This window comes from Choloepus didactylus, chromosome 11 (genome assembly GCF_015220235.1).
Source record: "Choloepus didactylus isolate mChoDid1 chromosome 11, mChoDid1.pri, whole genome shotgun sequence".
In the NCBI taxonomy this organism is placed as follows: Eukaryota; Metazoa; Chordata; class Mammalia; order Pilosa; family Megalonychidae; genus Choloepus; species Choloepus didactylus.
Genome location: NC_051317.1, coordinates 67,033,609 through 67,152,972, shown reverse-complemented (window position 1 = coordinate 67,152,972; position 119,364 = coordinate 67,033,609). Strand labels below are relative to the sequence as shown.

General features: G+C 37.8%; 2 protein-coding genes and 1 pseudogene across 3 annotated transcripts in view; 2 read left to right on the top strand and 1 right to left on the bottom strand.

Annotated features, from left to right (window-relative positions):
- The first annotated feature begins 12,076 nt into the window (after window positions 1-12,076).
- Window positions 12,077-112,755, top strand: C9 (complement C9). The gene is made up of 12 exons (XM_037799242.1): window positions 12,077-12,226; window positions 33,318-33,420; window positions 33,831-33,975; window positions 34,237-34,384; window positions 42,590-42,728; window positions 54,196-54,441; window positions 59,732-59,972; window positions 62,680-62,805; window positions 65,349-65,527; window positions 88,629-88,857; window positions 109,651-109,691; window positions 111,452-112,755. Exons 1-10 carry the CDS (start codon window positions 12,150-12,152, stop codon window positions 88,854-88,856), a joined length of 1,632 nt encoding a protein of 543 aa, XP_037655170.1. The 5' UTR covers window positions 12,077-12,149; the 3' UTR covers window position 88,857; window positions 109,651-109,691; window positions 111,452-112,755.
- On the bottom strand, window positions 85,902-86,549 carry LOC119506254 (annotated as a pseudogene).
- A 6,424-nt stretch (window positions 112,756-119,179) lies between the features above and the next one.
- FYB1 (FYN binding protein 1) overlaps window positions 119,180-119,364 on the top strand; it is a 203,536-nt gene continuing 203,351 nt past the window's right edge. For both annotated transcript variants that reach the window (XM_037798841.1, XM_037798836.1), the window contains exon 1: window positions 119,180-119,259. In XM_037798841.1, coding sequence (XP_037654769.1) covers window positions 119,257-119,259 — 3 coding nt within the window. In that variant the 5' untranslated portion in view covers window positions 119,180-119,256. The remainder of the gene's footprint in view (window positions 119,260-119,364) is intronic.

The following is a 119,364-nucleotide window of genomic DNA, read 5'->3' as shown; positions in this document are numbered from 1 at the left end:
ACCCCAGCTTTTTTTTTCCCCCCTTCACTGAAACATTTGGTCCTTTTCTGATTTTTCTGATGATACTTAGATAGAATATAGAGGAAACAGACTCCACAGAGAAAAAGCTTCCAGTAGAGCTGAAAGCAAGCCATGGATGAGTCAGAAAAGGCTGCTGATGTGGTTATACAAATTACCTGGCTGATCCAGGTGCCTTCCAGAGTGACTAACCCATTTTTGCCTATGTGCTGTTTTCTTATGGCTTAATCTTTAAGGTCTTGCCAGAGATTAACATCATTTATATGTAAGGGGTTGGGGGAAGCATTCATTTTAGTGCACTATTCACTGCTTACCGAGTTATCCCTATAAAGTGGAAACAGCTATCCTTATGGTCTCTTTAGTAGCTGTGGTATTCACACTTGTGTGCCAGAAGTTCAGCTTTTCACAGTAACCCCCTTATCCCTGGAAGAGAGTTTCATTTAAGTACCGTATATATCTAAGCTAAAAACAACGTAAACTGTGTGCCCCTCAATTTCTCACATGCAAGTAATAAAAAGCAAGGTATTGATTTTCTCTAGATAATCTCGTACGTGTGGAGTGTTTTACCATTTATGGAAAATACCTTCGTTCCACTGATGCCATAATCCTGCTGGGCAGAACCTGTTGCCATTTCATCCCATGTTAGCACATCATCCAGGCGTCATGCTTTAAAAATGGCTGTACTCTGCTCTAACTGGTTTCTGCAGCATTTTATTGTAAAGCCATTTATTATAGTAGAGAGATCTTTTTAGCCAATGACTTCAAACCCCTCCATCAAAACATTAACCATGACATCTAGAGAGAGCTAAACAGGGTGATTCTGTGTCTTTTCAGGGCTCACATCAGGGATGGGGAAAGAGATGGGAGTTAAATAACTTTGGATGACCCTGGTAAACCTATTGCATGAGAACTCTAATCCATATTCCTGGAATATGTTCAATACAAAGTCTATTAGTGCAACATAGGAGCTGCCCCTAAGTCCCTGGTAAATATTTAAGCTATAATCGCTTGAAGAGATTGGTAAATGATAAAAGACCTAATTCTTACCGAGAAATGGTATATTTTAACTAACTCCCTTTGATTAAAAAATAACTGAAATTCATGTTGTAGGTCAACATGCCAAACTTGGACTTGCACAAAGCTGCATACCAGCAGCAGCTCTGTTAGCATGCCCCAATTACAGCACTGCTGATGGAGAAGGGCCACCAATTTGTCATCTTACCTAATGAGTCACCCAGCCCCTTTGTCCTTGCTTCTCTGGAATTAGGTACTTAATTATTAAACCTCTTGCATTTTCTAAGTACAGCACTGAAATCATACAGTTGCCAGTCTTCAAGGTGAGAACTGTGGGCTCTCACACAGTTGACCTTCTGCAGTGATCAGAGATAAGGTTGTTATGTAAAAGAAGAAGAAAAATGACCAACTCTAAATGTCTTTGTGACTAACTTTCCCTCTTGATGTTTTGTGGAGTTTTGTGTCAATTCTCCCTTCCTTTGTTTGACTCCAATCATTATTGCTTTATCTTAATTGTAAGGGGAAATTCCTGTTCTGAAAGTTAGAGGGGACCTAACATTTCAAGCAGGTACATACACTGATCATCACTGATCCTTTTGTTTGGGAGGTGAGAGGAGTGTGCCACATAAAAACTAAAGGAAGGGAGATGAGGAGGAGATAGAAGGGTTAAGATGACACTTGTCTTTCAGTTCCCCTCTCTGGCCTGAGAGGCTGGTTTAGAGCCCTGTGGTGAAAATGGTAGAAGCTGGAGGAGCTATGTTCTTTCAGTGAAAGACCCCTGGCCACCAGCTGGCAGCTCACAGCCATGTGTCAATGGGAAATGAATGGACTACAAGTACTGAAATGAAGAGGCTCAGGATGGCTAAAATTAGTAGGGGTTTATTTTTCTCACAAAAAAAAATGTCTAACCCAGGGGAGTGAATCTCCCTGGCAACGTGGAATATGACTCCCGGGGAGGAATGTAGACCTGGCATCGTGGGATGGAGAACATCTTCTTGACCAAAAGGGGGATGTGAAAGGAAATGAAATAAGCTTCAGTGGCAGAGAGATTCCAAAAGGAGCTGAGAGGTCACTCTGGTGGGCACTCAAGCACAATTTAGACAACCCTTTTTAGGTTCTAAAGAATTGGGGTAGCTGGTGGTGAATACCTGAAACTATCAAACTACAACCCAGAACCCATGAATCTCGAAGACAATTGTATAAAAATGTAGCTTATGAGGGGTGACAATGGGATTGGGAAAGCCATAAGGACCAAACTCCACTTTGTCTAGTTTATGGATGGATGAGTAGAAAAATAGGGGAAGGAAACAAACAGACAAAGGTACCCAGTGTTCTTTTTTACTTCAATTGCTCTTTTTCACTTTAATTATTATTCTTGTTATTTTTGTGTGTGTGCTAATGAAGGTGTCAGGGATTGATTTAGGTGATGAATGTGCAACTATGTAATGGTACTGTGAACAATCGAATGTATGATTTGTTTTCTGTGACTGCGTGGTATGTGAATATATCTCAATAAAATGAAGATAAAAAAATGTCTAGGTTGATGGCTTCTGGTGTTGGTTCAGCATCTTAACAAGGTCCTCAAAGACACAGAATCTTTCTTAGCAAATCATTTCATTTGCATCCTTTTAGCTTTAGCCTAGTCGTCACAGGAGAGAAACAAGGGAAAATGTAGCACCACCAATGTCTGCTCCTCACATCAGGCCTTCCAGTTTTCCCAAGGCTTCCCAATAGACTTTAGCTTACATCTCACTGGCCGGAATTTGGTCACATGGCCACTGCTAGGCCAAGGGAGGCTGGGAAAGCAAGCACTTGGCTTTACCCAATTCTAAGGATGAAGGTCGTTAACGGCTACATAATTTGCAGGACCCAGGGCAAAATAAAAATGTGGGGCTCCTTGTGCAAAAAGCAGGAAAAAACTGCCATTAAAGGCACTAAAATATAAAGCTTTTTCCATTCTCTTGCAATCTCTCTCTCGACTTGTCACAGTGTATTTTATTTGCTATTTAATGTCCTTCTAATTAAAGAATAATTAAAATTTTAAATTATTACCATGGTTTTACCACTAATCTTTAATTCATTTATGGAATCACTAAAATCACAGAATTTGTATTTCACAACTCATATATACATATGGATTTGCATGTATACTTCATTCTTACCAGAACAGTGGAATTGCTGCACAAAACTAACTCAATTATTTTTATTTCATTTCTTAACACATGTACATACTACCAATACTCTACTTTCAGCTCCCTGATGAATAAAGACTGAAAAGAAAAGGAACTACAGGTTGTCCTATCTTTTTCTTTTCTTCTATGTCACTATTTTCAGCAAAAGATTTAGCTAATACAGGGAAGTAATAGTAGTAAGGAAAGGTAGCATAGTATTTCATGGTCATTCGTTTTTTCTTAGAACACCATTGTTTTCCTTCTGTATTAGAAGCAAGTTCTGGTTCAAATGGAAAGTATGGCCTCTTGGGGCTATCAGTGTTTACCCTTAGTCCATTGTAGGCATAACGCACTCACCTTATACTCTCTGTGGGCCCACTTGAGTTCCGTCTCATGGGGCAACACAAATACCATATGTGAATGGGATGCAAGGAACAGGGGAAATATTGTGCCTATCCCCTCTGGTCCTGCAAATGCTCCATCTTCCCATCAACCTTCACTTCCAAAATATAAGCTCAAACACAAAGTTACCGAGTTTCAAGATGGCAACAGCATTAAACCAAGCATAAGATCTTTCTGAATCTGAGTTCCATGCTACTGTACAGGTCCACATGTCATAAAGCTGGCTCTTGGAAGAAGGCCTTGGAAATAGGTGGAGGGTTAGCCAATGGGTCTCCCACATGTCAGGGTGATAGCTTAACCCAAAGTTGGCAAAGCGCAATCCTTCCACCTACACCCAAGTGCAGAAGACAGCAGTCTTTGGCACTATAGCATCTTCAGGCAGGAGAGAAGAATACTAGTAGTCAGTGATTTTCATGTAGGCCTCAGACTGCTCACAGTGAAAGATGGGTTGTAAGAGTCTCCTAATTTCTTCTACATTATAAATAGAAAATCATCTGGCATCTGCTCACAGTCGGAATAGGTGAGTTTGTTACAGAGGCAATGGAGAAGGCTGATCACATATGTACATTGTATACCAGTAATACAGAATGTTGTATAATTTCATCAAAATCAAATATCCAGCAGTATCATGCTCTTAATAAATTAGATCAAAACTATGTGTTAATGGTGCACAATTTATTTTGTACTGTGCTTTTTTATTTCCTCTTCTCTTCCTCAGCTCTTCAGGGTTTATAAAGCCTCTGAATGGTCATGACTTTCTGTGTGAACATTCATCTTTTAATTTGACAACCACAAATCCTTGAACTATAGAGAATGGAAACTGATCAGGTGACCAGAGAGCCAGAGAGGTTCTTGTAGCCCATTAATGATAAGCACAAATCTGTAAAGAAGCAAAAATGAAGGAAATAATGTAGGTCCAGCAGCAGGATTAAGTGCCGGACTTAAATCACATGTAATCATTACCCATCCCAATCCCTAGAGAAAACATGTCTGGAGAAGACAAATGTACTTCTGAAACAGGGTCAAACCATTGCTCACACAACACTTCTGTGAAAAAAAAAGTGTAGCCAGTCTTTTTTTCTTCTTCAATCTGATTTTCCTCACAAATTAGCCCTCTGCTGGGTGAGGCCACCAAAATATGGTTGGGTCCATCCAGTAATTAGAACTTCCTTTCTAGGTCATTCAATCTCTTTTGGATATGTGTCCAGCATTTCAGATTTCTTCCTCTCCTCTTGCTCCTCTACAATATATTAGTTTCCTAGAGATTCCACAACAAATTACCACAAACTTGTGACTTAAAACACAGAAATTTATTTTCTCACTGTTCAGGAGGCCAGAAGTCTGAAGTCAAGGCATTGGCAGAGTTAGTTCCTTCTGGAGGTTTTGGGAGAGAAATCATTCCATACAGCTGTCTCAGCTTCTGGTGGTGCCAGCAATTCTTGGCATTCCTTAGCCTGTAGACACATCAGTCCAGTATCAACTTCTGCCTCCATCTTCCTGAATCCTTCTCTGTGCTTCCATGGATTCTTTTCTGTCTCTTATAAGGACATTCTCATTGGATTTAGGGACTGCCATAATCCAGTATGACCTTCTCCAATCCTTTCCTTAATTATATCTGCAAAGACCCTATTTCCAAGTAGAGTCAAATTCTGAGGTTCCTGGTGGGCACAAATTTTTTTACAGGGGACACACAATTCAATTTGCTATACCAAGATGATGTTTAGTTTTGGGGGGGAGGACAGGGAGGTGTTGAGAAGGGACTTAGATCCTCAGACAGGTCCTTCCATTCTTTACAACAAGTACCTCATCCATCTGGTCACTACCTGATTGGTATCTGTAGCTGAAGCCTTTGGCAAAAAACTTATAGTTCATTCCTTCTCCACAGAGTTGGAGGTCTGGTGATTCTCCCTGTTGCCTTGACCCCTGCTGTGATCCTCACTGACACTGTGAACTGCCAACATTTGACTGTGACTATCTTTCCATCCCTGACTGGCCGTCCTCAGCTATAGGGCCATATTATCTTTGCTGTAGCAAACCTCCCAGTGAGCTGGCCAGCTACCCTCCCCAGCCCTCTCAGGACAAAGGGAATCTTATCCTGTAGCATATGAGAGCCAAAGAAACCTAGAAAGCCAAATTCAGTTAAACCTTCTCTGCCCATCTACACAGCAAAGTCATTTTTATTCTGAGTTGACTTCTCCCCATTGGAAAAACCTGGAAGTTTTTCTCCCAGAGCCCCAAATGTCAAGGACTAAAACCCATCTGTCTTTGACCTCAACCAACCTAATTTGCTGGCTCCATTCTGGAATGTGGCCTGAAAGTATTGCTCAAAATACACATCTCCCAGCCTCCTGCACCTTTAGTCTTCTCCCTCTCACAATTACTCTAGACCAGAGAAACAGATTTCCAGAGCCTCTGCAGGATAGTGTGAGTTGTCCTCTCTACTTTGAGATTCACAGATGATAAATTGCCTCTTTATTCCACTATTTCCTTCTCTGGGTAATAAACCTCAGAGTTTACCTCTTAGTAGTAAAGTGTTAAGAAAACAAAATTTTAAAAGAGAAGATAATAGTTTAAGATCTGCAAAACATTAGCCTCTTTTATATTTAGCTGAATTTACATGTTAATAATTTGGTAAAACCATATGTAGTTTGGTGCTCAAATACTTGATTCTTTTTTTTGCAAAGTCCCAATTTCCAGAAACTAAATATACCTGAAATGACTGAACTCAACTGATCATCCACTAACTATGGAAGCTTCCATTATGAGCCTGCTTAACACTTTGAATTCTGTCAGTAATAATGCAATTAAAAATCAAAGATAACTTCCAAGTTTGGGAACCAGAAAGACAAGGTGGGTGGTAGTTCATTCACGAGAATAAAGAAAATAAGAAGAAGAGCTACCTTGACAGGGACAGGGAAAGAATGATGTGTTCAGTTTTAGAGATGGTAAGTTCGATTTACCAAGGACAAAGCAAAGTTTACCTGAGATTTCTTAGGAGTACTTGAAGACCATTAACCTGGAGCATAACTAATAACTATCGCCTTTTCAGAAAACGATCACTTCCAGGAATCTACACTCACAACAAGAACACAGAAGATTCTGGTAAATGGAATTCCAGAGACCACCCTCTGAAACCTCTGGGTCTGGGTGGTAGGCATGGTCTTAAGAGTGGGTAAGAAAAGAAGGTATAGATTGAAAAAGACAGAGGATAGACTCCTGAGGAACACCAGATTTTATATGCTGGACAAGGAAGAGGAGCTAGTAAAAGAGACAGAAATAGAAAAGCAAGGAGGGGCTATGTCACATGAGTCAAGAGAGAATGGCAAATAGGATCAAATGCCTCTGAAAGACAAAGTTAGGTAAAGACCAAGAAGTATCCATTGTATTTAGCAACAAGGAGGTCTTCAATGAGGCAAAAAGCAGACTACAATAGGCTGAGCATAACCGTGCTGTAAGAAAACTGATACAGACTGTTCTATCAAAATATTTAGCTAACAAGGGTAAGCAGCAATAAGAGGAAATCCAGGAATTAAGCAGAATTCTTTGAAGATAAAAAAAGACTTGTGCATGTTAGCAGACTGAGGAGAAGGAAACTATCAATGGGAGATATAAGGATATGATAAAGAGAAAAAAATAATAGAACAGAAGCCTGGAAAATTAGGGTTTGAATATAGATTTTCTGATTTTCTTAAATAAAAGCAGGACCTCTTCTTCCTCTGAGATTTGACTGAGATGCAGAGAAATGACATAAGAGAGGCAAAAAGGAAATCAAGGAGTTTCTGAGATGGCATAAAAGGTGAAGGGGTAGCTAAGGGAAATAGGAAAATAAGCTGACTGAGGATAAATGAAAAGACTGACAAATGGAGAAGAGTGTCCAAGTAGACAGAGGCAAAGGAATGAAAAACCTAGGTTGAGAGTCTGTAAATGTTAGCAGTTGGGGTAGAAGGGGTATGAGCAAGCCACGGAGCTTGAGAGAGGAATTCATTGATGGCACTGATAGTATGAAAGGATGCGAGGCCAGCAGGAACCTGTTACTCTGGAGGAAAACGGAGGAATCAAGGAGCTAGATGTCTCAATAAAGTCAAAGAAAGGGGATATATGGGAGTGCGGTAGCTGGAAGAATTGCAATAGGGTCAGGGAATAGAAAATAATTTTCAAAGGTAAAGCTCTTTTGAGTGTTGACACCATGATGGATACGGCAGTGGGCTGAATGGATAAACATTGTTAGAGCTGAGGTCAAGAAAGAATGAGGCAGGGTCATGTCCATAAGAATACTGAAATAACTGGAGTAAAGGCAGGAGTTTGAGTGAGAAGATACAAGACAGTGAATGTAGGCAGTCAAGAGTATCAGCCAACCACAGGGTAGGAGAAGACATTGCCAGATTGTGAACTTCAAAGGAGAAGGGGACTATGTGGAAACTTCCCTTAAAATGAAGCACTGCAATGCAAGTAAGTGGGTCCTAGGTAGTTCCATGTGATTGTAAACAGCTCTGAGCTCCAGGAATCCTTATTACTGTAAAGGTATAACCAGGCTTACATCACCCCATTGAGCTTCACAATGAACAAGAACTTTTTAATAGAGAAATTCTTCTTTTAGAGCTCATCTGAAAGTGCTGTAATGAAAATGGCACAGAATCAGAAGTGAAGAAAACTGGGATCTGACACTCCCTCTGCTCCTGGCTGTGTGAATTTAGGGGTGTTATTTCATCTCTCTGGACATCATTTTCCCCACCTGTATTCATTCATTCATCTATTGATGTATATAATTCACAAATATCTATTGAAGCTTCATATGTGCTAAGTACCATGCTAGATGTTAGGGGCGTAGGAGCAAACAAAACCACCTAAAACTAAGGGGTCTGAAATTGATGGTGATCTCCAAGTTTCCCTATCAAATTATCCTAATTATGTCCACTAAGTGCATATGTTGTGAATGAAAGCATTAAAATTTCATTGCAGTTGTTTTAAGACCCCTGGATCATTTGAAATTATGATCAAAGGATGAATGAGACAGTGGTTCCCAATTTGAGAGTCCATGAAATTACTAATGATGGGCTTTCAAAACACTGTTTTTATGACTTCAAAAAAAGCTAACTGGAAATTACCCTCAACACATATATATCACCTCAGTAAGCACTAGGGGTTTTTGCCTGCTGATCAGAAGTACTATTATGTATATAAGTATAACTTCTAATTAGAACTGCTAATCAGAAGCTCTAACTGGAAGTTGGACATATGCAAGCAGATATGTCTCTGTCTTAAAAATGGGAAAAATTATTAACATGTAATAAATATAATTTGATACCACAAAGTTTTCAAACAGATTGGGACCAAGGGAAAATAAATAAATCGAAATTGCTCCTGAGTGTTGAAAATTTTGAGAACCATCAGCAGAGTGGAACACTCTGGAATTAGAGTTTGAAGACATGATTTATTCAAGCTCACTTCTGTCACTCCTATATATGTAGCTTTGGGATTATTTCTCTGATCCTCATCTGTGACACTAGACTAAAGGCTAACCTTTTACATAGTCAAGAAGATTTAGTGAGGAATGAGATAGTAAATTACACTATACACAGCATGACATAATTAAAATAACAATAAAAACAGTACTGATAGTGTGGTGGAAGGAGCCTGACAGACCAGTTGAAATTTCCATTTCATCACTCACTACTGGGAGATGCTGGACAAATTATATAATTTCAGTGTGCCTCAGTTTCCTCTGTAAAGTGGGTTACTTTGAGGATTAAATGAGATTACATGCACCATCCATCCTTCTCTTTGGAAGGTATTATGTGTTATACAAATAAAAATTATTTTTTTTTATTTCTCTGTTCAATACATCATGATGCTTCATTTCTCTAGATACACATTGAAGCTTAGGCCACATTTTAAAATGTATCAGATACATGATGGATGTTAAGGGTAAGGAAGAGTCAAAAAGTAAGACGTATTATATTGTTATAATATGATTATTATTATAATACTTTTCTGTTCCCATTACTTTGCTACATTACATTTAGCCTGGACCATAGCAATTTTTAATAGCCTCCCATTCAAACCAAGAAAAAATCCACCTCCCTTCAGATGGATGTGTCAGTCTCTGATGAGGAAAGTGTTTTTCCATCTCCAGTCACACCTGCTTAGCAAGTCTAATGATCACAGAGTCTAATTAAGCATTAAGTCTAATTAGCATAAAACATCGTCTTACCCTGACTGCTTTCAAGTCCTTATTTCTGTGGATACCCAGGCAGGGTTTGGAGGGACCATTCAAAGTTCCTCAGCATTACAACGTCGTGCTTCACAGATCAGCATTATGCCCACCATCGTTAGCTAAGATTCTGTGTCCAGGGGCCGTAGACTGATTCAGCGACATAGCTACAAGTGTTGTCACACCTGTTCCGCCTTATTTCTTGGCAATTCTGCATGACCTACACTCTGATCTGATCAGTGGTCTCCACAGCAAGCTGAGAAATAGATGAAATCAGCCCACTAGAGACTTCAAGCTTTCTGCATTAAAAGGAGAGGAAACAAGAAAGAGAGATGAGAGTTAGATAATGTTTACTCCAGGTGGAACCATCAGCGGAAAAGGTCAGGCAGCACTGGCAAAATTCGCCGTGTCTTCTTGTCATCCCCAAACTCACCCCCTACTTTATCAGTCTTTGTATGTACTAATGTGTGAAAATTGCCTATTTGTAATTAATAAATATCTATGAATTCCCCTTAAGTCCTTGTGAAAGCAGATTTTATTTTGTTTTGCTTTTAAAGCTAGTATTTCAATGATGTATTGTTGAATTACTTCTCCCCTAGCCTGCAAAACTCCATCTCATTCCTTTCTTCTCAAGGCACATTAAAATGACCTGGGAAGCCTTTAAAAATACTGATGCAGCACCCCACCCCAGATCAATTAAATTAGAATGGAGTAAAGGGCGGGCTGTCACCCATATTTTTAAAAAAAAGCTCTCCTGGTGATTTTGTTCTGCAAACTGTTTTAGAGCAGATATGATACCTACATTCACAGGTATTTTGCAAACACCTTACCTTTTCCACAAATCTTGGAGAACATGAAAACATGAAGGGAAAAAGAAAGTCCTTTTTGATGGGTTGGAGTAAATTTATCCATCTCAGAATCTATTTTGCTGAAATATGTGTTTCTGAGATTAGGAAACCATACATTTCTGGAGGATTTATGAATGCCTTTGCAAGTCATCTTAGTTTTCCAGGGCTGCCATAACAAAAATACCACAACCTTGGTGGTTTAAAAGTAGAGAAATTTAGTCTCTCACAGCTCTAGGGACCAGAAGTCTGAAATCAAGGTGTTGGCAGAGCCATGCTCCCTCTGAAGGCTCTATGGGAGGATCCTTTCTTGTGGTTGCTGGCTGTCCTTGGCATCCCTTGGTTGGCAGCATCACTCTAGTCTCTGACTATCTTCACAGGACATTGTCCTCTCCGCCTGTAAGCATCTGTGTCACTGGGTCCAAATTTCCCTCTTGTAATGACACCAATCATACTGGATGCAAGCCTACCCTAACAAGGTCACATCCACAGGTTCTGGGTAGACATGCACTTTGGGGGAACACTACTTGTCCTAAGTTGCGAGGGCTGCTGTAACAAGATACCACAGACTGGTTGGCTTAAACAACACAAATGTATCATCTCACAATTTTGAAGGCTGGAAGTCCAAAATCAGGGTATGGGCAGGATCATGCTTTCTTCAAAGTCTGTACTGTTCCAGTGGTGACTTGAAGGCAGTCCATAACGCCGTCTCTCCCTCCATCACATGGCCGTCTGTCTCCTTCTGTCTCCTCCTCCTATGTCCAAATTTCCCCTGCTTATGAGGACTCCAGTCATGTTGGATTAACGTCTTCCTTGATTCTGTGTGACCTCACCTTAACTAATAACATCTTCAAAGATCTGATTTGCAAACGAGTTCACTCCCATGGGATGGGGAGTTTGAACTTGAACATGACTTTGTAGAGGACATGCTTCAATTTATGATGCTGTTCAACCCAGTCTAGGAGTTCACTTGGATTTTTCAAAATTATCCACTGCACCCATTAAGAAATGCTGGGTTTTAAAATGCATTTTATGCTTTACTTTTCACATGTGGAAATAACCCACACTGCTCATTTAAAGAATGAAAAAAAGAAAGTTGGAAAATCTATTTTGCCTCCCCTTCCAATTGTGCAGTTTTTTCACTACTGTTGACTTTATGTCTTTATGAGAATCATCCACAGGCCTTTTATCCCCAATTACACTCTTCCTAATCTCACTCCTTGGAGTCTCCCAAGGTGAGAACCGCTATTGTTGTAGTTTAACATAACACTGCTGCTAATCTTGGTCAATTCATCATTAACCAGCTCATTTCCCAAATATGTTGATCAACACAAAAAACCAGCAGGACAAGAATTAGGAAACGCTCTCTTTGAAATCAGCAAAAACCTTGACGCAGCCAGTGATTGCTCCAAGACTTGACCTCTTTGCAAATAAATGCTTTAGGCAACCAACCTCACCATCTCACTCTGGCTGCCTGGGAAGATCAGCATGCTTGCCTGCCAGATTCTTGCCTTTGCAATATGCATTTTAAAAATAAGTGCCCTGACAGCAGGACCTACCCCAAGGTAAGTTGATTGCTCTTCTGTTTGTCTCTGGAATTTCACTGTGGGATTTGGTATTCAAGATCAAGTTCAAGTTCCAGTGAGTTCTTCCATGTCTCTGTGCCTTAAATGTAAAATGGTGATGATGACAGCACCTACCTAACAAGGTTTTATGAACATTAAATTATTGTATGTCACATGCTTGTCACATCTATTCCTGGCACATGGTAAGCACTCAATAAAAGTCAGGTGTTTTTTAAAATAGTCACGTTGCTCTTACTTTCATTTTGATGTCCTTTCTTGTCTAGAGGAGTAAGGGATGAAGTCACAGCTAGTCTTCAGGGGATAGCACTTGGATGCAGACATTTCCTCTTATGCCACATTTACGATGAGCTGTTGCTACCAATGAACTGCTGACTGATGAGCTGGGGGTGGGGGAGGACTTCTAATTTTTGTGAAAATGAGTGTGCCTGGTGAGAATAGGCTATGAGAGGAACATCACATCCCATGCTTCTCCAGGTAGAATAGAAATGTTTAAAACTATTCTGGGAGTAGAATAATAGCCCAGAGCATCATCCTGGAACCAGGCCTCCTGGGTTTGATTCCTGGCTCCACATTTTCCTAGCTATGTAATACTAAGCACGCTCCTTAACTTCCCTAAACCTTAGTTTTCTCACCTGTAACATGGGAATAATAATAATACGACTTGCTGTGAGAAATACTTGAGAAAATCAATGCAGCATGCTCAGTATAGTGTCAGGTAAGCATTAAGTGCTTTATGAGTGCAGCTCTCTTTTTTTTTTCTTTTTAATTTGTAAATAACATTCACATGGTTCAAAGATCAAAATGTATAACAAAATATACACTAAGATGTCTTGCTTTCACATAGGCTTTCTGTGATGATTTGTGTCATTATGTGGACATGTTTAGAACACTCCCCTTCCCTGTCTCACCTACCCCCATAGGCGACCCCCTTTATTCATTTCTCATGTACCGTCCCAGATTTCTTTGCATAGATCAAAACATAAATTCATATACAATCTTCTTCTCCCCGGTTATTTCACAAAAGGTATCACAATATACATACTATTTTGTACTCTGCTCTTTTCTTTTTTACTTAATACATCCTGGAGACCTTTCCATATCAGTATAGACAAAGCTTTCTCTTTCTCCTCATCTCTGATCATTTTTCCACTGTGTGGAAATACAGTTCAGGTAATCAGCCTCTTACTGATGAATATTTGGGTTGTTTCCAAATTTTTGTACTGTAAACAATGTTGCAATGACTATCCGTACTCATATTTCATATTGTAAGTGTATCGTTGTACCTGTAGGATTAATTCCCAGAAGTGACATAGCTGGGTCAAAAGGTAAACTCCTTTGTAACTATGCTAAAATTGCCCAGTGGCTCTCCTTGGCGCTTGTATTATTTTGTACTTTCACTAGAAGGGCAAGAGGTGCTGTTTCCCCACAGACTCCTCAACAGGAGATGTAGAACAGTTTGGGGATATTTACCAATCTCACATGTGAAAAAAAATGGTATCTTGGCATCATTTTAATATGCCTTTCTCTTATGATGAATCAGGTATATTCTTTTCATATGTTTAAAGGCCATATGTATGTTTTGCTTTGTGAATAGTGTATGTCCTTTGCTCATATTTCTTTTATATCACTTGATGTTTTCCTATGGATTTCTAGGAACACTTTATAAATTAGCCCTTTATCTCTGATATTAATTATAAATATATTTTCCCATTTTGTCATTCATCTTTTAACTATATAAATATGGTGTGCTTTTAGTGTAGTTATAATTTTCATATTTATTTTATCTTTGACTTTTCAAATCATTAAGAAAGAGCACTAAACAGGGAGTTTGATGGTCTGAGAGTGGCTGGTTGTGTGGGCTCTGGCAAGAAAATCTCTGCCCTGTAATCTCAACTCTGCCACCAAGCAACTGCTGTGAAACCTCAGGAACATTCCTTCCCATCTCTCTGTCTCATTTTTTGAAATGATGGTGTCGGAAATAAAGTGGTACCTGTAAGGGAATAAACGCTCTCTCGGTTCTGGAGGAGAAAAGAATTTATTTACGATCTTGCAAGATGGGGCGTCCAGCCAAACACGCGGAAGGCTGGCGCGCCAGAGGAAGAGAATGGCGATGTTTAAATCTCCTACTCCTAATTCGCAAGTCCCTCCCCTGTTTCCCCATTGACTGGGTACTACAGAGGTTACAGCCTATCCAAGAACACTAACTAATTCATCTTTTGAAATTTTAATTTGTACAGCCAATCCCAGAGAGCCAACTAGCTCATTATTGAGATTTTGAACTGATTAGCCAATCCCCCCCCAAATTTTTATTTTTTTTGCTGTGAGTTCCCGCCTCTGATACTACCTCATGTCTCTTTACATCAGGCAGATTCTCTCTTCTCTTTGTCTGGGGCTTGTTTAAACTGGTTTTGCCTCCATTTCCCTTATTCCATGCTGTCTCTATGTGAAAACGAAACTTATTCCTTTCTTACAATGGTAGTAGATACCTCATAGAGCTGATGTAAAAATTAAATGAAATAATGAAAATAAAGGCTTAAAAAAGTTTGTGACACAAATTAAACACTCATAAATGCTAGCAATTATTATTCTATTTATTTCAATTAATTTTTTCTCAACATTTGGAAAAATACCCCAAACACCCATTAATCAAAACGCTAGGCTCAACTATTAAACCCTAGATATCCAAAGTGTCATTGTTTTACCTCCCTTTTTGATTGTATTCACCCATTTTTAATATCCATATGAAATACAAAATAACACATATCTATTTATCAACTACCGCTATCAGCCAAATATGGTTGTTCATTTATTCATCCATTTGATACAGCAAATATTGAGTTTGCAACATGGGCCAGGTGCTGTGTCAGAAGATTAAATACAATGCTGTACATGTTACAGAGGGTCCCTGCCCTCAGTGAGCTTACAGCCTAGTGAGGAATATACACAAGTAAAAAACAAGTGCATCTTAGCCCAAGTTCTCTTAGTGAAGCCCATGATGCTAAAGAAGATGTCCTCCGATGAAGTCCACCCTTCCACTTGTGCACTGGCTTCATCTGCTCTTCCCCAATCAAGGACTTTGCTCCATGATTCTGCCTCTTCTTTCTTGCATCATCAATATCACCCTTTGTACCAAAGCATTCCGATCAGCTTACGAACATGTTGCAACATTTCCTTTAAATGTTGGCTCAGTCCTTCTCCATCCAACCCCAGTCAGCATCACTCTTCACCAAATTACTCAAATAAAAGCCTCATCATTCTCACATGCAATCTAATAGCAAGTCCTATTAACACTACTTTCAAAACATATCCCAAATCTGATGACTTCTCATTATCTCCACTGTGGCCTCTCCAGGCCAAGTCATCATCATTTCTTCCTGCATCCACTCTTGTCCACTCCACAGTAGTTAATTCTCTCTCCAACAACCAGAGAAATCTTTTTAAAACATCAAAAACATAAAAACATAAAAATTTATTTTAAAAACCCTCTAATGGATTCCTATCAAGCTCAAAATCAAATCCATGTACCTCACCAGGCCTCCAAGGCCTTTTGTGAACTGCTCCCTGACCATTTCTCCAGCCACATCTTCTGAACTCCCCTATAGCTCACTGTACATGCTACATGCTGTGCCTCAAGCATGCCACCTCAGGGCCTTTGCACTTATTCCCTCATCTTGGAGCACTCTTCTTCCAGATCTTCACATAGTTTCCTCTTAATTCATTCAGGAACCTACACAGATATCATGTCCTGTTCAGGTCAATTTTTGCTATGCAGCAAACCATCCAAAAACCGTAGCTTAAAAGAATAGCAATCACTTATTTTGCTCACAAATCTGGGGGTTTAGTTGATGCTCAGTTAAGCAGTTCTCCCTCATGGTTATAGTCAGAAGGTGGTTGGGATTAGGGTCATTGCAAAGTCTTCTTCATTCATGTGTGTTTATCATCTGGCTGGGAAGACTCAAACAGCTGGGACACTGGAAAAACTGAGTCTCCTTAGGAATCTCTTTCTCTCCCTATGTTCTCTCCACATGGTGGACTCATGGTAGACTCCACACAAAGTGGTAAAGAACTCCAAAAACATATGTCTTAAGATAAAACTCAGATATTTCATGGCCTTTTCTAACCTAGCCTTGAAAGTCATACAGTGCCACTTTCTCTGCATTCTACTCATCAAGGCAGCTTCAAGAGGAGAGCACATATTTACAAAGCAACAAAGTTCTGATGCACGCTACAACATGAAGGAACCCTGAACACATCATGTTGAGTGATATAAGCCACAAAAGCAATAATATTTTATCATCTCATGTATATGAAAAAATTAGAATATGCAAATTAGTAAGATCAGAATCTAGAATACAGTTACTAGGAGCTTGTCGGGGATGGGGAATGGGGAATTAATGCTTAATTGGTAGACTTTCTGTTTGGGGTGATAGAAAAGTTTTGGCAATGCATGGTGGTGATGGTGGCACAATATTGTGAATGTAATTAACACTAACACCAGTAGATTGTGTAATTGAAAGTGGATAATATGGGAAATTTTAGATTGTATATATGTTACCAAAATTAAAAATTAAAAAACTGTAGAACCAAACAACACAAAGAATAGCCCTAATGTAAATTATGAACTATTGTTAGTAGCATAATCAAAATAATACTGTTTCATCAATTGTAACAAAATTACCACCCTAATGCAAAATATTAATAGTAGGGAAAACTGGCAGTGGCAGAGTACCCAAGAACTCTGAGCTATCTGCATGATTTTTCTGTAAACCTGTAACTGCTCCAATAAAAAGAAAAAGAGGAGGGCACATAGATGCCACCTTTTCATGGGAGAGGAGTGTCAGAGAATTTGTAGATACATTTTTAAAGCACTGTACCTCCTTGGAGAGGGCTTCTCTAATTACCCTATATTAGAAACCTCCCACCCCACCCAAACCCTATGTCTTTCTGTCTTCTTACTCTACTGTATTTTCCTTTCTAATTCCTATATCTTAGCTGATATTGCATGCTATATATTTTGGTATACTTATTTTTTTATCTCCCCACTAGAACACAGCCTCTGTGATCTCAGGGATGTTGTCTCTCTTGTGATCCAAGACACTAAAACAGTTTCTGGCACATGGCAGGCTCCCAATAAACATTATAGAATGTTGGCTCATTGGGAGCATGTGAGAAAAGTTCTTAAGTAAAAGAGTTGGGGAATCAGGAAAGGTCCTGAAAAAAATTAGAGTTTTGGATATTTCTGTTATATTTATCTTTCCATCTTGGTAAATTTCAAGACATAAATGGGCAGATCCATGGGTTAAGAATGCAGCCCTAATTAGTTTATATGTCTCCACTGAAATGAGCCATGTTGTCTTATTTATTGACAAAAAGATTTTTTCTTCAAATAGGTGTTTTCCTGCCTGGGTTTACCACCAAGTGTCCCAGAGGGTGCACTGCTTCTTAGGTTTTCTTTCTTTAAAGCTGGATACTTCTCATGGCAGGGTGATCGGACCAAGCAAACATCAAGTGGCCTTCATTTAATGCATTCCTGGCTGGAGTTAGACCTCCTGCTGTACTGATGTACATCACTTTGACCTAAGAAATGACTCTCAAGCTGAGATTGAAACACTTGGAGATGTGATTTACTTTATAAACACATTTCATCTAACAATCTAGAAAGTGCTTTATAAGTCTTCTCCACTCAGCTTAATAGCTAAATAGGTGATAGGTACAAGGCAAGTGTTGTTCATATGCAGCCCTTGAACTATAAAAGATTATCTTCCTATTGAGTAAGGGCTGGAGAGAGGGTGCTGGGCTCAGAGGGTGAAACACAAGAAGGAGTCACCCATGATCACCAAAGATCACCCATCTCCTTTCTTAATACAGTTTAGCACATTCATTTCAAAAGCATATTTGCTCTTCTTTATCTTTTTTTAATGCATTTTTTGAAATACATTCACATACCATACAAACCATCCGAAGTATATATTCATTGGCCCACAGTATCACCATATAGCTGTGCATACATCCTCATGATCAATTTTAGAACATTTTCATAACTCCAGAAAAGAGATAAAAGGAAAAAAGAAAACCCAAATCCTCCCTACTTTTTTGTCCTCCCTATTATTGATTATTGGTGTGGTACATTTGTGACTATTGATGGAAGAATAGTAAAATATTACCGTTAACTATAGTCCATAATTTGCAATAGGTACATTTTTCCTCACATACCCCTCTATTATTAACTCCTTTAACAACATCATACATTTGTTCTAGTTCATTAAAGAACTTTTTAATATTTGTCCAGTTAATCATAGATATTGTCCACCACAAGATTCACTGTGTTATATATTCCCATATTTTAACTTCCGACTTTCCTTCTGGTGACATACATGACTCTAAACTTCCCATTCCCACCACATTCACACACCATTCAATACTGTTAATTATACTCACAATAATGTGCTACTATCACCACTATCCATTTCCAAACATCTAAGCTCAACCTAGTTAAACGTTCTGCACGTATTAAGAAACCACCCCCATTCTTTAGCCTCATTCTATATCCCGGTAACCTGTATTTTATATTTTATGTCTAGGAGTTTATATATTATAGTTAGTTCATATCAGTGATATCATACAATATTTGTCCTTTTGTGTCTGACTTATTCTACTCAACATAATGTCCTCAAGGTTCATAAATGTTATTGCATGCATCATGACTTCATTCCATCTTATAGCTGCATAATATTCCATCGTGTGTGTGTGATACACATATATACCACATTTTGTTTATTCATTCATCTATCAATGGACATTGGACATGAGTTGTTTCAACATTTTGGCATTTGTGAATAATGCCACTTTGAAAATTGGTGTGCAAATATTGACATTGGTGTGCAAATGTCTGTTTACATCCCTGCTTTCAGACCTTCTGGGTGTATGCCAAATAGCAGGCTTGTCGGGTCATAAGGCGACTGTATACTTAGCTTCCTGAGGAACACCAAATTGTCCTCCATGGTGACTGTACCATTTTACATTCCCACAAGCAGTGAATAAGTATCCCAATTTCTCTGCAGCCTCTCCAACCCTTGCAGGTTCCTCTTTGTTTAATAGCTGCCATTCTAGTAGGTGTGAGATGATATCCCATAGTTTTAATTTGCATTTCCCTAATAGCTAGTGAAGGTGAGCATCTTTTCATGTGCTTTTTAGCCATCTGTATTTTCTCTTCATGTCTTTTGCCCATTTTTAAATTAGGTTATTTGTCTTTTATTGTTGAATTGTAGGATTTCTTTATATATTCTGGATAACAAACCCTTATCAGAGATGTGTTACCAAATATTTTCTCCCATTGAGTCTGTTGCCTTTTCACCCTTCTGACAAAGTCCTCTGAAGCACTGAAGTAACCAATTTTGAGGAGTTCCCATTTATCTGTTTTTTTTTTCTTTTGTTAGCTTGTGCTTAAAGTCTAAGAAACTAGCACTTATCACTAGCTCTTGAAGATGTTTCCCTACATAGTCTTCTAGGAGTTTTATGATATTGGTTCTTATATTTAGATCTTTGATCCATTTTGAGTTAATTTTTGTATAGGGTGTGAGATAGGGGTCCACTTTCATTCTTTTGGCTATGGATATCCAGTTCTCCCAGCATCTTTTATTGAAGACACCATTCTGTCACAGTTGAGTGGACTTGGGAGCCTTGTTAAAAATCAATTGACCATTATATAATAATGTAGATTACAAGGGGTGACAGTGTGATTGTGAAAACCTTGTGGATCACACTCCCTTTATCTAGCGTATGGATGGATGAGTAGAAAAATAAGGATAAAAACTAAATGACAAATAGGGTGGGATGTGGGGATGGTTTGGGTGTTCATTTTTCACTTTTATTTTTTATTCTTATTCTGATTCTTTCTGATGTAAGGAAAATGTTCAGAAATAGATTGTGGTGATGAACACATACCTATATGATCATACTGTGAACAGTTGATTGTATACCATGGATGATTGCATAGTATGTGAATGTATTTCAATAAAACTGAATTTAAAAAAAACATCAATCAACCAGCTCAGTGGCAGCAAGATGGTGGTGCAGCAGCAGGAGCTGTCCTCTCTGCCATGTTTTTTCCCTCTGTACATTCTTTTGGGACCTAGACTTGGTACAAAGTCCCCCAGCGGTGCTCCCAATACCTGGCAAAAGGCTGCTAACATGAGGATTGTACAGAGCATCATGGCCATCCTCAGACCATCCAAGGCTCCTGAGTACTCTGCTGAGTGACCTCAACTGCCACGAACCTCTAGCCCAACACAAGATAGAACACCATGGCTGCCAGTGTGTCGGCTCAAACAAAATTCTCAAAACCTTGTCAGTTTTGCATGAGGTTCCAGTATGATGAATATCTTTGATTAACTCAGCATAAAGTTAAGTCAAAACAAAACAAAATAAAAACCACAAAAAAAAATAGCAATGCACATTTTAAGTAAGGACAATGCCCTGTAGTAAATACCCTAAGACTAACATAAAAACAGTTTTAAACATATGCCTAATGACTTAAGGAAAGATGATTCATAAGGAAATAGATGAGAATCAAGAGCAGAAAAAAATGAAGACTAAAATAAAGAAATGAACTACATAGACATTCTAGAAAGGAAAACTAAAATACATCATAATGACAAATTTGCCAGAAGGACTCTTCAGCAGTTCAGAAGCTATGGAAGTAAACATCAGTAAACTTGGAACCACATCAATAAATGTTTTGAAGCTAGGAAGCTAAGGGAAAAACAACAATGACAAAACTGTATTCATAAACAGGTACAGAGCCTACATTGTAGCTGAAATTTTATGAAATTTGGACAAAAACTTCCACTTACATATCTAAGAAATTCTGAACATCCAAAACAACATAATTGCTATATACAAACACCCTCCACACCTCATCCACCAATTCACCATAGAAATACATCATAATCAAGCCACAGTAAATGAAAGATACGAAGAAATTCTTCAAAGCAGCCAGGTGGGGCTGGGAGAACATATAGCTTGCCAAAATTGGGGAGGGAGGGGGGACTTCTGGGAGAGTGGGGAGCAGGGAGCATATCAGTCATGCTAGCTTAACGAAAGAAAAAAGTACGCTAGTAGTAAAAAAGTGTAGAAACTTTGAGAAGGCAAAAAGAAAAATAATTCTATACCTAGTGAAAATACTTATGAAATTCAAGTGTGATATAGAGACATTTTTAGACAAATGAAAGCTCAGAACATTTGTTGCCAAAAGTCCTGTGATTCAAAAAAAGCTAACAGAAATTCTCCAGCATGAAGAAAATGATATCAGAAGAAAAATTAAATCTACAAAAAGAAATGAAGGGTGCAAGGCATGGAGAATATGTAAAATTTTGTAAAAGACAACTGTGTACAAAAAAATAGCATTTTATTTTCCGGACTGTAAGACATGTAGAATTAAACATATGGAAGCAATGGCTGAGATAACAAGAAGCAATTGAAATTAGAAATTTTTAAGGTTCTTGCAATTCTTATGAGAAGATATAATAATATGTGTTTCTTTTTATTGGAAAATTGTAGATTTACAGAAAAATCATGCAGAAAGTAATGAAACCCCATATTCCTAGGATAAAGACAATTTTCTCTATTGTTCACAATTTGTTTCAGTGTGATGCTTTTGTTACAATTATTGAAACAATGTTATTATAAATAAACTGTTAACTGTCTTCCATAGATTACATTAGGCTAGGTACACAGTGGTAATGCCCAGTTCTATAGTTTAAAAAAAAATTATTCTGTAACATATATACAGCCTCCAATTTTGCATTTCAACCACATGAAAATGGTGTTAATATTTACCTTTTTGTGCTACCTTCACCACCATCACTTAGAAAACTTTTCCATCACCATAAAGAGAAACCCTGTAGTGAGTAAGCATTAATTCTGCATTCCCTACCAGCAATCCTGACCCTGGTAAACTATTTTCTAGTATCTGACTCTATGACTTTGTATCTTCTAATTATTTCTTATCAGTGAGAGCATACAATAGTTGTCCATTCTGGTATTGCTTATTTCACTCAAAATGAGGTCTTCAACCTTTTGCATGCTGTTGCATGGATGAGAATGTAATTCCTTTTTTTGGTGGAATAATATTCCTTTTTATATGTATCACACTTTGCTTAGTGCACATTTAGGTAGCTCTCCTCTTTTGGCGATTGTGAAGAGCTCCACTATGGATATTGTTGTGCAAATATGTATTGAAATCCTTGATTTCAACTCTTTGGGGTCTATATCTAGAAAAGTATGGCTGGAAGGTTATATGGTAATTCTATACCAAATCTTCTGAGGAACCTCCAAATTTTTTCCACAACAGCTGCACCAGCATCATTATACATTCCCGCCAACAATGAACAAGTGTTCTCATTTCTTCACATCATCTCTAATACTTGCTCTTTTCTATATTTCGTAGTAGGCATTCTAGTGGGTGTGAAATGGTATACCATTGTACTTTTGATTTGCATTTCCCTACTGGTATTGTTGTTGTGCATCTATTCAGGTGCTTATTGATCATTTATATATTTTCTTTAGAGAAAAATCAATTCCAGTTTTGCCTTTTTTTAAATTGGGTTTTGTCTTTTTGTTGTTGAGTTGTAGGATTTCTTTATATTCTGGAAAATAAACCTGTAAAAATTGTATAATATCCAAATATTTTCTACCATTCTATATTTTTTATACTTTCCCAATAAAGTTATTTGATGCAAAAAAAAAAAAAAAAATCAATTGACCATAGATCTAAGGGCCTATTTCTGAACTCCCAATTCAATTCCATTGACCAATATGTCTATATTTATGCCAGTACCATGTTGTTTTTATATGTAATTTTATAAAGCCACTGTGATTTACAAATGCTTTCAAGTCAGGAAGTATGATACCTCCCACTTCATTCTTCTTTTTTAAGATGTTTTTGGCTGTTCAAGGCCCCTTACTCTTTCAAATAACATTGATAATTAGTTTTTCAATTAATGCAAAGTGGTCTCTTGAATTTTGATTGGTATTGCATTGACAGTGTAGATTAACATGGGTAGAATTGACATCTTTTTTTTTCAGATAGAAGTTTATTTGTTACAAAAAGAATTAACTTTTTTATTCTTTTTTTATTCATTTTATTGAGATATATTCACATACCATGCAGTCATACAAAACAAATCGTACATTTGATTGTTCACAGTACCATTACATAGTTGTACATTCATTACCAAAATCAATCCCCGACACCCTCATTACCACACACACAAAAATAACCAGAATAATAATTAAAGTGAAAAGGAGCAACTAAAGTAAAAAAGAACACTGGGCGCCCTTGTCTGTTTGTTTGTTTGTTTGTTTCCTTCCCCTACCTTTCCACTCATCCATCCACAAACTAGACAAAGGGGAGTGTGGTCCTTATGGCTTTCCCAATCCCACTGTCCCCCCTCATAAGCCACATTTTTATACAATTGTCTTCAAGATTCATGGGTTCTGGGTTATAGTTTGATAGTTTCAGGTATCCACCACCAGCTACCCCAATTCATTAGAACCTAAAAAGGGTTGTTTATATTGTGTGTAAGAGTGCCCACCAGAGTGACCTCTCGGCTCCTTTTGGAATCTCTCTGCCACTGAAGCTTATTTCATTTCCTTTCACATCCCCGTTTTGGTCAAGAAGATGTTCTCCATCCCATGATGCCGGGTCTACATTCCTCCCCAGAAGTCATATTCCACGTTGCCAGGGAGATTCACTCCCCTGTGTGTCAGATCCCACGTAGAGGGGAGGGCAGTGATTTCACCTTTCAAGTTGGCTTAGCTGGAGAGAGAGGGCCACATCTGAGCAACAAAGAGGCATTCGGGAGGAGGCTCTTAGGCACAAGAATTGACATCTTAATGACATTTAGCCTTCCAATCCATGAACAGGGAATGTCTTTCCATTTATTTAGGTCTTCTTTGATTTCTTTTAGCAATGCTTTGTAGTTTTCTGTGTATGAGTCCTTTACATCCTTGGTTAAGTTTATTCTAGATATTTGGTTATTTTAGTTACGACTGTAAATGGAATTTTTTCCTTTATTGCCTCCTGGGATAGCTCATTTCTTTAAGTGCAAAGAAATACCATTGATTTTTGTGTGTTGATCTTATATCCTACCTGTTTTAGTTTTCAAAAGCTACCAAAAAACAATATACCAGACATAGCTTGGCTTTTACAATGGGAATTTATTTGCTTACAAATTTACAGTTCTAAGTCCATGAAAATGTCCACATTAAGACATCAACAGGAACAATACCTTCTCTGAAGAAAGGCTGCTGTCATCTGGTGTTCCTCTGTCATATAGCAAGGCATTTGACCAACTTCTGCTGGTCCTTCGCTCCCAGGTCTCATTGCTTTCAGCTTTTCGTTCCAGTGGCCTCCTTTCTAAGCTTCTGTGTGTCCTCTCTTAGCCTTTCTCTCTGTCAGCTCCTGGCTTCAGTGGCTCTATCAGCTCCTCTGGGGTTTTTCTTTGTAAACTCTCTCCAAACTTCTCTGGGTGTTTCTGTCTCTGAGCTCTCTGGGTGTTTCTCTCTTTTATCCTCATAAAGGACTCCAGTAAAGGATTAAAACCCACCTTGAATTGGGTGGGTCACATCTCAATTGAAACAACCTAATCAAAAAAATCCCACCCACAATAGGTCTACACCCACAAGAATGGATTTAAAGAACATGGCCTTTTCTAAGGTACATAGCCTCAAACAAGCACACTGCCACTTTGCTGAAGTCATTTATTACTCAAGTAACTTTGTTGATGTATTTTCATGGTTTTCTAAATATGGAACATGTCATCTGCAAATAATGACAGCTTTACATCTTCCTTTCCAATTTGGATGCCTTTTATTTCTTTTTCTTGCCTAATTGCTCTAGTTAGAAATTCTAACACAATGTTGAATAGCATGGTGACAGTGGGCATCCTTGCCTTGTTACTGATCTTAGAGGGAAAGCTTTCAGTCTTTCCCCATTGATTATGATGCTAGCTGTGGATTTTTCATATATTCACTTTATCATACTGAGGAAGTTTCCTTCGATTCCTACCTTTTGAATTGTTTTTATCATGAAAGGATGCTGAATTTTTTCAAATTTCTTTTCTACTTCAATCGAGATGACCATGTAATTTTTTCCTTTTGATTTGTTAATGTGTTGTATTACATTGATTGATTTTCTTGTGTTGAACCACCTTGCATAGAATAAAACCCATTTCGTTATGGTGTAAAATTCTTTAAATATGCTGTTGGATTTCATTCGGAAGTATTTGTTGAGGATTTTTGCATTTATATTCATTAGAGAGATTGGTTTGAAGTTTTTTTAAAGTATCTTTATCTGGCTTTGGTATTAGGGTGATGTTGGCTTCACAGAATGAGTTATAGGTAATGTTTCCTCCTCTTCAATTTTTTGGAAGAGTTTGAGTAGGAATGGTGCTAATTCTGTTTGGAACGCTTGGTAAAATTTGTCTGTGAAGGCTTTCAGTCCTGGGCTTTTCTTTTTTGGCAGGTTTTTAATGTCTGATTCAATCTCTTTACTTGAGATTTATTTGTTGAGGTCTTCTATTTCTTTTCAAGTCAGTGTAAGTTGTCTGTGTATTTCTAGGAAGTTGTCCATTTCATCTAAATTTTCTAGTGTTTTGGCATACAGTTTTTCATAGTATCCTCATGATCTTTTTTATATTTCTTCAGTGTCTGGGGTTATGCCCACCCCCCTGCAGTTTCTGATTTTATTTATTTTCAACTTTTCTCTTTTTTGTTAGTCTAGCTAAGGGTTTGTCAATTTTATTGATCTCTCAAAGAACCAGCTTTTGGCTTTATTTTTTCTCTCCATCATTTTTTATTCTCCACTTCATTAATTTCTGCTCTAATCTTTGAAGTTTCTTTCCTTCTGCTTGCTTTAGGATTAATTTGCTATTCTTTCTCCAGTTTCTCCAGTCGTTCAGTTAAGTCACTGGTTTTTTCTTCCTTTTTAATGTAAGCATTTAGGGCTATAAATCTCCCTCTCAGTACTGCCTTCCCTGTTTTGAGACATTGTGTTCTCATTTTCATTTGTCTCAAGAGATTTACTGATTTATCTTGCAATTTCTTCTTTGACCTACTGATGTCTAAGAGTGTGTTGTTCAACCTCCATATATTTGTGTATTTTCCAGTTGTCAATTTGTTATTCATATGCAGCTTCATTCCATTATGATCAGAGAAAGTGCTTTGTATAATTTCAATATTTTTAAATTTATTAAGACCTGTATTGTTCCCTAGTATATGGTCTATCCTGGAGAATGTTCCATGAGCACTTGAGAAGAATGTATGTCCTGCTTTCTTGAGGTGCAATGTTCTATATATGTCTGTTAGGTCTAGCTCATTTATCATATTATTTAGGTTCTCTGTTTCCTTCTTGATCCTCTGCTTAGATGTTCTATCTATTGGAGAGAGTGGTGTGTTGAAGTCTCCCACAGTTATGGTTAATCTGTTACTCCCTTCAATCTTGCCAGTGTTTGCCTCATACTTTGGGGCATCTTGATTAGGAACATAAGTATTTATGATTGTTATTTCTTCTTGGTGAATTGCTCCTTTTATTAATATATAGTATGCTTCTTTATCACGTAACATTTGTACATGTAAAGTCTGTTTTGTCTGTGTTTTGTCTGATATTAGTATAGCTACCCTAGCTTTTTTTTTTTTTTTTGGTTATTGCTTGCACGGAACATCTATTTCACTTGCAAACTATTTTTATCTTTGGCTCTAAAATGTGTCTCTTGTTACTAGCATATGGATGGATTGTATTTTTTAATCCATTGTGCCAATCTGTGTCTTTTGATTGGGGAGTTTAATCCATTAGCATTCAAAGTTATCACTGTAAAGGCAGTTCTTATTTCAGCTATCTTAACCTTTGGTTTTTATTTGTCAGATCTATTTTTTTCTCTCCTTTTATCCTTATTAGTAAGGATATTTGTTATCCTTACTAATACTCTTCAATTCTGTACCCTCCTCCAGACCTCTTTCTCTTGCCTTTTCTTTTCAGCCAGCAGAAATCCCTTTAGTAGTTCTTGTAGGGTCAGTCTCTTATTAATGAAATCTCTCAGCTTCTGTTTATGTGAATATTTTAAATTCTCCCTCATTTTTGAAGGACAGCTTTGCTGGATAGAGAATTATTGGCTGGCAATTTTCTCTTTCAGTATCTTAAATATATCATACCACTGCCTTCTCACCTTCATGGTATCTGATGAGAAATCAGCCCTTAGTCTTATTTGGCTTCCTTTGTATGTGGTGAATCACTTGTCTCTTGCTGCTTTCAAAATTTTCTCTTTCTCTTTGGCATTTGACAGCCTGATCAGCATATATCTTGGAGTGGGTCTATTTGGATTTATTCTGTTCGGAGTATGTTGGGCTTCTTGGATTTGTGTATTTATGTCTTCTATAAGTGTTGGAATTTTTTCAGCCATTATTTCTTCAAATATTCTTCCTAGCCCTTTTCTCTTCTCCTTCTGGGATACCCATGATGAGTATATTTCCATGCTTTGCTTTGTGAGTCATTTCCCCAAGACCCTCCTCAATTTTTTTTCCATTTTTTTCTTCCATTTGTTCTTTTGTCTGTTTGAATTCAGTAGCTCTGTTTTCTAGCTTGCTGATTCTTTCTTCTGCCTCTTCAAATCTGCCATTGTCTGTCTCCATGTATTTTTAATTTCATCTACAATGTCTTTTATTTCCATAACATCTGTTATTTTTTATACATTCTTTAAAATTCTTCTTTATGCTCTTCTAGTGTCTTTTTAATATCCTTTATATCATTGTACACATTTTCTTTCATTTCTTTGAATAGATTCAGAATATTTGTTTGAACATCTTTGATTAGTTGTTCCAGATTCTGTGTCTCATCCAACTTTTTTCATTTGTTCCTTTGATTGAGCCATTTCTTCTTCAGTTTTGGTGTGCCTTGTGATTTTTTTTGCTGATATCTGGTCATCTGATTATCTTAAGTTGTCTATTCTGAAAGTTGGTTTCTCTCTGTTGTCTAGGACTTAGTTGTTGCCTGGGTTTGTATTAAGGCACTACTTTGCCAGTTGTGTTATCCATATTTCTCAGCCCAAACAGGGCCAGGTACCCATACAAGGGGAGTAGACCAGCCCCAGTGGGCTTGGGATAGGGTCTGGAGAGGCTCTGAAAAGCTTTCCCCTGCACTTTCTGGTCTGCCCAGCAGAAGAGACTCTTCAGTTCCTTAATCATCCTCAGAAACTGTTTACCTCCTGGAGCCCCACAGCTTCTGATCAAGTAGATCTAGAACTGTGGGGTTCCTGTGCCTTCACTTTGCCAGCTAAACTCTGGCTCAGTGTTGGGATTTGTCCCCTTCTGTACTTGTGGCAGAGGACTCCCACAGCTGCCCCAGGTTGCAGCCATCCCTAAGGCAAGGATAGGGCTGCCTACTGCTATCTCGCTCAAGATTGGGAGATGGGCACCAGGATCCATAACTGGAATTATAATCACTGTACATGTTTTCTCAGACTCTTCATCCCTTACTGGCCTGGGCCTTGAAATGTCTTCCCCTGCCCTCCAGGTCCCCAAACCGTTGATTTGGGTATTTTCTACCTGGCTACCTGCTGCTTTGGGGGAAGATTTTGCAGTTCCCTCCATAATCTTTCATTTGGAAGCTCTTTCTTACTGCCCTTTTGTATTCTGCCATCCCCAGTGGCTTCAGTACTGCCTTGGGTCTCTGTGGGCTTGGGTCTCTGTGTCTGGATATAGGTGGGGATCTTTCCCACTGCTGTGAGAGATTTTATAATCTGTGTCCTCAGTGGGAGGTGGGAGGGATCCCAACTGCTGCTTCTGGGTACTTCCTGAGCTGCATGAGACCAAATGAGGGGGAGGGGGTCTGGCTGGTCTGGGGCAGAAGTTTCCTACCTAATACTTTTTTTCTTTAATTCGGAATTAAATTAAATTGTGGAACCCTTCTCCAGTCTTTACCTTCCTCCAGAGTTCTGAACCAGTGAGAAATGTCCTTTGTTTCACTAAATCTCTTGGGAGAGGTTTTCAGTAGCTGTTTTATGTAGCCATATTGGTGAACACATTCTCTTTGCATAACCTATTATTCCCTCCTAATAATTTCCATGAATTCTGCCTTTATTGTACCTGGCTCCTGGCCAAACAGCCAGGTGTTAAAACAATTTTGTTTATTTTTCCATAATTTGATATCATTTATGTGGAAGCTTAAAATAGATCCAGGAAAGAACCATTGTGTCCAATTGATGCACATTACCTGGAGCTGCTATATTAAAAAAAAAAAAAAAAAAATCCCTATTAGCTTATTGTATCTCAAAATGTCTAAACATCATGAGGCTATTACATGCAGAAATTACTGAATAAGCCTAGCTAATTTCAAAGAGAAGTCAAGTTGGCAAAAAAAGAGGCAACATGGTAGTGGGGGATTGGGGTGGCAAAAAACAGGCATAGGTGTGTACAAGACCACAAGATTAAGGATTTATTTCTCCTTCATTCACTTTTTTCAGTTCATTATTTACTTATTCATTCAAAAAATACTTACCGAACACCTACTAGGTTCTGGACACTTGATACACAAGCTACACAAGGAAGAATAGTTCTCAACATACAGATAATTTCGCCTACAGCATAAAATTCTATTAGTTTGGGAATCATGGATTTTTAGTTTTTGGGTTTTTGTTTTGTTTTGTTTTGTCTTGTTTTTTGCATATCATTACAGCAAATAGCAACCAATTAATAAATATTTTATGAATGAATAAATGAGTGAGTAAATAAATAAATTGAATGCAGCATGTCATTGCAGAAGTGCTTATGGGATAAGGAAGAACAAGATTCTGTAAAAGCATATATATAGAAAATTAAATTAGACTAGGAGATTAGGGAAAGTTATCAGAAAAGAAAACTATGTCCAAGATGAGGTTAGTGTAGTGAATAGAGAATAGTATAGTTAAAATGACTTGTCTTGGGAATTTACAGTTCAGTGTGGCTGAAGTTTAGATGGAGAAAGGTAAAGTTGGAGAATTAGGGAGGAGTTAGGCCATGTAGATCTCTCTAGGCCATGTGTGTTAGTTTCCCATTGCTGCTGTAACAAATGATCACAAATTTAGAAGCTTAAAATAACACAAATTTATTATCTTACAGTTTTAGAGATCTGAAGTTCAAAATGGGTCCCACAGTGCTAAAATCAAGGTGTAAGCAGAGCTGTGTTCCTTTCTGGGGGTTCTAAGGAAGATTCCCTTTCATTGCCTATTCCAGTTTGCTAAAGCTGCCAGAATGAATATACCAGAAATGTATTGCATTTAAATCCTAAAACCCAGAGGCAATAGGCTCTTCATAAGCATCAATCAGATGTGTCTCCTTTTCCCACAAAGTTAACACCCCTTTTCAACAAGAACAAGTTAGGGTGGTCACTACCTAGATATCCCTGAAGATTGGAACAGTGATTAAGCTAGAGGAAGGGATAGCAACAGACAAGATGGCCTTTAATGAAGGATTATGAGTACTGAATATCTATATAATTTTCTTTTTCTTAGTTGCTAGGTTGTTAGACTAGCTAGAATAAAAGGACTGAAATGGTAACTGTAACCCATAGCATTCTTTGAAATTTGCTCTATAGCTACTTGTTAAATTATAATTTGAAAGTTATCACCTTTTTGTATATATGTTATATTTCACAATAAGGAAATAACTGAAACTATGGTACTGTAATGCATAACATTTTGGAACCATACTTGTTAAATCATACTTTGAAAGTTATTACCTTTTTGCATACGTATTATATTTCACAATAAGGAAATAACTGAAACTGTGGAACTATAATCCATAACAGTCTTTGAAATTTGCGCTCTAACTTCTTGTTAAGTTATACTTGGAAAGTTATCACTTCTTTGTATATATGTTATATTTCACAATAAAAAATATGATTAAAAAAAATTAAGGCATTAACCAGATGATACCTTCTCTGAAGAAAGGCCAATGGCATCTGGGGTTCTTCTATCATATGGGAAGGCAGGTGGCCAGAGTCTGCTGGTCCTCTACTGAGTTTAGCTTCTTGTTTCCATGGCTTTCTCCAAAATGTCTCTGGGCTTCTATCTTGGCTTTCTCAACTCTCTTCAAAATGTTTCTGCCTTTTATCCTCTCATAGAGGAGCCTAGAAAGGGGATTAAGACCCACCCTGAATGGGCAGGGTCACATCTCCAGGGAAACAACCTAATGCAAGGGTGCCACCCACAATAGGTCTGCTCCCACAAGGCTGGATTAAAAGAATGTAGTCTTTTCCAGGGTACATAACAGATCCAAACCAGCACATTGCCCGTCCCAGCTCATTCCTTGGATCGTGGTCCATTCCTCCAACTTCAAAGTCAGCAACAGCCCAGTGCTGGTTTGAAACTGTTATGGACCTGAGAAGAGCCATGATCTTTTAATCCAATCTTGTTGAGTGGAATCTTCTGATTGAAAGTTTCCATGGAGATGTGACTCACTCAACGGTGGGTGAGACCTTTTGGTTAGACCATTTCCATGGAGGTGTGGCCCTGCCCATTCTGGGTGGGTCTTAATTAGATCACTGGAGTCTTTTAAGGGAACTGACGGGGGGAAGGTGTTCAGAGAAGCTGAGAGAGACAGTTTGGAGAAAAGTTAAGAGATGACACAAGCCCAGACGCTTAGAAAGAAATGTCCTGGGAGAACAAGCAGAGATACACAGAAGCTGAGAGAGTGAAGCTAAGAGGACCCCCAGATGCTTAGAGGCACAGGAGCTAAGAGAGACAGAAGGCTAGAGATATTTTTGCAGCAAGCCATTTTGAAACCAGAACCTGGGAGCAAAGGACCAGCAGACACCAGCCATGTGCCTTCTCTGCTGACAGAGGTGTTCCGGATGCCATCAGCCTTTCTTTAGTGCAGGTATTCTCTTGCTGATGCCTTAGTTTGGACACTTTCATGACCTTAGAACTGCAAATCTGTAACCTAAAAAAAGACCTTTATAAAAGACAATCCATTTCTTATATTTTGCACAACGGCAGTATTAGCAAACCAGAACAAGCCCCTTCATACTTCGAATTTCTTCTGCCTCTTCAGTCTTTGCATCTCACTGACCCACACTGCTGCATCCCTCTTCTGCTTTGAAGGTCCATGCAATTAGAATGGATTTGGAATGGGCCTGCCACGATAATCCTCCCTTCATCACATCTTCAAAGTCTCTGTTGCTGTGTACAGTAATCTTTGACAGGTTCTGGGGATTAGATTGTGGACAATTTTGGGAGTGGGGCATTATTCTGCTTTCTACACTATGTTAGTTATTTGGACTTTATCAAAAGAGCACTGGGAAGTTACTGAAAGTTTTTCAGTAGATTCTTGTTGGAGGCGTCTAGGTTTTTTTTGTTGTGGTGGTGGTTTGTGTCATTGATGAGGTAATTATACAAGGTCCCATGGCAACCAGAAGAGATCCAAATGGTTAACAAGGAGAGATAGAAAAGTTCAAAGACAGAAATGTGCTCCCAGGCATTGGATCTGGAGGAGGAGAAGAGGCCACAGTGCCAAAATATATGATGGTAAGTCTCAGAGAGATCAGGAATAAGTGTTAAAGGGGATGTGAAGTGGTAAGGATAGCCAGTTTAGGACATATGGAATACAGGGATGGAAAAGCTTAATTTATGAGGTACTTGCTACAGGAAAGGCTGGAGCACCTGGATTAAATTTGCAAGAGAACCTGGCAACTCAAGGCTTTGCCAGACTCTCTGAGGGATATGAAGAAAGTGAAACAAGGTTTCTAGCTTCAGTGAGTTTATTATCTGGTTGGAAATATAAGTTTAATTGGTGTAAAACACCTAGGAAGATGCTTTGCTAGTTTCCCACATCACTGTTATTATTGTTGTTACATTGAAAGTTAAATAGTACAATACAAGAATTAAATGAAAAGTTGAAGATACACAACAGTATGTGATCAAGTGTGAAATGAGAGTTATAGTAAAAACTAAGTACCCAGCTTTATAGGAGGAAAAAATGGTAAATAAATTAAAATAAAATTTCTTATTTTATTATAAATTGTCGTGTTCTGTTACGTTAGTGATCCAGAGCCAATACAACAGGATGATACTCCATTGCCCACAGACTGCAGGATGAGCCCGTGGAGTGAATGGTCGCAATGTGATCCTTGCCTCAAGGAAATGGTAAGCATTCATTCCCATTCCTTTCTGGCTTCCCCAAACAGAAACTGTATTGTTGGCATCTCCACGGAGATGACTGTGAAGCAGTGACTCCTCCCTGAGGAATTCCCAATCCAGAAAGAGAGATAAACATCCAAAAGGACAGAACTAACCTTGCAGGGCAACCTGAATGTTGCACAGTACAGTAAATGAGTGTCGGAAGAAATCATTTTCTGGATAAGATGACTGCAAATCACCACATGTGAAGTGATACTTTAAGCAACAGTGGTGACTGCTTTCACCTTTTTGCATCTTAAGACCATCGAAAATTTGGGTTTAAAGGCATGCAGTGTTGTGGTGATATGGATGCAGTTTTAAGTCATGATCCTTTCTTGGCATTAGAAATCCTAACCTTTCCAGTTGGTTTTGTGCAGTATCGCTCAAGGAGAATTGAGGCCTTTGGCCAATTTAATGGGAGAAAGTGTACTGAGTCTCTGGGAGACAGAAGACAGTGTGTACCCACTGAGGTCTGTGAAGAAGCTGAAGATGACTGTGGAAATGACTTTCAATGCAATTCAGGTACTCCTGGTGCCCCAGGTATTCATCGTGGGTTTCTGTGTGCATGCATCAGTGAAAAGAAATAATCATGCTAGTAGATATTCATATTTCCAAATGATAGGGTACCACAAAATGGGTCATCTATACATTGTATCCAAAAAATTAAAATGTTTCTGTCTGGTCCTTTGCCTTCAACTTTAAACTGCATTTGATGACTTCAGAAAGAAAGAAAGAGAAAATGTGACGTTAGACACACAACATCTTTCCTGATTTTGGTTGTAGGTAGATGCATAAAAAAGCAACTTCTGTGCAATGGTGACAATGACTGTGGAGACTTTTCCGATGAAGATAACTGTGAAAATGATCCCCTCCGCCCCTGCCGTGACAAAGTGATAGAAGAGTCAGAGCTGGCCCGAACAGCAGGCTATGGGTCTGTATTCCACTTGAATTTTTCTAGATGAAAATGAGGAAAAAGGATCCCCATCTCTGCTGCTTTGATAGAGTGGTACAGAGAGTAGGCAATGGAAATATACTCTGCTTGAATTACTTTAGCACCTGAAAGAGAATAAGCACTAAATAAGTATCTTAGGACCATTTGAACAAACAGCCTGAATAGACTAGACAATTAGGATGTTAGGGGATTACTTCTGAGCCCAGAAGGAGATAAAATACCTCATTTATGAACCTCTGAAAGACCTTAGCAACATCGAAGTGCCATGTGAATACTTGAAATTGAATTGCCCATAATGAATTTGCTGGCAAATTGACTCGGCCAGAGACACAGCTATTCCCACATCCAGCAGTATTTTGACAGAAATGGTACTTGGCTTTATTTCATCAGTTATAATGTAATGTGTCTCTTCATCCTCATGGTCCCCATGCCAAGTATATAGTAGGTGCTCAATAAATACTTGTTGAATGGAGAAATCAATGAATTAATTAAATAATAACCATCTATGAATAAAAGCTTTCTAAAATATTGTCCATCAGCATCAGGTAAGGCTATAACTAGATCTCTGGGAAGAAATTCAGGGACAGGACTCCAGTCCTGAGAATGGGGATAAGGACAAGAAAGATGATGGGTGTGATGGTAACAGCAAGATAGAGGAACTTGGGTAGTGGTTCTTAACTAGAGGTGATTTTGTCCTGCAGGGGACATTTGGCAATGTCTGGAGACAGTTTTGGTTGTCACAACTGAGGGTAGAGACCAGGGGTGCTGATAACCACCCAAGAATGCATAGGACAGCTTGATCCAAAATGTCAGCAGTGCTGACAATGAGAAACCCTGGGCTAAGACACTAGGCAGTTCCCAAGGTACAGTTCTTCTGTATCAGGTTTGGACAAGAATGGAAACGTCTCTTCTCTCTAGGCTGGACAAAACTTCCACTTCTTCAACCTCAATAAGAAAAAAATTCCAGGATATCACAAGTCAAGCACCAGTTAAAGCAGCTCACTCACCCTTTATTCACTTTCACAAACCTTATCCAAGTAGCATTCAAACATTACCCCCAGTGCCTTTTTGACCCTCAGCCTACGGGTAGGAATCTTGCATCAACTGGATGCTCGGGCCCCAGTGGTAGGCAGGCCCTCTCAGCAACTAGCAGTAAATGGTAAAGGTGTTTCCAAAATTTTATAAACAGGTGTACGCATGCTCAAATGAATTCTGATTCTTGATGCTTTCCTCAGGGAGAGATTGTGAGTCCATGGTGAAAGCCCGTTACTAATTTATTTTACTTTATTTGAGATCCAAGAAATAGTTTTCTGTCTAATCTAAACAAAAGGGCTTGAAGCAGAGAATTACATGTGTTATTTATTCTCACTCAATGCAAATTTGCTGCTTGCCTTATACGAAAAGAATACAGAAATCTTGGCCCACTTTACTGAAAACAACTGTTCTTAATCTATTATTCTCCTATTTTGGGGGGAAAAATTGAATAACATTTGTCAGGGAGCTTCATAATGAGGCATCCCAGAGAGCTGGCAGAGACTAAACACCTACTATTTTACCACCATCAGGGTTGGTGTTGGAGAATATCACAGAGCTGAGCCTTAAAGGCTTAGTAAGAGATTGGAGACCCCACTATGAAGAGAGATTAGCTGTCCACATGGGCAATGAGCTAGACACTGATGGGATCAGTCTGTCTACATTTTTAATTAAATTCCTGTTTACCATGAGCAATAACCTACAACAAGCTTTCATATAACCAGTTGTTCTATGATAACTTTCATTGCATAATTCTTTGTACTTTTCAAAATTTCTCTAAATATTTCACCTCTAAAGATTTCCATATTGATCCTGTGAGATTTTTAGGGGAGAAACTATATTCATTTTACAAATAACTGAGTGACATAAATAAGGCCATTTGGCTATTTAGTTTCCAGCAAAACTAAAACTCAAGTTTCTGTATCTTATACACAATTGTACTTTTTCCACATGCTACCTAACCTTCTTCTCCCCCGACCTCACCAAACCCACATCACTTCCCCAATATCATACAAAACCTAAAAGTTCACACCTTTACTCCAAAACAAGCTAACCTTAAAAAAATGAAACTCCTCAAGAAGCCATTTATTACCTGGATAATTGAATTAAGAGTACAGAAAAGTAATATATAAATAAGTAATATAAATGTATCTAAGAGTAGATTTCAAAACAACATGTTTTATTACAGTTTTGCTATTCTTCAGCACAGTTAATATTATATATTTATTTGCTGTAAAACCCCTTTATTGTTATATTGGACTATGGAACTATATGTGAAATAGAGGCAATAGGAATAAACATAATCATAGCAACATGATTATAAACAGCTTTTACATAATTCATCTGGAAAGCCTCCATAAATCTTATCGGCAGTCACATACAGTAAGATTCCTTTACATATGAAAGCCATAAGCTCTCATGGCAATTAAGCGATACTGTCTTTTCATTTGAAGGACTCTCTCATTTGAATTCTTATTCCAGGAGAACTAAGTTGCATGACAAATATTTCAACCTCTTGTCTTCTAGGTATCTGAGATTTTTCAGAAGTTTTTAGGGAAATCCTCCAACCCATCTTGCATTCATTGAAAAACATAAATCCAAGCCAGATGTAAACTATGTACAATATGCAAGGCATTACGTTTTTGTACGTGCTCTAAGCATAACACCACTTTCGTGTAGGGGACTTTCACTTCAGTTCACCTGGTAAACTGGAACTGCCTGTGGTTCTAGGTGCAGGTGTGAAAACAGACATCTCTAAGTGCTGCCAAAGAACACGTATTTTTTTTATTTCCTAAGTGATGACATTCCATCCATGAGAAGTTTTTGTGTTTCTTGGCAGAAGAAATTGGCTCATTCTAGACTAGACTTGCTGTCTCTGTAGTAGTGGAACCAAGTCAAGAGTTTTGAAACATTTCTTCCTTAGTTGCGCTTTGTTCTGTAGATCAGTTTCACTGGAACTTTTCAGATGGATCCAACCAATTGGTCAATTTGTTATTCTGTAAAACAATAACCCTCAAACTGAGCTATGCCTACTATAGGGAACACAGGGTCTTTCCAGAGGGAAATAGTTTCCAAAGGGAATAGTTTTTAAACTACACATGTACTTCCATGTGTACATTTTTTTTCCATGAAACTGACATGAAACTGTCAATTCATTTTTCTTTCTCACGTCTCCTTTTACAACCACCTACCTCCCACTGTCCAAAAGATGAATACACCCTCATCTTACTATAGGGTCTAAAACCTGGAAACAATTCCAAATATTAGCACTCAGCTGGACTCTAATGACGTGTAAGTTAGGTGCTGTGGTCAGCCAATCGTGGTTCCCAAAGACATGTCCATATTCTAATCCCAGGAACCTGTGAATATTACCTTTGACGGTAAAGGGTCTTTGCGGATGTATTTAAATTAAGGATCTGAGATGAGATGGTTCTGGATTATCCAGTGGGCCCTAAATGCTACACGGGTGTCCTTACAAGAGAGAGGCAGGGGAGATTAGACACATGCACAGAAGAGGAGGAGCAGCATGGCCCTGGGGGCAGAGCCTGAGGTGCTGCCCCTGGCAGGCACCAGAAGCTGGAAGAGGCAAGGAATGGGGTCTTCCCTAGAGCTTCCGGAAGGGGCACAGCCCTGCGACCCCTTGATTTGGACTCAGTGAATTTGATTTTGCACTTGTGGTCTCCAGAACTGTGAGAGAGTATACATTCCTATGGTTTTACGCCACCAAGTTTGTGGTAATTTGTTACAGTGGGTACAGAAAGCTCATACAGGTGGTCTCCAATTATTTTTTTCAACAAAATTGGAAGATGTCATAATCAATTTGGCAGATAATTAGCCATGAAAGTAATTTCTGGTGAAAGAACACTTATGTGATTTTCTTTTATATATAATTGAGAGGAAAGTCCGAGACTTGAGTGACATTGCTATAACAAAATTCCTTCCATTTTTATCTACTCACTAAAGTGAATAAAGTTTCTCAGCATTTAGGTTTGTAAAATAAAAATTATGACTAAAATTGATGCTGAATTCAGTCTCTTCCCAGCAATTAGAAATACACAACCATGGATACAAGAACTAACTAATTAACTAAAAGGAGAATTCCATCCATTTTACTGAGGATTCATTTCCAACAAAACTTTATGTATATTTAATAATTATTTTTAAAATTTAAAATTCATGTTGTTTTGATTGATTATATATTACTAATAATGATTGCTCAATCCAGAGGAAAATTTTTAATACTTAGAGCCTATAGTCAAAGGATATTTATTATTTAAAAATTTCAATTAATATCTTTTTAGTACAGAAAAATGTGACAGGGTGATCAATAAAATCTTTCAAGTATAAAAATACATTATATTTGGATTATGGTGATGGAAGCACAACATTGTGAATGTAATTAACAGTACTGAATTACATATTTGAATGTGGTTTAAAGGAAACTTTTAGGTTCTAAAAAGTAAAAATCTAGAATAAAGATTTTAAAAACCCATGGAACTGTACAACACAGTGAACCCTAAGTTAAACCAAGAACTATATTAATAGTACAGTTATTAAAATGTGCTTTTATCAGTTGTAACAAATACACCATATTAATTAATGCAAAGTGTTAATAGTAGGGTGGTATGTAAGAATTCTATATTTTATGCATGATTGCTCCCACAACTTTTCTATAAAAAATTTTTAATTAAAAAATACATCTATTGTGTTAAAATTCCATGGAATAGAATTATAATTCAAGAATAAAAGGGAATACTATAAAAGTTTCTGGTCATTAAAGAAATGCAAATGCTGCAGTGATTTATACCCACCATCACTACAGCATTTATGTTCAATTGGATTAATTTTTAAGTGGTGAAATAGTTATATTTTTAAATATATATATTTACAGCATGCTGGGGAATTACATCCTTTGAAACTATTTAAACTTAAAATGAAAAATTGTAAACATCAGACTAAAAATGTGCAGGGAGGCCTAGTTTATCAGACTCTCCAACAGGGTGTTCAAGCAGAAAACTTGAAGACCACTACCTGAGAGCTCGCTATGTACACTTCCACCTCCGAGCTCTTTTGTCCACTATTCCTCCTGCTCAGAATGTCATCATCACAACCACACCCCATTCTAGCCCATCCCAATTTTACCCACCTTCCAAAGCCCAAATCAAATCCTACTTCTTTCATTGATTTCAATTGCGTTTTCCTGGGCTGAATTCTCATTTTATTTTTTAATTTTTTTAAATTTTTTTTTAATTTTTTAAATTTTATCAAAAAATTAAAAAACAAACAATAAGTAAAATATTTCAAACAAAACAAAACAAAGGAATAAGAAAAACAGCCTAAAATAACTACATTGCTTCTAACATGTTCCTACCCTGCCCCAAGAAAACTAACAAACCTTAACCAAACAAAGGAATAAGAAAAACAAATAACCTAACATAACTACATTGCTTCAAACATGTTCCTACCATACCCCCCAAAAATTAACAAGCCATAGTCATTCCTGAGCATTCCCATAACATTAAGATTACCCTCCATAATTTATCTGTTCTTGTTAGATTATCATTCCCCCTTCACTAGTTGCTGTCTATCGCTAGGTCCCCTACATTGTACAACATAGAACATTTATTTTACATTTTTCATAGAGTTCACATTAGTGATAACATACAATATCTCTCTTTTTGTGTCTGGCTTATTTCACTCAGCGTTATGTCTTCAAGATTCATTCATGTTGCCATATGTTTTACCACCTCATTCCTTCTTACTGCCACATAGTAGTCCATTGTGGTATATACCACATTTTGTTTATCCACTCATCTGTTAAAGGACATTTGGGTTGTTTCCATCTCATGGCAATTGTGAATAATGCCGCTAGGAACATTGGTGTGCAAATATCTGTTCGTGTCACTGTTTTCAGATCTTTCGGGTATATACCAAGACCTACCTCTTCTAAAACTCTTTTGAATGACCCTCCTTTGGTTATCTCTTCCTCTTGGGAACCTGTACAGCACTTTCCTGTACCACTTATCTGGCACAAGCGTATTCTTCCTTGGACTGTTTCTTGAAATTGGTGGTTGCATGTCCAAATCCCTAATTTGAATGTAATTTTCTTGAGAGTAAAAACTGTGTTATTAACTGTTTTAGTATCACTTACTGTTTATTACAAATAACTATACTCTACATAGACATATAGTAGGCATCTAAGAGTTAGTCATCATTATAAACAAAGGTTGATTTCACCATTCACTGATTGTGAAGTGATACAGGTGCTGTGTTAATGCAGATACACAGGTAGATGGAGTTTGCTATTTAATAGAAAGGACGTAGTGGGGTCTTAAGAGGCAAACATAGATTGATCATTTACAATGTTATGTATCTTTGGGTTGGGGTTGCAACAAAACATTAATGATACAAAAATAGACTTTTATTTCTCAGGTGTCTGAAAATGGCTGGGAGTCAGCTGAGTTAGTCTGGGCTGGACTGGTAGGTCTGCCACAAGCTGCAAGACTTCCCTGAGGTCCTGGGGTAGGTTGGGAAAGCCAGACTGAAGGGACAGCAGGTATTCGGCAAAAGCCTTCTCAAGGCAATGGCAGAAGTACGAGCATGCAAAAGGAGGCCCAAGAGGCCTCTTCAAGCCTAGGCTTTGAATTTGTACACTGTCACTCTCAAATGTGTGCCATTGGCCAAAGCAGGTCGCATGGCTTAGCATAAAGCTAGGGAGGAGGGAGGTGCACCTTGCACCATGGAAGGGTGCAGATGAGGGAGGAGTGAAGAATTGGGGCCAAATGTTAATCTACCATGTCATATAAAATGTTTAAGACAGTAAATCAAATACATAATGTATCTTATTGTTTTTCTCTTATTCAAGTTGGGAAGTCTAATTTTTGATCCTATGTTAGAACTTTAGGGCCACAGCATTTTCTAAGGGAGGTATTTTTGATGAGGTGGGGGAGTGAAAGGTAGTTAATTTTAACTACGTTGTCAGTTTTGAAAGATACTCAAGTATTAATTCCTTAACTTGCCTTCCATTAAAGTTGAACCACAAGGTTCATTTTCTAAATTTACTAAATTTTACCCAATTTACTAAAAATGTGCAGTTTATAGAAAGATGTTGCTTTAAACTAACTTCCTGGCAATAGGGTACTCTTTCAATTATTTTTCTTGAATTGGCAATGAGTTTAAGTAAGCCACACCCTTTGACAAATTGCCCTTGCACCCAACATCTGGATATGTAATCCAGCTCACTGGAGTTAAGGATGTGGTCTAGAGCAATGGAAGAGTTTATTGTGCCTTTGTGCCAAACTAAGTTCAAGGTATGCAGATCAGATCTCCGTATTGGCCTCACTGGTCTGGGATCATCCATATTAGGTAGAGCCTACATAGCAACAACTGTGTTTCTCCAATTAACAAAGGTGAACATCACAAAGAACTAACTGCTTCTTGTTTATACATTGCTTTTAAGCTTACAAATCAACACTTAACATTTTAAAAGCTAAACAGGATTTCTATTTTTAAAATAAAGCTTACCAAATAAAAGTAATTGGATGGGAGAAAAAAGTAGAACTTTTGAGAATACTTTGCAGGCACGTTGAAATTTTAGTGTTCCTCTTAGGAGGTATAATAATGTGAGCCCAGGGAGAACAAGGTTCTTGACAAGCAGTGAGATAGCTGGTGGAAAAGGCTGAATTTTAAAGAGAATGAGGGAGAGAGAGGCACCCCAATGTTGGTTCATAGATGAAAAGGTATATGTGTATGTTATGCTCTTCCCCAACCCCCCACTGAGATGCTCTGTTCTCAAATAATTTAAAGAGTTAGTATTACAGCATGAGCTCCTGGTCCACTAGGGGAGGTTAGGTACGAGTTACAACAGTGGAGTTAGGACTCCAGGAACCAGATGGTCCTCTGTGCCCTCCTGACTACATTTATTTCATTGGGCTCTAAACTGTGCCCTAGTTTCTTAAAAGAGTTTGTAAGGCTTTTCCAAGGTATGCTTTCCTGCCAGAGACACTGAGCCGAGGTGAATGGGCTCTTGCTTCTGCTATTAATTATACCGTACCCACACCATGCTGGGTGATGGTGACACGAACCAGCTACTGAGGGCTACCTACTAGCTCATGACATTTCCACACCTGATGCTACTTTGTTCATTCTCAGGATCAACATTTTAGGGATGGATACCCTAAGCACACCTTTTGACAATGAGTTCTACAACGGGCTCTGTGATCGGGTTCGGGACGGAACCACCTTAACATACTACCGCAGACCCTGGAACGTGGCTACTTTGGCTTATGATGTAAGTCTCCTCCCAAGATGACAAAGCTACTCTGCTATTACTAAATGGTTGCTTCAGTATTTTTAATGAGAAATAATGGGAAAAGTTCAGTAGAATATGATCTTAATGTCAATAAAAAGTTTCCTTAGGGAAGAGGAGGTATACCGTGGCTCTCTACAGAAAGTATTTAGCAGTCTACTGTCCTCAGGAACATTCACTTAGTGCTAAAGTTTTGTAAAATACATAGACTCCATAAAAAGAACCATCTAAGATTCTGAGATAGCTGTAAAGTAAATTAGTGCTGATTTAAGTAGTGATTAAATGCTTCCAATGCTATTTAAGTTCATTTTTTTACAAGCCTACCAATGAAAACCAGTATTTACATTAGTTTTCTTTCAATATTTCCCTTTGTAAAGCCTGTTTTACTAACCTGAAGAGCTATTTTCACTCACCTCCAACTCTTGTGAAACTATTTCTAAAAAGTGACTTTTACTCAATACTTTGCCATCCAAAGCTTACCTCATTCCTTAAAGTCGCCATGCTGAAGGATTGATATTTATCACCTTTAGTAATGACATCTTTGGTCTAAGCAAGACAATAATAAATATTAATAATTAGATTATTCTGAACCAGGAGCTACAATAATCTGTTTCTTGAAATGGTCCCATTAATGAATAAGAGCCACATGTCTACTTTATTTGGTTATCACAAAGTTCTTTATTACTATTATCAGTTCCCACTAGTTTGAAATATATACATATTTTTAAACATGCATAGCTAATATTCCTTTTATTTCTAGCAATGTTAAATCAATATCTATCCATTGAAGCCTGAAATGAAGATGCTCTCCCACAAATGCTAAAGATTTTAATGTCTAGGCCATTTTACTGGCATTTTTTCACATGGGACCACATTGTCATATTTCTTATATCTATTAGTCCAGAAATCTCAGGGAACATTCTGGGTGATTTATCAAACAGACTGCCAATGATTTCTTGTGCCTTGTAACTTCCTATGTCCGTATCCATAGCCAATCACATCTCTAGCCATGACCTTGGTCTTCACCAGATCTGTGCTGCCTCTGAAATCTGAAAATCCAATATTTAACACTCTTGCTTCACCACAACCATCTAGCCTGTCATCTCTCACCTTCTCTTTTACCCACTAATCTGTTCTTGTGTCCCATATGTTCTCTAGTTCTCCAGGCTCTTCCCTCACCATCCTGACCTCAGTCTCAGTAGATGGCATTAGTTCCATCTTGGCAGAGAGTAGCAAGACCATCAGGCAAGAATTTCCTCAGTTTTTTCCTCCACTTATGTACAAACTTACTCACTACCTAGTCCATCCATACATCCTTCTGCTTTGTCTCAATAGAAAGATTATTTCCACACCATATCCTCAGGTATTTTGCTAGTCGTTCTTCATTGACCCTCCCCTTCTCTTCCCTCCCATGCTTCCCTCAATACGTAAATAGCGTCAAGGCTTTCATCTTAAAAGGAAAACCTCCCCATCACTACATGTACTTCTTGTCTGTATTCGCTGTCTGAACTTTTGCACTTCCCATTCATTCCCCAACAGTCTGTCGTCTTGTTACCCCACTATTTTCCCCAAAGTCCATCTCCAGTTCCTTTCTAACTCCTTTTGTATGGCACAACCCTTAAATATTGGTGTTCCTAGAGTTCTTGCCTTGCTTCATTGATTTCTCTCTACATACTGTCACTGGGTGATTTCACTCCTCCATTGGCTTTTGCCCTGAGGGCTTACAAATGCTATATTCTATTCCCATGTCTTTCCCCGAACTGGGTATCTGTGTAGCCAATTGTACATGGTCAACACACAGTCATTAACAATGTTTCTGTTTTTCTAATGCAATTTTATTGAGATATATTCACAAACCTACAATCATCCAAAGTGTACAATCATTTACAGTATCATCATAGAGTTGTACATTCATCACCACAATCAATTTTTTTAACATTTTCATTATCCGTAAAATAAAAATAAGAACAAAAATAAAAATAAAAATGAACACCCAAAACATTTCATACTCCTTTTCCCTCCATTATTCATTTACTTTTTGTCCCTCTTTTTTCTACTTATCTGTCCATACACTGGATAAAAGAAGTGTGAGCCACAAGGTTTTCACAATCACACAGTCACAACGTATAAGCTATATAGTTATACGATCATCTTCAAGAACCAAGGATACCGGATTGCAATTCAACAGTTTCAGGTATTTCCTTCTAGCTATTCTACTACACTAAAAACTAAAATGAGATATCTATGTAATGCATAAGAATAATCTCCAGAATGACCTCTCAACTCCATTTGAAACTTTCTCAGCCACCGAAACTTTATTTAGTTTTATTTCTCTTCCCCCTTTTGGTGAGGAAGGTTTTCTCAATCCCACAATGCCAGATCCAGGCTCATCCCCAGGAGTCACATCCCACCTTCCCATGGAGATTTACACCCACTGGAGTCATGTCCCACATAGCGGGGAAGGTAGTGAGTTTACCAGCCAACTGAGCTTAGAGACAGGACACATTTGAGCAACAAAAGAAGTTCTCTGGGGTGGTTCTTAGGTGCCATTATAGGTAGGCTTAGCCTCTCCTTTGTAGTAACAAGCTTCTTAAGGGCAAGCTCCAAGACTGAGGGCTCAGCCTACTACAACGGTAGTCCCCAGTGCTTGCAAGAATATCAGGAACTCCCCAGTTTCCACATTTTCCCCCAGACCCTCAAGAGGGCTTTGCAACTACTTTTTATTCTCTGCCCAAATTACTCTGATATATTGGAGCTTCACACTAACCTGTATAAACCAACCAAATCTCACCCCCTATTCATGATTCCATGTAATTATGGTGTTTGAATAATCTGACCTTACAAGTTAAATTATATAGCATGCTACAGAAAGTATAGATTTTGCACCAAATAAACATCTCTTCCTTTGGTCTCACACAGAAGCTGAAGTTTTAAAACATGGTCAATATCATCCTTTTTCCTTTAGTCTGGTTTACCTTAGTTATAATCAAGTCCATTTCATTCATTTCTCTAATTGAAGTCTGACATCTTTTTCAGCTTTTTTAACATTTGCTGTATGGGGTAATGCCGACATTCATAGCTGCTGAACTCTGGCTCTGAGTCTCAGGTGTCACACAGATATCCAAAGTTACAGGGACCGACAGCTCAGCATCTCAGAATTTAGAGATAACCATTACAACTCACGAATAGATATGACTGCTATAAGAGCTGATAACTTAGGAAACTTTGCCATAAGCCATCCCCTGATAACCTATGCTCTCAGATTCAATTCTCAGAGTTTTCACATTATAGTTAGTCCATATTAGTAAGGCATTATAATGTTTGTCTTTTCCATTCTGGCTCATTTCACTCAACATACTATTCTTAAGGTCCATTCACCTGGGTGCATATCTCACAACTTCATTTCTTCTTGCTGCTGCTTGGTATTCTATTGTATGTATACACCACAGTCCACCATTCTGTTTCTCAGTTGATGTACCCTTAGACCTCCTCCATCTATTGCAAATCATGAATATGGCTGCCATAAACATCAGTGCGCAACGTCCGCTTGTGTCCCTGCTCTCAATTCTTCCAAGAATGTACCCAATTAATGGGGTTGCAGGACTATATGGTAACCCCATAGTTAGCTTCCTGTGGAACTACCACACTGCCCTCCAGCTGGGCTGAGCCATTCTACTTCCCTACCAACAGGGAATAGGTACATCCCTCACTCCACATTTTCTCCAGCACTTGTATCTCTCTGTTTTATTTTTTAACAGTTTTATTCACACACCATACCACCTACCCTAAGTGAAAAATCAGTGATTCCCAGTATAATCACATAATTATGCATTCACCACCACAATATAAATGAGGACATATCCATGTCTTCCCCAAAGAAAAAGGAAAAGGAGAAAAATTCATGAAGAATCAAAATACAAAAGATAGAAGGAAAAGAAAAAGAAAATATGTAGAAAAAGTCCGACAACATCACCACCACCAAGAATCACATATCACTCTCTTATATCCCCCTCTTGTAGACATTTAGCTTTGGTATATTGCCTTTGTTACAATTAGTGGAAGCATCTTACAATGTTACCATTAACTATAGACTCTAGTTCACATTGAGTATATTTTTCACCTATACCATCCAATTTTCAACACTTTGCAATGTTGACATTCATATGTTCTCCCTTATGTAAAAAAATTCTTGTATTTGTACATGTAATCACCATCCTTGACCATCCTTAGGTTTTGGTAAGATATACAATCACAGCCTTTATCTTCTATCTTTCCTTCTGGTATCATACCTGCCCTTAGCCTTCCTCTTTCAACCATACTCACACTCATCTTTGTTCAGAGTGCTTCCAATATTGTGTTACCATCACACACTACTGAGTTATTCATTCCATTTCTTGATCTATACACTCAATCATGTTGAACCTTCTGTATTCCTTCAGCATCAAATGCCCAATCTCCCACCTCTTTCTATCTCTTAATACCCTGTGTTCTCAACTCTCAAATTTCACTCATCAATGTTAGTCCATATTAGTGACACCATACAGTATCCGTCCATTCATTTCTGGCTAATTTTACTGAATGTAATGTCTACTGTCTACCGTTTTGTCTTTTGGATTTTATATGTCATATCTTATTTTATTTTTGTTTTTTCCTCTCTTTCTTTTTTACCCTTACTGATAGTCTTCATTTCTACACTCTTCTCCAAACCTTTCTCTCCTGTCTTTTCCTATCTGTCTATAGTGCTTCCTTTAGTATTTCTCGTAGAGCAGGTCTCTTGTTCACAAACTCTCTCAGTGTTTGTCTGTCTGAAAATATTTTACATGCTCCCTCAGTTTTGAAGGACAGTTTTGCCAGATATAGGATTCTTGGTTGGCAGTTTTTCTCTTTCAGTATCTTAAACATATCATACCATTGCCTTCTCGCCTCCATGGTTTTTACTGAGAAATCCACACATAGTCTTACTGAGCTTCCTTTTTTTTGTGATGGATTTCTTTTCTCTCGTTGCTTTTGGAATTCTCTCTTTGTCTTTGATGTTTGATAATCTGATTATTAAGTGTCTTGGAGTTGGTCTACTCAGATCTCTCTGGGGTATGCTGCACTTCTTGAATCTGAAATTTTATGTCTTTCATAAGAGATGGGAAAGTTTCAGTGATTATTTCCTTCATTATTCTTTTTTGCCCCTTTCCCTTGTCTTCTCCTTCTGGGACACCCATGGCACATATATTTGTGTGCTTCATGTTGTCACAGTTACCTGAGAACCTGCTTATATTTTCCCTGCTTTTCCCTATCTGTTCTTTTGTGTGTAGGATTTCAGATATTCTGTCCTCCAGTTCATGAATTCTTTCTTCTGCCTCTTCAAATCTCCTGTTGTATGTCTCCATTGAATTTTTCATCTCTTCTATTATGCCTTCCATTCCCATAAATTCTGCCAATTGTTTTTTCAAATTTTTGAGTTCTTCCTTATGGTTGCCCAATGTCTTCTTTATATCCTTTATCTCTTTGGCCATATCTTCCCTCAACTCACTGATTTGATTTTTTAATTGATTTAGGAGATTTGTTTGATTAATAATTAGTTATTTCCATGGAATATTACTCCCAGAGAGGAATGTAGACCTGGCATTGTGGGATGGAGAACATCTTCTCAACCAAAAGGAGTAAATGAAAGGAAATGAAATAAGCTTCAGTGGCAGAGAGATTCCAAAAGGAGCCGAGAGGTCACTCTGGTGGGCACTCTTATGCACAATATAGGCAACTCTTTTTAGGTTCTAATGAATTGGGGTAGCTGGTGGTAAATACCTGAAACTGTCAAACTACAACCCAGAACCCATGAAACTTGAATACGATTGTATAAAAATGTTGCTTATGAGGGGTGACAATGGGATTGGGAGAGCCATAAGGACCACACTCCCCTTTGTCTAGTTTATGGGTGGATGAGTAGGAAAATGGGGGAAGGAAAAAAACAAACAAAGGCATCCAGTGTTCTTTTTTACTTTAATTGCTCTTTTTCACTTTAATTATTATTCTTGTTATTTTTTTGTGTGTGGTAATGAAGGTGTCAGGGATTGATTTTGCTGATGAATGTACATCTATGTAATGGTACTGTGAGCAATCAAATGTATGATTTGTTTTTTATGACTGCATGGTATGTGAATATATCTCAATAAAATGAATAAAAAAATGAACACTTCACACATCCGGAATGAAAAAAATAATAATAATTAGTTGTTTCAATTCATGTATCTCAGTTGAAGTGTAAGTTTGTTCCTTTGACCGGGCCATATCTTTGTTTTTCCTAATGTGACTCATAAGTTTTTGCTGTCTAGGCATCTGGTTTCCTTAGTTACCCCAATCAGATTTTCCCAGACCAGATGGGCCCAGGTGTCAGGAAGAGATTGTATTCAGTATCAAGTTTCCCTGAGGGTGAGACCCAGCAGGTTGTCAGACTTTCCTGTGAAGCCTCTCAACTTGTGCTTTTCCTATCCTGTCCAGCACATGGAGCTTGTCAGCCCGCAGCTCACCACTGGTGTAAAGAGATGCAGCCCCTTTAATTCTCAGCAGACCCTGTCCTGGCCAGGGTCCAGGGGTTTCAGAAGCCAAGCTTAAGTTGTTTCTAGTCCCTCCTCACCACTACCCCCCTGTCAGGCCTTAGGGTCTAAATTCTCTGAGGAAGGGCAGCTACTTGAGCTGGACCCTGCCCCCCTTTTCTTAAGGAAAATACACTCTTCAGGGAGTTATCTCATACACTTGAATCCCTCCTTTGTCTCTCTGACTCTCTTAATTCTGCCCTTGCCTGGGTCAGGGCTGACAATTGAAAATGCCTGAGATTTTCTCTAATGAGCTACTTGGACTGGTAGAAAAAAACAGTCAAAAAGGGAGAAAACCCCTTTTCAAATCCAGTCCCCAGCCCCCCAGTTTCACTGGTTGACTGATGTTTGTACCCAGTTCTCTGTGCCCCTTTTTTTGGGACACAGTCATTTTCCAATATTCTGAGCTCAGCCATCTCCAAAAGCCTCTGTATTTATTTATTTATTATTATTTTTCCATCAACCACACCTCCTCTCTGCTAGGGATGACCTCAGTGTTCCCTTTCTGCTTGTTCTGCATTCATCTGTGCTGGTAGCTTGTTTTTGGTAGTCCAGATTTGTTAATTAAAACTTGCAATTGGAGCTTGGTTGAGTTACTTTCCCTTGCTCCAGGTAGCCTGCTTCTTTTTCCAAAGTGAAGTTTTCCAACTCAGCCTGCCATACTAGTGGGTGAGGGGCACCAGCTCTGCAGTTTGGGGAGCTTCCTACAGTTCTGTGCTGCAATCTCAGTCATTCCACCCTTTCCAGGCTGGTGTGTGATGTTGTCCAGTCATTGATGTCTCCCAACAGTTGTTCCAGACTATTTACTAGTTGTTCCTGGCTATTTTTTGTTTGTTTGTTTTCCCCTTTCAACTGTTTTTTTTTTCTATTTTTTAAAATTCATTTTTATTGAGATGTATTCACATACCATGTAGTCATACAAAGCATACATTTGATTGTTCACAGTATCATTATAGAGTTGTGTGTTCATCACCAAAACTAATTTTTGAGCATTTTCATTACCACACACACAAAAATAAAAAGAATAAAAATTAAAGTGAAAAAGAACAATTAAAGTAAAAAAAAAAAACACTGGATCCCCGCCCCCCATTTTTCCGCTCATTCATCCACACACTGGACAAAGGGGAATGTGGTCCATATGGCTTTCCTGATCACATTGTTCCCCCTCATAAGCTATGTTTTTATATAATCATCTTCAAGATTCATGGGTTCTGGATTGTAATTTGATAGTTTCAGGTATTTACTGTTAACTATTCCAATTCATTAGAACCTAAAAAGGGTTGTCTATACTGTACGTAAGAGTGCCCACCAGAGTGACCTCTCAGCTCCTTTTGGAATCTCTCTGCCACTGAAGCTTATTTCATTTCCTTTCACATCCCCCTTTTGGTTAAGAAGATGTTCTCCATCCCATGATGCCAGGTCTAGATTCCCCCCGAGAGTCATATTCCACATTGCCTGGCTATTTCTTTATCTGTAGAATGAAGATAATATAGAACCTACCTTGTAGATAGGAGATTAAATGTAGTACTATAAATAAAGCATTTTTAACAGCACCTGGCATACAGTAAGTGCTCAGTAAATATTAGTTATTATTGCTAGTTATTAGTGATAGTATATTAAAGTCAATAAGTTTTTATTGAGCACCTGTTATGTGCCAGGCACTTTATTAAGCACTGTGGCTACAGTGGTAAGTGGATAAGAAGACATGATCCCTGACCCCTTGGAGCTTATCATCTGAAGGCCTATTAAGTGAGAAATTATAAAGAAGTTACAGCAAAAGGATTTTTTAGTCTGTGGCATCAAGGAAAACCCCCCTAAAGAAGGATTGTTTATGCCAAGACTTGAAATAGAGTCAGAAATTAACTAGGCTAAGGGGTGGATGTGTGTTTGCAAGTGTTTGTGATGCATGTGAGGTGCAAGTACGTGTGATGTGTGTGAGAGTCTATGAAAAGGACCTGCAGGGGAATGAAGCATGGGTGTGGAAAGGCAGAATGATGCCGAATTGCTGGAATGACAGGGAGACAGCAAGTTAGGATTCATCTATTTGGAGTTAATCTTTCAATGGGAAGACACTGAAAGGTTTTATGCAGGAAGTGACATGGTTAGGTTTGCTTTTCGCTTTACATTGGGATCTTTTCTCAGTATGCCATTTTAAAGATAATTTTCTACATTTTTATCTTTTGCACTAGACAGCAACTTCAGGTTTCCCATGCAAAATACGCCCCCAACATATGCTACAGAATCCAATCCCTGCCACTCTTTGAAGAGACCGGTCTCTCCAGAAAAGAACTAAGAAATCAGAACCTATTTCAGAGAACCTCTGGAAAGGAACCAGAAACTCTGAGATGGACAACCTTCCCACTGATACCTGTCAATAGCAAAATTGGCAAAGAATCTTTCAGTTGGAAGTTTTCATTTTTAAGTAGATTGTTTAGTTTAGGGTTTGTTTGCTTTTTTTAATGCATGTGGTTAAAAATAAAAATTCAAGCAGGGCAAAAGGTGATGTAAGGAAAAGTAAGTCTTGCTCCCACTCCAGATTTCTATTTCCCATTTCCCTTTCTCAAGGGCAAATACTCTCTCTGTAATATTTTGACAATTCTTCCAGTAATTTCCTATGCACATCCAGGCATTTATTTTTATGACAGGCAGTAGAGTATAAAGGCTAAGAGAACAATTTTGAAGCCAGATAGCCCATGGCTCAAGTCCTGGCTCTTTTACTAAAGTGAGTTAACATGTGTAAAATAATTAAAACAGTGTCTGATCCATAAGCCTTTAGTGTTGGTTTTATTTTGTTTTTGTTGTACACACAAATGGAAGTATGCCATGCATCTTTTCTGTAACTTGCTTTTTAATTTAGCTGTAGAGAAATTAACTTTTAAAAGTGTGCTTTGTTCTATGCCCTTCATATGCAATATCTCATTGAATCCTCATAGCAACCTTCCTGCTGTGTGTGACAAGTACCCCCACTTATAGACCAGGAATCTCAGACACAGCGAGGTCCTTATGTAGTGCCAAAAAGGCACAGGGCCTGCAAGTCAGGGAGCCAGGATTTGAATCCCATTAGTCTGACTCCAGGGCCTTCACTCTTTTTTTTTTAAAAGCAGTTTTATTGAGATACTCACATACCATACAATCCATCCAACGTGTACAATCAATGGCTTTTAATATAATCAGAAAGTTGTGCATTCATCACCACAATCAATTTTAGAACATTTTCATTATTCCAAAAAGAAAAACTCTAAACCCCTTAGCAGTCACCTCACAATCCCTCAAACCTTCCCCAGCCCTACATATCTACTGATCTAATTCAGCTGCTATAAATTTATTTAAGATTGCATTTTGTACAAATGTAATCATACAATATGTTCTACTTTTGTATCTGGTTTCTTTCACTTAGCATAATTTTTTTTAACTTTTGTTATTTTTTAATACAGTTTTATTGAGATATATTCATATATGCTTACAGTCATCCACGGTGTATAATCACCTATTCACAGTATTATCACATAGCTGTGCATTCATCACCAGAATCAACTTTTGAATATTTTCCTTACTCCAAAAAAATAAAATAAAATGCAAATAAAGGTAAAAAGGAACACCCAAAACATTCCATCCCCCCCATCCCACCCCATTTTTCATTTAGTTTTTGTATCCATTTTTCAACTCATCTGTCCATACACTGGACAAGGGAATGCGAGTCATGAGGTTTTCACAATCACACAGTCACACCATATAGATTGCATAGTTATGCAGTTGTCTTCAAGAATCAAAGCTACAGGGTTGCCATTTGATAGTGTCAGGAATTTCCTTCTAGCTATTCCAAACACTAAAAACTGAAGAGGGATATCTATATAGCACATAAGAATGCCCTCCAGAGTGACCTCTGGACTCCATTTGAAATCTCTCATCCACTGACACTTTATTTTGTTTTATTTCGCTTCCCCCCTTTTGGTCAAGAAGATTTTCTCAATCCCACAATTTCGGGTCCAGGCTCATCCCCAGAGTCATGTCCCATGTTGCCAGGGGAGATTTCTACTCCTGGGAGTCATGTCCCACTTAGGGGGGAAGGCAGTGAGTTCACCTGCTGTGTGGGCTTAGAGAGAGAGAGAGGGCCACATCTGAGCAACAAAGAGGTTCTCTGGGGGAGACTCTTAGACACAATTATAAGTAAGTTCAGCCTCTCCTTTGCAGCAACAAGCCTCACAAAGGCATGCCCCAACATTGAGGGCTTATCCTACCAAACTGTTAGTCCTCAGTGTTTGAAAGAATATCAGTATTAACCCTGGTGGAGAAGGCCAACATTTCCACATTTTCTCCCAGTTCCCCAGGGCGGGGGGGGGGGGGGGGGCCTGCAAATATATCCTCATTCTGTGCCCAGATTACTTTGGGCTGTATCGCTATTTCCCACTAACCTGTACAAGCCTACCAGATCTCACTTCCTATTCAAAGTTCCATGTAATTATGGTGTTTGAAAAAACTGACTGTACAAGTTAAATTATTTAGTGTGCTGCAGAAAATATAGATCTTGCTCCAAATAAACATCTCTTCCCTTGGTATAACACAGAAGTTGAAGTTTTAGAACACAGTCAATACCGTCCTTTACCCTTTGGCCTGATTTGCCTTAGTCCTAACCAGATCCGCTTCATTCATGTCTCTAATTGAGGTCTGAATTCTTTTTCAGCTTTTTTTTTTTAACAGTTGTTGTATGCAGTAATACTGACATTCATAGCTGTCGGGCTCTAGCTCTGAGTTTCAGGTGTCACACAGATACCCAACAGGGCCTTCACTCTTAACTCTTCCTTTGTTTATGTTCTTTTTCTTTTTGTATGTTTTGTTGCTAGCAACGTTTTGTTATTTCCTTTTAGGTAAAAGCTGATAAAAACTTCAGAACTGAGTATTATGAAGAACACTATGAAGCACTCAGAACTATCTTCCAAGAGAAGTTAACCAATTTAAATGCTGGTTTTACACTAAAAATCACTCCTACTGAAGTGAAGGAAGAGGGTAAAAACGAAGAGAAGTCTGAGAACCTAAATTTTGAGGGTAGCTTTCGATTTTCATATTCCAAAAATGAAACTTTCCGACAATTCTTGTCATATTCTTCACAGAAGGTGAGACCAAACACTTAATATAGAGAATATGATGTGATGTGTTTCAAACCAACCAGAGCCTTTCTTTGGAGTTTAATGTATCTAGAACAAATAGAGATCATATGAGAGAGAAAAATAACACTCAAAAAGCACTCAAATATGTCATTAGAATGTCAGATAGAAGGATGACAACTAGAGAAAAATCTGCTGGGACCTGTGATAAGTGGATGAGATGCTTGGTGGTAGTGAGCAGATAGTGGGTGTTGAAAATTCAGAGCATACTTTTTGATTGTGATTGTGGTAACAGACCATGTAGTTTATAACAGCGTCAGAATTACAATGGAAAATAATACTGAGAAGGGTTGAACTCTGGCAATTCATTGCAGTGCCTTAGAATGCTGACTATTTACCTGCTACAAAGTGTGTTTCTATAGTAATGATATCACAAAATTGGTCTGCTTACTTTTTTTTTTTTCTTTTTCTTTTTTTAATTCAGTTTTATTGAAATATATTCACAAACCATACAGTCATCCATGGTATACAATCAACTGTTCACACTATGATCATATAGTTATGCGTTCATCACCACAATCTATTTCTGAACATTTTCCTTACATCAGAAAGAATCAGAATAAGAATAAAAAATAAAAGTGAAAAGAGAATACCCAAACCATCTCCCCATCCCACCCTATTTGTCATTTAGTTTTTACTCCCATTTTTCTACTGATTTTTTTTCAATTTTTTAACTTTGTTTATCAAAAAATTAAAAACAAACAGGCAAACAACAACCAAAAAAACCCCACAACATTTCAAACAAAGCAATGGATTAAGGAAAACAAATAACCTAAAATAACTACTTTGCTTCCAATATGTTCCTACCATACCCCAAGAAAATTAATAAACCATGTCCAGAGGATTAAGAAAAACAATCTAAAATAACTACATTGCTTCCAACATGTTCCTACCATACCCCAAGAAAATTAACAACCCCTAGAAAACAAAGGAATAAGAGAAAAAAAAAACCTAAAATAACTCTATTGCTTCCAACAGGATCTTACTATATCCAAGAAAGTTTACAAACCATAATCATTCCTGAGCATTCCCATAACATTGAGATTACCCTCCATAGTTTATCTGTTCTTATTAGATTATCATTCCCCCTCCACTAATTGGTATCTCTAGGTCCCCTACATTCTACAGTATAAAACATTGTACATTTTTCACAGAATTCACATTAGTGGTAACATACAATATCTCTCTTTTTGTGCCTGGCTTATTTTGCTCAGCATTATGTCTTTTTTTTTTTTTTTAATCTTCATTTTATTGAGATATATTCACATACCACGCAGTCATACAAAACAAATCGTACTTTCGATTGTTCACAGTACCATTACATAGTTGTACATTCATCACCCAAATCAATCCCTGACACCTTCATTAGCACACACACAAGAATAACAAGAATAATAATTAGAGTGAAAAAGAGCAATTGAAATAAAAAAGAACACTGGGTACCTTTGTCTGTTTGTTTCCTTCCCCTATTTTTCTACTCATCCATCCATAAACTAGACAAAGTGGAGTGTGGTCCTTATGGCTTTCCCAATCCCCTTGTCACCCCTCATAAGCTACATTTTTATACAACTGTCTTCGAGATTCATGGGTTCTGGGTTGTAGTTTGATAGTTTCAGGTATCCACCACCAGCTACTCCAATTCTTTAGAACCTAAAAAGGGTTGTCTAAAGTGTGCGTAAGAGTGCCCACCAGAGTGACCTCTCAGCTCCTTTTGGATTCTCTCTGCCACTGAAGCTTATTTCATTTCCTTTCACATCCCCCTTTTGGTCAAGAAGATGTTCTCCATCCCACGATGCCAGGTCTACATTCCTCCCCGGGAGTCATATTCCACGTTGCCAGGGAGATTCACTCCCCTGGGTGTCTGATCCCACGTAGGGGGGAGGGCAGTGATTTCACCTTTCAAGTTGGCTTAGCTAGAGAGACAGGGCCACATCTGAGCAACAAAGAGGCATTCGGGAGGAGGCTCTTAGGCACAACCATAGGGAGGCCTAGCCTCTCCTTTTGGTCTGCTTACTTTTTAACCAAACCTTTAAGTCTGAGACTTTGAAATTACATTTGTGTTTAACATTGAAGCCAGATTTAGAACTCTGCTTCACCACCTTTAGAAAAATTGAAAATATGCTTTCTGTAATCAGTATGGTGCTGGTTAAATGCTCATTCTTCTTTTCTGATACCACAGTCACCTATTTACCCTTTCTCCCACATAAAACAAACAATACTAAGTCCTTTTAATAGCTACATTATGACTAATTGTATAATTGTTTAGGGTGGGTCTGTACATTTTCTCTATATTCATTTGCATACCCACCCAAAGTGTGCAATTGTAAAATTCTTTTAATCATTCAAGAAATAATGAACTGTGCAATTATTTGGTGGTCTGTCACTGTTCTAGGTGTGTAGACTACATTCATGAATCAAACTGACTTCCTAGAGCTTAAAGTTCAGCAGAAGGAGACAGGCAAAAACAATAAATATATAACCAAAAAAGAGAGTTCTATAGTATTTAGAAAGTGACAAGTGGAAGGCCATTGGAGGATTTTGAGTAGAAGAGTGATACAAACTGACATATTTAAAATGATCACTCTGAATACTCTTTTGACAAGAGATTATGGGTGTTAAGAGCAAAAGCAATGTGTCCTGTTAGAAAGTTATTGCAGGAATCCAGGTGAGAGATGTTACTGATTCAGACAGAAATGTTATAAGAGCCAATTAAGACTCCAAGATTTTTGACCTGAGCCACTGGAAGGATGGAGTTGCTATGAATTGAGTGGAGAAGGCTGCAGGTAGAGCAGATTTGGAGAGGAAGATTTGGAATTACATTAGTTATGTTTTAATTATGTTAAGTTCACAATATCTATTAGACATTCAATTGGAAACATCAAGAAGGAAATTGATGTATGAATCTAGAGTTTGGGAAAGAAGTGCAGACTTGAGCTCTAAGTACCATATAGATGGTACTTAAAACCATGGGGCTTGGTGAGACCACCAACAGAATTAATGTAGATAGAAAAGAGAAGAAAATCGAAGACTTAATTTGGGGAACTTCAACATGGAGCTGTCTGAGAAAAGAGGAGGAGCTAGCAAAGGAAACCAGAAGCAGCTAATGTGATGCCCTCAATCTCGGCCATTCAAAGTGTGGTCCATGGACCAACAGTATCCGCGTCTGTGGTCCCCAAACTAGAACCTCAGACTCCACTGCAGACCTACTGAATCAGAGTTGCATTTTAACAAGATTCTCCAGGTGATTCGTTTGCATCTTACAGTTTAGAAAGCACTTCCCTAAAAGACAAGAGAAGAAACCACATCAAGGAAAGGAAGTAATGTACTGTGTCAAATGTGCTGATGTCAGAAGATGAGCACTAAGAAGTGATCTTTGCCTTTAGAGTTATAAAGACATTGGTAACTTTGACCAGAGCAGTTTTGTTGAAATATAGGGAGCAGAAACAGGATTGGAATGGATTTAAGAGAAAATGAGAAAAGAGCACTTGGAAATAGCCAGTAGAGAAAATTCTTTCAAGAAAATTTACTACCAAAGGGGCCAAGAAATGGGTAGCAGCTGGTGGGGAAGTGAAGTTAAAAGAAAGTTGTGTGTGTGTGTGTGTGTTTTAACTTTAAAATGAAAGAAACAACAGCATGTTTGATGGGAATGATCCAAGTTCTATTTCTGAAGTAAATTGAGCCAAGGAACATCACATGTCTTTCTGAAAGATACCACATGTGTCTCTGACTCCAAACCCCAAGATATACCAACAAGTTTTAGCATTCAATGGAAAGGAATAGCAGTATGCTTTGTGCATCATTGAGACTCCAGTGAGAATTATTATGGGAGTAAGCATATGGAGATCTCATATGACTCACATATATGGAAATCATTCCTTTAAGACTTTTGTTAGAGGCCGGATCACCAGGTAAGACATGCAGTATGAGCAACTGTGCGTCTAAAACACATTTAGAAAGTTTGGGGTAATGTTCCTATCTACCAAGATGTACCTCTAAAAATATATAAAATGTTTAAACTCCCACACAATTGACTTGTGTTAACCATAGCTACAACAGGAGTACCTTAAAAGATCCATCTACAAAATCATGGGTGTCAATTGTAGTTCAGTTTTGTATGGGACATCCTATGGCATTGAATCACATAGATCTTGAGTTAATCAGGTTGGCTTGAGATCCGTATCTTAAAATCTTGTCTGTCCTGTCTTTGTCATTAATGATTGAGGGGGAATAATGGAAGGAATAGAGAGACTTGAGACTTGGATTTTTGGTATTGATACTGCTACAGACTACTTGTATGGTTTTGGACAAATAGCTTGATATCATTGGAGTAGAGTTTTCTCATTTGCAAAATAAAAAGATCAGACCTCATATATAATGTCTTCATTTCCTTCCACTGTTAACATTTTAAAAATTAACTTAGTGAGGTATAACTTATATACAATAAAATGTAAAGATTTTAAGGGTACAATTTCATGAGTATTGATGATTGTTTTCAACTGTGTAACAACTTTCTCAAACAAGACATAGAAAATTTCCATCACCCCAGAAAATTCCTTAATGCTCCTTTACAGTCAATCCTCCACCTCCTGAGAGGCAAGCATGGATCAGATTTATCTCACCATAATTAGTTTTGCTTGCCCTAGAAACTGTTTATAAATGGAATCACACAGTATATACTCTCTTACACCCATCTTCTTTCACTCAGCATGTTTTTGGTATTCATTAATGTTGTTGCATCTGTCAGTAGTTTGTTCCTTTTTATTGCTGATTAGTATTCCATTGTGTGGACATACCACAAATTGTTTATCAATTCCCCTGTTGATGAATATTTCAGTCATTTCCAGTTTTAAGCCATTCTGACCAAAGATGATATGAAATTCTTGTACAGGTCTTTCTGTAGTCATTATTTTCATTGATCTTAGTAAATATATAGAAGTAGAATTGGGTATATGTGTGTCTACCTTTAGATGAAACTGACAGGCTTTTCCCCAAAGTGGTTGTTCTGTTTTACATGCCCACCAGCAATGTCTGGGAGCTCTACTTGTTGCACATCCTCGTTAACACTTGGCATTGATTGAGCAGTATTTTAATTTTAGCCATTCCAGTGAGTTAAAGTGGCATTGCAAGGTCACTGCTGAAATTTTATTACCTGTGGAAATTCTAAATTTTGTGATTTTTTAAAATTTGAAACAATGGTAACAAACTTTTATTTCTCTTCTTCTCTCACTCTAAAACAAAGAAAAAAATGTTTCTGCATGTGAAAGGACAAATTCATCTGGGAAGATTTGTGATGAGAAGTCGTAATACCATGCTGACAACAACCTTCACGGATGCTATAAAGGCTCTGCCAACCAGATATGAAAAGGGGGAATATTTTGCATTTTTGGAAACCTATGGAACCCACTACAGTAGCTCTGGGTCTCTAGGAGGAGATTATGAATTAATATATGTTTTGGACAAAGCTGCCATGAATGAGAAAAGTATGCCTAGAAATAGAGCTCTGACTTCTAAATGCTCTCTTGACCAAACATTATTCCTTTCACTAACCTCTGTCAATGGTAAAACATTAAGAATAGAGTCCTGTAACCTGGTCCATGGAGAGAAGAACTCTCTTCCTGGTCTTGGGCCCCTACAACCCTTTCAAAGAGCAAATTGACTTCCTCCAGAAGCCAGCTGACTTGGTCACGAACCTCTCAGCAGCATTACTAAGAAATGCCCTCAAATTCTATTGCAGTTCAATATCTATTACATGGCAATTCTGTTTTTAGTGAAATATTATTTAAAAGATAAAAGAGATAATTTGCATAACCTATTTGGTAGTGAGTACACTGGTCCAATTACCTGTGTGACAATTATGTATCTTCCAAAGTATTCTTCAGGATTGCAAGGAAATATTGTTCTAAATTATATTTTGATGATGATGAGGAGGAAACTATCATGAGAGTCTGATAACCTAAAACAAAGGTGGAAAATCAATTTTCCCTCATATGGCAATTCTGGCAATGGCTGAACTGGGTCCCTATTGAATAGGTTTCTGGCCACCCTTGAAATCATGGTAAAGAGGGCTGTGGTTGATTACCAATGTCTGCCATAGGTACAGGCGAGGCCTACGTGCTGCACAATCACCATCCTGGCCAAAAGGCTGCCTCCAGGCACCTTAAGAATGAATTGGGTGCAAAGTGATGATGTTAATCATTTTTAATCATTTACTTTGTGAGTAATTATGGCTAGTTATAATTAGCCTTTAAGTAGTAAGTGACAGGTGCCAGTATATCTCCTTACTCACAGTTTTGGGGGGTGCCTTTTAGGAAGGGAAGTTTTGCCAAAAAACACTTCCATGGCTCATTCCCTGTAGTTTACAATTGTGTCAAGAAGTCTGACATGATCCTCACAGACAGTAAACTCTTTATGGATGAGCCAACTTTTTCTTTATGTCTAAGTCCTGTGTTGGGCAGGTAAAAAACCTTGCCAAGGGAAGCAGAATATGAGGTGGCTTGGCTCACAATGTCTTACAAGGCAATAGCCACAGCCTAGTGGGATGGCTCCCAGACTCCACCAGCTAGGTTGTACCGATACGGATATCACTTAGGGGAAGGACACAAGGGTATTGCATCATGAGTAATTTGAAAAGTGTGGAGAGAAAGACCTCCAGCAAAGAGTGGCTTTGAGTAAAAACTACATGGGAGGAAGTCTTTAATCCTGAACAGTTCAGAGCTACCTTTTTAAATCTATTTGCCTTCTGGCCTTAGCAGACAGGGATCATTAGGCTGATCCCCATGCCTTTAAAGAGGAAGGCACACCTCTAATGTCAGTACGTCAGGGACAAACCATGTCTTCCACCTCAATTTGGAATGTCCAGTCTCTGTCTGGACAAGGAAAGTTCCATGACTGAGACAGAGAATCTAACCACTTGGAGAGGACCTAGGTATTTTTTTTTTTTTTTTTTTTTTGCCATCTTCCTTGGAATCGGTGTCCTTATGCTTCCTAAGTTAAGGTTGGAAATCTAATTTTGGGGTTCTGGAATTGTCTTCTGTTTTTACCTCTCTCTTCCCTTTCCAATGAAAACACCACCTAATAATCCTCAAGTTCTCACTTATTTTAAGTATTTGTTGAATGAATGGATACCAAAATGCCTCCAAATCTCTACTTCTAAGTCTCACTATGGAACCCTGTGATTTCTTTAACTTCCCCATATTCATAAAGCCTTTTGGCTTCTAGGATAAACAACTACATATTTGTGTGTGTGTGTGTGTGTGTGTGTGTGTGTGTGTGATCTGGAATTATAAATAAGAGCAAACACTGACATGGTCAGTGAGTTGAGGCCTTGTCTATTTAACCCTAGAATAAAGGAATTTTTCCCTCTTTTAAATCAGGACAACAGAAGAATAAAAGATAGCATTTGAGTAAATGCTAAGATTTCTCTTCCTAATAGCTATTTGGGGCACCCACATACCACAGTGTGTCAGCTTTCAAGATTGATATCTACTAAACAGCATGTATAGGGCCAAAATAAAGTTGTTATGGATATAAGTCATTTGCCCAAAGCCATGGATCAGCCACTTTAATGATGAACTGAGTCTTCCATAGAGGACCAGGGGTTTGTTAATGCATCCCATGACCAAATGATGAAGTCAGTATAGAGACACGCATAAAAGTCAGACAGTTCTGGTTTAAATCCCAGCTTGCTAATTACTAGCTGAGTAAAATCAGCAGGTTACTAAACTGCTTTACCATTTCATGTCCTCATCTATAAGAGGAGCTGATAGAACCTACCTCATAAGGTTCCCATGAGGATTAAATTAGTTAATCCATACATAATGCATGGAATGGTGCTGAGCACAGAATAAGCATTTCAATAAATGTTAGACAATTGTAGCTCGCCCTCCTGCATAGTATTAGATGGGAAAGGACTTGACTATAACTGCTGCAGTTTGACCTCCAACCATTTCAACCAAGTGGTAAGTTTAGTATGTTCTTTGCCATTAAGTTGACAAGCAAATAAAGTCAAAAGGAGATCACTGGATTCTAATCCAAGGACAGAGCGGTCAGATATGATATTAAAGTTGAATTCAATAGTGATGTGTAGGAATCCAAGTAAGTACATCGCTAACAAAATAGAAAACTTGGGATTTGTTTGAATGTGATGTTGATATTATCTAATAATTTTCAAATAAATTCATTTAATAGAGGTTGAACTAAAAGATATACAGAGATGCCTCGGATTTGATCTGGATTTATCTCTGCAAGCCGTAGTTAAAATCGAAGGAGGTGTTCATAAAAATGATTGTTTAAAGAGGGGTGAAGGCAAAGTTGGTAAGTATGACTTAACTTTTTTTATTGTTCCAAATTTTTTTTCAAATGTGTTTTTAAAATACATAGATATGCATATCTCAGAGCACTCTTTTAGTTTCTATGCTAAGAAAAATATAGGAAATATCCAAATTCTGGTCCTAGAGAAATAATTCAAAAGCTTAGGGAGTTATACAACTGTTATGTAACCATTAAAATGATATTTATGAGGTCTAAAGACTAGGCAAAGCTTGCCAAATGTTTATTATATGAAGTTGCATATTTATAGAAGAGTACAAAATAATTGCAAAATAAATGTGGAACCATATAAATATTTGTAAGTCAGTATTATTTATGATTAACCCTGTGGTGGAGCAAACAACTGCCAGTTTTGAGTACTGCCTTTCTCTTGAATAGCTGTGTGACCTGCAGTCAATTACTCAACCCCACTATGCCTTATGTTTCCTCATCTACAAAATGGGGATAATAATAAGGCCTAAATTGTAATAATGATTAAATGAGGTAATATATAGAAAACATTTGACTCTAACTTGTGTTGGCTGTTGTATAAAACACTGGCAATATTAAGCAAGAAAAAAAAAGTTTTTGTTAAGGTGGTGGGATTATGGGTGATATATTATTATTATTATAGTATTTTCTTTACATTTCTCCAAATCTGTTATATTGTCTTTCAGCACCACCTCCTTCCCCACCACACCCCGCCACCAAAAAATGGCAAAAGCAATTCTTGGAAAAACTGAGCTGGTTTCAATTATATGTATGGTTTGGTTCTTTCTATGAAACCTGAGTCACACATGGCTATATTTTTCTTTGTTTTCATAAAATAATGTCACATGAAAATAGCAATGAATATCATGCTTTGCTTCTTTAAATTATAGACAGGAGTTGAGTTTCTCTTGACCAGTGCTTTCTCCTTCATTCCAGAAGGGGTCATCAGGAACTCTTTTAACATAACCTCTCATTTACAAGATTGTTCTTTTGTGGGTATTGGCTGCGGCAGTTTTCATTGCTGCACATATCACAGCTGTTTACATTCTCAGGGCTGATCCACTGTGAGATGGCTTAATTTTTAAGATTAAAAATGTACTGGGGTCAGTGAGCATGGCCACCTCATTATCAACCCTCTTTACGGTCTCTATTTCAAAAACTAGAAATGCTTAAAAACGATTTTATCTTATAGTGGTTTCCATACCACTATAAACACAAACAGCCCTTGGGACAATTCTTCAGTATCATTGTGTGCAGGCTGTGCAGTGTACAACTCTACATGCTGCCACTCACAGTGTACTCATTGTAGATTTGTGTATTTATCATGATAATGGTAGAAAGCCAATGGTAGAAAAATATTTTGAGGAAAAGTTTCCCACTTTTTCCTTTATTTGTACAAAGTTTCCAAATGGCTTACTGGCAGTCCCGTGTGTGTCCAGCAACAAACAAGAAGGCTGAAATAATCTCCCAACCCAACCTTTCACCTGTTTTGAAATCTCTAACCCATCCTTAACATTAAATCAGTGCATAACCTTTCCTAAATACAAATAACATTGGTACAAATATCACTTTCAGTTGTTAATCTTTAGCAGATTTGCAAGCGTGAAGTAGTGCTGTAGTTCTCAACTTTTACACTAATCAGAAATACCTGAGACAATTTTTAATAACACAAATGCTGGGGACCCATCCTTAAAGAGTCAACTGATAACTGGGGGTGAGGAGGGGCAATGAGAAACCCAGGCATTGATATTTTTTAAAACATACCAACCACTAACTCATGGCCATGCTTGGAAACCATGGATGAAATAAAATGAAAACTGAACTAGCCATTACATGTCAGAATTTCTATATTTGGCCCTTAAGCTAACTATGCAAACTTAGATTCCACCTCTCTGAGGCTCAGTTTTCTCATCCATACAAAAGAGGAAGGATAAGCAAAAATCAAGCTATAATTCCTTTCCAGTTCTAAAAATTCATAACTTTGAAAGATTCACAAGAGTTTACTAAAAGTGGTTCAGTCTGGAGAGAGGGACTAAGGGAGAAGTGGGTAGAAAGTGGGGATAGAAAGCAATTTTTACTTTTTATTCTTTTTTTTACTTTATTCTTTTTTGTACTTGTTATAATATTAAAAGAGCTTAAAATTTAAGTAAACCTAAGCAAAATATAATTAGGATGGTAGGTGTGCAACAAAGAATAAAGAATATATCCAAAGGTCATCTTTGGTTCCCATGTATACATGCATGTATATGGTGAACTTTGTATTATCAATCTATCTAGACCATCCCTATCACTTTTACTTTTTTTTTTTTTAATTAAAAAAAGGAATGAAATTTTCAAATGGGCAGTTTCAGATGACCACCAAGCTCTAGAGTGGTGAAGATTGTCTTTACAGATTTGGTGTGAAAAAAATTATGTAAACAATGTCCACGATTAAAAATTCAATAAATATTCTAGCTTATACTTCACTAAATGAGTTCAATAAATGCTTATTAGTCATCATCTTGATGCCTGATCACAGAACTATAAATGCTTCACTCACATCTTCCTTCTCTTCTCAGTGAACATAACCCGTGACGGCCTCATAGATGATGTGATTACGCTCATAAGAGGAGGATCCAGAAAATATGCAATCCAACTAAAAGAAAAGCTTCTCAAAGGAGCCCGTGTAGTTGATGTGACTGACTTTGAAAATTGGGCCACTTCTTTACATGATGCTCCGGTTCTCATAAGTCAAAAAGTAAGAAATGTTTATTTCCAAATTGAAGGTTGTGTCCTTTTCTTATTAAATGTCACAGTTGGTTCAGATGAACAATGAACTTCATCTGGAAGAAATGTGGGTAACTCAAACACACACCCATCCCATCCCTGGGAAGCAGTCTGGCAAAGAAGAAAGGCACAAGGTGTGGCCTCAGATCAATCCAGGCTGAGTTCTTGTCTCTGTCCCTTACTACATGTGTGACTTTCTTTGGCATCTGCTATACCAAATTTTCTGTGATGGTGTTTGTTCTGAGGATGTATAAGGAGAGCTTGTATAAAGCCTATAGTAAAGACTGGTACAAAATAGGTGCTCAGGTATAGTGAGTTCCTGTCCATCTGCCCTTGGTTCTCCCTTGCCTTGGAGAGGCATCATGCTGCCACTTCAAACCCAAGAGACTTGTTTATTAAGGGTCTTTATACAAAGGAAGCCCATAAAGTCTCTAAGAATAGAGATGAGCTAAGACCGGAGATGAGCAATTCATGTGGTCAGGAAATTCTTTCCTTCTTGCATCTTGATTACAATGGTCTTCAGCTTATATATCCTTTGGGAGTCCACAGCTTATTACTAAAGATAAATTTAATGTATTATAATTGCGAAGATATAAATACCAGTGATATCTAGCCTCATCTTGTGTTCCCCCAACTGAAGAGGTTGTGCTTTCTTTACTTCTTTTGTTACTAATATAGTTAGAAAGTGGTTTGTTTGTTGTTGTTGTTTTTTCCTACTTCTATTTGTATCTTTCAATTTCCCTTTATGTTTCACAATTTTCTTCTCTCAGGTCAAATTTATCTCTGACCCCTCTACTTCAGTTTGAGTAACTTGAGTTATAGATGTGCTGACTCTTTTTGGAGAATTTTGTTCCTACATTCAATTTTCTTGTCTCATTTTTGTGAGAGAGGAACTCAGAAACTGGAAAATTGTCATTTATTCTCCCTTTACAGGTGGAAACATATCTATGAGACTTCAAATATTTTTGTCTCAAAGTAGGACAAAACCTGGCCAAATTAGCATGTTCCTATATGAAATTAAAATCAGAAATCCCTTTAATTTTTAAAAATGTGAATCTTATTTTAAATTAATTCTCTTGAACTCAGTGAAAAAAAATCTATGTAAGAAGATCTTAAATAAGGAAAGAATTGGTGATTTTTTTGGACACACATCTAGATGGGCACTTCAAGTGGCTTATTTTCTCATCTCTACAAATCTTGTTCAACTCTGTGGATCCAAGATTCTCTAAGGATGTCTTAATAATAATCCAGCATATTTTAGAGCTGATTTTTTTTCCACTTCAGTTTTGAGATATATTCACATACCATATAATCATCCACAGTGCACAATCAGTTGTTCACAGTACCATTATATAGTTGTGCATTCATCATCAAAACCAATTTTTGAACATTTTCATTACTCCCAAAAAATAAAAATAAGAATAAAAATACAAATAAAAAGAACACCCAAAACATCCCATTTCCCCCATCCCCCCTATTATTCATTTAATTTTTGTTCCCATTTTTCTACTTATCTGTTCATACACCAGGTAAAGAAAGTGTGAGCCGTAAGGTTTTCACAATCACACCATCACGCTGTGTAAGCTACCTAGTTATACAATCGTCTAGAGCTGATTTTTAAAAGTCTTAAGTAAAAAAGTATCTGCTGAAGATTCACCATCCCTAGAACTATCCACAAACCTTCATCAACTCTACTGGCATAGTCCTATTGTCTGGAAAACATAGCTTATCTAATTTTTAGTTCAACTATTTACTTTTAAATTAGTAGATATTCCATCTAAAATATCTGTATATGTTTCTTTAGATAAATTGGAAGCTAAGATGTTTTGTATCAATGTTCTACCTAAGGAAATGGCAGCTATAGTTAGTCCACTATTGACCATTTTTAAAATTTACCCTCTTGTAGCTCAAGTTCAGAAAACAGTAAAAAATTCTCCTTTTTTTTAGACTTTGTGTGTCTTTTAAACCCCTAAAGACATGAGAAGTAGTTAAATTTGACCTTGAAATAGATTCCAAGTTATTTGGCCCTTGTAAATACAGTAGGAGTGGCCCTTTGATGAATTGGTAGCTATTTCCATGAGACAATTATACAAGCTATTCTATCATACAATCATTATATGTGCAATCACATCATTCAATTCTTTGGTAAGTTGATAGAGTTGCTCTCTATTGTCTGCAATGACAGTTTCAAACATTGGGGATGATCTTAATAAATAAGGGACCCTCCTATTTTATTATTGAAAGAATTGGTAGAACCTCTCCCCACCTAACCTGTAAAAAAGGAAAAAAAAAACAAAACTGGTTTTTATTTAATCCTCTGTAACAAATTAAATCAGTTATCTAGGTATTTGCAAACAGTTTATCTTGGAGGAAACACCAGGAAGTTATATTACTCTAAGTTAAAGGCTAGATGAATATGTTACTGAGATTTTCTAAGGAAAACCCTTGCTTATACATATATTTTCCATACTAACGGAGTTAATGTCTTGCATTATTAAGTAGAGCCTTAGATTTTGGTCCTCTGCTTGTCTAAGTACTTCAGCACTTCTCTAACCACTCGCTGAGGAATGTCCTGTCCAAGACCCAGAGTTTTCCTTGGCCTTTCCCTATGCAGAGGAGATAGGCTAATCCTGTCTTCAGTATTTACTTTTATCATAGTCTTCAACTTTCATGAAAGTGTATTAATCCTATTCCCAGCTAGCCTGAATGTTAACACAAATGGTTCTCCATTTTAGTTCAACAGAATAGCTGCACTTTGGTTTCTTCTTAATTCATGGCTACAAACTGTAAAAATGTCAGCTGTGAGGACTTACCTTTATTAAGCATTGCCTAAGCGATATAAAGGTTACGATTTCCTCTAGAGCCATGACAGCAGAGATCGCTATAACTGGAATAAAGCATATTAGCTTCCTGTAAAGTTTCCTTTTTTCTTCCAAAATTGTTTTGGTCTTATGAGAAACAAAATTATGTAATGCACCAGTTTATTTACTAAAAAGGATGTTACACAATACAACAGCTGCTTTATGGGAATTCATGGGAGACGGTACCTTTGTTCTTTAATTTTAATTTTAAACTTTTTATTTTGAAATACTTTTGAACTTACACGACAGATACAAAATTAATACAAACCCCATACAGAGAACTCCAGCAAAGCCCCACTCCCCAGATACCCAGACCTACCAATCTTAACATTTTTGCCACATTTGCCATATCCATCCATCCATCTGTTCATCAATCTGTCAATCCATCTATCCATCTATATGTTTGTATGTCTGTCTGTATGTCTATTTATCAGTCCATTTTCTGAACACTTGAGTGTGGGTTGTACACATCACACTCATGTTCACTTTCTAAGAACAAGGATATTCACGTATGTATCCACTTTAACAGTAAACAAGTGCAAGAAATGTAACAATGCCATAAAACTTAAAGTCTATATTTTAATTTTTTCATATGTCCATATATTGTCCTTTTCAGCCTTTTCTTCTCTCTTGTTTGAGCCTGTCCAGGATCATGTATTACCTTGAATTGTTATTGTCTCTTTAGTTGCTCTTCTTTTTTTTTCATTGTGGAAACATATACACATTGTAAATTTTCCCCTCATCAACTCCCAAGCATACCATTCAGTGGGATTACTCATATTTACACTGTTGCAGTGCCTTCCCTCCCTCCTGTTACTGAGCTTTTCACATCTTCCTATGCAGAAATCACACCCGTTATGCCAACTCCCCTCTACCCTTGCCCATCTCTCCACCGCTGGATACCTGTGCTCTAATTTCCATCTCTATGAGCTTCCATAAACTAGAACATTTTCTTTGTAGTTACCATGAGGTTTACATTTAAAATCCTGAATCTATGATGCTCATTTGCTTAGATATCAACTTAACATCAATGTCATACACAAACTATGTTCCTATATCCCTCCATCCCCCCCCTTTATTTAGTTACTTGTCACAAATGGCAAGTTTATAGTGAGTCCCAAACTACTGATGTGTCATTCATTTTATGCACTGCTTCTTTTTTTAATTCATTTTATTGAGATATATTCACATACCATGCAGTCATACAAAACAAAGCATACATTTGATTGTTCACAGTACCATTGCATAGTTGTGCATTCATCACCAAAATCAATCCCTGACGCCTTCATTACCACACACACAAAAATAACAAGAATAATAATTAAAGTGAAAAAGAACAATGAAAGTAAAAAAGAACACTGGGTGCCTTTGTTTGTTTGTTTGTTTGTTTCCTTCCCCCATTTTTTTACTCATCCATCCATAAACTAGACAAAGGGGAGTGTGGTCCATATGGCTTTCCCAATCACATTGTCACCCCTCATAAGCTACATTTTTATACAATCGTCTTCAAGATTCATGGATGGGTTCTGGGTTGTAATTTGATAGTTTCAGGTATTTACTGCTAGCTATTCCAATTCATTAGAACCTAAAAAGAGTTGTCTAGATTGTGCATAAGAGTGCCCACCAGAATGACCTCTAGGCTCCTTTTTTTTTTTTTTTTTTTTTTTAAATTCAGTTTTATTGAAATATATTCACAAACCATACAGTCATCCATGGTATACAATCAACTGTTCACAGTATGATCATATAGTTATGCATTCATCACCACAATCTATTTCTGAACATTTTCCTTACATCAGAAAGAATCAGAATAAGAATAAAAAATAAAAGTGAAAAGAGAATACCCAAACCATCCCCCCATCCCACCCTATTTGTCATTTAGTTTTTACTCCCATTTTTCTACTGATTTTTTTTCAATTTTTTAACTTTGTTTATCAAAAAATTAAAAACAAACAGGCAAACAACAACCAAAAAAACCTAACATTTCAAACAAAGCAATGGATTAAGGAAAACAAATAACCTAAAATAACTACTTTGCTTCCAATATGTTCCTACCATACCCCAAGAAAATTAATAAACCATGTCCAAACAGAGGAGTAAGAAAAACAAATAATCTAAAATAACTACATTGCTTCCAACATGTTCCTACCATACCCCAAGAAAATTAACAACCCCTAAGAAAACAAAGGAATAAGAGAAAAAAAAAAACCTAAAATAACTCTATTGCTTCCAACATGATCTTACTATATCCAAGAAAGTTTACAAACCATAATCATTCCTGAGCATTCCCATAACATTGAGATTACCCTCCATAGTTTATCTGTTCTTATTAGATTATCATTCCCCCTCCACTAATTGGTATCTCTAGGTCCCCTACATTCTACAGTATAAAACATTGTACATTTTTCACAGAATTCACATTAGTGGTAACATACAATATCTCTCTTTTTGTGCCTGGCTTATTTTGCTCAGCATTATGTCTTTTTTTTTTTTTTTTTTTAATCTTCATTTCATTGAGATATATTCATATACCACGCAGTCATACAAAACAAATCGTACTTTCGATTGTTCACAGTACCATTACATAGTTGTACATTCATCACCCAAATCAATCCCTGACACCTTCATTAGCACACACACAAGAATAACAAGAATAATAATTAGAGTGAAAAAGAGCAATTGAAGCAAAAAAGAACACTGGGTACCTTTGTCTGTTTGTTTCCTTCCCCTATTTTTCTACTCATCCATCCATAAACTAGACAAAGTGGAGTGTGGTCCTTATGGCTTTCCCAATCCCCTTGTCACCCCTCATAAGCTACATTTTTATACAACTGTCTTCGAGATTCATGGGTTCTGGGTTGTAGTTTGATAGTTTCAGGTATCCACCACCAGCTACCCCAATTCTTTAGAACCTAAAAAGGGTTGTCTAAATTGTGCGTAAGAGTGCCCACCAGAGTGACCTCTCGGCTCCTTTTGGATTCTCTCTGCCACTGAAGCTTATTTCATTTCCTTTCACATCCCCCTTTTGGTCAAGAAGATGTTCTCCGTCCCACGATGCCAGGTCTACATTCCTCCCCAGGAGTCATGTTCCACGTTGCCATGGAGATTCACTCCCCTGGGTGTCAGATCCCACGTAGAGGGGAGGGCAGTGATTTCACCTGCCAAGTTGGCTTAGCTAGAGAGAGAGGGCCACATCTGAGCAACAAAGAGGTATTGGGGAGGAGGCTCTTAGGCACAATTATAGGGAGGCCTAGCCTCTCCTTTGCAGCAACAGTCTTCTCAAGGGCAAGTCCTGTAGTAGGGGGCTCAACCCATCAAACCACCAGTCCCCTATGTCTGTGAGCACAACAGCAACCATCGAGGTGGGGAAGCCCAACACCCCTGCATTCTCCACCAGCTCCTCAAGGTATGCACTACTTGTTAAACTCTGTAGGAAGTAAAAAAAAAAAAAACCTAAAATACAAGAGTCTTGCATTTGTCTTTACCCCAGTCACTACCTTTAATAGAGATCTTTATTTCTTCATGTGACTTTGATCTACTATCTATTGTTCTTTCCTTTCAATAGGCAGAACTCCCTTTAGCAGCTCTTGTAGGACTGGTCTAGTGGTGATGATCTTCCTCAGTTTTTGTTTATATGGGAATGTATTAATCTCTCCCTCATTTTTGAAAGGCAGTTTTGCCTGATAAAGAATTCTCTTTTTGCTTTCAACACTTCAAATATATCATCCCACTGCCTTCTTGCTTCTATGATTTCTGATGAAAAATGGGCACTTAACCCTACGGAGGCTCCGTTGTATATGACATGTTGATTCTGTATGGCAACTTTCAGGATTCTCTTCTATCTTTGGCATTCAACAGTTTTATTATAATATGCTGTGGTATGAGTCTATTTGATTTTCCTGTTTGGAGTTCATTGAGCATCTTGGATGGGTGTATTCATGTCTTTTTTTAAATTTGGGAAGTTTTCAGCCAGTATTTCTTTGAATATCCTCTTTGCCCCCTTCCCTCTTTCTTCTCCTTCTGCTCCTCAGATTGAATGATTTCAATGGTCTTATCTTCAAGTTCCCTGATTCTTTCTTCTGCCAGGTCCAATTGCTGTTGAACCCCTCTAAGAAATCTTTGGCTCTGTTTGGTTCCTTTTCATAATTTCTACCTCTCTATTGATATTTTCTTTGTGTTCATCTATGATTTCCCTGATTTCCTTTAGGGCTTTGTCTATGCTTTTCTCTAGTTCTTTGAACATATTTAAGATCATATTTTTTTTTTTTTTTTTTTTTTTACTTTTGAAACTTTATTTTGAAATCATTTTAGGCTCACATAGAAGTTGCAAAAATCATACAAAGAGTTCTCATCTCTCCTTCCCCCAGGCTTCCCCGATAATAACAACTTACATAACCATAAGTGCAATTATCAAAATCAAGAAATTGACTTTGGTACAATACTTTTTTTTTTTTTTTTTAAATCTTCATTTTATTGAGATATATTCATATACCACGCAGTCATACAAAACAAATTGTACTTTCGATTGTTCACAGTAACATTACATAGTTGTACATTCATCACCCAAATCAATCCCTGACACCTTCATTAGCACACACACAAGAATAACAAGAATAATAATTAGAGTGAAAAAGAGCAATTGAAGTAAAAAAGAACACTGGGTACCTTTGTCTGTTTGTTTCCTTCCCCTATTTTTCTACTCATCCATCCATAAACTAGTCAAAGTGGAGTGTGGTCCTTATGGCTTTCCCAATCCCCTTGTCACCCCTCATAAGCTACATTTTTGTACAACTGTCTTCGAGATTCATGGGTTCTGGGTTGCAGTTTGATAGTTTCAGGTATCCACCACCAGCTACCCCAATTCTTTAGAACCTAAAAAGGGTTGTCTAAAGTGTGCGTAAGAGTGCCCACCAGAGTGACCTCTCGGCTCCTTTTGGATTCTCTCTGCCACTGAAGCTTATTTCATTTCCTTTCACATCCCCCTTTTGGTCAAGAAGATGGTCTCCGTCCCACGATGCCAGGTCTACATTCCTCCCCGGGAGTCATATTCCACGTTGCCAGGGAGATTCACTCCCCTGGGTGTCTGATCCCACGTAGGGGGGAGGGCAGTGATTTCACCTTTCAAGTTGGCTTAGCTAGAGAGAGAGGGCCACATGTGAGCAACAAAGAGGCATTCGGGAGGAGGCTCTTAGGCACAACCACAGGGAGGCCTAGCCTCTCCTTTGCAGCAACTGTCTTCCCAAGGGTAAAACCTGTGGTGGAGGGCCCAACCCATCAAACCACCAGTCCCCTATGTCTGTGGTCATGTTAGCAACCATGGAGGTGGGGTAGGCGAATACCCCTGCATTCTCCACAGGCTCCTCAAGGGGGCACTACATCATTTTTTTTCCTTGTTTTTCTTTCTTTCTTTTTTTTTTTTTTAACTTTCCCTTCTTTTTTAAATCAACTGTATGAAAAAAAAGTTAAAAAGAAAACAAACATACAATAAAAGAACATTTTAAAGAGACCATAACAAGGGAGTAAGAAAAAGACAACTAACCTAAGATAACTGCTTAACTTCCAACATGTTCCTACTTTACCCCAAGAAAGTTACCTAATATAGCAACATTTCTGTGAACTTGCTCCTACTATATCCATCAGAAATTAACAGACCATAGTCATTCCTGGGCATCCCCAGAACGTTAAATAGCTTATCTGTTCTTGGATTATTGTTCCCCCTTCCTTAATTGCTCTCTATTGCTAGTTCTCCTACATTCTACATTATAAGCCATTTGTTTTATATTTTTCAAAGTTCACATTAGTGGTAGCATATAATATTTCTCTTTTTGTGCCTGGCTTATTTCGCTTAGCATTATGTCTTCAAGGTTCATCCATGTTGTCATATGTTTCACCAGATCGTTCCTTCTTACTGCCGCGTAGTATTCCATCGTGTGTATATACCACATTTTATGTATCCACTCATCTGTTGAAGGACATTTGGGTTGTTTCCATCTTTTGGCAATTGTGAATAATGCTGCTATGAACATTGGCGTGCAGATATCTGTTCGTGTCACTGCTTTCCGATCTTCCGGGTATATACCGAGAAGTGCAAACGCTGGGTCGAATGGTAACTCTATATCTAGTTTTCTAAGGAACTGCCAGACTGACTTCCAGAGTGGCTGAACCATTATACAATCCCACCAACAGTGAATAAGAGTTCCAATTTCTCCACATCCCCTCCAGCATTTGTAGTTTCCTGTTTGTTTAATGGCAGCCATTCTAACCGGTGTTAGATGGTATCTCATTGTGGTCTTAATTTGCATCTCTCTAATAGCTAGTGAAGCTGAACATTTTTTCATGTGTTTCTTGGCCATTTGTATTTCCTCTTCAGAGAACTGTCTTTTCATATCTTTTGCCCATTTTATAATTGGGCCGACTGTACTATTGTCATTGAGTTGTAGGATTTCTTTATATATGCAAGATATCAGTCTTTTGTCAGATACATGGTTTCCAAAAATTTTTTCCCATTGAGTTGGCTGCCTCTTTACCTTTTTGAGAAATTCCGTTGAGGTGCAGAAACTTCTAAGCTTGAGGAGTTCCCATTTATCTATTTTCTCTTTTGTTGCTTGTGCTTTGGGTGTAAAGTCTAGGAAGTGGCCGCCTAATACAAGGTCTTGAAGATGTTTTCCTACATTATCTTCTAGGAGTTTTATGGTACTTTCTTTTATATTGAGATCTTTGGTCCATTTTGAGTTAATTTTTGTGTAGGGGGTGAGGTAGGGGTCCTCTTTCATTCTTTTGGATATGGATATCCAACTCTCCCAGCCTCATTTGTTGAAAAGACCATTATGACTCAGTTCAGTGACTTTGGGGGCCTTATCAAAGATCAGTCGGCCATAGATCTGAGGGTCTGTCTCCGAATTCTCAATTCGATTCCATTGATCTGTATGTCTATCTTTGTGCCAGTACCATGCTGTTTTGGCAACTGTGGCTTTATAATAAGCTTCAAAGTCAGGGAGTGTAAGTCCTCCCACTTCGTTTTTCTTTTTTAGAGTGTCTTTAGCAATTCGAGGCATCTTCCCTTTCCAAATAAATTTGATAACTAGCTTTTCCAAGTCTGCAAAGTAGGTTGTTGGAATTTTGATTGGGATTGCATTGAATCTGTAGATGAGTTTGGGTAGAATTGACATCTTAATGACATTTAGTCTTCTTATCCATGAACATGGAATATTTTTCCATCTTTTAAGGTCCCCTTCTATTTCTTTTAGTAGAGTTATGTAGTTTTCTTTGTATAGGTCTTTTACATCTTTGGTTAAGTTGATTCCTAGGTACTTGATTTTTTTAGTTGCTATTGAAAATGGTATCTTTTTCTTGAGTGTCTCTTCAGTTTGTTCATTTCTAGCATATAGAAACATTACTGACTTATGTGCATTAACCTTGTATCCCGCTACTTTGCTAAATTTGTTTATTAGCTCTAGTAGCTGTATCGTCGATTTCTCAGGGTTTTCTAGATATAAGATCATATCATCTGCAAACAATGACAGTTTTACTTCTTCTTTTCCAATTTGGATGCCTTTTATTTCTTTGTCTTGCCGGATTGCCCTGGCTAGCACTTCCAGCACAATGTTGAATAACAGTGGTGATAGCGGGCATCCTTGTCTTGTTCCTGATCTTAGAAGGAAGGCTTTCAGTCTCTCAGTTTTGTGGTGTGTGCCTGTTATTTGAAGCACTTCCATCACACTGGGTTGTCTGGGGCAGCTCTGGCCTATGGGGCTGGCGATGGGCAGGACTGTTTCCTGTCCACCAGGATGATGGCTGTGAGTGGACACCCCCCTTTTCTTGGGAAGTTGTGGTGTTTAGTGAATTTTCTCAGCCACTGGATTATTGCGTTTTGTCTCAGAGCTCTCCTAGTTCTGCTCTTGACTTGACTTGCCCAAATAGCAAGTCTTTGAAGCTTTCTGTATTGGGCTTCTTAGAGTAATTGTTTTAGAAAAAGAAAAAAGGATTAAAAAAAAAACAAAAAACAAAAAAAAACAACAAAAAAAAAACGGGCCCTCCTCAGAGATCTAATGGGCTATTGAAATTCTAACAGACAAAGCAACCAGGGCCATTAAGGAAAGGTCCACAGGGCAGAGAGATCAGCTTTTCTTCAGGATTTGCATATGCGCCTCAGGGCCCTTCCCCTTTCTATGTTCACCAGAACTCCAAAAATCCTCCGCTTTTATTTTGGAGTTTTTCATGTTGTTTTTTTTCTATGCCTGTCTCCTCTCTGCTGGGCTGGCTGCTCTCAGATTCTCTGGTGTCTGGTCTCAGTCTATCTATGGTTGGAGTTTGAATCAGTAGAATGAGTTTCCGATAAGGGCTGCTACTGCAGTTCTCCCTTCTCCTTCCCGGAGCTGACAGCCCCTCCTCCCCCGGGGCTGAGCCTGGCAGGGAGGGGCGTGGGTCCCCTGGCCGCTAAAACTTACAGATTTCGCTGATCTCAGCAGTTCCACGTTTTCATGAGTGTTGTATGAAGTATGCCCAAAGTCAGATTGCTCTGTGGTGTCCAGTCCACGCAGTTCCCGGCTTTCTACCTACTTTCCTGGAGGAGTAACTAAAACATACAGCTCACCAGTCTGCCATCTTGCCCCGCCTCTCCTAAGACCATATTTTAATGTCTTTGTCTGGTATGTCCAGTTCTGGTCCTCCTCATTGATGGTTTCTAATGCTTTAATTGTCTCCTTTGCCTGGGCCATCACTTTCTGTTTCTTTGCATGTTTTATAATCTTGTGTTGAAACTCGGACATTTTGATATCTTCACGTATCACTGGAATTTAGTCACTGAGGCATCTATTTATTAAAATACATTCACACACCATACATTTTTTATTAAAATACATTCACACACCATACAATCATCCATGGTATACAATCCACTGTCCACAGTATGATAACATAGTTAATGCGTTCATCACCACAATCTATCTCTGAACATTTTCCTTACATCAGAAAGAACCAGAACAAGAATAAAAAATAAAAGTGAAAAAAGAACACCCAAATCATCCCCCCATCCCACCCCATTTGTCCTTTAGTTTTTATCCCCATTTTTCTACTCATCCATACACTAGATAAAGGGGGTAGGATCCACAAGGTCTTCACAATCACACTGTCACCCCTTGTAATCTACATTATTATATAATTGTCTTCAGGAGTCCAGACTGCTGGGTTGGAGTTTGGTAGTTTCAGGTATTTGCTTCTAGCTATTCCAATACATTAAAACCTAAGAGGTGTTATCTATATAGTGCATAAGAATGTCCACCAGAGTGACCTCTCGACTCCATTTGAAATCTCACAGCCACTGAAACTATTTCATCTCATTTTGCATCCCCCTTTTGGTCAAGGAGATATTCTCAGTCCCACGATGTGGGGTCCACATTCATCCCCGGGAGTCATATTCTGCATTGCCAGGGAGATTTACATCCCTGGGAGTCGGGTCCCACGTAGCGGGGAGAGCAGCGAGTTCACCTGTCGAGATGGCTCAGTTAGAGAGAGAGAGGGCCACATCTGAGCAACAAAGAAGTACTCAGGGGGAGACTCTTAGGCACCATTACATGCAAGTTTAGACTCTCCTTTGTGGTAATGAGCTTCATAAAGGCAAGTCCCATGCTTGAGGGCTCAGCACATCAAACTGCCAGTCCCAATGTTTGTGACAACATCAATACCAGTCCAGGTGAGGATGTCCAACACATCCGCACCTTCCCCCAGATCCTCGGGGCTGGGGAGGGGGAGGCTGTAAATATATTTTCTATTATCTGCCCAAATTACTCTGGGATGTGTCACTATTTCACTCCAGCCTATACTAACCTACTGTATCTCACTTCCTATTCAAAGTTCCATGCAATTGTGGTGTTTGAACAAATCGACTGTAGAGTTGTACTGTTTAGAAAATTTAGATCCTGTACAAAATAGATATCTCTTCCCTTGGTCTCATATGGAAGTTGAAGTTCTAAAACACAATCAGTTTCAACCTTTACCCTTTGGCCTGGCTTGCCCTGGTCTTAACCAGACCTGCTTCATTCATATCACTAATTGAAGTCTGGGCTCTTTTTCAGCTTTTTTTTTTTTTGACAGTGGCTGTATGCACTGATACTGACATTCATATCTGCCGAGCTCTAGCTCTGAGTTTCAGGTGTCTCAGAGATATGCATTGTTCCAGAGACCAATCAGGTTATACGCTAGGGGATCAGCATCTCAAAGTTTAGAGATAGGCATTACAATTCAGGGATAGAGTTAACTGCTGTAAGAGCTTACAATCTAGGGACTATTACAATTATTATGTCCATGTTAGGCTATGTTCTAAGATTCAATTCTGAGTTTACACATTGTAGTTAGTCCATATTGGTGAGGCATCATCCCTCTCACTATGTTTTCTCCAACACTTTTACTCCTATCTATATATTTTCCTACAATTTTATAGAGTTATATTCACATACCATACATTTATCCACAGTGTACAAACAGTTGTTCATGGTATCATCATAAAGTTGTACATTTATCACCACAATCAGCACTTGAACATACTGATTACTACAAGAAAAAAAATTTTTTTTAGCAATAAGAAAAAAAATGATAAAAAGAAAAATAACATGTCATACAATACAATATACTAGTAAGGACAGCAAATAACACCGCTACCAAGAATCCCATATCCCTCCCCTATATCCCCCTCTCATATACATTTAGCATTGGCATATTGCCTTTGTTACATTTAATGGAGGTATATTACAATGTTACTGTTGACCATAGACTCCAGTTTGCTTTGATTATGTTTATTCCTGAATACCATCCCCTTTTCAAATTTCTACATGGTTGGCATTCATTTGCTTTCCCACATGCAAAAACATTTTTATATTTGTATATTTAGTAACAGTCATTGGCCACTCCAGTTTTTGCCACGTTATACAGTCCCAGTCTTTATCATCTATCTTTACCTCTGGTGTCATACATTCTCCTATCCCACTTCTTTCAGCTTTACTCACAGACATCTTTGTTCAGTGTACTTACAATACCATGCTACCATCACACAGTATTATGCTATCTATTTCTGGATCTATGCAATCAGTCCTAAACATTCTGTAGTCCTTCAGCATCAAATGGCTAATCTCTGCCCTCTTTCTATCTCCTGGTCGCCTGTGTTGTCAGCTTTTAACTCCCAAAGTTTGTTCATTAATGTCTGTTCATATTAGTGAGACCATACAGAATCTGTCCTTTTGTTTCTGGCTAACTTCACTCAACATAATGTCCTCAAGGTTCATCCACATTATTACATGATCCATGTCTTTGTTCTGTCTTACAGCTGCATAATATTCCATCATGTGTATATACCACAGTTTGTTTATCCACTCATCCTTTGATGGACATTTGGGCTGTTTCCATCTCTTGGCAATTGTGAATAATGCTGCAATAAACATCGGTTTACAAATGTCTGTTTGTGTCTTAAGTTTCAGTTCCTCTGAGTATATACCTAGCAATGGAATAGCTGGGTCATATGGCAAATCTATATTTAGCTTCCTGAGGAACCTCCACACTGTCTTCCAGAGTGGTTGCACCATTCTACATTCCCACCAACAATGAATAAGTGTGCCTCTTTCTCCACATCCTCTCCAGCACTTGTCATTTTCTGTTTTTTGGATAATGGCCATTCTGGTAGGTGTGAGTTGATATCTCATTGTGGTTTTGATTTGCATTTCCTTAATAGCCAGTGAAGTTGAGCATTTTTTCTTATGCTTTTGAGCCATTTGTATTTCCTCTTCAGAAAAATGTCTGTTCATGCCTTTTGCTCATTTTTTAATTGGATTGTTTGTCTTTCTGTTATTGAGATGCAGGATTCCTTTATATATTCGGGATATTAAACCCTTATCTGATATGTGGTTTCCAAATATCATCTCCCATTGTGTAGGTTGCCTTTTTACTTTTCTGACAAAGTCCTTTGATGTACAAAAGTGTTTAATTTTGAGGAGATCCCATTTGTCTATTTGTTCTTTGGTTGCTCGTGCCTTGGGTGTGAGGTCTAAGAAACCACCTCCTATCACAAGATCTTTAAGATATTGCCCTACATTTTCTTCTAAGAGTTTTATGGTCTTGGTGCTAATGTTTAGGTCTTTGATCCACTTTGAGTTAATTTCGGTATAAGGTGTGAGATGGATATCCTCTTTCATTCTTTTGGAAATGGATATCCAGTTCTCCAAACACCATTTATTGAACAGGCTGTGCTTTCCCAGTTGCTTCAGCTTCACTGCCTTATCAAAGATCAGTTGTCCATAGATGCGAGGGTCTACTTCTGAACACTCAATTCGATTCCATTCATCAGTATATATGTCCTTATGCCAGTACCATGCTGTTTTGAGCACTGTAGCTTTGTAATATGCTTCAAAGTCAGGTAGTGTGAGATCTCCCACTTCATTCCTCTTTCTCAAGATATTTTTGGCTATTTGGGGCACCTTACCCTTCCAAATAAATTTAGTTATTGGTTTTTCTATTTCTGTAAAGTAAGTTGTTGGGATTTGAATTGGTATTGCATTGAATCTGTAAATCAGTTTAGGTAAAATTGCCATCTTAACTATATTTAGTCTTCCAATCCATGAACATGGTAAGTTCTTCCATTTTTTCAGGTCTTGTTCAATTTCTTTTAGCAGTTTCTTATAGTTTTCTATGTAAAGGGCTTTTGTGTCCTTGGTTAAGTTTATTCCTAAATACTTGATTCTTTTCGTTGCTATTGTAAATGGGATTTTTTTCTTGATTTCCTCCTTGTGTATAGGAACACTACACATTACTTGTGTATAGGAACACTACAGATTTTTGTGTGTTGATCTTGTAACCTGCTACTTTGCTGTATTCATTGACTAGTTCTAGTAGCTTTGCGGTAGATTTTTCTGGATTTCCTACATATAGAATCATGTCATCTGCAAATAGTGAAAGTTTTACTTCTTCCTCTCCAATCTGGATGCCTTTTATTTCTTTTTCTTGCCTAATTGCTCTAGCTAGAAATTCCAGCACAATGTTGAATAGCAATGGTAATAGTGGGCATCCCTGTCTTGTTCCTGATCTTAGAGGAAAAGCTTTCAATCTCTCCCCATTGAGTGTGATGTTAGCTGTGGGTTTTTCATATATTGCCTTTATCATATTGAAAAAGTTCCCTTCTATTCCTATCCTTTGATGTGTTTTCATCAGGAAAGGATGTTGAATTTTGTCAAATGCCTTTTCTGCATCAATCAAGATGATCATGTGGTTCTTCTGCTTTGATTTATTGATGTGGTGTATTACATTAATTGATTTTCTTGTGTTGAACCAGCCTTGCATACCTGGAATAAATCCCACCTGGTCGTGGTGTATAATTCTTTTAATGTGCTGCTGGATTCGATTTGCGAGTATTTTTTTGAGGATTTTTGTGTCTATATTCATTAAAGAAATTGGTCTATAATTTTCTTTTTTTGTAGTATCTTTGTCTGGTTTTGGTATTAGGGTGATGTTGGCTTCATAGAAAGAGTTAGGTAGCTTTCCCTCTTCTTCAATTTTTTTGAAGCGTTTGAGCAGGATTGGTACTAATTCATTCTTGAATGCTTGGTAGAATTCACATGTGAAACCATCTGGTCCTGGGCTTTTCCTTTTTGGGAGCTTTTTGATGACTGACTCAATCTCTTTACTTGTGATTGGTTTGTTGAGGTCATCTATTTCTTCTTGAGTTAATGTTGGTTGTTTATGCTTTTCTAGGAAGTTGTCCATTTCATCTAAGTTGTCTAGTTTATTAGCATATAGTTGCTCATAGTATCTTCTCATTATCTCCTTAATTTCTGCAAGGATGGTAGTTATATTTCCTTTCCCATTTCTGATTGCATTTATTTGCATCTGATCTCTCTTTTTTTTTTGTTAGCCTAGCCAGTGGTCCATCAATTTTATTGATTTTCTCAAAGAACCAACTTCTGGTTTTGTTGATTCTCTCTATTGTTTTCCTGTTCTCAATTGCATTTATTTCTGCTCTAATCTTTGTTATTTCTTCCCTTCTGCTTGCTTTGGGGTTAGTTTGCTGTTCTTTCTCTAATTCCTCCAGGTGAGCAGTTAACTCTTCAATTTTTGCTCTCTCTTCTCTTTTAATATAAGCATTTAAGGCAATAAATTTCCCTCTCAGCACTGCCTTTGCTGCATCCCATAAGTCTTGATAAGTTGTGTTTTCATTGTCATTTGCCTCGAGGTATTTACTAATTTCTCTTGTAATTTCTTCCTTTACCCACTGGTTTTCTAAGAGGGTATTGTTTAGCCTCCATATGTTTGTGAATTTTATGACCTTCTGCCTTTTATTTATTTCCAACTTCATTCCATTGTGGTCTGAGAAAGTGTTTTGTATAATATCAATATTTTTAATATTGATATTTTTAAATTTGTTGAGACTTGCTTTGTGACCCAACATGTGGTCTATCCTGGAGAATGTTCCATGAGCACTTGAGAAAAAAGTGTATCCTGATGTTGTTGGATGTAGTGTTCTATAAATGTCTGTCAAGTCTAGTTCATTTATCATACAATTCAACATCTCTGTTTCTTTAGTGATCCTCTGTCTAGATGTTCTATCCATTGATGAGAGTGGTGTATTGAAGTCTCCAACTATTATTGTAGAGGTATCTATTTCTCCTTTCAGTGATCGCAGTGTTTGCCTCATGAATTTTGGGGCATTCTGACTTGGTGCATAAATGATTGTTATGTTTTCTTGATGAACTGACCCTTTTATTAATATATAGTGTCCTTCTTTGTCTCTTTTAATTGTTTTGCTTTTGGAGTCTAACTTGTCTGATATTAATATAGCTACTCCCGCTTTTTCTTGGTTGTTGTTTGCATGAAATATCTTTTTCCAACCTTTCACTTTCAGTCTATGTTTGTCCTTGTGTCTAAAGTGAGTTTCTTGTAGACAGTATATAGATGGGTCCTGTTTTTTAATCCATTCTGCCAGTCTGTGTCTTTTTATTGGGGAGTTTAATCCATTTATATTTAGTGTTATTACTGTAAGGGCAGTACTTTCTACTACCATTTTGTTTTTTGGAATTTATATGTCATATCTTATTTTTTCCTCTCCTTTTACCTTTCCTGATAATCTTCATTTCTGCACTCTTCTCCAACTCTCTCTCTCCTGTCTTTTCCTATCAGCCTGTAGCACTCCCTTTAGTATTTCTTGTAGTGCCGGTCTCTTATTCACAAAATCTCTCAGTGTCTGTTTTTCTGAAAATGTTTTAATCTCTCCCTCATTTTTGAAGGAAAGTTTTGCTGGATATAGAATTCTTGGTTGGCAGTTTTTCTCTTTCAGTATCTTAAATATATCATGCCACTGTCTTCTTGCCTCCATGGTTTCTGCAGAGAAATCTGTACATAGTCTTATCGACTTTCCCTTGTATGTGACGGATCGCTTTTCTCTTGCTGCTTTCAGAATCCTCTCTTTGTCTTTGACATTGGACAATCTGACCAGTAAGTGTCTTGGAGTAGGTCTATTGGGATCTATTCTATTTGGGGTACGTTGTACTTCTTGAATCTCTAATTTTCTGTCTTTTATAAGAGTTGGGAAATTTTCAGTGAATATGTCTTCTATTACTCTTTCTGCCCCTTTTCCCCTCTCTTCTCCTTCTGGGATACCCATAACATGTATATTTGTGTGTTTCCTGTTGTCACTCAGCTCCCTAAGACCCTGCTCATATTTTTCCATTTTTTTCACCGTCTGTTCTTTTGTGTGTATGAATTCAAATGACCTGTCTTCCAGTTCACTGATCCTTTCTTCTGCCTGTTCAAATCTACTGTTGTGTCCCTCCATTGTGTTTTTCATCTCCTCCATTGTGGCCTTCATTCCCATGAGTTCTGCCATTTGTTTTTTTAAGTTTATGAATTCTTCTTTATGGTCATCCAGTGTCTTCTTTATATCCTTCAGCTCTTTTGCTATATCTTCCTTCATTTCATCAAATTTATTTAGCATTAGTTGCCTCCACTCCTGTGTCTCAGCTGAGCTATTAGTTTGTTCCTTTGGCTGGTCCATGTTTTTGTGTTTCCTGGTATGGCTTGTTATCTTAAGTTGTCTAGGCATCTGATTTTCTTGATTAGTTTATTTTGGAGCTTGTTTTCTATCTTTTACCTAATGGTTTTCTTGTTGGTTGGCTTTGTTCTCTGGCCTCTGTTATTCAGTTCAACTTATTCTAGACCTCTAACTTAGGTTCTATTTAGTTGATCAGAATTTTTCCCCTCTTGTTTTTTCTGTTTCTTGCTCTGCCTCTATGTAACCTTTTTGTGAGTGGGTCTCCTCAGATATGGTCAACCTTAGTCAGATTTTCCCAGTCTAGTGAGGCCCAGGTCTCATTGGGAGGGTATGGAGTTTTCCTGAGAATGAGACCCTCCTATGAGGCCTTTAGAATTGGTGCTTTTCCTCTCCTGTCCAGCAGGTGGTGCTTGCCAGCCTGCAGCTCCCCCACCAGTGTAAGGAGGTATGTAGACTTTAGTGCTCCTGGTGACTCTGATCCTGTCAGGGGCATGGCTGACTGAAGCTGGAATCTGAATTCCAGCCCCTGGGGTCTGAGTTCCCAGAAGGAGGACTGCCAGTTGAGCTGGACCTCCCTCCACTCTCCCAATCCTCAGAACTCCAGTTGTCTCTCAGGGGCACTATTCCCTTCTCCCCTCTCCTCTTTGGGGCCTCTCCAGGTAGATTCCTTGGTAAGCCTGAGTTGCCAATTAAAGATGGGGGTGGAGGCCTTCAGTAGTGAATACAGAACTCAAAGACACTGTAGGTACTCTGCCTCCCCCCAAGCCCAGCCTAGTCCCTCAATCTGGGCTTTCTGTTAGAAAATAACCACATATATTACTTCTAGATTAAAAAAAAAAAAGTAGAAAAGAAAAACAAGAAAAAGAAAAAAGAAAAAAAAAAGAATCTCTTTTAAAAGTCTTTCCCCAGCCTGGGAGTTTTGTCAGTGTCAGAATAGAGCATTTAAAGATATGCTTTGGGCTATTGTCTGATAATTACTCTCCAACAGCTTCAGTTCCACCCCTGAGGGGGGCTATTGAAATGCAAAAAGATAAGGGATCAGTGAGAAGCCAGAAGGGACAAAATGTAGGGGAAAAAAAATGGCTTTTTTGGAGTCTGGGAATTGGTGCCCACTTTTACGTGCCCCCACTTCTTGGAGCCCAGCCTTTCTTTAGCACCCCAGCTCCCAAAATTAGTTAATTAATTTGTTAATTAATTCTGCAGTTGAGGCTGGGTTGAGCCTCCCTTCTTGCCCTCAGCAGATTGCTGTTCTTTGGTTTTTTTTTCCACCCTTTCAGGGAGCTGGCAGCAAGACAGTCTGTGAGGTCTGGGTGGGGAGGGGTGCCAGACCCCTGGTCTGGGGAACTTACAATGTTCGCTGCGATCTCAGCTTTTCCTCCAATTCCAAACTTGTGTCCAATGTGTGACTGGTTGCAGGTTACTCTTTTGAAACACCTAAAAAAGTCCTCATTTTCAGATGATTAAATTGTTAATGCCATAATAATATTTACAATATCATTTCTGTTTTTCTTCAGGGCTTGAACTGCCTTTGCTGTCTACACATTTGCTTGTGACATGACCAGTTCTACGAACTTAACTTCCGTGCCTGTCTCGTCAACCTCTTACTCTTCACTCTCCTCTTGTACAGTTGGAGTCTGTGTGTTTTCTTGAATGTTTGAGACAGCTTCACCTTGTACTTTGAATTTTTCTCAGCAACTGCTGCTTGTGCTCTTGAGATAAATCCTCAATCTTGGCTTCCCCCCAAAGTATGTAGGTATTTGAAGCTGGGCTCTTGTAGACATTTGGCATTATGATGACAAAGAGGATATTCTTAGATTTCTGGATAGTGACTCTAGTAACCCCTGTAACCTATCAAAGACCCACTTTGGACATAGCCTTCCCTGCCTTCATTTCACTTTGAATCTATTTTGCTTTACTGACTGGTTCTTCAATAATTTCAGCTGCTGCTACCATCTGGGCCTGTTGTGTGGTTACTTGTGTAGACTTCTGTTCTTCTAGCTCTGAACTGATTCATCACTGTCAGATTCTGTTCCAGGCCCTGTCTCAGCCTGGGGCTGTGGCAACTCCTGCTCTGTAGCAGGGGTGGTTTCTGTGGCTTCACTGGGCATTTTGTGTGGTGAACGTGGAACCAAGATGGCGGCAGAAAGAGAGGGAGTGAGAGTGATCCTACTGCTTTCAAGTAATCTTTTTTTGATTCAGCACTCACCCTGTTATTGCAGTCCTTTAATTGTTTTCTGGAGCTTTGAGAAAGATGTTTCTGCCAGTTCTTGCTGGTTGGTCAAAGCATCTCACTCCACCATCTTGATTGGAACAGGGACATACCTGGTTATTTTTCTTGTGGGCTGGATATTGTCATTTAAAAATTGTCATAGAAATTTTTTTCCTCCAAGGAAAATTCGAATTCACACCTTCAGAGTTCCTGGGGCACTAATGATCTGGAATTATCTGAATGTAATTATAGGGGCACTAACAGTCCAACATTATCTTAATCAAAACTGGGTTGCAGTCTGTGCTAGGGCTACCCCACTTCCAGTTCCCTTTACTTCAAGGAATGTAGTCCTTTGTGTCCCAACCCAAAGCATGGCTTGTTTACCTTGGTTGGTCCTAAATTCCCACCTTTTCCCCTAACCTAGTAATGTTCTACTCTTTTAATCCTTTGGCTCGCTCATTCTGAGTTAGAAATTGCCCAAAATAATGGGCTCATATATCTGGCTTTCCACTTTCGCCTAGATCTTAGCCCAGTAATTCTTTATTACCTTGTTACTTTTCCAGGATCTTTAGTCAGACTTTTAAATTTTGGTTTTATGTTGTTTAGCTTTTCTCATTGTCCTCAGAGAAAGGGTTAGTCCGAATTATTTACTCATCATTACCCCTTTTGCAAATTTACAACATTTGTTTTATCTCTTATTTCTGGAGTATATAGATTCCAATTTCTTTTAGATTTTATGGTCTCTTATTTTAAAAAGCTCTGTCCACAAAGGGCCTCTATTTCAAACAGTTTACTCGAACAGCTCTGTATAGTCACATGGTTGAATTTGCTTAAATTAAATGAACACATGATTTGATTTTTCCCTAAATATTGTGGTCCCTCCACCATAAGAACTTTTGAAATTCACTATCTACCTACAATACTCATCTCTCTGCCTTATCACCTTCAAATCTCAGCTCAATAGCCTTTATCTCAGGAAAGACTTTCCAAAATCCCCAGCTTTAGTTGTAGCCTGTATCTTACCACCAGCATTTGAGTGTGGAAGATACATCATTTTACTTCATTTTCATTGTCTGGCTTTGAGACCTAGTCCCTCCATGCTAGTGGAAAATTCACATTCATTTGTCAGATGGGAGTCAGGGAAGCCCTTCCCTGTTGCCAAAATTGGTACAAGAACCCAGATACTTCTGTGGTATTAGGGAAATGGAGATACGTAAATCTTTAGTCCATTGTGGACTTGAAGTCAAGTGATTCATGTCAAGCTTGGGGTGGGAATCACTAACAAAACTGGAGCCCTGGTCTTTGATATCCAGCTTCTCTAGGGACATTCCACTGGTCCTGCTACTTCCCGAAATAGCTGCTAGAGAGCTAGTCATGGCTTCCTGCTACTTGGAGTATATACTAACCTCTATCCCCTTTCTGGTCTTAAGAAATCCCCTTCCTCAAAGGTATTCTGTCCACACTTCTTTCTCCAGCAAAAACTTTCTCAGTGAATTTATGATTTTAGAGAAAACAAGCCAAGAAAGAGATTCCCTTCAGGAGCATCCTGTACATGGCATTTCACACATGAGAAACAAGACAAGAGGTAGCAAGCACATGGCTACCTTCTGCAGGAATGGAGAAGGGGCAAATGCAGCAAGAAAAATTCAAAAAATAATATTTCAATAAATTATACTTTCACAAGTTTAAATCTCCCTATTCTTCACTTTTTTCAAAGCATGAATACTTGTTCTTTTTATATCTGTACCTGTCACAGTCTTCGTTTTTAATTTATCTTTGTGATTATTTTATTAGTATCAGCCTCCTTCCCAACATAATCTGATCTTCATGATGGTAGAGATCATGAATGGTTTTGATCATCAGCATAATCTTAAAAAGTAACATCATATTATTTTATGGATAAACGATTGAATGAAGAATATCCTGTGGCTCCCTCAATTGAAAAATACTTAAAATGAAATGTTTTGTTTTCTTGCAGCTGTCTCCTATACATAATTTGATTCCAGTGAAAATGAAAGATGCTCACCTAAAGAAGGAAAATTTGGAAAGAGCCATTGAAGACTATGTTAACGAATACAGTGCAAACAAATGTTACTCATGCCGAAACGGAGGGACTGTGGTACAGCTGGATGGGCAATGTTTGTGTACCTGTCCAATCAAATTTGAGGGACTTGCCTGTGAAATTAGTAAACCAAAAATTTATTAAGGTGAGAAAAATGTATTGAATATTATTAAAGAAAAACTATGCATTTGGGGGTTATTTAATTTGAAAACTAGCTCTTGACTTAATTTGTACTACACTTCTAGATTCTCCATGTAAACAGAGGGTAAAAAAATGAATGAACACGTCCATACCATGTGCATTACACAAAGTTTTAACATCTTCTGGCTCTATATATTTAAATATAACTATGAACAAATAATAAATTTTAAGGATTGTATTAATCGTTAATTATGAAAATGCCCATATAAAGAAACAAGTTTAAAGAAATGTAACAAGCATCGAATATTCACTATCCAGAGTTAACTAAGGTTTTTTTATTTATAATACATATATTAATATATATACATACTTCAGAACCCTTTCTTAAGAAAACAGTTACAGAAGCTATAGAGTACTTTGTACCACTTCTTCGTCCCTCAAAACGCAAGCACTGGTGGCATTCCTCTCACCCCACTCCTCAAATGCAATTACTCTCATAAATTTGGTATATATCATTCTCGTTCATATCTTTGCATTTCCACTACTTATGTATGCACCAATAAAAAATTTAATATTGTCTAGCTGTCAGAATTTACATAAATGATATTTACTGGACTTTAATTTTTCACTTTCAACTTAATTTGTGTTGAAGGAAACGGATTTTTCATTATGTTTTAGAGCTAATCATCTGGAAACATATTCTTCTACTTTTTACATAGTGGAATGGCATTAGCCATGTTTCTAATACTAAGAGGATCTACCTAAGTCTTTCATTCTGGTAGAATTAATCAGAACTTCTGAAAGAATATTAAAATTTTAGCCCAAGCATTAATCATCACAAGATTAGCAAGTAAGATTAAACTCCTGTGGCAATCATGGCTTTCTTTTTATTATAATTATTATTATTATTATAGAAATTGTGGGTTTACAGAAAATTATGCATAAAATTCAGAGTTCCCACATACCAACCTATTATTAACACCTTGCAAAAGTATAGTACATTTGTTACAATTCATGAAAGAACATTTTTATAATTGTATTATTAACTATAGTTGATCATTTACAATTGGGTTCATTGTGTTGTACAGTCCTATGTTTTGTCTTTTTTAGTTTTTATATTAATAACATATATATACTCTAAAATTTCTCCTTTTAACCGCAGTGACATTTATAGATCAGGCTGTTAATTACATTCACAATGTTGTGCTACCAAAACTACCATCCATAACCAAAACATTACAATCAACCCAAATGGAAACTCTGTACAATTTAAACCTTAACTCTCCATTCCCTACCCCCTCCCTGGCACCTGGTAACCTATATTCTAGATTCTGACTCTACGGGTTTGCTTATAATTATTTCATGTCAGTGAAATTATATAGTATTTGTCCTTTTATGTTTCACTTATTGCACTCAACATGATGTCTTCAAGGTACATCCATGTTAATGCATATATCAGAACTTCATTTATTTTTATGGTTGAATAATATTCCTTTGATGTATATACCACATATTATTTATACATTCATTGATTGATGGACACTTGGGGTTGCTTCCTTTTGGCAACTGTGAATAATGCTGCCATGAGCATTGGTGTGCAAATATCTGCCAAATCCCTACTTTCAAACTTTTTGAGTATATACCTAGAAGTGGTATTATAAGTTCATATGGTAATTCTATGCCTAACTTTTCAAGGAACTGCCAAACTGTCTTCCACAGTGGTTGCATCATCCTACATTCCCACCAACAGTGAATGAGTGTTCCTGTTTCTCCACATTCTTACCAAAACTTGTAATTATCTGTTTTTTTTAAATAGTAACCTAGTGGGTATGAAATAGTATCTTGTGGTTTTGGTTTGCACTTCCCTAATTGCTAATGGTGCTGAACATGTTTTCATGTTCTGTTTGGCCATTTGTATATCCTCTTTGGAGAAATATCTATTCAAGTCCTTTGCCCATTTTTAAAATTGTTTTTTTATTGTTGAGTTCTAGGATTTCTTTATGTATTCTGGATATTTATTGGATATGTGGTTTCCAAATATTTTCTCCCATTGAGTAAGTTGTCTTTTCACTTTCATGATAAAGTCCTTTGAGGCACAAAAGTTTTTAATTTTTTGAGGTTCCATTTATCTATTTTTCCCTTTGTTGCTTGTGTTTTAGGTAAAAATTCTAAGAAGGCTTTGCCTAACATAAGATCTTGAAGATACTGCCCTATGCTTTCTACTATGAGTTTTATAGTCCTGATTCTTATATTAAGGCCTTTGATCCATTTTGAGTTAACTTTTGCATTTGGTATGAAGTGGTGCCCCCCTTTCATTCTTTTGCATATGAATATCCAGTTTTCCCAGCACCATTTGCTGAGGATGCTATTCTTTCCCAATTGAGTGGACTTGACAGCCTTTTCAAAAACAAATTGGAAAAAAAAATCAATTGGCCATAGATGTGAAGATCTAGTTCTGGGTTCTCAACTGAATTCCATTGGTCTATGTATCTATCCTTATGCCAGTACCATGCTGTTTTGACCACTGTAGCTTTGTAATAAGTTTTTTTTTTATTTTTTTATTTTTATTTTTAAATTCAGTTTTGTTAAGATATATTCCCACACCATATATAATCATCCACAGTGTGCAATCAGTTGTTCACGGTACCATCAGATAGTTGTGCTTTCATGACCACAATCAATTTTTGAACATTTTCATTACTCCAAAAAAATATGTAATTATGAATAAAAATAAAGGTAAAAAAGAACACCCCAAACATTCCATCCCCCCATGCCCCCTATTATTCATTTAATTTTTGTCCCCATTTTTCTATCCATCCATACATACACTGGATAAAGGGAGTGCGAGCCACAACGTTTTCACTATACACAGTCACACCATGGAAGCTATATAGTTATACACTCATCTCCAAGAATCAAGGGCACTGGGTTGCAGTTCAACCATTTCAGGTATTTCCTTCTAGCTATTCCAATACATTAAAGCTAAAAAGGGATCTCTCTATAATGCATACAAATGACCTCCAGAATGACCTCAACTCCATTTGAAATCTCTCAGCCACTGAAAACTTTATTTGGTTTCATTTCTTTTCCATTTTTTGGTCAAGAAGGCTTTCTCAATCCCACGATGTTATAAGTTTTAAAGTCAAGAAGCATGAATCCTCCAACTTTGTTTTCCTTGTCAAGATGGTTTTGGCTATTTGGGGTCCCTTACCCTTCCAAATGAATTTAATGACTGACTTTTCCATTTCTGCAAAGAAGGCTGTTGAGATTTTTATTGAGATTTGTGTTGAATTGGTAAATCATTTTGGGTAGAAGTGACATTGTTTCAATATTTAGTCTTCCAATCATGAGCATGGAATGTCCTTCCATTTATTTAGATCTTTAATTTTTTTCAGCAAAATTTTGTAGTTTTCTGTGTACAAGTCCTTCATATACTTGGATAAATTTTTTCCTAGTTGATTCTTTTAGTTCATATTATAAATGGAATTTTTTTCTTGAATTCCTCCTCATTATTAGAGGAATAGTATAAAGCACCACTGATTTTGCATGTTGATCTTTTACCCCACCACTTTGCTGAATTCATTTATTAGATCTAGGAGTTTTGTTGTAGATTTTTAAGGACTTTCTATACATAAGTGTATGTCATCTGCATACTTTCTAATATCTTTGCCTTTTATTTCTTTTTCTTGCCTAATTGTTCTGACTAGAACTTCCAGTATAATGTTGAATAACAGCTGTGACAGTGAGCATCCTTGTCTTGTTCCAGATATTAGAGGGAAAGCTTTCAGTCTTTCACCATTGAGTATGATGTTAGCAGTGGGTTATTCACATGTGGCCTTTACTGTGTTGAGTAAGTTTCCTTCTGTTCCTATTTTTCTAAGTGTTTTTAATCAAGAAAGGATGCTGGATTTTCTCAAACACCTTTTCTGCCTCAATTGAGAAGATCATATGTATTTTTCCCTTCATTCTGTTACTGTAGTATATTACATTAATTGATTTTCTTCTGTTAAAATACCCTTGCATATCTGGGATAAATCCCACTTGGTCATTAGGCATAGTTCTTTAATGTGCTATCCATTTGCTGGTATTTTGTTGAGGATTTGTGCATGTATATTCATCAGAGAAATTGGTCTAATTTTCTTTTCTTGTAGTATCTTTATTTGACTTTGGTATTAGAATATTGGCCTCATAGAATGAGTTAGGTAGTGTTTCCTCCTCTTCAATTTTTTGGGAGAGTTTGAGCAGGATTGGTATTAGTTTTTCTTGAAATGTTTGATAGTATTCAACTGCGGAGCCATTTGTTCCTGGACTTTTTTTTGTTGGGAGTTTTTTGATTACTGCTTCAATCTCTACTTGTGATTGGTTTGTTGAGGTCTTCTATTTTTTTTTTTTTTTTTTTTTTTGAGTCAGTGTAGGTTGTTAATGTGTTTGTAGGAATTTGTCCACCTCATCAAAGTTGTCTAATTTGCTGGCATACAGTTGTTCATAGTATTGTCTTATGATCATTTTTACTTCTGTGGGGTCAGTAGGAATGTCCCCCTCTCATTTCCGATTTTATTTATTTGTGTCCTCTCTATTTTATTCTTTGTCAGTGTAGCTAATGGTTTATCAATCTCATTGCTGTTTTCAAAGAGCAAACTTTTGTTTTTGTTAATGCTTTCTATTGTTTTTCTTTAATTCTGTATTGCATTTATTTCTGTTTTAATATTTGTTATTTCTTTCCTTCTGCTTGCTTTGAGTTTAGTTTCCCATTCTTTTTCTAGTTCCTCCAGGTGCACAGTTAGGTCTTTGATTTCAGCTCTTTCTTCTTTTTTATTGTAAGCATTTAGGGCTATAAATTTCCCTCTCAGCACTGCCTTTGCTGTATCCCATAGGTTTTGATATGTTGTGTTTTCTTTATCATTTGTCTCAAGATATTTACTGATTTCCTTTCTGATTTCTTCTTTGACCTATTGATTGTTTAAGTGTGTGTTACTTAACTTCTATATATCTGTGAATTTTCCATTCCCCCCACCCACCTCCCACTGCCCACCCCCTATTACTGATTTCCAGTTTCATTCCACTGTGGTCAGAGAAGATGTTTTATACAATTTTAATCTTTTTTAAATTTATTGAGACTTGTTTTATGACCCAACATGTGGTCTATCCTGGAGAATGATCCATGTGCAATTGAGAAGAATGTGTATCCGACAGTTTGGGGGTAAAATGTTCTGTATATGTCTGTTAGGTCTAATTCATTTATCATGTTGTTCAAGTTCTCTGTTTCCTTATTGATCTTCTGTCTAGATGTTTTGTCTATTGATGAAAGTGGTGTCTTAAAGTCTCCAACTATTATTGTAGAGGTATCTATTCCTCCCTTCAGTTTTGCCAGTGTTTGCCTCATGTATTTTGGGGCACAGTGGTTATGTGCATAAATATTTAAGATTGTTATTTCCTCTTGGTGGATTGCCCCTTTTATTAATATATAGTGTCCTTCTTTGTCTCTTGCAACAGCTTTTGACTTAAACTCTATTTTTTCTGATATTAGTACTAGCTCTCTTTTGGTTACTATTTGCATGGATTATTACCATCCTTCTTTCACTTTCAATGTATTTGTGTCTTTGGGTCTAAAGTGAGTCTCCTATGAACAATATATAGTTGAATCGTGCTTTCTTATCCATTCTGCCAATTTGTGTGTTTTGATTGGGGAGCTTAATCATTAGCATTCAGTGTTATTACTATAAAGGCAGTACTTACTTCAGCCATTTTTTCCTTTGGTTTTTATGACAGATCTTTTGTGTCTCTCTTTTCCTTTACTGTAGCCTCCTTTTCTGAATAGTTGATCTTTTGTGATGTATCGCTTTGATCCCTTTCTCATTTCTGTTTCTGTATGTGTGTGTGTATATATATATATATATATATATATATTTTTTTTTTTTTTTATTGAGATTGTTCACATATCATACAACTATCCAAAAATCCAAAATGTACACTCAGTTGCCCATGGTACCATCATACAGCTGGTTAATTTTTTTTTCAGTTTTTAGAACATTTTCATTACTCCAGAAAAGAAATAAAGACAAAAAAAGGAAACTCAAATCCTCCCATACCCCTAACCATGCCCCCCTCCATTATCGATTCATAGTTTTGGTATAGTACATTTGTTACTGTTGATGAAAGCATGTTAAAATACAACTAACTGTAGTATATAATTTCCAATAGGTCTGTATTTTTTTTCCTATATGCCTCTCTATTATTAACTTCTAGTTATAGTGACATACATTTGTTTTAGTTCATGAGAGAGATTTCTAATATTTGTATAGTTAATCACAGCATTGTCCACCACAAGATTCACTGTTTTATACATTCCCATCTTTTAACCTCCAACTTTCCTTCTGGTGACATGCATGACTCTGAGCTTACCCTTTCCACCACATTCATACACCATTCAGCACTGTTAGTTATTCTCAAAACAGGCTACCATCACCCCTGTCCATTTCCAAATGTTTAAGTTCACCCTAGTTAAACATTCTGCTCATAATAAGTAACCGCTCCCCATTCTTTAGCTTCATTCTATACCCTGGTAACGTATAGTTCATATCTATGAGTGTACATATGATAATTAGTTCATATCAGTGAGACCCTGCAATATTTGCCTTTATGTGTCAGTCTTATTTCACTCAATATAGTGCCCTCAAGGTTTCTTCATCAACCCATTTCTTTTAAGATGGTTTTGTTCACACACCATAAATTCTATCCTAAGTAAACAATTGTTGGTTCCCTGTATAGTCATGTATTTATCTATTCAGCACCATCGCCACTATCTATATAAGGACATCTCCATCTCTTCCACAAAGGAGGAAGAGTCAAAGAAGGCAGAGAGACAAAAGAAAAAGAAAAGAGAAAGAGAGAAGAAAAACAAAACAAAAACATGACAGCTAGAAAGCAATAAAAGGAAAGATAACATTAACCTAAAGAGTCCCATACCCTTCCCCTATGCCCCCCCCATATGCATTTAGCTTTGGCGTATTGCCTTTCTTATATAAAGGAAGCATAATGCAATGTTGCTGTAAATCATAGTCTCTAGTTTGCATTGATTGTATTTCCCCCCCAATCTCACCCTATTTTTAACATCTTGCAATGTTGACATTCATTTGTTCCACCTCATGTAAAAACATATGTATACCTTTTATTACAATCATTGAACACCCTAGGTTTCCCTGAGTTACACAGTCACAGTCCTTATCCTTCGTCTTTTGTTCTGGTGTCCCACATGGTCCAAATCTTCTTCTTTCAACCATACTCACAGTCATCTTTGTTCAGTGTATTTACACTGCTGTGCTACTATCTCCCAAAATTGTTTTCCAGACCTCTCACTCCTGTCTCTTCCTTTCTGTCTGCAGTGCTCCCTTTAGTGTTTCCTGTAGAGCAGGCATCTTGTTCACAAACTCTGTCATTGTCTGTTTGTCAAAGAATATTTTAAGCTCTCCCTCATACTTGAAGGATAATTTTGCTGGATATAGGATTCTTGGTTGGTGGTTTTTCTCTTTCAGTATCTTAAATATATCACCCCACTTCCTTCTTGCCTCCATGGTTTCTATTGAGAAAGCCACACATAGTCTTATCAAGCTTCCTTTGTATGTGATGGATCGTTTTTCTCTTGCTGCTTTCAGGATTCTCTCTTTATCTTTGATGTTTGATAATCTGATTATTAAGTGTCTTGGCATAGGCCTATTCAGATCTATTCTGTTTATGGTACACTGCACTTCTTGGATCCATAATTTTATGTCTTTCGTAAGAGATGGGAAATTTTCATTATTTCCTCCATTATTGCTTCTGCTCCTTTACCCTTCTTTTCTCCTTCTGGGACACCAATAACACATACATTCTTACTTTTCATTTTGTCCTTAAGTTCCCAGAGATGTTGCTTGTATTTTTCCATTCTTTTCTCTATCTATTCTTTTTTGTGTAGGCTTTCAGGTACCTTGTTCTCCAGCTCTTAAGTGTTTTCTTCTGCCCCTTGAGATCTGCTGTTGTGTGTTTCCATTGTGTCTTTCATCTCTTGTGTTGTGCCTTTCATTTCCATAGATTCTGCCAGTTGGTTTTTTGAACTTTCAATTTCTACCTTATGTATGCCCAGTGTTTTCATTATACAGTTCAACATATCTTCCCTAACCATTTTTTATGACTTTTTTTTAAATTTATTGAGATATACCATGCAATCATACAAAACAAAGCGTACATTCAGTTGTTTACAGTAACATTATATAGTTGTGCATTCATCACCAAAATTAATTTTTGACATTTTCATTACCACACACACAAAAATAATAAGAATAAAAATTAAAGTGAAAAAGAACAATTAAAGCAAAGAGAACATTGTATGCCTCTTTCTCCTTTTTTTTTCTTTCTTTTCCCATTTTTCTATTCATCTCTCCATAAATGAGACAAACAGGAGTGTGTTCCGTATGGCTTTCCCAATCACATTGTCACCCCTCATAAGCTACATTTTAATGCAATCATCTTCAAGATTCATGGGTTCTGGGTTGTAGTTTGATAGTTTCAGGTATTTGCTGCTAGCTATTCCAATTTGTTAGAACCTAAAAAGGGTTGTCTATATTGTGCATAAGAGTGCCCACCAGAGTGATCTCTTGGCTCCTTCTGGAATCTCTGCCACTGAAGCTTATTTCCTTTCACATCCCCCTTTTGGTCAAGAAGATATTCTCCATCCCATGATGCCAGCTCTAGATTCTTCCCCAGCAGTCATATTCCAAGTTGCCAGGGGGATTCACTCCCTTGGGTGTCAGATCCCAAGTAGGGGGGAGGGCAGTGATTTCACCTGCCAAGTTGGCTTAGCTAGAGAGAGAGGGCCACATCTGAGCAACAAAGAGTTATTCGGGAGGAGGCTTTTAGTCACAATTGTAGGTAGGCCTAGCCTGTGGTAGAGGGCTCAGCCCATCAAACCACCAGTACCCTATGTCTGTAAGCACATCAGCAACCATCGAGGTAGGGGAGCCCAACACCCTTGCATTTTCCAACAGCTCCTCAAGGGGGCTCGGCATATTTTTTTCATTTTTTTTTCAATTCACTCTTTTTTTTTTTTAAATCAACTATATCAACAAAAAAAATTTAAAAACATGCAATAAAAAAAACATTTCAAACAAACCATAATAAAGGAGTCCAACATGTTCCTACTCTATCCCAAGAAAATAACCCAATATAGCAACATTTCTGTGAACTTGTTCCCACCACACCCACCAGAAATTAACAAATCATAGTCATTCCTGGGCATTCCCAGAATGTTAAACTCACCCACGATAGCTTATCTGTTCTCATTGGGTTATTGTTCCCCCTTCACCAATTGCTCTCTATTGCTAGTTCCCCTACATTCTACATTATACACCATTTATTTTAGGAGTGTGTTGATTAACCTCCAGGTGTTTGTGAATTTTCTATGTCTCTGATGGTTATTGACTTCTAATTGTATTCCAATATGGTCAGAGAATGTGCTTTGAATCATTTCAATTTTTTTAAATTTATTGAGGCTTGTTTTATGTCCCAGCATATGGTCTATTCTGGAGAAAGTTCCTCGATCACTAGAGAAGAATGTGTATCCTGGTGATTTGAGATGTAATGTTCTATACATATGAATGTTAAATCAAATTCATTTATCCGATTGTTTAGGTTTTCAATTTCTTTATTGGTCTTTGGTCTGGTTGATCTATCTATAGGACTGAGTGATGTGTTGAAGTCTCCCACAATTATTGTGGAAATATACATTGCTTCTTTTAGTTTTGCCAGTGTTCGTCTCATGTATTTTGTGGCACCGTGATTGGGTACATAAACATTTATGATTGTTATTTCTTCTTGTTGAATTGCCCCTTTTATTAGTATGTAGTGGTCTTCTTTGTCTCTCATAACATCCTTGCATTTAAAGTCTATTTTATCTGAGATTAATATTGCTCTTCCTGCTTTCTTTTGGCTGTAGCTTGCATGAAATATTTTTTCCCATCCTTTCACTTTCAATTTCTTTGTGTCCCTGTGCCTAAGATGAGTCTCTTGTATGCAACATATTGATGGTTCATATTTTTTGATCCATTCTGCCAATCTATATCTTTTAATTGAGGAGTTTAATCCATTTACATTCAACGTTGTTACTGTGAAGTCATTTCTTGAATCAGCCATCCTATTGTTTGGTTTATGTTTGTTATATGTTTGGTTTATATTTTTTCCCTCTTTCTCTTATTGTCCTTTTTTTTTTTTTTAATCTTCATTTTATTGAGATATATTCATATACCACGCAGTCATACAAAACAAATCGTACTTTCGATTGTTCACAGTACCATTACATAGTTGTACATTCATCACCCAAATCAATCCCTGACACCTTCATTAGCACACACACAAGAATAACAAGAATAATAATTAGAGTGAAAAAGAGCAATTGAAGTGAAAAAGAGCAATTGAAGTAAAAAAGAACACTGGGTACCTTTGTCTGTTTGTTTCCTTCCCCTATTTTTCTACTCATCCATCCATAAACTAGACGAAGTGGAGTGTGGTCCTTATGGCTTTCCCAATCCCACTGTCACCCCTCATAAGCTACATTTTAATACAACTGTCTTCGAGATTCATGGGTTCTGGGTTGTAGTTTGATAGTTTCAGGTATCCACCACCAGCTACCCCAATTCTTTAGAACCTAAAAAGGGTTGTCTAAAGTGTGCGTAAGAGTGCCCACCAGAGTGACCTCTCGGCTCCTTTTGGATTCTCTCTGCTACTGAAGCTTATTTCATTTCCTTTCACATCCCCCTTTTGGTCAAGAAGATGTTCTCCGTCCCACAATGCCAGGTCTACATTCCTCCCCGGGAGTCATATTCCACGTTGCCAGGGAGATTCACTCCCCTGGGTGTCTGATCCCACATAGGGGGGAGGGCAGTGATTTCACCTTTCAAGTTGGCTTAGCTAGAGAGACAGGGCCACATCTGAGCAACAAAGAGGCATTCGGGAGGAGGCTCTTAGGCACAACCATAGGGAGGCCTAGCCTCTCCTTTGCAGCAACCATCTTCCCAAGGGTAAAACCTGTGGTAGAGGGCCCAACCCATCAAACCACTAGTCCCCTATGTCTGTGGTCATGTTAGCAACCATGGAGGTGGGGTAGGCGAATACCCCTGCATTCTCCACAGGCTCCTCAAGGGGGCACTACATCTTTTTTTTTTCCTTGTTTTTTTTTTTTTTAACTTTCCCTTCTTTTTTAAATCAACTGTATGAAAAAAAAGTTAAAAAGAAATCAAACATACAATAAAAGAACATTTCAAAGAGACCATAACAAGGGAGTAAGAAAAAGACAACTAACCTATCTGCTTAACTTCCAACATGTTCCTACTTTACCCCAAGAAAGTTACCTAATATAGCAACATTTCTGTGAACTTGCTCCTACTATATCCATCAGAAATTAACAGACTATAGTCATTCCTGGGCATCCCCAGAACGTTAAATAGCTTATCTGTTCTTCTTGGATTATTGTTCCCCCTTCCTTAATTGCTCTCTATTGCTAGTTCCCCTACATTCTACATTATAAGCCATTTGTTTTACATTTTTCAAAGTTCACATTAGTGGTAGCATATAATATTTCTCTTTTTGTGCCTGGCTTATTTCGCTTAGCATTATGTCCTCAAGGTTCATCCATGTTGTCATATGTTTCACGAGATCGTTCCTTCTTACTGCCGCGTGGTATTCCATCGTGTGTATATACCACTCTTATTGTCCTTTAATGAACCAATATTGAGTCTCTTTAGTACTGAACCTTTCTCCATATCTCTCTCTCCTTTCTTTGTTTCTCTGTCAATAGGGCTCCCTTTAGTATCTGATGTAGGGCAGGTCTTTTATTAGCAAAATCTCTCAGCCTTTGTTTGTCTGTGAAAAATTTAAGCTCCCCTTAAAATTTGAAGGAGAACTTTTCTGGATAAAGTATTCTTGGTTGGAAATTTTCTCTCTCAGAATTTTAAATATATCATGCCACTGCCTTCTCACCTCCATGGTGGCCGCTGAGTAGTCACTACTTAGTCTTATGTTGTTTCCTTTGTATGTGGTGAATTGCTTTTCTCCTGCTGCTTTCAGAACTTGCTCCTTCTCCTCAGTATTTGACAGTCTGATCAGAATATGTCTTGGATTGGGTTTATTTGGATTTATTCTATTTGGAGTTCACTGGGCATTTATGTTTTGTGTATTTATATTGTGTAGAAGGTTTGGGAAGTTTTCTCCAACAATTTCTTTGACTATTCTTTCTGGACCTTTACTCTTCTCTCCTCCTTCTGAGTCTTTTATTTGGATGTTTTCTTTTCTCTATCATATCCCTGTGGTCCATTTTTGATTTTCTCAATTGTTTTCCCCATTCTTTCTTTTGTTCTTTCATTTTCCATTCTGTGGCCCTCGAGGTCACTGATTTGTTGTTCAGCTTCCTTTAGTCTTGTACTATGAGTATCCAGAATCTTTTTAATTTGGTCAACAGTTTCTTTTATTTCCCTTAGATCATCTATTTTTTTATTTACTCTTGCAGTTTCTTCTTTATGCTCTTCTAGGGTCTTCTTCATGTCCTTTATATCCTGTGCCATGCTATTGTTGTTTGTCTTCAGTTCCTTGATTAATTGTTCCAAGTACTGTGTCTTCTCTGATCTTTTGATTTGGTTGTTTGGATTTGGATTACCCATATCATCTGGTTTTTTCATATGCTTTAAAATTTTCTGTTTTTGGCCTTTTGGCATTTGCTTTACTTGATAGGGTTCTTTTAGGATATGTAGGATTATTCAAAGCCTAATCTCTAATTTATCAGATCTATAGCTTGGTGGAGTACACTTTCTCTAACTAACCAAGAGATGGCATCTGTGAGTCACCTATTCCCCTCAAGTCAGTTCTCTCCCACTTTGCCTTTGTGGTGTGTGGTGGACTGATTCTTGTGGGGTCCAATTGGTGCACCAAGTTTGGGTGTGTTGTTGGTACTGTCCACACTGAATGTGGGGTGTGTGTCTGAGCAGTTAGGGAGGGAGGGCAGCTTTAATAATCAAACCTCCCAGGTGTTCCTGGAGATTTAAGGCTGTTGCAAGAGTCTAAACCTTCATTTCAGTCTCACCACAGATTGTGTCTGCCGCTGCCCCGCAAGTCCTTGGTATTGGTGTATGGTCCCTGGGATTTCCAAGTGGGTCCCTCTTCCAAGCTGTGCCCTTCTAAGGCCTCTGCTGACGGAAGGCTGTGCTACATCACAAGTGTGAGTCATCCCTCATGGGAAGTTCGGGGCCACTGGGCCGTGTAGGTGTGTTCCCAGCCTGCTATAAGGATGGCTGTATGGGGTGCATTAATTTCCCCCTTTTTGCACAGCTCTGCCTTCCCAGCTCTGGTACAGTTAGCTGTAGGTGCATGAATGGCTATCTTCCACGCCAGATATTGAGGCGTTCTCACAGCCTGTTCCTGCCAGTCTTCACTGTGCTGTTCTAGCTGCTGTATCTGTAGCCGCTTTTGAGTTTTTTAAAAAAGAACTAGTCCGCCTCCAAACACCAACCCTTGCCTTCCCACACCACAGCGTGGCTGTTGGACATTCAGCTGACTTACTCACTCATTTTAGAATGCAGACTCCCAGTTTCACCAAGTGCACAGTCCGTGTGGTTTCAGCAGAACTTGTCCAGCTGGTGCATCACTGGAACTGGTGTTCTGGGTGACTATCTTGCTTTTGTCTAGTATTTTTCACAGAGGTGTTTTTTGCCCTGTCTGTCCTAGCTGCCATCTTAGGTTCTGCCCTAAACTTTTTGAATTGACTTATTATTAGTTGTTTAAATTCCTGTATCTCAGTTGAAGTGTAAGTTTGTTCCTCTGACCAGGCCATAACTTCATTTTTCTTAGTGTAGGTTGTAGTTTTCTGTTGTATAGACATGGTTACCCCAATCAGGTTTTCCCAGACCAGAATGGGCTCAGGTCCCAGAAGAAAGAAATATTCAGTATCCAGTTTCCCTGTGGGTGTGTCTTAGAAAACTGGTACACCCTGTGATGCCTCAGGTCACTGTGCTTTTCTGCCCAGCAGGTGGTGCCTGTCAGCCTATAACTCCAGACTGGTGTAAGGAGGTGTGGCCTGTGGCTATTTTCCCCCAGGCTCTGGGATCTGGTTCTGAATGGAAGGTGGGTAGTAGAGCTGGGCCCCAGCTCTTTCCTCCTAGGAAAGATAACCCCCCTAGGGAGAGGTCATTAGCATTTGAATAGACTCTGCCTGTGCTATCTCCTCCCTTGTCTGGGTCAGAGAGCTGGGAACTGATAATGGCTGAGGCTTTCTCCACTGAGCTGAAACAGGGACAAAAATCCCCCTTCAGGTCCAGTCGATGTCCACTCTCTGGCTTTCCAAGGTCAATCATCACCCAAAGCCTCTGTCTGCTTGTCGGGGATTCATAGATCATAGTGAGCAGTCCACACTTGTTAATTAAAACCCTAGGTGGAGCTCAGCTGAGCTATATTCACTTGCTGGGAGAGAACTTCTCTCTAGTCCCATGAGGCTTTGCTGCTCGGGCTGTGGGGGGAGGGAGCTTCCGGCTTGGATCCGCAAATTTTACTTACAGATTTTATCCTACAATTTCAGGCATTCCTCGCAATTCATGTTGGTGTATGATTAGTGGATGGTCATGTTTGTCCCCCCACAGCTATTCCAGATTATTTACTAGTTGTTCCTGGTTGTTTATTGGTTGTTCCATGTGGACTAACTATCTTCCACTCCTCTCTATGCCACAATCTTAGATCCGGCTCCCACCACACACTGTTTCAGTATATTTTTAAAATACTTTTTTGTGGCTACCCTGGAGATTGTTTTCTGCAACATAATTTTTAAAAATGCCAACTTCACTTCAATAGCATACATGTCCTATGCTCCCCATCCCTTCATTTCCCCTCTTTATGTTGCTCTCTGTATTTTGTATGTCCATTTTCAGGAAATACGACTATTTCTTATTCAATTGTATTCTAAATCTTATAGGATTTAAAGAATAGAGCAGAATATTGAGGATGTTGGATAAAGATATTTTAGCTGCCAGTTTTTCTCTTCTAGTATATTAAATATGTCATACCACTGCCTTCTGACCTCCATGGTTTCTGATGAAAAATCAGTATTTAGTCTTACTAAGGATCCATTGTATGTGATGAATCAATTTTCTCTTGCTGCTTTCAGAATTCTCTCTTTATCTTTGACATTTGACATTCTGATTAGTATGCATCCTGGAGAAGGACTATGAGGGTTTATGCTGTTTGGAATAGGTTGTACTTCCTGGACATGTATATTCATGTCCTTCATAAGAGTTGCGAAATTTTAGGCCATTATTTCCTCAAATATTCTTTCTACCCCTTTTCTCTTCTACTCTCCTCCTGGGAGTCCCATGATGTGTATATTTGTATGCTTTATGAGGTAATGCAAATCCCTTTGACACTGTTAAATTTTATCTGTCCTTTTCTCTGTGTGTCCTTCTAATTTGGATTGTCCTGTCTTCCAGTTCTTTGATTCTTCCACCTCTTGAAATCTGCTGTTGTGTGCCTCTAGTGTATTTTTAGTCTCCATTAATGTCCCTTTCATCCCCATAATTTCTATGTTTCTTCTTAAACTTTCAGTGCTTATTTTTGTTCCCACATTGTATTCTTTTTTTTTTTTTTAATTTTTATTGAGATTGGTCACATACCATACAATTATCCAAAGATTCAAAGTATACAATCAGTTGCCCCTGGTACCCTCATACAACTGTGCATCCATCACCACACTTAATTTTTGTGCAATTGTTAGAAACTTTTCATTACTCCAGACAAGAAATAAAGTGAAAGATGGAAAAAAAAAGAAAAAGAAAGAAAGAAAAAGAAAAGGAAACTCGAACCCTCCCCTATCCCTAACCAACCCCCCTCAATTGTTGACTCGTAGTGTTGGTATAGTACATTTGTTACTGTTTATGAAAGAATGTTGAAATACTACAAACTGTAGTATATAGTTTGCAATAGGTATATATTTCTTCCCTGTATGCCCCTCTATTATTAACTTCTAGTTGTATTGTCATACATTTGTTCTAGTTCATGGAAGAGTTTTCTAATATTTGTACAGTTAATCATGGACATTGCCCACCATAGGATTCAGTTTTATACATTCCCATCTTTAGACCTCCAACTTTCCTTCTGGTGACATATATGACTCTGAGCTTCCCCTTTCCACCTCATTCATGCACCATTCAGCATGGTTAGTTATTCTCACATTTTGCTACCGACACCTTTGTTCACTTCCAAACATTTAAGTTCATCCTAGTTGAACCTTCTGCTCATACTAAGCAACCGCTCCCCATTCTTTAGCCTTGTCCTATATCTTGGTACCTTATATTTCATGTCTATGAGTTTACATATTATAATTAGCTCCTATTAGTGAGACCCTGCAATATTTGCCCTTATGTTTCTGGCTTATTTCACTCAGTATATTTCATCATCAACCCATTTTTTTTTTCAAGATGGTTTTGTTCATATGCCATACATTCCATCCTAAGTAAATTGATGGTTCTCTGTGTGGTCACATATTTATGTGTTCACCACCTTCACCACTATCTACATAAGGGCATCTACATTTCTTCCACAAGGCAGGAGGGAGAGTCAAAAAAGGTAGAGAGGGAAAAGAAAAAAAAAAAGAAAGAGGAAAAAAAATGACAGCTAGGAAGCAGCAAAAGGAAAAATAACCTTAAATCAAAGTAGAGTAGAGTCAGACAACACCACCAATGTCAAGTGTCTAACACACCTCCCCTATCACCCCCTCTTATCTGCATTTACCTTGGTATATCACCTTGTTACATTAAAGGAAGCATAATACAATGATTCTGTTAGTTACAGTCTCTAGTTTACATTGATTGAATCCCTCCTGCAATGCCTCCCCATTTTTAATGTGTTGCAAGGTTTACATTTGCTTGTTCTCCCTCATAAAAGAACATATTTGTTCATTTTATCACAATTGTTGAACACTCTAGATTTCACTAAGTTAAACAGTCCCAGTCTTTACCTTTCTCCTTTCTTCTGATGTCTCACATGCTCCCAACCTTCCTCTCTCAATCATATTCATAGTTATCTTTGTTCAGTGTTCTTACATTGCTGTGCTACCATCTTCCAAAATTGTGTTCCAAACCACGCACTCCTGTCTTCTCCTATCACTCTGTAGTGTGCTCCCTTTAGTATTTCCTGTAGGGTGGGTATCTTGTTCACAAAGTCTCTCATTGTGTGTTTGTTGGAAAATATTTTGAGATCTCCCTCATATTTGAAGGACAGTTTGCTGGATATAGGATTCTTGGTTGGCAGTTTTTCTCTTTCAGTATCCTAAATATATCACACCACTTCCTTCTTGCCTCCATGGTTTCTGCTGAGAGATCTGCACATAGTATTACTAAGTTTCCTTTGTATGTGATGGATTGCTTTTCTCTTGCTGCTTTCAGGATTCTCTCTTTGTCTTTGACATTTGATAATCTGATTATTAAGTGTCTTGGTGTAGGCCTATTCAGATCTATTCTGCTTGAAGTACACTGTGCTTCTTGGATCCATAATTTTATGTCTTTCATAAGAGACGGGAAATTTTCATTGATTATTTCCTCTATTATTGCCTCTGCCCCTTTTCCCTTCTCTTCTCCTTCTGGGACACCAATGATATGTACATTCTTATACTTTGTTTCATCCTTAAAGTTCCCAGAGACGTTGCTTATATTTTTTTCATTCTTTTCTCCATCTGCTCCTTTGTGTGTAGGGTTTCAGGTGTTTTGTTCTCCAGTTCCTGAGTGTTTTCTTCTGCCTCTTGAGATCTGTTGTTGTATGTTTCCATTGTGTCTTTCATCTCTTGTGTTGTGCCTTTCATTTCTATAGATTCTGCTAGTTGTTTTATTGAACTTTTGATTTCTGCCTTATGTATGCCCAGTGTTTTCTTTATAGCCTTTATCTCTTTTGCAAAATATTCTCTAAACTTTTTGAATTGATTAAGCATTAGTTGTTTGAACTCATGTATCTCAGTTGAAGTGTAATTTTGTTCCTTTGACTGGGCCATAAATTCATTTTTCTAAGTGTAGGCTGTACTTTTCTGTTGTCTAGGCATCTGACTTCCTAGGCTTCCCCAATCAGGTTTTCCCAGACGAGAACAGGCTCAGGTCACAGAAAGAGGAACTATTCAGTGTCCAGTTTCCCTGATGGTTTTTCTTAGAGGATTGACATCCCTTGTGCTTTTCTGCCCAGCAGGTGCACCTGTCAGCCTGTCATCAGCTGGTGTAAGGGGATGTGGCCCATGGCTCTCCTCCCCCAGGCTTTGGGGTCTGATTCTTGTAAGACAGGCAGTAGAGCTGGGCCCCTCCCTTTCCTCTTGGGAAGCTATGCCCCCTCCAGAGATTTCATCTACATATCAATAAGTTCTTTTTTTCTCTTACTCTGCTGGTCAAAGTGCTGTGATTTTAAAAAGGCTGAGGCTTTCTTTACTGCAAAGTGCTGCAGGCAGAAAAACGGCTGAGGCTTTTTCCACAGAGAAGGGGACAGAAAGCTCCCAGATTCACCTGTTAGCCAGAAATAACACCCAATCCTCTGGGGTCCCCCTCCTGAGACAGATATGTCCCCTGACTCTCCCAAGGTCACTTGTCACCAAAAGCTTCTGTCTGCTTGTTGGGGATTTGCTGCCTGTATTGAGCAGTTAACATTAAAACCCCAGTTGGAGCTGGGCTGAGGTACACTAGTTTGTTTGGAGAGTGCTGCTCTCTAGCACCGTGTGGCTTCTGTGAGGGAAGGGCTCTCAGCTTTTGGCTCTCAGCGCAGGTCCGCAGTTTTTACTTACAGATTCTATGCTGCGATCTCGGGCATTCCTCCCAATTCAGGTTGGTGGACGATGAGTGGACAGTCACGTTTGTCTCCTCGCAGTTATTCCAGGTTATTTACTAGTTTTTTTGGTCGTTTATGAATTGTTCCGGGGGGGACTAACAGTCTTCTATGTCTCTCTATGCCGCCCCCACATTGTATTCTTAATCTACTTTCTATATCCACCATTGAGCTTATTTTTATCCATGTTTTCCTCCGTCTCTTTGAATTGATTTTGGAGATTTGTTCGAACTTCTTTGATTAGTTGCTCCAATGTTTTTATCTCCTCTGAAGTTTTAATTTATTCCCTTGACTGAGCCATACCTTCCTGTTTCTTAGTATGGCTTGTAATTTTTTGCTGATGTCTGAGTATCTTATCATTCTGATGAGTTAACTCTGAAGGTCAGTATCTCCCTCTTTTCTAGGGCTCATTATAGATTGGCTTTGTGTTAAGGTTCTTTGGTGCTTGGTCCAACTGGACCTTTAGAATAGCCTGTGCTTTACTGTTCAGCTATTCTCAGATCTTCTGTACCTGATTCTGGCCCTGGACATTCAGTAAAGCATTTAAGATTGCCCTTTTATTTGCAGTTGTTTCACCTCTAAGGGAAAGCTTCCTTTCCTCTGTTCCTTCTGTAGGAATCTTTATCTGTTCTGTTTGTTTTTGTGCAGAATTTTCTCCCCAGTTCCTATGATTTGTTTAACTTCTCTCCCTCACTCAGTGCCCTCTTTTCATCACATTTTTTTTGTTGTTGGATACTTCCTGTCTTATAGTAGTTCAGTTTCCCCTTTTGTTTTTTGTTTTTTTGTGTGTGTGAGGATTTTCTGCCTCAGGTTACTTCCTTGTTAGGGTATTCTGCCCCAGGGACCCAGACGGTGTCAGTGTTTAAAAAGGTCCATTTTTTTCATGTAGATGATCCAGCAGTGACTAGATGGTGAGTCTGCCCAACTCTTGGCAATAGTTCTTCTGCAGTCTCTCTTATTTCCTGGGGCCCTTTTATATGCAAGCATTTGCCAGCTCCTTGTCTTCTACTCTGGGTCTCTGTGGACTTGGGTCACTATTCCTGAATATGCATGGCGTTCCAGCTCAGTGCTGTGAGTAGTTCTATGGTCTGAATCCACAACAGGTAGTCCCTGGGCTTTACTGCCTCTGTGTGACTCTTAATCTGTGCAGGACAGTGTGAGGGGAGAGGTCTGGACTGGCAGATCCAGCTGGTAGATCTCTTACCTTTTTTTGGCATTTTATTACCCCTTTTTCTTCAATTTAGTGTTTATGGAGTCTTTCTCTAATCTCTATCATAGTCCAGAGTTTGAAGCAAGTGGTATTTGTACTTTTGTTAGTTGTTTCTGAGGAGAGACTGTTCCAGGAGATGTCTTACATCATCATGTTGATGACATCACCATAGCTTACATTTTTGAATCAATGGTTTCCTACAGCAAAATTTCTTTAATAATTATGTAGTTCTCTAAAACAAACACTCACAAGCTCAAGTTTATAATTCAATCACACTTTCCACTCTTAAAACAAATTTTTAACACTATAAGAATTTCTTTGTGCTTCTTAGCAAACACACTTAGAAACTCAACAGTATGGTGGCAGTTTAAATGTTTGGATTTAACTTAAATTTTAGGATAATTGATATTTAAATATACCCTCCCCCATCTATCTAAAGTGCCAACACAGTGCTTTGCATTCCAAAAGTTATTGATTCTGTATTTTGCATTCCTGAAAGCATCTCCCAAAATTCATGCTATTGTTACTTTAGCCCTGCCTTTTCTATGTTTGTCTCTCTGTGTGGAACATTCAGCTCTGTTGTCTAATTTTCCTTTTTTTTTTTTTTTCCAGTCATGTATATTTTACCCTTCAACCAATCAATTGAGGAATTTTTTAATTACCTATTTTTCTAAAATTTCTATTTGGTTATTTTTCAAGACTGAAACTAATTTATGTGGAAATCTCTTCCAGATTGCTCCAGTGTTGGTTTCTGGATATAATTCTCTTGTCTGGTAAGTCTACTAATTCACTAATTTTTTTCTTCCTTGAGTACTTAGTAAAGTTATATCAGACACCTTGTTATCAGTGGGAACTTTCCTGTGGGAATCCTGTCTACCCTGGGTAGAGAAGGTATTCATAGGGTTATTTTCTCAAGTTTGCTTCTTGAGAAATCCTGTTTTTTACATCAGTTTTGTGCTAGTGTTCTAAATTTCCTGGTTCAGGGTCCTGTTTTGTATTTTTGGATAATGAAAATCAATTTCTCTCCTTCCCATACACAGCATTTTGTTGGGGCACTAATATATAGTGGTTGCCTTCTCACATCTGACCTAGGATGGTCTACCATTTCCTGGTCGAGTCACTTCACTATGGGTGAATTTCTCCCTCAAGGTAGCTTTTCCAGACATCCAGCTCTCTGCACACCCTTGAGTTCCAGCTACCCACTTAAACTGGGCCTCCTTCCTAACAGGAAATTTAAACCCTAACCGTTTCTGCATTAGCATCCTATGGCTGCTTTAACATATCACCACAAACTTAGTGGCTAAAACAACAGAAATTTATCTTCTTGCTTTTCTGGAGGCCAGAAATCTGAAATGGGTTTCATTGGGCCAAAACTGTGATGCCAATAGGGCCGCACTACCCCAGGATGCTGTAGAGGAGAATCCCTTCCCTTGTTTTTTTTCCAACTTCCAGAGCTGCATTCCTTCCTTCTTTGGCTCATGGCCCCCGTCCCCCATCTTTGGAGCCAGCAATGCCATCACATTGTCTTCTCCTCTTCTGTGCAAAATTTCCTTCTGCCTCCTTCTTGTGAAGACACTTGTGATTACATTTAGGATCCACCCAGATAATCCAGGATAATCTCCCCACCTCAACATCCTTAACTTAATCGCAGCTGCAAAGTCTTTTTTGCCATATAAGGTAACATATACAGGTTCCAAAGATTAGGACCTGGATATCTTTCAGGGCCCTTATTCTGTCTACCACAATTTCTATAACATGTGGCTATGTTACTTTCTTGCTTCAACATCTTTGATTAAGTACCAGTTCCTTAACTTTGCATATAATTCCCTAAACAGTCTCCTGTCTACATGATTTCCAGACTCATATCCAGCCAATGAACCCTAACATCTAAACTCCATACTCATAAACCGTGGTATGTATTTCACATAGTCTTTCTTTATCCACACTACTTGTGCTCTCCACAACTTTTTCCTCCTATGAACCCAGCCTTCCTCCCCTTCATTTACCTTGTGTGTCTCTACTTCTTGTAGACCAATGGCTCTCAATCCTGGTTGCCCGTTAGACCTACTTGGTTAGCTTTAAAAACAAAAACAAAATAGACACCCATCCCAAGCCAGTTAAACCAGAATCTCTGTGGTACAGACTGGTCATGTTTCTTTTCTTTTATTTTTTTGTTAAAAATCTTCTGACTATTTTAATCTGTAACTGGGTTGAAAACCTCAGTTACTATCTCTTCTGTGAAACATTCTCCAGTATCTCCAGTTTCTTCTCTATCTATGCTCCCTTAGCACTTTGTCTCTCTGCTCTCCCAACACTAATCACATAGACTCTCCCCCCACACACACAAGATGAATAGCTCCTCCAGTTCAGAAATGCATCATATCTTAAACATCATTCTATTCCTAGCATCTAGCACCGTCTTTGGCACATTATAGGGCAACAGGATAAGGGGACGAATAAATAGATGAATGGATGGGCCCAAAGCTGAAGTCTTGTTCATCATTAAGATTTGCTAATCCTTTGTTTTTTCTAGGATTGCCAACCAAAAGAAATAATCTGTTGCCTTCCCTGAGCTCCGTATGGAAGAAAAAACACCAGCACCTTTCAATTTAAGATCCTGACCCTTGGGACAGTCCTTGTGGCCATCTAAAAAGCAACTGACTTCATGAAATTACTACCAATCCCTGTAGTCTCCCCTCTCTTAGGTCCACAGTGCTTTTTTACCTCCTTAAACTCCTATGTTTTCATTTTGTGTTCCCTGGGGAGTAGAGTCAGTTATGAAATATACCAAGACTGCTTTCTCCCAAAAGCAATGCCAATCTCTTGCTAACAAAACAAAATTAAATTTAAAAAAGAAGGCTGGTTAAAAAGACTAAAGTTATTGCCAAACAACTCTGTATGATTAATATGTTCCTCCAGTTCCATTAGCACGAATCTCTACCATGTAATTTAGCACTGTTTACATAGTTGTGTCTACTTTGGTCATTTGTTTATATCCGCATGTACTCATTTGGCAGTACTTACTGAGCACCTGCCACATGCACAAAACTCTGCTCCAGTTTCAGTTGTTCATCTTAGAGCTCCAGTTCACCTCTACATGTCCAAGGGAAATAAGGAAAAGGTCTGTGTGTTGTATCTATAATCAAGACTATTGAGTTAAATCATGTGAATTTGCCTCTATTTGATCACATTGTATCTAAAGAACCCCAACAATTTCAAATGGTTCAACCTAATACCTAGCCTTATGAGTTATATAAGGTAAGACCACCTATCTAAGAAGATGATTAAGGGATCCAGCTGCACAATGTTTTCCATAAGATGTTACAGGATGGTAACTGGGACCTGTGAGCTTTTGAGAAGTTCTGAGAACTCTTTAAACAGAAGGTTCAAGATACAAAATAAAAATTAATAAATATTTAATTAAATGTCAACAATATCTATCATGTCAACTTCAATAATTGCTAAATATTATTATTATTAACCATTTCATGTAATTTATAAACACATTTTAAGTTAGTGCTCACTCTGCAGGAATTCTCAAGAAAGCACACGATTGCTGAGAGATCACAGGTGGTCTTAAATACATTACTGACAGGCAAATGATTACAGAAGCAAAATTTAAAAAAATAATTTTGAATTTTTTTTAACCGCAAGACAAATGATTAATGGATATGGATGCCTTTTCATGTGTTAGTTATGATGTGGAAAGGGTGCTCTAAAAATAAGAGTGCTTCAGGTCCTTCAGAGTCTTAAAATAGCCCTGGGAGCTTGAAAGTCCTGTTTCCTGCCCTCAGGAGCACAGGGTGAATCAGAAAGAATAAAGACTTGTTAAGTGTGTGCAATTGCTGAACTCTATTCCTAGACAATCCACTATTGTGTTTCTGATGTAGGGGGAGTTATTATAGTAACTACTAAGAATTCCTTGCACCTTTATGAATTACAAACCTCAAACCAAGAAAAGAGCTGAGCCTCAATCTGACCCCCTAAGGTCAACTTAATGATTTATCAGAGCCCCTTCTACTGGAAAGGTGGATACAGTTCACATTCCCTGTTGAGGGTGAGAGCCTCCAACTTCCTCCTGGAGGCAGTATGTCTGGCAAAGCAGTTCCAGCAGGGGGCACCATTGAGACTCCAGAAGCTGCCCAACAGGAATCAGCTCAGAGAAGAAAGGCTCTAGGCCTCAAATGGGGGAGCATTCACCAGAAATTGGCCCAGGTTATTGTTTGGAGAAAGCAGACCCCCGAGGAGGAAAGTCATAGCTGGGTCTAGGCAGACAGAGTGCAGCTCCCTACCCCCCCACCCCTCATGCTCTTTAAGGACCACACCACAAATTCAAGGAAAAGTGCATATGGGGAAAACAGTCCTCTGAAGCGTAAGCTGTGCAACTAGGTCATTATGCCAAAACACGGCCATTATCCAAAGGCCCTAGAGAAGCTGGTGGTGTTCATCTTGGCTTGGGCTGTCAGGAGAAGGAAACTTCGAAGTCTTGCTGTATTTTTATCCTTTTCACTTTTTATACTGGAAACTCAAGTTGTTTTCTCATTCTGTGGATCAGACGACAGCCAGTCAATTTACACCTGTTGATTAAGAAATGCTTGCGGTGTGGATCCACATCTTTACTCTGGTTTCACCTCATTGTCTCCCCAAGGTCCTTGCATTCAGTGTGCGGCATGACCCCACCATAGCCCCACAGCAGCAGCTCCGGAGTTAGTGTCCCGAAGGTTATTTACTAACAATGGTGGGCAAAAGGTGAGGCTCAGCTTAAGTTCACTTAAAAAAAAGAAAATGAAACAATTTTTATACACACATACACATACATAAAATTAGCAGGAAAAGCATCTCTCTCTCACCCCACCCCATGCCCAAATTGTTCAAGAGAAAGGAATGGTGTGGCTATTTGACAATAAATGAATTACTGCAACCCCATAAACCCCAAGATATGCTCAGGAGTAAGAATGTCACCTTTATAAAATTGTTATGTTGACTAATTGAGATAATTCATATGCAATAATAGAAAAGTAATAAATTATAACTGTCACTATTATTACTATGCAAGGCTATTGGTGTAAATCCTTCCAAATGTGACTCTAATATTTAGGATATTAAATAGCCAAGAAGATTAAATATGATAATGAGGTAACAGAGTAGCTTAGTACTCTCCATTAAAAAATCAGAGGATTTGGAAACTTTTTTTTTTTAACCACGTGTTAGTATCTAAAGTTATTAACCCTGGAAACGACAGGAGAAAATGAAGGTTATGATGACATTGAATAATTTGATAAACTATATTCTAATACATTCATTTTCAAACTATATTATGGGTACTCCTAGTTCTCCTAGTAGCATCAAGTAGTATTTGAGTCCCAAAATGTATAACAGAATTGAGAATATAAACATTCTTGTTCTTCTGACCAAAAGGAAGATTGTCACTAGGTTATGACTAACTGTGGATAATTTTTTATTGGTTCAGATAATTTTGTATTTAGGCAGGCTTCCTGTCTGGTGATTCCTAAATTGAGCAATAAGGTATAAAAATGGCTAAGTTTGAGTAGCTTTTTAAATGGAGAGAATAGGATGATTCCAACGTGCACAAAAGAGAAGCCCAAGAAAAAAAGAGTGAAATCTGGAGATGTTTTTAAATGGACTATTTTAAGCAAGCTTGAAATTATATATTCTAAAGGTGCAAAAAAGTGTAAGGTTTCACCAAGGTTTATTTTGTACTGAAACTTAACATTCCTATTTTTACATTATATAGACGACAGGGTGGAAAAATGAAGACATTCTCACTTGCAATTGACCAACAGTGGGAGAGGGAAAGAGCTAAGGGAATGGTGGGGGATTCCTCTTTGCCTTTATCGTCTCTGACTTCCTAACATCTCAAGGCACATCTGCTTATTTTCCTTCATGTCATGGCCTGACTTTCATGTTGAGAAGTAACTGGGAACACATGAATGAATGAATAGATAAAAGAAAAGGGGAAGGGAGAAAGGAAAGAAAGATCTTTGAAAGTCATATGGGACCTTTCTTTCGTTCATTACAGTGCAAATTATTATTAAATTGGCAAGAGCAATGACCAACCCAGTGAGGGTATGTGTTTTGATGAGATTAGTTAAATTTCCTTGTTTTGGAGACCAAATGAGACAAAAGGATTGACTTGGATTCTGTCTCTGGGACTGAAAGAAATAACAGGGCTCAACAGACCCACAAAGCATCAAGATCTTCCCCAAACCCAAGGAAAGGGTAAGGTACAAACTATGGCCAAGATAGCATAAAAAAGTAATGAGTAAATTATTATATAACACAGAACTCTTCTATAAGCTTTGTTCTTTGATTCTTTCCTCTCAGAGTTAATTGGTTTGATAAGACTCCTTATGTAAATCTTGGGCTCTTTTTCCATTGTCCTCTTTCAGCAGTTCTTTTAGAGTTAAGCAAACATTTGCTTGGGATTGGGTTTAAATTGTAAAGACAATTGTTCCTGCCCTTCTTGAGTTAAACACAATTTAGGTATCCTGTTGAAATAAAATGGGAATTCTTTTTCTACCAAAAAAAAAAAAAAATAATAATAATTTTCACAGAATCTGATTAGTAAGTTATTTTTCCCAGAGTTTGATGTTCTGAAAAAGTTAAGGTGACTTTCCATTAAAAAAAAAGAAAATACAGGAGCAAACAACCCCATTTTGCTTCAAAAACAAAAAGTGAAAGAGAAGCCAAATTAAAGAACCACCCATTTCCTCCTGCACAACCTTCATATGTATGCCCATTCTTATTCTGCTTTCTCCCCGCTGTTTGTCATCTGAAACTTGGCTATTCAATATCTTCCTAAGCAGAAAGACTAGATTTCCTTGAATTTCTGTGAATCTACTGTATGAATTTAGGTTGTGCTTTGCTGGCACAGTTCAAATGCCTGCTGGTAAAGAAGACAAGTTTACAAAATAATGAGGTTTCAGTTAGACTTGATTCCTTGTCTGGAAACTTGAGGTGTTGCTTGACATCTCTGTGCTTTAACTTTATCATCAAGTAACAATGCAGTGGTCACTTGTAATGTTTGGCAATATTTTAGCACAGGGTTCTCTTACAATTGCCCATAGATGAGGGACTTCAAAGGAGGCTGGACACATGCAGGGATAAAGAGCAGACCATGTATTGCTTTCATCAGATCCCTAGGAGAACCTAGGAGATAAACAAGTTTTAAAGAAAAATTGCTCTAGGATCTTAGCATGACAGAGGGAAGAATGAAAAGTCATTGTTCTCACTAGAGGAGTTTCCAGCCTAGTTGGGGAGCCAAACCTAAGGCACACAATACAATCAGAGAACCATAAAGGGCAAAAATATTAAAGAACTTCGTTTCATGGTGCAGTATTTAAGGGTCTGTCCAGAAAAGGGGAGAGATGAGTGAGCCAACAGCAGAGAAAACTTCTTGGAAGAGGTGGAACTCAACCTTCCTCCATTCCCCTGTATCGGGCGGCTTGCCCAGGCAGATCAGTGTTGGACACATTGAACAAATGACCCTTCGTTTCTTTCCTAACATAAGAACCATTCAGTTTACAAGATCACTTGACTACTTTAAAACTATTTCTAACCCTCTATGTTTACAATTTTAACCATGCTAGCTTTTAAAGTTCTGATAGGATATTGAAAATGCTTTTGGGTAATGATCATTAACGTTTCTTAATTTTTATTGGTGTTCTCTCTATATGCATCTATTTTTAAGGTAGCTCTTTAAAATACGAAGTTGAATTCCCCTGGCTATGCAATACCTGTGGGCCTTACAGCCTCCATCTATCCTCACCTTTAGGGGGCACTGGAGAAGAAAACTCATTTTAACCTTGCCTGAACAAAAACGGATTTTTAGAATGCCAATATAAGAAAAGAGAATGTATGCCTAAATACAGTACTTGAAGAATTATAATCACTTTTGCATTCTCTGAGCTGCTTCTCCCTTCCATGAACAGGAGTAATTGCATTGCCCATACTACAAAATTACAACTTTATCTTTTTTTAATGGTATTACTGTATTGTCTATCATCTTTGCTGCATTTCCTGTTTCACTTTCTGCTCAGGTACTTGGGACTTAATTGACTTCACAGGAAATATACCCACATATGTGATATTTGCAATACATACTTTAAAGGACAATGATTATGCTCCAAAAACTAAAACAAAAAATTTCTTGGTGGATTACTAGTTATGGATTAAAAGTAAAGGAGTTTCAGCCCTTAACTTTTTTTTTATCTGTCAAAATACTTTTCTTATGTTTTTTGAGAGATTGCCAAATTTATTTCATTAACTACTAAAGAATTGCTTAAATCTGCATTTAGAAATAAGCACAAATTGAAATGGCACTCAAATGAACGAATCAAAATTCTGTGTTCCCTTAACCAGAAACTTGTCTAGTATGGTTAACCGAATGCTTGCTAGATTTCTATTTCATGTAATTTTATTTATTTTATTACATAAATGTATTTAATGTAATTTTATATAAATTTTTAAATAAATTATTGCAAAACTATATTTCATGTAAGTTTTTGCCCAACCTAATGGTGCAGAGAGAAAATCACAGAATGATTAAGCAATTTTATATAGTTTAAGGTGAAAATATGTTGATAAACTTAATAGTATCCAGTGTCAGAGTGTCAGAATCTACTTTGACCTACAACTCTTTCCAGGTGATCTGTTTATCACCTCTCACTCCTGCTTAGATCATGGATGGGATCTCAAACTTGCTTGCACCTTGGAATCCTCAGGGGAGTTTTAAAAAGTACTGATACCTGGGTCTCAAACTCAGACATCCTGATTTAATAGTATGGGGTAAAGCCTAGGAGTTGGGATTTTGAAAAACCCCCTGAGTGATTTTAATTTGCAGCCAAGGTTGAGAAACACCACGTTAGAGCTAAAGCTGTCCCTGCACGCTAATCATCTCTATTCCAGCAGAGAGTGGACAGACTTTCTGATAAAAGTAAAGAATGCTTCGTTTCAAAGTTTTTCTGGCATGCCTGGTTCCTATACATCTGTCTTGCCTTGTTTGTCCTCCTCCATTCATTCAACAAGGTTATATTGAGCGTTTATTATATGCCATGGGCTTTGCCATTTTAGATTCCTGACTACCAACCTACCTCTGATCACCCCCTAAAATACATTCCTCTGTAAAACCTAAACATTTCAGGGTAATCCCAGGTTCCTTTCCACCTCTGGAAATTACTCCCTGTCTTTTTCCTCCAATAATGCCGTTCATATTTCTAAATGCATAATGATTTTGAAAAAATCATTTTCATTTTAAGGAATCAATAATAGAGAATATTTTTAATGGTTTTTTTTATGGACGTAGTAGTAATTCATATTAGCTCAGCACAAAGTGTAGAATTTTGGTGCCCCATTCCTAGTTAAAAGCTATGGTACTTAAAAAAAATCTAGAAAGTTGCAGCCCAAAATTAAGTAATCAGTTGCCTTCCTTTGCAATGGGAATCAAAGATGATCTGTTCTTGAAATTACTTTAGTTCCATATCCAAAATAAAGGAGATAACTTGTGTTTGAGAATGAGTTCAGAGAAAAACATGGATGTTTAGTGGGAAATCTGACTACCTGAAACCAAATATCTTGCTCTTAATTCAAGCATATCTAATTCACTTCTTCATCATGAGAGATGGAGATATCTGATGCCAACAAGTATTGCAAAAAACTAATACATGAACCTAGATTGTCACATATTTTATTTTTTTAATAAAGTAGATGACATCCTATGATGGACTTATGAATATTTTCACCATTTCAATATTGGCGAGAAATGTTCAAATACACTGGGAATTGTTGACTAAATTAGTATGTTCATTTTGTACATTTTAACATTATAGTTAGGTTTTTACACAAAAACTGCATACTCAAAACAGAAACCTCAAGAAATTCAGCAAAGTACAAAACAAAAATTACTGGCATAACACCTCCACCCAAGTCAACCACTGTTACTATTTTAATGTGGGTTCTTCATATAGGTGTGTATATGTGTGTATTCACAAATCAGATCTTCTATAAAACAGGTTAATAATGTACACAGAATTTAATATCTAGGTACTTTTTAAAATTCTGTATCAATCTTCCAAAACTTCACTTATACCTGTACTCATAAAGTATAATCACCAGATAAACCTGGCCAGTTTTACAAATTCTCAGAGAGCTGAGATAACATGCAAACACAGCCTTACATATCAATGTGTGGAAACTGGACAGACCACACAGTTCAAAAAAGGAAGTAGACTCTGCAAAGCTAACTTGCACACTCATGGTCCGAGTTACAGCACCTTCAGGGTCACTGTGTGCCAGGCGTGCCAACTCCTTCTAATAAAAATGGTAAGTAATGGACATGATGACTCTCTTTGGTCTCTTGGTAAATGTGCTGATCTTCTATAACTAGAACAGAGAGGGGAGTGGCTGTTGGACAGCCAGGTCCTCCGA

Coding starts and splice junctions, on each gene's coding strand:
- C9 (XM_037799242.1), top strand. CDS start 12,150: ATGCTTGCCTGCCAGATTCTTGCCTTTGCAATATGCATTTTAAAAATA. Junction 59,973..62,679: donor AGCTGCCATGAATGAGAAAA/GTATGCCTAGAA, acceptor TTCATTTAATAG/AGGTTGAACTAAAAGATATA. Junction 62,806..65,348: donor GAGGGGTGAAGGCAAAGTTG/GTAAGTATGACT, acceptor TTCTCTTCTCAG/TGAACATAACCCGTGACGGC.